Source organism: Sus scrofa, chromosome 13, assembly GCF_000003025.6.
Source record: "Sus scrofa isolate TJ Tabasco breed Duroc chromosome 13, Sscrofa11.1, whole genome shotgun sequence".
Taxonomy (NCBI): domain Eukaryota; kingdom Metazoa; phylum Chordata; class Mammalia; order Artiodactyla; family Suidae; genus Sus; species Sus scrofa.
In genome coordinates, this window is record NC_010455.5 from 86,540,796 (window position 1) to 86,647,297 (window position 106,502).

At 36.4% G+C, this 106,502-nt stretch overlaps 1 protein-coding gene and 1 long non-coding RNA gene across 10 annotated transcripts; one reads left to right on the plus strand and one right to left on the minus strand.

The window, feature by feature from the left end:
- PLSCR4 (phospholipid scramblase 4) lies at positions 1,484–32,870 on the minus strand. 7 transcript variants are annotated; one of them, XM_013982112.2, is made up of 10 exons: positions 32,730–32,866; positions 24,359–24,407; positions 17,725–17,752; positions 16,491–16,595; positions 12,302–12,537; positions 8,856–8,898; positions 7,694–7,920; positions 5,990–6,151; positions 4,441–4,599; positions 1,484–3,648 (listed from the first exon to the last, which is right to left on the minus strand). In XM_013982112.2, the coding sequence occupies exons 3-10, from the start codon at positions 17,729–17,731 to the stop codon at positions 3,595–3,597; spliced, it is 993 nt and encodes a 330-aa protein (XP_013837566.1). In that variant the 5' UTR covers positions 17,732–17,752; positions 24,359–24,407; positions 32,730–32,866; the 3' UTR covers positions 1,484–3,594. The 7 variants fall into 7 exon arrangements, with proteins under 7 accessions (XP_013837566.1, XP_003132512.1, XP_013837567.1 ...); XM_003132464.5 differs by lacking the exon at positions 24,359–24,407 and having other exon boundaries at positions 32,730–32,870; XM_013982113.2 differs by lacking the exons at positions 24,359–24,407; positions 32,730–32,866 and adding an exon at positions 32,299–32,387.
- LOC106505711 lies at positions 32,950–84,141 on the plus strand. Of its 3 annotated transcripts, none has more exons than XR_002337710.1 (3): positions 32,950–33,082; positions 57,708–57,837; positions 84,083–84,141. It is a non-coding gene; the product is annotated as an uncharacterized LOC106505711 (long non-coding RNA). The 3 variants fall into 3 exon arrangements; XR_002337709.1 differs by lacking the exon at positions 84,083–84,141 and adding an exon at positions 81,221–81,278; XR_002337711.1 differs by lacking the exon at positions 84,083–84,141 and adding an exon at positions 80,971–81,049.

A 106,502-nucleotide genomic window follows, 5' to 3' on the forward strand; every position in this document is an offset into this window, starting at 1 on the left:
GGTTTAAGAGTCATCTTTGACTTACTGCTCTGTCTTCGAGAGCCATTGGGCTGTCAAAATCACTCCAGGGCTCAGCAGGAAGACCTACAGAGATACTCTGCCTGGGTTGCCAGGCTCTCTGGGTCTGGGGTCCATGATTCTTTCAGGCGGCTCTGTCCTCTGAAATCTAGGGCCTGTGATGATGGAGACAGGGGCCATGGGGTCATCACCAAAGTTTGTTGCCTGTGCCCTTTGGAGGAAAAACCACTGAGGCCTGTGCCACTGGGGTCCACCAGAGCTGTGTCAGGGGAGTCGAGAAGCATGGCATCAGAGTGCAGATCTGAGCCCTAGATGTGAGGTGGTACCAGATAGCTGGCACATTGATCAAACAGTACTAGTGGTCCCTTCTTTGAACTATTCTGTTCTCCAGGCCCTTGCTCTCAGGTCTTGCAATGGAAGGGGCAGCTCTGTGTATCTCCGAATCCCCTTCAGGGGTCATTCTTCATTGTCCTGGAAAACAGTGCCTGGCTTCCCATCAGATGGCTGATCCACACTAATCACCTTAGCAGTCACTTACCATGCCATTGGTGCATTGGTGTTCTCGTTTTTTTTTTTGTTGTTGTTTGTTTGTTTTTTTTTACAATATGGGTAGACTGAGAATTCTCCTAATCTTAAAATTCTGCTTCCTTGTTTCTTAAGAAATCCATCTTTAAGTCCATTCTCTCAGCTTGAATTTTACTTTAAGCGGTCAGGAGGAGCCAAGCTGTACCTTTAACCCTATGCTTGGAAATTTCTTCAGATAAGTATCCCAGATCACCATTTACAAGTTCTACCCTTCACACTAGACCATGCGCACAATTCGGCTACATTGTAATAAGGATCCTCTCTCCGGTGGTTTCCTATGATCCCTCCATGAGACAAGGGTCCTCAGGTCTTTCCATCTCAGACCTCATCAAAATGGCCTTTGTTATCCAAATTTCTATCAACATCCTGTTTCCGGTTAGTTCGGTATTTTCTAGGAAGATTGAGGCTTTCTCTACAGCTCTCCTTTTTTTCTGAGCTCTCATCAGAATCATCTTTAAAATACTGTTCATGGCAATCTCGGCTTTTTCCAGCATGCACCGTAAAACTTCCAGCCTTTGTTCCTCAACCAGTGCCAAAGCCAGTGCCACACTCTTGGGTATTTATTATGCAGCACCTTCTCTTCTCAGCATCAATTTCTGTCTTTGTCTATTTGGGCTACTGTAACAAGAATACTGTAGACTGAGTGGCTTAAACAACATTGATTTCTGATAGCACTGGAGGCTAGGATGTCCAAGATCAAGGTTGGCAGATTATAAGGGCATTAATCCCATTCATGAGGGCTCCAACCACATGATCCATCATCTCCCAAGGGCTCCACTCCAAACACTATCACACTGGGGTAATTCATAAATGTTGGGTGGTGGGATACAAACATTCAGTCTATTGCAAAGACTCAATCACAAGTCACAAAATAACAGTATTTAACTACAAACCATATTATATTTATTTAAAAGCCAAAACCAATATGATGATGTATAAAACACACACGTCAGAGAAAAGCTGGTTTTTAAATCAATCTGATCGACCCTACACAATGAAATATTGTTAAAAAATAGAAAAATTATAATGTAAACTGTAGTATAAAAATATAAGAAACAGCATTATTTTAAAGAAATTATAACTGTAAGAGATATATTAATACTACACAAACTTTAAACAGAAATTTAAAGTGTCATATGCTCAAAATAATTTTTTCTTAGTACTATGCATCAGGTCTTAGAATGTAAGGATGTAGCAAGTAAAAATAAAAAGTTTATATAGATAAACTTTTTGAATACTGTAGTCTGATTTCCTATATAAAATGTCAGACATCATTATAAGAAATAATATATCTGTCCATTGCAGACAACTGCCTTTTCAAATATAAAGTAATTACTATTTTAGAAAGCAGCAGCTTTTACATGTTCTTAAGAAAACTAGGAGTAGGACATAAAAATGACTATTATAAGAAACTGAGTAAAACAAACTTTACCATGAAAAGACAAATATAATTTAAAAATGAGGCACCTCTCTTTCACTTCAAGATGAACTGTGAGTGAAGGCCTTCATCTCATACCTTAGAACAGTAAGGTTTGCTTTTTTAAAATAAGGAGCAGCAGAAGATTCCACTCTACATACTAGCTGTGTTGAAAGTATGTGTTCTATCCCGTCCAGATAGAAGCTAAAGTGCAGTAGAGGCAAGTTGGTTTATCAGTGTATTCACTAACACACTGTGCTTTTAACTAGTTAATACAAACAAATACAATTTATTCTTTAATTATGTTGATCCAAATGATCCTTACCAATAAGCTAGAGATCCCAGAGAAGTGGAATGTTTGCTTTGTTTTATCATTTTCTTTGCATAGATACAGATTTATCTATAATTAAACAAAAATCAGCAAAGCAATATTAAGCAGTGTCTATGTTTGTAGGTTTTTCTTTTACAAAGCACTACATAGAACGGCACATTTCAAAATTTAAAAATGAAACTCTAACTCTTGCAAACAGCCTGGTAAGAAGTTCCTGCTGTGGCTCAGCGGAAACGAATCTGACTAGTATCCATGAGGAGACAGGTTCTATCTCTGGCCTCGCTCAGTGGGTTAAGGATCCAGAGTTGCCATGAGCTGTGGTGTAGACTGCAGACGTGGCTTGGATCTGGTGTTGCTGTGGCATAGGCTGGCGGCTACAGCTCCAATTTGATCCCTAGCCTGGGAACTTCCATGTGCTGCAAGGTGGGGCCCTAAACAAAACAAAACAAAACAGCATGGTGACTATCAGGGATCTTGAAATATAAATAAAAAAGCAATCATCTCCTCTGTGTTGTATCAAATATATACAAAGGTTCAACAGGCAATCCTAGAGATCTGACCAAACATATTTTATATGGAAGGCCTCTATGACCAAGAAACACTAAATGCAAGCTTCTCATAGGGCACGTGTAGCTCCTGATTTCTCAGAGATCTAGATTGGTTATGACTCTGGTCACCTCTTTTCCTGATTGTCTGACCCTATGTTCATACAGAGGTGGTACCTGATTGTCTATGTTGGTAAATGAGGAAATAGGCATGGAAAATATAACCTTCTGATATAAAAAACAGGTTTTACTTAGTAAGAAAATAAACATTTCCATTGAACCTTTTATAAACTTTGCAAAATGAAGTTTTGATATGTGTGCACAAGTAAAATATTCCTTGTGCAATAAAACATGGTATTTCTGCCTGCTTGCCTTTCTGTTCTTAACAATGAAGCCTATCATTCTCTTCACCTGGTATCATATTTTCTTCAGTAACCAGACATGCTGATGGAGAGGAGAGGGTTAGAGATGGAAGCTATTATTACTGTATCTTGACAAAGATGGTTCTACTCAACTGAAACACGTTTAAATTGTTCTTACACTCTCAGCCTACCTGTCAAAGCTAACACACAATAACAATAACCTGCAAGAACAGATAAATATATTTGCAAATAACTGAAGGTTGACTGTAAGCCTAATCAACTTTTCTAATTTTTTTTTTAATTTAATCATAACTTCTGACTTGCAGTGTCCATCAATCAGGATGAATGGGATGAACGTTGTGGTGGAGAGCTTTCAAAATACATGAAGTCCTGAAATTGGAAAAAGAAATATATTTATAGCTATAGAGACAAATAGAGAATTAGGCATATAAATAATTATAAAAAGAATGCAGATAGATAATTGGGTGCAATGCACAGAATGCTATTCTTTATAATTTATCAAGTGATCCTCTCATCCCAGTTAAGAAAAAACCAAACTCATGAAATCATCAAGAAGAGAACCTAATCTGAAGAACAGTAATTGCAAATTTGAAACTGTGGACAGTCAATAAGTTTTTCATTTGGGGTACCAGTTAAATAAATTTTCATTATTGAAAGGAGGAAAAATTTGATAATCAACAGTAAACTTGTTAAATATACCAATTTTCACAGGTTAATTAGGTTTTTAAGGTAAATGCTATCAATTTTATTTCTATGCTTTACTGATGAATGTTAACCATTAAGCAGGCAGGAATACAGCAAGAGAACTACACCTAATAAATCTAGGATGGCACACCACCAAGGACTATGCTGACAGAGGAGCAGTAGGTGAAGGGGGAAAATGCCAGCTTTAAAGTTATTTCATTAAGAAATCATAGGACAGGCATATTTAAATCATAAGAATGATAAATAACAGGAAATAACAACAGTTCTATCCACTGGATGCCGAGTATCTCCTGGCCCCTTTCCTTATGTGCAGATAAGGAAACTAAGGCTTGCAAGTGTTAGACACTTTGTAAAATATGTAACTGGTAAGTGCCAGAGACAGTTTTAAACCACACTACACTGCTTTGCATCAGAAAGAATAACTCTATCAGTATAACTCAAAAGCAAAAGGCTTACAATGAGGAAGCAAGCTCCAAAAATCATGGCTTTCATTTTCACGTCTAGGTCTATGGGGAAGTGAATTTCAAAGTGGTCAGCATCGCTCATTGCTGATAATACACCATTCCATTTCCGAGTAATGCTGCCAATACTGGATACACCATCAAGGGATACGACCTAGGAAGACATGAATGTAACTTTATGATGACTGAAAGGTGAAATACATGCTTTATTCTGTTTATAAGTACACAAAGACAGTGGTAGGAAATGAATATAGGAATAATATAATTTCAAATAGCAAATTATGGTCAAAAAGTATTAAGTGTCTTGCAACTGGTTAATAACTGAGTTTGGGTATATCTTACAATTCTCAGACCAATGTTTTTTCTTCATTTCCTAATGAGTTATTAGAGAACCTATCAGAAGAGGTATGATTGAATTGATTTTGAAATTCTTTTCAAAATGGTGATTGGGGGTCTTTTCCAGTTAGGGAAATATGTTACCATAAGCAAGATGGTGTATCTCTTTGCACTATGTAAACTCCATTTACTCTCTTCGGCTTTTGTGGGCCAAATCCATGCTATCTTCTTAAATTACATCGGAATTCCAGAGGGCTTCAACTTCTGAGAGAGACCCTGGCACTTGCCACAGGAAATACCTAAATATTATCTTTTGGTGATTAGAATGATCCACACACCCTGCCCTCAAAATCTGGCTTATCTACATTTTCTATTCATCTACGAAGGTCTTTTAATAAATAAGTGATGGCTGATACAGTTATGTAAAATGAGAACTTAGGAAAGTTTATTGGGTGTCACAGAAAATATAGAAAATTCCTGGGCCAGGGATCGAACGTGCACCACAGCAGTGACAATGCCAGATCCTTAACTGCTAGGCCACCAGGGAAATCCCTGAATGAGCAATTTTAGAATAAGGGTCTTGTTGAATTGCAAGGCATTTAGATAGACCTCTTTAAGAAACCCAGGAACCTCCTCTGTCAGAATTACAGGGCAATAAACAATCATCCTGTAGCCACTGAGATAAAGGTAAAACAGGAAAAATTTTATTTTTCTAGAAAATGTTATAAGCAACTATAAGTTTAATAATCCATGTTTTCAGTGTTATCTTATTTCTTAAGGATGCAGACAGACTTCTGTCTTGCAAATAAGCAATGTGTTCAACCTTAGAGGGGCTCTATTTATTCCGTAACATGTAGGTTACTACTTTCACTGCTAAGTACCCCAGCATACAAAAGTTACTGGGCCAGGGACCAAACCTGTGCAAGACAGTGACAACACTGGATCCTTAATCACTAGGCCACCAGGGAACTGCACTTTCTTTCTACCTCTATCAAACACTGAAATCGTAATAAAAGAACTCACATTTGGAAAACACTAAGAAACTGCCTAAGAATTATTTGAAAATCTTTTGACGTCAACTGTTTAGCTAACTCTTTCCTCACACTATTCAATCATACACAAAAAAATCATCTAAAACCATACCATTCTGAGGTCTGTTAATACATATAGAAAAAAATAGGAGAAAAATTATTTTAACATTAAGTTACCTCAAAAACAGAATCTGAGCCACATCCATAGGTTGAGCATGGCCCATACACTCCCATCATATCTTCTTTCCTCTCGTTCTGGATGCTGTAAACTGCCCTGCACAAGTTCCAGTGTTCGGCAACAAAGCCAATGGTGACGCCAGGAGGACACTGTACCTCCAGCTGCAAGTGAAGCAGTGACAGAGGTGAAGATGCTACATAAATATGTATACATATACACACCATCCAGATGTGTCCTTAATTCATTCAAGGGAAACTTATCGGGAGAAAGTCTTCCATTTTCCTGGACTATTTCTTAGGGTTGTATTTCATTTGAGCAGCCTTGAGAGTGGAGGTCATGTTCCCTTTGGGACAAAATTACTGCTTTTTATAAAACAATCATTTCCCCAGGCTCAGTGTTCCTCAGCTGTATGTGCAGTGTCTGCTTGAGATCCTCTGAGTCATCCCTGTAGAACTTGGGGATGAGGTAACGTCCCCACATGTGCTGGTGCTCCCAATGCTTATTTACTGTGCCATAATGTTCTTTGTCCCTGACCTAGGGGTCTCATGTCTTCTGGACAACCCACGAAAAAGCAGCAAGTCAGCTTCTTAGATTAACAACTAAGACATGACAATTGTAACAGAAAACAAAAGAGAAAAGAGGCATTCTGAAAATCCCATGCAGTGAAGACAATGGCATGTGTGTATAGGTATAGGGTAAGAGGTAGAGATATACCTCAAACATAAGACTGTTATTACAAAGACAGTAATGACAAAGGAGTAAGCTACTCGACAAATGCTAATATTCACTGAGCTCTATTTCATTGCCAGGCACTGTGCTAACACAGTTGAAATCTATTTACTTCATAATCCTCAAAAAAAAAAATCAGCCTACGAGACAGGTACTATTAACAGTTCCATTTTACAGGTAAATAAATCAAGGCACAGAGAAGGCTGTAAATAAATTACTGTTATAAATTACAGTATTTGATGTAAAATTTAAATAACCTAGTAATCCTATGAGGTATTGTTCTGCCCAGTACATGTATTAAGAACACAAGCTCAAACAGGTTAAGTAAATTGCCCAGTTTTCAGAAGGCGACATATCTGAAATTCAAGTTCTCTTAGATCTCTCTCTAAAACAGTTTTTCTTTTCCTTGTAACAAAGACATTGCTCAAGTTATAGCTCGGCACATCTGCTTTCTCATTCAAGCAGCTACCAAGTATAATACCATCCTTGGACACTTAATCTTTTTGAGCCACCCTTTCTTTACCTGTAGTAAGGTATCGATTATGACAGCTAGAGCAAAAATATTTGAAGTTCCTTCGCATTCTAAAAGTATGTTTACATTTAGTGTTACTTTATTTGGGGATATGCAAGAACACTTAGACAAAAGTGTGTTCTAGGTATCAGGCTAATTTCTAGTTTAGCAAATATAACTGATAGAATTTTGACCATTGACTAAGTAATTCTAGTTTGTGCTTGCCCTCACTCCCCAAGCAACACCCAAAGACACAAACCCACAAGAAAAAAATGCCTTTGTGATTTTCTGTTTGAAATAACAAAATCAAAATATATTTGAGACAATGTGGCTTCCTTCCCCCCTCATTATCTTATTTCATTCTAACTATGCCATGAAAGTCCCCTCCTGTGCAGTTTTGGAAAGAGCACAACTATGTAGTGAAGAGTTGGATTAGAAAGAAACAATGGTTGAGACTTCTGACCTCTTGTCTGGTGGAAGGGCAACAGAAGCAGCAGCAGCTGCATCTAAAAGGTCTCTGCATTGTCATGATTTCTCGGCCCATAAAGTCAGTGACCCGGAGCACGAAGGGCCTCAGTGTCCGATATGCATTCCTGGTGTAGTCATCTGTGTCTTCATTCACAAAGTAAACCATCTGGTCCAGGTTGTTTTTAATATCATATCTATTATTAGTTTCAAAACCTGTTATTACTGAAAATAAAATGAGAGAGCCATCTTATTTTAGAAGCAGTTAAAATGGGCCTTGTGAAGTCCTTTTGTGGTATTTGACAGGGGCTTAAAGCAAAATAGCTTTTTAAAATATTTCAAGTAATAATGTGCAATTATCAGAATGCCAAAGTAGTTGATATGCCCCATACGTATGTACGTACTTTTGAAATTTTAAAGTACTTCTTTTAAGAAGTTCAGTGTAAAATGCTTTTTATAACCTTTCTGCATAGAAGCAAAGATTAGGAACAATATTCCTGGAGTACCTGAATTCAGAAAACCTTAATTATAAAACCATTTCAATGAAATTATAAACTGCAGCATGAATTAATCAGCTCACGAAACATGCTAGATGCTCAGAGTTGTTACTAATCGCAAATAAATACACCAACCAAGAAAAGTCAAAGGCTCTATGTGGCGGTCAAATGAATGAAATGAATGTATAGCTCAGGCACAGTGAGGGTCAGGAATCTTGTGAGGATGAAATGAGAACGGGTATTGTGTTTACTGTGATTTCTTTTTACTCCCTCAGCACCAGACTTAAAACTCAGCAGATGGAGATTCTATGTCCAGCTCTGCCACTGATTAGCTAACTAGAGGGCCCTTGACTAACTCATATAGTTTCTCTCCTTCTTTTCCTCATCTCTGAAAAAGGTACATGCAGAATTTGAGATCAGCAAATGCTAGGAGAGTCAGCCAGATAAACTACAAGTCCTTTTCAAGTCTAAGGGCTTATGTATGATGTGTAAATAGGATTATACTATGTCTCTTTATTACTTTCTAAAAGATAGGGTAATAGGGGATAGTCTTTTCTCTGCGAACCAATTAAAAAAGATGACTATAAATAAGGATCTAAATATTGGATAATACAAATTTCTACTGGATTCAAATCCTGCTGGATATTACAAAATTATACATACTTTCCAGGGGTTCAAAATGCTGAAGAACGTGTATGTTGTCCAACTGTTGGGATAGAACAAAGCAATTAGGAAAAGTAGAAATAACAGAATCAAATAAAACCAGTGTTAGAAAAGACACTAAGATAAAAATTAAGTTATCAATTGACATAAAATTATCTTTTTGAAAGTGAACAGAATCAAAAATATTTTCATCGAATGAAATTAATGTATCTGCACCTGATCAGATTATTAGCATAGCTCTCCAGATAGAAAAAGCAGGTTCCACCAGTTCCACTGTAAAATATTGAAACATTTGAAATATCAGAAAATCACCTTCCTGCTACAACATCAAGAAGCTGTGTTGACATAGATAATTTCTGGCTCAGTTCCTACTCACTGATACCTCCAATGTGTCACCTGCTGACAGCAGTTGTCAGGAAGTTCAGGATGGTTTGATGTGGACCAGCCATATGGAAGCCAATTTTATCAGTGGCTCAGGGAGAGCAAATCAGCCAGGGTGGACCTTACATAGGAGTGTCCAATTTTAACTCATTTCACATATACCTCTGAAAGAGTTTATCATGCCAACATCCATTCATTTGAGCTGCTAATGCCAGGGTCTTTCCAAAGTGCAAGCTTCACTAGGGGAGGGACCAAGAGAGCTGAAAGCATATGAACAGGATTAGGGCAAAAGAGAGGAAACTTTCAGGGATGGGATCCCTTGAAAAGGGAGGCTGGGAATACTATTAGATAAATTTCTACCTTAACTCTACTTAGGAATCACTGTAAAGACAGAGAGTTTGGCTCATTATCTGTTTTACTTGAGAACATTCTAGCAGAGAGGAAACCTCTTTGTGGACAGACTAATCATATATATTTAATTTTAGATAATTTAGATCATTAGATCATTCCTAATCTCTGAGCCCAGAACATTGCCTGAAATGCCATGTTTTACCAAATATTTTCTGAATATATTAATAAATGAACACTAACTGCAAGCGGTAATAAATAAAATTTAAAATAATATAACTGTACATGAATGTCTTGTGGTGTGATTGATTACAGGATACAATTTGCCTTTCATTAAATTTTTTTTTCTTTTATGAAAACACAAGCAAGTGAGATGGTCTAAACATGTCTTATAAAATATCAAAAGTGGCCACTAGGGGGCCTTATAGCCCTTTTGAAAAAAAAATCTAGACTGCTAACATCTGTAAGTAAAAAGTGAAAATATTCACTGCTTGGTAAAAGCTTCCACTGCTGAGCAAAATAGTCTAAAGGAACAATGCTTGTTAACATGAAAGAACTTTGCCCAGTAAGATACTACGGTTGTTAAGAAGAGGTTCCAACAATGTGCGGAGTCACTGGCTAAGCCAATACTCTAGAAATACTATAAACCTATTACTCTGAATGTTAGAGTCAGGATAGGCCTGGTAATGATTGCACATGAGATGGCATAAAGACTGGGATAAAGAAAATGCTGGAGTTCTCTTGTGGCACTGTGAGTTAAGGGTCTGGTGTTGTCACTATAGAGGCTAATGTTGCTGCTGTGGTATGAGTTTGACATCTGGCCTAGCAACTTCCACATACCATAGGCATGCCCCCACACTCCACCCCCCAGAAAAAAAGAAAAAAATGCCTAGCTCTGTTTTCCACTCAGACACAAGGTGTTTTAATAACATCCACACAGCTATCATGCACTGGCTATGTCCTGTGTGCTTAAAATATTAGGCGTACTACAAACTTTATCTCATTAAAAATTCTAACAACCCAATAAGGTATATATCACTAGCAATATTTTACAGATGATGAAATTCAAGCACCAAGAGCTCAGAAAAGTTACTCAAGGTAGTAGAGTAAAAAGGGAGTAGAGCTGGAATTAAACTGCCTGGCTCTAAACCTGTTTTGTTTCTTTTTCATTTATTTTTTTCATTACAAACATTCTGAAATGGGAAAAGAGGATTCATAAAATATGTTCACTGAGCTTCTTTCAGAGTAATAGAAGAAATTAATATTTGTTTTTTCAACATTTAAATAAGCAACATTAAAGCTGTATATTTTTAAAAAGAAATGACTCATATATTGGATTTCCAAGGAAAATTTCTATATTTATCAAGTCTAAAAAGGAAACTTTCTGCAACTAGAGATTATCATACTAAGTGAAGCAAGTTAGAAAGAAATAGACAAGTGTCATATGATATTACTTATACGTGGAATTTAAAATATGGCACAAATAAACAGATCTACAAACAGAAATTGGCACATCACTGAAAATCAACTATACCTTAATAAACAATTTTTTTAAATTAAAAAAGAATAAACTTCTTAAACGATTAATTTATAAGCATTTTATAAGTGTTTCCAAAATAATGTAGGGGTTTACTCTACCAATTTACCTGAATGACTAGCTTTGTATTTCATCAATATTTTGCCAAACAATGATTTAATGAAGTTTTTAGTTTCAAATCAAATTTTCCTGATGCAACTGGAATCTTACCAGATCTTACTTTCAAAGATTAACACTGTATAACATTGTACCAATGATTTTCAATGCACAGGATTAATAGTATATAAAACTGAAAAGATAAACATGTCAACTACAAGGAACATTTGGTCGACTATGTAGGGACATATGCATTAAACTGGCAAGTCCTTGCTTATCATGCATTTCAACCCTTACTTTTTCTAAAAGTGAAACATGATTTAGTAGTTTCTAAGGGATTTGTAATACTAGATTTATCTTCTATTTATTGAGCAACATTTTTGTTTCTGAGATGGGTTTTTAAACAATACCATTCAGTACGCAAACTTGACATATTGTTCCAATTACTGAAATGGATGTCCTGGTCCTGGATTGTTCATATAGATGGAAATTAGGGAGTTACTGTGTTGTGGAAAAGGGTTTACTGGAACTTGGCCTGAAACAATATCCTTGGAGGTCCCCTATTTTTAGTTACATTGTATTGGGTGGTGGCAAGACTAGCTGAAGAACACCATGGTGGTGAGAAAAAGCAACAGGCTGAGGCACTGAGTCATTCCCTCATTGTCTACTGTTCTGCACGTTGTAATGTTGCTTTTCTTCATGTTAACCCTTTACTTATAAACAAACGACACCCCAGTGAACAAGTTGGATAGCTTTTCTTCCAATTCTATTCTTATTTTTTAAACTGCCCTCAACAGAACATCATGAATATCTTCAACATACTCACAAAACCCATACATCCTCACAAAAACCATATCCACTCCATTAAAAGATTTCTACACTCTTAGTTCCCCCTTCACATTCCTGAAATTATACCACCTGAATTCCTGAAATTATACCACCTGAATTCCTGAAATTATACCACCACTCCTACAGTCTCGCAAACTAGACATGTCATCGCTGACCCATCACCTTTATCCACTCTGTCCAGTTGGATCCCTGGTCATACTTGGTAGAAAAATAAATCTAGGTTTGTGTGGAGTACCTGAGCTAAGTATTCCAGGCCTGGTGGACAGTTTAGCATGAGAGTTGGCATTGGCATCCATACTACTGGCACGGAATGCTGCGGTGCAGGATATTTTCCAGGCTGGTACTGGATAGGATGACGACCACTAGTTGGCAGGTACAAGGGGAAGGTACTGGGCTGATGTGGACTGTAGTATCCCACAGGCAAGCCTCCGGGGTAGCCTGGAGGTAGAGGGGCAGCTGGTCCAGGGGGCCCTGTGTCCAAAAACAAAGGAAAGTGTCATACCTTATTAACACTACAATGCACTGGACGTTAGCATGATGTGGAGATGATACAGATGACATGACCTCCACTTAAAAATAACATGGTATTCCATTTTGCAAGTCTATAGGGTGTACCAAAATGTCCTAAGGGGGTTTACACATTAACTCATTTAATCCTCTTAAACCTTGTGAGATAATTGCTCCCATTTCAGAGATATAGAATGAAATATCAAGTTAACATGTTAGTCTCTAAGCATGTGGTTCCTTCTTTGGAGATAATACACTGACTTCCTTAGGTTGTAGAGGATTAGCACAAGGCCTAGTATATAATTGGCACTGTAAGTTTTTTGTTACTATGTTTACTGTTATTATTGTTTAAGGTCAGGAAGATAATAACTTCTACTTAACTTCAAAGGGATTCTTTTAATGACTTCTATCTAATACCAGAAGAGTTTTATCACCCCAGAATATCCCAAACCCTCCAGCAGTCAGAATATCCCAAAATATCCCAAACTGACTAGGTTTGTGTGGAGTACCTAAGTATTCCAGGCCTGGTGGACAGTTAGCATGAGAGTTGGCATTGGCATCCATACTACTGGCACGGAATGCTGCGGTGCAGGGTATTTTCCAGGCTGGTACTGGATAGGATGACGACCACTAGTTGGCAGGTACAAGGGGAAGGTCATTGTCCATCTTTCCCACCCAGGTCCTAGAAACCATTATCTCTACAGGTTTGCCTACTCTGGACACTTCATATAAATAAAATCATGTAACATGTCACTTTTGCGGCTGTTTTCTTTCACTTAGCATGTCCTCAAAGTTTATCCATATTGTAGCATGCATTAGTATTTCATTAACAATGCTTATGTCAAAAAATATACTCTTTAAGACAAAAACTGTTACTAGAGGTAAGGACATTTCCTAGTAACAAAAGTGAGTCCATTAAGAAGACATAACAATTATATACACCTAAAATCAGAGCTTCAAAATTCATGAAGGGGAAACTGACAGAACTGGAGTTCTTGCTGTGGTACTGTGGGTTAAGGATCCAACTGCAGTGGCTTCCGTCACTGTGGAGGCATGTGGTCTGGCTCAGTCGGTTAATAAGATCCAGCTTTGTTGCACCTATGGTGTAGGTTGCAACTGCGGCTCAGATCTGATCCCTGTGATCCCTGACCAGGGAACTTCCATATTCCATGGGGCAGCCCAAAAAAGAAAAAAGAAAGAAAAGAAAGAAAAGAAAAAAGAAAAAGAAAAGAAATAGACAACATCAGCAAAGCCAAAAGACCAAAAGCAGGTTCAAAAGATCAACGAAAGTGAGAAACTTTAAGCTGGACTTACCAAGACAAAAAATAGACTTTAATTATTAAAATCAGGAATGAAAATAGAGGTGGGTGAAGGTAGAGGTGAATCATTTGGTCAGGAGGCTTAGGTGGTCTGACCACCCCTAGGGTGGTGCCCTGTGCGAGGATCATGCACAGTACACTTTTATATACAACTGTTCATAATATTTCCTTATGATACATTTTAACATGAGTAAGATTTTAGTAATGCCCCTATTTTCATTTCTTACATTTAAGACCTTTATGAATGAGAAGGTTAGTCTGGAGGTGCCTACAGGAGTCTAGATGGGAGGTAAGGAAGTTTGATTGTGATGAAGGAGTAGAAAGTGAAGAAACAATAATTGACAGTAAGGAGACACATGGTCTTATCTGGATGTATATGAGGAAAGATTCTCAAGTTTGTGACATGGGTCCCTACAGGCCTCCAGTGTTGAGAAAGAATAGAGGGTATGTGTTCAGGAGCAAGATGCCAAAGATAGACTGAGGACCACTGAGTTTGAGATTCTGGGTCACTCAGGGCAAGTGGTCTACAGGCAGGTGGAAATGCAAGTTTAGAGCAGAGGAAATTGATTTGGTCAGTGGCTAAGGGATTCATAAGTGGTTAAAGGCAAATGAAATGCTGGGTATTACCAAGAGCATCTAGGAGAGTGTAAAGGACAGGCTGATGGAGGAGTTGGGAGAGGGGACAGGACAGGGCAGAGCTGGACAGGGGAGGGGACCACGACCTCTGGGTAGACACGTTTTTAAATGTAGAGGACTCAGAGCTCTTGAAAGAGACTAAAGGAAAAATAATGGTAACTAGAAACAATGTCAAATGAGAGTAAGTGAGAAAAAAAAATAAGCTCTAATGTCTTTAGAAAAAATGGAGGAAATTTCATGTTCAGTTTGTTGTGAAGAATATACTTTAAGGAATTGTGTTTGAGGGCATTTCTGTCGTGGCTTATAGTATCCACGAGAATGCGGGTTCAATCCCTGGCCTTGCTCACTGGGTTAAGGGTATAGCATTGCCATGAGATGTGGTGTAGGTTGCAGATGTGGCTCGGATCTGGCATTACAATGACTGTGGCATAGGCCAGCAGCTGCAGCTCCAATTTGACCCGGACCCAGGAACTTCCATATGCAGCAGGTGCGGCCCTAAAAAGCAAGAGAAAAGAATTGTGTTTGTGTTTGAGAGTACTTAAATTGGAATGGAATAGAAATCAGATATCCCTCTTCTTTTGAGTACTATTATTTAAAAAAAAATAATGCCCCTAAAAGTCATATAAACAATCTGAAAAACACTTATGTCATTTCACTGAGTTGATTAATTCTTGTGATACTAACTGTATGATTTTAACATAAATATACCTCATGTATAGAACTTGAGGCTCAATAAATCAAGGAGAAAATTACAATCTAGCATATGGAGCAATTCATATTTCTTAGAAAATCATATATAAATGTACGTAATCAAATAACTTTTGGTATAAGTATGTATTACACAGACATGTCAAGTGAAGAAAAAAAACATATTAAGTGTAGGAAATGGTGTATGTTTTATACTCCCTTTTAAGCTTTAAAACTGCCATTAAAAGTTCTGATTGTTTTTTAGAAAAACAAAGCTAAACATACTTCATTTTATGTAACTGTAGTATCCCACACTTACTTAAAGAACTCTGTTATGGGGCATAGTCCTACCAATACCAGTGTGAGAGGTATTGCTTTATGGGATCTGTATTTTCTTAGTTATTTCGATTATCATCCTTTTTTATTTTAAAAAGTATGTCATATTCTCTCTAAGTAGACTACATATAACAGAGGTTTTTTTGTTTGTTTTTTGTTTTTTTGTTTGTTTTTTTTTTTTTTTGGCTGCAGCTCGCAACATGTGGAAGTTTCTGGGCCAGGGATAGAACCCTTACCACAGCAGCAACACAGGCCACTGCAGTGACAATACCAGATCCTTAACCTACTGCACTACAAGGGGACTCCCAAGAGTATTTTTAACTTAAAAAAAATTACATATTGCTCAAATACCTAGGACTATTCATTTACCTAAGCCCCCGAGTCCAGTACTTGTGGACTGTTGTGCATTGAGACTTGTAAAAATATTTGCAGAACTATAAGCTCTTTAATTAGAGCACAAAAGCTATTCACCTCCATTTTTATGCACTTCTCCTGCCAGCTGTCCCATGCATGACTCAAATTAAACCTTCGTCACCCCGTGATTTGGAACATATTGTTCTTTCTACAAAGTACAGCCTCTTCCCTCTTTTCTTTGATTGAGAAATTCCTCATTGTGCCAGTAAAATTTAACTTCCAGAGATAGCACTTCCTTCAAATCCCCTGTAGAGTCATTTACTACCCTCTGTGCTTACAGCATTCTCTTCATACTCAAGCAAAGGGAATGCAGTCAATGTCTGAACAACTTCCTTCCTCAGTAGCCTAGAAATTCTATGATGACAGGAGTATAATTCTAATCAACATCCAGTAAACTATGTGGCACCCTATAGGCATTCAGTATTTATTTATTGAATCACTCAATTAATTCATTTTAAAAGCAATCTTTACTATGAGTGTGGTTTTCTGGAGAGGGAAAAGATTCTTTCTGAATATTTAACCTACCTGGTACAAAATGGGAATTGTACTCAGGTGGGGCACCAGGCCCTGGGTCAGGTGATTTTATTTGATTCTCCATTTCACCTGCAGGTTGCTCAGGGACTGTGTGGACTATAGTTTGGGCCAGAGAGAAGGCACATGATTAACAATGGGAACAATGATATGATTACAGGATATATTCATTTTTTTCTTGTTGGTATGCATCAATGAATACAACCAATATGAAATACACTCATTTCTTATTAAAAACATTATATATATTAGATATCAACCTATTAATACATTATGAATTTTTAGCCTGAATATGGACTTAAAAATAAAACTAAGCAGTTATATTGTATTGTGATTAAAGCAACACACTTTCATGCTAGTGGTTCAGCTGACTTGATACTGGTTCTCACCTATATAAATTCCTCATACAGCAGCAAAAATTCTTTTTCTTATTATATAATAGGGAGACAGTCATATATAGAGTGAATCTGATTTTCTTGAGAATCCTTTTTGGAAAATGGCTCTATTTACATAAATTCAAAATATAATATGCTGAATATTTAATGGTTTAAATAGCAGTGGTGCCATACATACCTCAGTTAGAGGTGGTTTAGTTTACATCTCCAGCGACACACACTTTCACTGTATTGTGCCTAAAAGCAACCTAGGTGATTGTGACTGCTGCAATGGAGGTTTGAAGTCACTTTTTTAAATGATATTATAGCTTGTCCTCTTGTTGAAATTAGAGAAATTTTTCCCTGGACTCACTCTAAGAAAAAGTCCTGAATCTCTTTAACTGTTTGACTTTTATCTCATAAGAAACATGAACCCTAAAGATGTGGTGTTTCTTTCCTTGTCATCTCCTACTGTGCTTGAAAAGGCAAGCCTTACTTTTCAGTCTTCTGCTATAAAGGTAGCTGTCATAGACTTTTTATTACTACTACCTCTCTTTGTAGACATTATTATTATTATTATTTATTATTATTATCTGTATTGTTCCTTTACCTAACCCCCCCATACTTTAGAGATTTTTCAGTACCTGTGTGCCAATATAAATCCCTTATAATACTTTTCTATCAAAGATAAAGAGGAATGTTCATATGTATAAATGAATAAACTATATATCCTCCAAATATTAAGTGACAATAAGTAGCTTCAAAATGAAATAAACTCCAATGTTTTAAGGAAAAGAATCACGCAATTCACATTTGAAAATAAAGTATATTAAAGTTTATTCACAAAAACTTACCTGACATTTTGAAGAATTCCAATTAATCCTGAAAAAAAATTACACCTTAAGTAGATTTATAGTCACTATTATTAGTGATACATATGACAAGTTCTGAGATTCTGTTAGTCTCCAGTTAACTTTTATTCATTCTTTCATTAATGCCACAAATATTTTCTGAGCACATATGATGTACTAGGCACTGTTGTAAGTGTTGAAAATATAGCTGTAAACCAGATGGACACTCTGCTGGAGATTATATTCTAGTGGAGTGAAACATGTTGACAGATATTTAATATTAAGATTAAATTCAGATAGCACAGTTACGAAGGAAACAGAATAAAATGTTTAAAAACATGGCTGGGGAGTTCCAGGAGGGTCAGGCAAGGCCTCTCTCAGGAGGTGACCTTTCAGCTATCTGAACTATGAAAAGAGGCATCATACTGAAAATGTGGGAAAAGAGTTTCAGAAAGACAAGAAAGTCAGTGCAAAGGCCCTGAAGTGGCACTGAGCTTTATATTTAAGGGAGAGAAAGAAGTCAGGTGTGACTGGGACACAAAGAAAGGAGAAAACTGAGGTAAGAGATGGAGATAGTTCTGATCATAGTTGAAACTTATGGCAAAATGTTTGGAATCTGTTGTAGTTGCAGGTGGGAAGTCTTTGGAGGACTTTAATCAGTGGAGTGATTACATCTGATGTAAGCTTCATCTTGAGGGGACAGGAGAAGCAGCAATGAGAGAGGGATGGCAGCAGTGATCCAGGTGAGAGCTGATGTGGGTTCAGATTATAGGAAGGTGACACAACAGAGGGTCAGATGTGGTCAGATGCATAACAAAGTTTGGAGGCAGAACCTATAGGAGTCTCTGATGGACTAAGTAAAGAGAGGAGTCAAGAAGGAGTTTTACTTTTTAAGCCAGGGCACCTACGTTGATGGTGATGCCATTAACTGAACTAGAGAGGAAGTTGGTGGGAAAATGTTGGGGACTGGAGGGCTGGGGAGGGCAGGAATCAAAAGTTTATTGAGACAGGTTATGTTTAAGAAGCAGCTAAAAGAAGGCATGTTGAACATTTGAATCAAATATATGCTTGCTGGAGTTCTTTTGCGGCATAGCAGGTTAAGAAGCTGGTGTTGTCACTGCAGTGGCTTGAGTCACTGCCATGGCATGGGTTCAATCCCTCCCACGTGTCTCAGAGATGGACCAAAAAATATGTTTGTGAATAACTCAGAGAAGTAAACTACAAGTTGAGGGGATGTTCGAAACAAGGGGGGGCGGGTGTTGGAGACAGATTTCATTAATTCAATCAAGAGAAAAAAAGCGAAAGGAATTTCAGTATTTCAGGTTTCTGAGTTCTGGGTGGTAACAAGTAACAAGGAGAAGACTTCAACAAAGTCTACAATATACTGAATACTTGTCAAATGTCAGGGAAAGGCAGAGCACTTCTCATGTGTTACCTCCAAGTATAACATCTCTCTAACATGTCAATGGCCAAAGCAGCTAAATTCAAGTATTTCCACATCCAAAGTTCATGTTCTAGAGTTCCCATCTTGGCGCAGCAAAAGTGACTCCGACTAGGAACCATGAGGTTGTAGGTTCAATCCCTGGCCTTGCTCAGTGGTTTAAGGATCTGGCGATGCTGTGGCTCTGGCGTAGGCCAGCAGCAACAGCTCTGATTGGACCCCTAGCCTGGGAACCTCCATATGCTGTGGGTGCAGCCTAAAAAGATAAAAAAAAAAACCCCACAAAGTCCATGTTCTTTCTAACGAGTTGCCCTCCTTATGAGAGTACAGAATGCGGTCCTTTGTGTTGTTCACATAAAGTAGAAAGTCCCTCGATACAAAGGAGGTATACCAGTGAAGCACTAGAACAGCCTATGAGTAAGCAGTTGACCCAGTGAATGTCACGTCACCATGGCATAAGCCAGTATGTAGACTCCAAGCTCTTGCCAAGCAAGAGTCAGAATTCCACCAGTCTTGGACCATTTCCATTAACCGCTGGAGCTGGAGTTAGTTGTACAGTGTCCTATGTGTCTTCAAGTAAAAGCAATTTCCTGGGGCAAACCACACATCCAGACCCAACAGGAGGCCAAGCAACAGAGTTCCAGTAATTGTTCCTATTCTTTTAATGATGGTAATCTCTGGTGTTTAGAAAAATTCCCACACCTTTCTAGAATCTTAAATTCTGGACATTCCTAGAAATGTACCCTGAAGTGACTCCTGCACACCTATATACAGGTTATATAGGAGAATGTTCTTGACACACTATTCAAATAAAAAAAAACTGAAAACATTCCCATACCTAACAATGGTACACTGGATAAATAAATTTTTGTATATTCATATAATACAATGGTGTACTGTGGCAAAAGCAAACTACAGCCATACATATAAACAGAGATGCATCTCAAAATTACAATAAAAAAATGAAAGCAAGGCATTAGAGAACACATATTAATCCATTTTAACATGTTCAAAAGCAGGAAAATGAAACAAACTAATTTTTTCCTGATACGTGTACGGAAGAAAACTTTAAAGAAAAGTTAGGGAATTAATAACACAAAATTCAGGAAAATGGTTAACCGTGGAGAAGTGATATGGAGAAAGTGTTTAGCTATGGCCCTCAAGGGGCTTGCTGTTCCTACAAACAACATTCTACTTTTAACTGGGTGGTGAGGACAGGAGTGATGGGTTGTTACTACTTTTTAAAGAGTACATGTATCTTTAAAGATGAATAGTTAACATTATGACAATGTTTCACAATGAAAACAATCCATCTGACAGTTATACCATGAATGTAATTTTTGACTAAACATCTGTTGTTCTTTTTCTTCTTCTTCTTCTTTTTTTTTTTTTTTTTTGTTGTTGTTGTTGTTCCTTTCTACATTAAACCTGGGGACTGGAGTTCCCATCGTGGCGCAGTGGTTAACGAATTCGACTAGGAACCATGAGGTTGTGGGTTCGGTCCCTGCCCTTGCTCAGTGGGTTAAGGATCTGGCGTTGCCATGAGCTGTGGTGTAGGTTGCAGACGCGGCTCGGATCCCGCGTTGCTGTGGCTCTGGTGTAGGCCAGTGGCTAAAGCTCCGATTCGACCCCTAGCCTGGGAACCTCCATGTGTCGCGGGAGTGGCCCAAAGAAATAGCAAAAAGACAAAAAAAAAAACAACCCCAAAAAACAAAACAAAACAAAACAACCTGGGGACTGCAAATTGTCAAAGAACTGTGGTGGAAACTAATTAGAAAAGATTATCCAGTGCCTTTGTGAAAAGAGACCAGATTATCTATCTACTGTCCATCTATTCATCTATCCATCCACCCATCTATGCATCTAACTATCTACAGTGGTAAGTGGTACAGCATAGCGTGAAAGTGGTGAATGTTAACAATTGCTGAATCTAGGTGATGACAGATATTTGAATATTTTTATTGCGAAAAAACAAAACTTGAAGGAAAAAAAATACATAATTCTGGACTCTCAAACTGAAGTAGTACCTCTGGGGTCCAGACCTGAAAATCTGTGTTTTTGAGAGTCCCAGGTGACCCTCTTGATCAGGCATGTTTTAAGACTGATACAGTGTAAAGAAAAATAAGTTCTCGACCATGCCTGGCAGAAATTGAATTCAAATGTGATCCAAGTGATTGAAAAACACCTCGGGTAAAAAAAAGTTTTGAAAAAAATTTAAATCTGTAAAAATGTTTTAAAAAGTAACTAACATCAATGGATTTAAACAAAGTAAAATAAACCTACACATTGCCTTACAAGCTGCAGGTGCTCAAAGAATTTATCTCCTTCCTTTGAGCCATTATTTCTTTTCCACCACACTAAATTTTCTTCACTTTCTTGTAAATTTTACGATACAGTTTTATCAAAAACATTTTATAAGACAGGGTGATTTCTATTTGGTACAATCATGAATGTTAATTTCATCTTCCTTTAACATTCAGTGGATTGCTTCAGATTTCCCCCTCAGCAAGGCCAAAAAGTACCATACACTGAAGAGAGACTGACTTCTGGCTTCCTAGCAAATGGAAATCAGATAGAAATCTGAGCTGTTTCCACAGTAGGTTAACATTTCAAGGTCCAGAGAACTCTTAACTAAAGAGGTCTTGGCATCTGAAAGTTTAAGGCAACACACAGGAGACTCTAAGCCAATTGAAATGTAATCGAGAGGCAAAGGATGGAGTTCTCTTTTGGCCCAAGAGATTAAGGATCTGGAGTTGTCATTGCAGTGTCTTGAGTTGCTGCTGTGGCTCGGGTTTGATCTCTGGCCTGGGAACCTCCACATGTCATAGGTCTAGCCAAACAAACAAACAGAGAAAGGAGACATGTGTGAGATAGGATGAGGCTGGTGAAGCTGTGGTTTGTTGCTGTACAAGGCAGCCCTGATATCTTAAATGGCATCCTTCGGCAAAAGAGCATTTACCTGGATATCACCTGTTGCCACAATCACTGCAGCTGTATTATATACTCATTCTTCAATTTCACCTTTGGAAACAGTGACACCCTAACAAAGATCAATAAAACCAGAAGCCCTAGAGCCACACCTTGGATATCTGAAACTTCAATCACAAGATTGAAAATGACAATCAGCTCTGCAGTTGAATATTAACTGTAATCTGTCCTGGTGTCTTGGCAAGAGAGACTCTGGGCACATGAAAACCTTGCAATTCTGCAGGCACAAGGCTTAGAAACCTACATATGAAATCTGCATCCTTGGGCTGTGCTGCCTCTAGTGCCTTTGGCTGTTTGAGAGCAGAGAAAATGGAGGAGTTCCTTGTCAGTACAATCCCTTCAGCTTCTTAGCAGCAGCAGGAGTACAACTAGTTCTTACAAAGTCCTAGTCCATCTACCACAGTCCTCTACTTGGATTTAATATGTCACTGTTAGAAAATGACATCCTTTGTACACAAGGTAGGATACTTGGCGGAGGGCAGAAGATTGGGTAGCTGGTAAATGGTGCATGGCAGCACACTTCAGATAGTATGGGCAGTGGTTTAGACATACAGATAAATCCCAGGTGTATCTCCAATAGCTGTGAGCTCTTGAGGGACCACTGTGTTTTTCAGTTATCCTATGTGTCATGGGCACAATGACAGCTGGATCCACCTCACAGTATGCTTGTGAAGACTAAAATGGTTACACTTGGAGAGCACTTAACAGTGCCTGGCACAGAGAAAATCCTCAACAAATATGCATTATCACTACAAACTAAGTAAAATAAACCTACTGGTAAAGAGACCAAGAATGAAATTCTGTATTCAAATGTAATATTTAAAAAATGCTGTCACTCAGCCATTTAATATGCATTACTGAGCATCCATGAGTAAGACTTTATGTTGGGTTCCGGATTGACACCCAAAATTCCCATCTCCTACCATTAGTGAATATGGTTCTGAGACAGGTTGGGGCCTGGGACACTGTACCAGAGTGCTTGCATTTATACCTTATACGAATGCCTCCTCAAGCAAAAAACAAAGAAACCATAAAGGACTAAAAATAACTACATGCAACTACATGCAGTTGCCATAATTATGAATGATAAGATACAAAAAGGCACAAACTAACCGCCATTTCTGAGGTGCAAAAGCACAGTACCACTCACGACTCCTGTGCACAGCACCACAAAGGGGGTGGGTAGACCACCGAAGCTCTGCCTCCTACCTAACCAGATTTGCCCTTACCCTCTTCCATTTAAGGAACAAGCTCACCCACCCTCAGTGAGGGAGCAAGGGCACCTGTTTCTTATTCTCCCTCCTTCATGCAGTAAAACAAGCTCCAATAAAGCTTTCTGGTCTGGCCTCTTATCCATTTCTATTTATTACAGAGTCTAAGGACCTGGGTTGTTAACAGTTCTAGCAGATATGGTTTCATGAGCATTGTTTGTAAGGAGTTTCAAATTGGAAAGAACTAGGAGAAAGAAAATGGGGACATTACTGGAGGGCTTTTTTTCCTATTTGCAGCTAAATGAAAGACAAAAAAGTAAAGGACAACTTAAGTGTCTACAGGATTTGCTTCTATTTTAGGATGTGACATTAATTATGTTATAGTATTAAGATGAATGGATTTATTTAGTAACAGACTAAAAAGAGCACAAAATTAAAATCACATTAAAGATATTGTCTTTGTCACTTATAGAAATACTGTGAAATTAATACATTTGTTTAAATGCAAGGTGCCAATGAATGTACCTTATTCAAACTTTTAAAAATGGAATGTACCTTATTCCATTTTTATTGTTTGCACCTTTTTGGTATTATTATCAAGGCTATAAAATTTCCATTTACAGATATTTGCAAATACCTCTAGCCATTCCTTTATGATAAAATAATTTAAGAAGGATCCATGTTCTATAGGTGAATACTTTTACAATTTATGGAACATTTTGACAAATTATTTTCTTTCTAGTGAGGCTCCTTCAATTTAAACCTAAATCATATCTGAGTGACCATTTCAATATTAAATATTATCTTCCTTTAAGCTTTGCCTAATTGCCATTAAATATACAATGACATTAAATAGAATTCCTAATTCCTTAAATATTAAAAATAATAATCTGTTTTCCGAAAGAGAAAGTTTAACTGGTATGATGCCTTAATAGATTTTAAAGACTCACTAAAGCAAAACTATTACTATAGTAGGTACTCAGGAACTTTTACTTACATTCAAAAGGATTGTTGATTCTTCCTTTTATAAGTGACCCTTTAAATACCTATTGACAATTCAAACATATAAATGTATTCATTTCTTCAATTGAAGCATGTAAAAAAAAATGAAAATTTAATAGCTGCCTAGGGAAAGAGTCCCCCAAACTGGAGGTTTAAATATAAAAATAAAATACAATCTTCTAAGGAAAAAGGAAAGCTAAGAGAAATCCCTTCAGGAAAGAACATAGAAAGTGGATCGGCTATATAGCAGAAATTGGCACAACATTGTAAATCAACTATACTTATATGTTCTTTTTTCTTTCCTTTTTTTCTTTTGGTCCATGCCTAAGGCATGAATAACATCCCAGGCCTGGGATCAAACCTGTTCCACAGCAGCAATCTGAGCCACTGCAGTTGACAACACCTGATCCTTATCCCACTGTGCCACAGAACTTCATATTACATGTTCTTTTGCTTCCTTCTCTTTTTACATTTCTTAGTTTTATATTGATGGATGAAAAAGGACTAGATGCCCAGAGATTATTATTTTTGTGGCCAATGTATCAAATCCGATCTCCCATTACTGATGATCTCTTTCTATCTTTGAATTCTAATCAACAAAAAGCTTTAAAAACATCTTCATAGGCAGTTTACAAACATTAATTTCATAAAAAGCTTTATAGAAGAGATATTATAATAGAAACTGAATCCCAGAGAAGTTATTAAAAGGCTGTTCTCCAAGGCTGTACAGTTAGTAAGAAATTCTGGCAGCATTTGACCTGGCAATATATCATGTTGCTCCTTCACCTGCGCCTTCCTTTTATCCAAAGCAGCTGCCTGCCTTCTGGCCATACCAGAACTCTTTGATATTTACCTGTGAGGTAGGGTAGAGTTGAAAAATAAAAAAATACAGTTGACCCTGAACAACAGGGGGTTAAAGCTGCTAACCCTGGGAGTCTAAAAAGTATAACCTCTTATCCTCAATTCCACATCCAAGGATTCAACCAACTTCAGATCATATGGTACTGCAGTTCCTATTTAGTGAAAAAATATCCACATATTAGGGCCTTTGCTGTTCAAACTTGTATTGTTCAAAGGTCAACTGCATCTTCAATTTAATGAGTTATTTTTTCTTGTCTCTGCAAGGCACAGCAATTCTAGCGATAGACTTGGGAAAAGCAAAAGGCAGAAACAACAGTTCAAATATGCTACTCCCTGAACATGAAATTCATTTTAAAATTGGGTGGGTCTGGTTTTTGAAATACTTTTACAGTAATGGTTACACATTTAGACTAATCTATTTTGACTCAGGAGAAGCTGTGTGGATTACAGACTAATTCATGGGTGACGTTATCATGGATAATAAAAACATCAGCTGTAAATTTTAAACTGAGTCAGTTTATGTATTTTAGTAAAGGTAATGAGGTAGGTGAAGAATTCATTTCGCAAAAAAATTCTGCAGCAAGATTTCTTATGATTTAAACAGAGCTCACAAAAGAGATGATTTTCATGGGCTTCCCCAACCTTTCTCCCTGGGAAACTGGCCTCAATGGAGATTATGTTTATGAAAAGGAGGGCTGGGGTCTCTACCATCCTACTATGGCCCAACAACGCCACCGGGACAGAAAGAAAACCCCTTTCTGGCTTGGAGTGGGTGCCATGTGGTGGAGAGAGAGTGGAGAAGAGGAAGGAGAGCAATGGAGAGTTAACTTCCTCATAGAGGAGAGGGCAAAAATTAGCAGAAAGTATAGTGTACTGTTCTGAAGAGCCTTAGGATTACATTCTGATGGAACCTCCACTAGAAGGTAAGCTACCTAAAGTTAAGAGATTTTTAACATTTTTTTCACTCCTGTACTCTCAGTACATAGAAATTGATTTCCAGTGCTTCTTTCTGCACAAAAATCCTGCATTTCAGCAATTAAATATGATGATTCTCCAAGGAGGAGGGGGACAGCTATATAAAAGAAATTTGGAACTCTTCCAAATATGACTTAGAACATATTAGACCAGGTGATGCTCCTGAGAACCATTAGTCTAGAGGACTTCTTTCAAAGTTTATGAGGTTTGAAACCATTTTCCAAGCAAGATACCCTTCCCTCTCCTCCATACTCTCAATTATAGACCTATAACATCCCTTCTTCGTTTAAAAAGAAAGCTATTTTCTAAAAAAAAAAAAAAAAAACTTAATAAACTCAATTAAATCTTCAATTTACTAATACCTACCTAGATGTTTTTCCCCCTCAAGCCTAATGTGTGAACCCAAATAAATTTCCTCTCAAGTCCAAGAGAAATCCAAAATATATTGTAGGATTTTTAAGTGATACACTTTCATTCTTACAGAAGGAATACAGACACAGTAGTGATTATAAACTACATAAATATCTAACACAATAGTTAAGAAAACACATAGTGAAACATTATAAAACAATATTTCTCTAAAAAAGATGTTCGCAAATAGTTTTGTAAAAATAATTAAAATGCTTATAATAGTCTGTATAATTATATCGTGGGTAGTTTTGCTTTCAAGAAGTATTTAAAACCTACATATTATGCTAAAATCTACTTATTTTTCAAATCTCTACAAGAAATGTACAATAGATTTTATGACATAAAAAAATAAAAAGAAACTAAACTGACATCCACTCTTTTATAATGAATTTAACTAAAAAGACCTCAGGTTCAAAGAAGAAAAGTTTACACACTCTTTCAAGCACATTTCTCTTTATAGGCTTTCTACCTATAGACTAAATGCCTGCTCTTGGCTCCTGTGGTGTATTGTGTTGATTAGTTTCATGGGTTCTTGGTTACCAGGGAACTGGATAGCTGGGTGGGCTTAATATGAATAGATTAGTCTGATGATTGTGAAGGATTCAGTCATTCCTGTTCCACACCTTGGCAACTTAATAGGCTGCTGTCACATGGGCTGGAATTAATAAACTATTCTACTCAAAAAGCAATTACAGAGTCTTACACTAACAAGATAAACTTAAGTCTGTTACTTTGGAATAAAACATGCAGTAGAAATGTCCCAGAAATACATGGAATCTTTCATTAAACTGTATGTGGAATGTATATTTAATTATATATTTGCATGAAAACAATCCTAGGAGAAACTGTAGCGAAACAGTGATTAATTTTCATTATGAACAAATGAAAGTGTTGACTCAATTTATATTATGTTTTTATCATTTATACCAATACTTTTCCTAATTCAGTCACGCCATGGTTCCTTTCAAATAAAAGACAGGATATTTCCTTCTTTTTAGTAGGAGGTTGGTTATTCGGCTTTATTCTAAAATAAAAGAATTATATTAAATGGGAATAAACTGATAGTCACAACTGACAGATAACTTTTATTAAACACATTAGTTTAATTTTTTAAGAGACTATCAGGTCTCTCCATTTTAGAGGCGGCATGTTTTTATTACTTGGAGTACAAAAAAATACCAGAAGAATATCATCAGGGTGTTCATATAATACATTTTAGGAAACATTACCATGCCAATCATGACGTCTGAAAGACTACAAGATAATGCTTTATTGTGTTATATTCTGGAAGGCAGCTATGCTCACCACTATACCACCAATGCTGCACTATAGTTATTTTCTGGCTAGTCTTCTGGTATTAAAAACTATAACAAAACAGGATATCATGTGACCTACAATTAAATCATTTTGATAAGAAACCTTACATGTGTAAAAACAGACATTTTAAAATGTGTTATCTGCAACAGTACATTTATTTATATCACAAAAAGGATCCCTCCTACCTAGATTCCCATTTTTCATCCCAAATGCAACCACAGATACTAGATCTTTTGTGTCTCCCATGAGATTTTCTAAGCAAGCACAAACTACTATAGATGTCTTTTAATACAGATGCCATTCTTCTAAATACCCTTCTGTATCTTACTTTTTCATTTAATACAATGTCTCGATGTTGCTTACATTTCAGTTCATATAACCTTATTCTTTTTAATGACAATTCACCTGGCTGCTTGATGAAAACAAATTGTCCCTGAATGTATGCTATTACAAACAATGCTGAAATAAATTTATGAGCATTTCTTTGTGCACATTTGTATTGAATCCCTGGAAGAATTGCTGAATCAAGTTTTGAGCATTTTTTTTTTTTTGACAAACATCATCAAACTGTTCTCCAAGAATCTGTATCAATTCCCATACCAGACAAAAGTATGTTACATTCTTAACATTATGTTTTATCAAAAATTTTGTTATTGCTAATCTGAAAGGTGAAAACATTTGTTTTCCCTATCTTGAGCAGTGTTTATTATATGCTTACAAGTCATTTTCAGCTCCATTTCTGCCTATTTGTTGTGACCATTTCTGTTTGCCAGGTTTTTTTTTTTTAATTTCTTTTCATGTAATTTATGTGAATTGTATGGTATTTAATTAATGGCATTAAAACTTTGTTAAGAATTTATTCTCAAAAATTTTCATTAATTTTTACTACACTTTTGCCATGCATTCTTTTGGATTTTTTTGTGGTCCAATTTTAGAGATTTTCCTTTCTAAAAAGGATAGCAGCCCTCTCATCCAGAAGGATACATGCTCTAAAAGTGATTTTAGAACAAAGCTGCTGAAATATATAGAGAATGAAAATTACTGTATTCTCTGTTTATAAAAATGTTAACAGGTTGTGAAATTCCTCAGGTAAAACTTTTCATTTGTGTGCCTATAGGAAGGATTGTATTAATCAATACTAAGGAAGGAGATAAACAAAGGGACTTTCAAAGAAAGAATCTAAAAGAGAATATTCAAGGAGAAAATAAATGAAGCTAACAATATGAAAAGCTTTATGAAAGAATATACATTTCTTCTGCAGTGAATGACAACTAATAACAATAAAGGAGGGGGATTCCGGTCGTGGCTCAGTGGTTAACGAATCTGATTAGGAACCATGAGGTTGTGGGTTGGATCCCTGGCCTTGCTCAGTGGGTTAAGGATCCGGCGTTGCCGTGAGCTGTGGTGTAGGTTGCAGATGCGGCTTGGATCCCACGTTGCTGTGGCTCTGGCGTAGGCCGGCGGCTATAGCTCCAATTCAACCCCTAGCCTGGGAACCTCCATATGCCATGGGTGCAGCCCTAGAAAAGACAAAAAAAAAAAAAAAAAAAAACAAAACCACAAAGGAATTATTATTTTATAAATTACTAACTATACTCTCAGGATCTTTACTATTTATTATTTTTTTTCTACTACAATAATATTACTTTTTACTTATAAACATGCGTACATTATAGAACCATATAACAGAACACAAATATACATAATAATATACATATACCTCAGAGATACCTCAGAGATTTTGCAGGTTCAGTTCTGGACCACCAAAATAAAACAAACACATATACATTTATATAAAAATAACTATATATATATACATAAGACACATATATATAAACATTTTTATGTACTATGTTTCAACTTATAATAAACTTTGGACATATTTCTACTTTAGAGCATTTACAACTACAATATATTTTAAACTATTATTATTCTGCTTTGGATATACAGTAAACTATGTAACCAAATTTCAATCAATGGTTACAGAACTATATACAAGATTCCTACATCAGAAACAAAACTACTGTACCATCTTTGACAAAGATTTTTATTTGCCAACTTAGGAGCACGATGAATGAATGAATGAATATTTGAAAATTTTAATAGTTATCACCATAAAAATTTTTACCTATACATTTCCACTAAGAGTTTGTAAGAGTCTATTTCTCTCATTATATTATCAACAATACTGAGTATTATCAGACTTCCAAATTCAATAAAACAGGCAAAAACTATCTTACTTTAATTGCATTTTTCTGATAATTAATGTGACTTGAGTCTTCATACTACTTAGCATTTGTGTTTCTCTTACTCTCTTACTTTGAATAGACTTTTTATTCTCACACTGCTCATCTTAAAAGTCCTTAATGAGAGTTCTAGGGATATTAGAAAATTAGCTCTTTTTCTGTTAACAATTTCCCTTTGTATCTGGATTTTTTTTCATCTTTTTGTTTTTTGTTTTTGTTTTGTTTTGGTCTTTTTATGGCCACATCCACACCATATGGAAATTCACAGGCTAGGGGTTGAATTGGAGCTTGGGTCACTAGCCTACACCACAGCCAGAGGGGATCTGAGCCACATCTGTGACCTACACCACAGCTCAAGGCAACATTGATCCTTAAACCACTGAGCAGGGCCAGGGCTCAAACCTGCATTCTCATAGATACTAGTCAGATTTGTTTCCCCTGAGCCACAACAGGAACTCCTTGTTTGTCTTTTTTTTTTACATGCAAATCTTAAGAATTATGTCCTACATGGGCTTTGGGTTTTTCAATCAACTTCAAAAATGCTTTCCCACATGCCATGCTCACAAATATTTATTCAGCTTTTCTTCTTTTACTTCTAGGTTTTATATATTTAGACTTAATTAGTATTAGATTTCATTTGTATGTTAAAAATGAGGGTAAGTTCAAGTTTTATTATTGGATTTCCCAAATAAACACCTGACTATCCAAGAATGATCAATTAAATGTTATTTCTTTTCCATTCCTGGATTAAAACTGTGTGCTTATCAAATGTCAGCTTTCCTTTTATTTTTTTCTTTTTAGGGTCCCACTTGTGGTATACAGAAGTTCCTGGGCAAGGGGTTGAAATGGCGCTAGGGCAGCAACACCAGATCTGAGCTGCATCTGCGACCTATGTTACAGCCTGTGGCAACATCAGATCCTTAACCCACTGAGCGAGGCCAGGGACCAAACTTGCATCCTCATGGATACTAGCCAGGTTCGTAACCAACTGATGCACAATGGGAACTCTCTTTCCTTTTATTCTTAAATGTCTCTTCAGTTTCCTTAATTTATCTGGTGGTAGATCTAGTCCCTATCCTATGGCCTTTTAATCACTATAGATTTAGAAAACCTTTTATTATGTAGTAAAATCCATATATATATGCGCATTTTTCTTTGAATTGATATCTTCCTGGCTGTTTTTCCACTTAAATTGTTGCTTTAAAAACAAACAAAAAAAGTCGGATAGGATTCTATTTAATTTATATGTTCGTTTAGAGAAATGATATCTTTGTCTAGAAGAATGTTATGTGTGTATTAAAATTACCTATATATTTTCACATATATATTTTTATCTATGTCCCTAGGGCTTTATGTCATTTTAAAATAGGCTGTCCAAATTATTTCATGCCAAACCGAATGGTTTACTTTGTCCTATTCCGTTTTCTAATTTATATATATATGTAATAGCTATTGATATCTAATAGCAGTCAGATGCAATTAGACAATTTTTTCTCATTTTTATATGAGATTTTTAGTTGTTTTCTAGATATTCAGGGTACCCAATTGCATTACATGTAAAAAGTGGTAATTCTGTGTCTTCTTTTCTAATCCGAATGTTACTGTGTCCTCCTGCCACTTCACTGGCCTATACACCTGAACAAAGTGACACACTATGATGATGAGCATTCTTGGCTTTTCCAAATTTCCGGGCAATGATGCTGGTGTTCCAAGATTTACCATCACAGTAAGACTGGTAGATGGAGGTTAACCTTCTACTCATAAAGTATTTTAAATTAACCCAATTTAAAATACTGAAGCTTCACTCTTTCAAGTTGGTGGTAAATCAACCTTACAGCATATCTTCATCTTTGTATAAGTTCAGGCGGCTACCTATTAATTACGTAACAAAAAATGAAAAACACAACTAAATTTCCTAAGAAAACATAAGACCAGAAAATAAATGAAAGAAAATTATGTCTCAAAATACAAACGATTTATTTTATAGAAACAAAGTAACTGCACCCTGAAATAAATTACACCCCTCTAGTTTGTCTGAATGCTAAAATGCGATATGCGTTCCCTCCTGTGTCCCGCGTCTCTCCACCCGCCACGCAAGCCAAGAAGCGATTACAAACCCTTTTACCTCAGAGTGGGCCCGGCCGGGGTCCCCAAAGCAGCGAGGAGGGAGCGACCATCAGAGACTCGAGAGGAGCCCTGTCCCGCGCAAGCGACCCGGGAAAGGGGCGCAGAGCACCGGGACAGAGCGGCCCCTTCTCCCAGGAGCGCTTCTGCGCGGGCAGAACAATCTACCCAGTACAGCTTCCGTCCCGGGGCCACGACCGCAGACTTCAGATGCAGGGGGGCCCCAACCCCTACCCCGTGCCAGAGACTGCCAGAGTCCACCTGGCAGACGCGCGCCCGGCGCCCCGAAACTTCGGAAAGCACCTGAAGATGCGGCGGTCTGCGGGCTGGGGGCTGCCAGCCCAGGACGCCGCGCTCCCTCCGCGTCCTCCGGCCTCCGCCTCTCCTCCCGGAGCCCGCGACCCCTCTCTCCGCCCGTCCAGCCCCACTCACCGCCGGGCCCACCGTCCGCTTGGCACCCAAGACACCAGGCCTAGAGTGTGATTTTATACCGGCAGGAAAGAGAAAGAGGCTGGGCGGGGAAAAGGAAAGGAAGAGGAGGATTTTCAAATTAAAAGCAAAATAGGGCCCCAAGGGGGAAGGGCGCACGGGGTCGGGGGCGTGGTCCCGCAACCTGGGACCCTCCCCGGGGCGCCATCTCCCGGCCCCGCCCCCGCGCTGAGAGCTTTGAGGCCGAGGGTCAAGCGGTCCTGGGAGACGCTGGCCGCTCTAGAGCCTGCTTCCAGATGGAAAAAAGTAGGGGACAGGAAATGAAGCAAAACAAGTTGTCACCGCTCTCATGTGAGGTAAAGAGAAAGACAAGAGCAAGTAGGCGGTTGCCTCTCATCAGGGGGGCAGTTCGAGAGCCTGTGAGACAGGGCTTTGATGAGAGAGAGCAGGGAAAGGAGCATAAACCCCCCTTTCGCAAGATCCCTGTTAATTTGCTTCTATCCCTCCTCAGACCCTTGGCTTAGAGAGTTGGCCTCGGCCAGGCAATGCTGGCTGGAAACACTGGGGCGCAGGGCCCAGGCATTTGTTTTCCTTTCCACAAGATTGGAAGAGGCCAATTTGATGTTGGAGTGAGGGAGGTAGGGATGCCGGGAAAGAGGGCTGGGGGAGCAGGGTTGCCTATGTTTTCGACATTGGGAGAAAAATGCCATTTTTAACCACCGTTGTTAAGCGCAGGTATTGTTTTCAAACGAATGGGGTTTATGTCTGTGGTCCATGAAGGGGAACACAAACCACTGACAGGAACTGGAAGAATCTAGACGTTCTGGACTTTATAAAGAATCAGAACTGGACAGAAGTAAATTAGATTAAGCTTTGAAGGGTACTTGGCAGTGCCCCACTAAGGGAGAAATGTGGATAGACGAAGAGATATGGGAGTGGAGTTTTGGAATTTTCCATTTTCCTTTGTATGTGTGTTATTTGCTAGTAAGCGTGTGAAATGGAGTTTAAAAATTCATATTGGGGAGTTCCCGTCGTGGTGCAGTGGTTAACGAATCCGACTAGGAACCATGAGGTTGCGGGTTCGGTTCCTGCCCTTGCTCAGTGGGTTAACAATCCAGCGTTGCCCTGAGCTGTGGTGTAGGTTGCAGACGCGGCTCGGATCCCGCGTTGCTGTGGCTCTGGCGTAGGCCGGTGGCTACAGCTCCGATTCAACCCCTAGCCTGGGAACCTCCATATGCCGCGGGAGCGGCCCAAGAAATAGCAAAAAGACAAAAAAAAAAAAAAAATTCATATTGTATTTCTCGGTAGTAATTGCACAGGACATCTCTCAATACTGAAATAATGTTAGATTGAAAGCATAAACCAAAGTGGTGCCAAAACTACAGCTAAGCGAAATACTATTTATTAGCTTTGTTTTAAATTCATGAGAGTGATTCAGAAATTACGTTTATGAATACAAACATCTACAATGGTCACGTGAATGATCTGCAGTAACTCAAGAAAGAAACAAGTCTTGTGAAACATACTGCTTTGGGGAGGGATAAAGAGTTGAAAATAAGTCATATGCTCCAAATCACAAGTTTTGAGGGGAAGAAGCATGATCAAACCTATGTCTTTTTTGAAATTCCTGATCTGGTGATGTTACAGCTGGAATCCTTCAGGGAATGAAAAATTCACTTTTTTTCTTTAACTAATTCTACTGTAGTTGCTTCTTAGCTACATCTCTTCGTGTAGTTTTCTTTTTGCTGGTTTTTCTTACATTACCACATTCTGCTGAGAGTTAATTTTGTATCACTTCACAGAAAATTAATAAAATTAAGTTTGCAAAGCACTTTTCGTTACCTCAATCCTATATGTCATCGTTATTGTATTTTACATACACGCAAATTATAAACTCCATAATAAAAATGTTATGTTTTGCTAAAGCTGTCAGTTGTCTTTTACAGATACTAAGAAAAAATAGTTTTTATATTTACACATAAATACACAATCATGTGCTCTTCATTTCTTCTTTTAGATAGAGTTTTATCTACTCTCACTTCCCCTCAGGCTGGAAAATTTCCTTTAGTATTTCCTGTAGTGCAGAATGGCGAAAGTCCTTCAGCACTTTTTACCTGAAAGTATTTTTTATGCATTTTTATCAATATCTTCACTGGATGTAGAATTGTCAGGGGACAGGTTTTTCTTTTCTTCCCCATTGGTTTTGAGTGCCATTTTTATCTGATGGGATTCAGATTTTTGGCTTTAATATGAACTTTTTAGTTTTGGTTTCTGCAATTAGCCTATAATGTGTGGTTTTCTTTGTATTTATTCTTCGTGGAATTCTCTGAATATCATAGAAATGTTGGTTATTTTGTCCATGTTTTGAAACTTTCAGCCATGTGTCTTTAAATTACCTCCCTATTCCATTCTCTATCCTTTCTCTCTGTGAAATCAATTAAATGTGTATTAGACCATTTAATGTTACCTCACATGTCACCAAGACTTTATTTACATTTTTTTGCCTTTTTTTTTTTTTTTGGTCTTTATATTGAATAATTACCATACATCTCTCTTCAAGATTTACTGGCTTTGTATCAATCTGCTCTTGAGCCCATTAACGATATTACACTTTTCAGTTCTACTATTTCTATTTAGTCCTTTTTAGCAGTTTCCATGCCTCTGCAGAGATTCCACATCTGTTTATTCATTGTGACCATAATTTTCTTAAAATTAATGAACATATTTATAATACCTATTTTATTACTCTATTCCAATTTTTTTTTCACCTTGGGATCTGTTTCTATCAGCTTTTTTTTTTTAAACAATGAGTTATGATTTCCTGTTCATTAGAATGTTTATTCATTTTTATTGTATACGGGACATTGTAGATAGCATATTGTAGAGATTCTAAGTTCTGTCTTCTTCTGAAAGAGGAGTAATTATTTTCTGGCAAGAAGTTGAAGGCTGATTATCTTTAACTTCTGAAGTCTTTGGCTTATACTTTATTAAGGCCAGTCTATCAAATGCCTGAAGGTTTTAGCAAACCACTCTCTCCTTGACAGTACTCAAATTCCAAACTCTGCTTGGAATGCATGGTAACTGAAATCTCTGGTCTAATTCTTTCAGCTACTACTTTCTGCTGGCATCATTGGGGTCTCTCCAGTGCATGGGATTTGAATTAAAGTAAGTCAGGGGTTTGAGGACTGTTTATAAGGAGATATTAATGTGTTACTTTCTGAGATTACCCTCATGTACAGCCACTCTGTTAGCCTGAAATCTCTTCACTGATATCACAAGTGAATACCACAGGAGCATTCTGCTTGAATCTTTTGTTCCCTGCATCTGAGGACTAGGGAATGGACACAGGGGAGAAGCTGTGTAAACATAGATCTCACACAGTTACTATAATTTTTTTTAACTGCTCAAATCCCCACAGATTCTGCTTTTTACTGCTCTCCAAGTCTTCAGATAGTTGTTTAGGTATTTTTCCAGAGTTGATTATTGTTATCTATGGGAGAGTTATTCCAATAAAGTCTAACTTGTCATTATTGGAAATATAACTCTTACAAACTCAAAACATTTTAAAGGAGTTCATTGCTAAATAAGTCAAACTCTTAGAAATCTCATTTTGTTAAGCAGAAAATATATCCACAAGACATCCTTTGCTGTTTCTTAATTCTATGTTCTAAAAGAAAATATATTTCTTACTTTAATTCAGCAACACTGTAAGTTTATGGATAGAACTGTCTCCTTGTTCTTACATATTTTCTTCCTAAGACTGAACACCCTTCTTTCCTTTTGTTAATTGTTTGTCATGATTGCAGATTTCTTACTCTGAGATTACCTTATAATATTTGGCCTGATATTTATACATTACAATGAAATATCAATAGGGCTCTACTAATGAGGCCCAATTTCAGTAGCTTTATTGGCAATCACTTATAGTATATTTATGGTAATCAAACCCCAGCATTGGTTACCCTGCAGTCAGTTTTTTCATTGTATGCTAGGGAAATTGCTATAATTACTAGTATTTAATAGATGACCTTTTATTTTCTGATCAGTTCTTTGGTCTAGTAAGGTCTATAGTAGAGGAATAAGAGAAACGGAGCCCAAAGAATTTTAACACAAAGATAATAAGAATGATTGGATTTGGAAGATGTGGTATATATACACAATGGAATACTATTCAGCCATAAAAAAGAATGACATAATGCCATTTGCAGCAACATGGATGGAACTAGAGAATCTCATACTGAGTGAAATGAGCCAGAAAGACAAAGGCAAATACCATATGATATCACTTATAACTGGAATCTAATATCCAGCACAAATGAACATCTCCTCGGAAAAGAAAATCATGGACTTGGAGAAGAGACTAGTGGTTGCCTGATGGGAGGGGGAGGGAGTGGGAGGGACCGGGAGCTTGGGCTTATCAGACACAACTTAGAATAGATGTACAAGGAGATCCTGCTGAATAGCATTGAGAACTATGTCTAGATACTCATGTTGCAACAGAAGAAAGGGTGGGGGAAAAACTGTAATTGTAATGTATACATGTAAGGATAACCTGACCCCCTTGCTGTACAGTGGGAAAATTAAAAAAAAAAAAAAGATAATAAGAAATGAGAGCATGTTGAAGGTGGGGCTAGAGAGAGGTGAGCATGGTTGGAGAGAGGCTCTTTCCAACAACTGAAGTCATGGCTTGAGGGTTCTCCAGCAAACAATGTAAGGTGAATTATGCACAGTTTTAAATGCTAATACTTGCTGTTGCCCTCAAAAAAAATTTAATGACTTTTTTTCCTTATAGTTGATTTACATTGTTCGGTCAATTTCTGCTGTACAGCAAAGTGACCTTTCATACACACACACACACACACACACACACACATTCTTTTTCACACATTATTCCTCCATCATGTTCCATCACAAGTGACTAGATATAGTTCCCTGTGCTATAAAGCAGGATCTCATTGCTTATTCATTCCAAATGCAATAGTTTTCTTCCACTAACACCAAACACTCAGTGCATCCCACTCTCTCCCTCTCCCCCTTAGCAACAGCAAGTCTGTGCTCCAAGTCCATGAGTTTGTTTATTTTTTGTAGAAAGGTTGATTTGTGCCATATTTTATTTATTTATTTATTTATACATTTATTCATTTATTTATCTATCTTTTTAAGGCTGCACCCACAGCATATGGAGGTTTCCAGGCTAGGGGTCAAATTGGAGCTGTAGCCACCAATCTACACAAAAACCACAGCAATGCCAGATCTGAGCCACGTCTGAGGGCTACACCACAGCTCACAGCAATGCTGCATCCTTAACCCACTGAGTGAGGCCAGGAATTGAACCTGCATCCTTATGGATGAATCTGTGGGGATTTGAGCAGTTAAAAAAAATTATAGTAACTGTGTGAGATCTATGTTTACACAGCTTCTCCCCTGTGTCCATTCCCTAGTCCTCAGATGCAGGGAACAAAAGATTCAAGCAGAATGCTCCTGTGGTATTCACTTGTGATATCAGTGAAGAGATTTCAGGCTAACAGAGTGGCTGTACATGAGGGTAATCTCAGAAAGTAACACATTAATATCTCCTTATAAACAGTCCTCAAATTCCTGACTGGATATATACCCAAGAGTGATATGATAGGGTATTTGTCTTTTTCTTTCTGGCTTACTTAGTATGAGAGTCTCTAGTTCCATGCATGTTGCTGCAAAAGGCATTATTCTTTTTTATGGCTGAGTAGTATTCCATCGTGTGTGTGTGTGTGTGTGTGTGTATATATACGTGTATATATATATCATGTATATATACACATGTATATATATACATGTATATATATATACACGTATATATATATGTGTATATATATAATGTATATATATACATATATACATGTATATATATATCATGTATATATATACATGCCCCATCTTAATTCATTCATCTGTTGATGGACATTTAGGTTTTTTCCATGTCTTGGATATTGTGAGTAGTGCTGCAGTGAACATAGGTATGCCTGTACCTTTTTCAATGAAAGTTTTGTCTGGATGTATACCCAGGAGTGGGGTTGCTGTGTCATATGGTAGTTCTATATTTAATTTTCTGAGGTAGGAATTGTACCAGTTTACATTCCCAACAACAGTGGAGAAGGGTGCCCTTTTCTCTACACCCTCTCCAGCATTAGTTATTTGTTGACTTGTTAATGATGGCCCTTCTAACCAGTGTGAGGTGGTACCTCATAGAAGTTTTGATTTACATTTCTGTAATAAGTGATGTTGATATTTTTCCATGTGCCTGTTGGCCATCTGTATATCCTCTTTCTTTTTTTTGTTTTTTTGCCTTTTCTAGGGCCACTCCCGCAGCATATGGAGGTTCCCAGGCTAGGGGTCCAATCGGAGCTGTTGCTGCCAGCCTATACCAGAGCCACAGCAACCCGAGATCTGAGCCGTGTCTGTGAGCTATACCACAGCTCACCGCAATGCCAGATCCTTAACCCACTGAGCAAGGCCAAGGATCGAACCCTCAACCTCATGGTTCCTAGTCAGATTCATTAACCACTGAACCACTACAGGAACTCCTGTATATCCTCTTTGGAGAAATGTCTATTTAGGTCTTCTGCCCATTTTTCAATTGGGTTGCTTGTGCTTCTGCTGTTGAGTTATATATGTTGTTTGTATATTTTAGAGATTAAGCCCTTATCAGTTGCATCATTTGAAACTATTTTCTCCCACTCCACAGGTTGTCTTTTTTTTTTTTTTTTTTTTAATGATTTCCTTTGCTGTGCAAAAATTTGTCAGTTTGATTAGGTCCCATTGGTTTATTTTTGTTTTTATTTCTGTTGCCTTGGGAAACTAAACTAACAAAACATTTGTGAGGTTGATGTCAGAGAATGTTTTCTCTATGTTCTCTTCTAGGAGTCTTATGGTGTCTTGTCTTATATTTACATCTTTAAGCCATTTTGAATTTATTTGTGTGTGTAGTGTGAGGGTGTATTCTAGTTTCATTGATTTACATGCAGCTGTCCAGTTTTCCCAGCACCACTTGCTGAAAAGACTGACAACCCAGGAGAAATGAACAACTTTCTAGAGACATACAGCCTGCCAAAATTGAATCAAGAAGAAATAGATCAATTGAACAGACCAATCACTAGAAATGAGACTGAATATGTAATGAAAACACTCCTGCAAACAAAAGTCCAGGAACAGATGGCTTTACAGGCAAGTTCTACAAAACATACAAAGAAGAACTCATACCCACCATTCTTAAACTTTTCCAAAAGGTTGAAGAAGAAGGAACACTTCCAAAGACACTCTATGAAGCCACCATTACCCTAATACCAAAACCAGACAAAGATACTACCAAAAAAGAAAATGATAGGCCAATATCTTTGATGAATATAGACACAAAAATTCTCAACGCTAGAGAAATATATGGCGGTCTATCTGTTTTAGGTCAACATTTTGGCAGTCCATATGATGACCAGAGAAGAACCCCAAAGGCTCTGGGGCTGGTGAGGAAACAAATGTGATGGCCACTACTGAGCTTGAAGAGCTCACTGCTTTTCTTGTCAAGGATGAAGTTTGAAGGTACTTCTTTCTCCTGGATCTGAACTCTTTGCATTTGAAGCTCTTCAGGCTTTATTTGGGATCTATTTTAAGATCTTGTATTTCTCATTAAGACTTTTTTTTATGTAAGTATTTCTATGTACTTGGCAATTGGATTTGATTTCATGATCAGACTGTTTCAACCAAAGCCGACTGGTCCTTTTACCATCCATTCAGGAGCAGGAACTGCTTTACAGAAACTGTCACTTCAGACATCAGCCCATTCCTTTGGAATAGGGTCTGTTCTCTGAAAACTGGCTAGAAAAGCCTTAGCCTCGATTCTCCAGGACCAAGCTACTTCCTTAGAATTGTCCAGTGTTAGCTTGCAGGTTGTTAGAACTGAGCTTAGTTGTATTTCTTAGCAGAATTTCTTAGCAGAATTTCTTATATTCTGTGGACTAAAGATGAACTGTGAGCCATGGTAAAATACTTTTCCAAAGTAATCAAAGATCCTCACAGACTTGCTGAGGAATTCAGTGTAGTTCTTCAAACTTATCAACCTAATTTTTCTGACTTATACCAGCTATTTCATAAGTTTGTTGGTAAGGGCTAGAAAATTTACCAACAAGCATTGTGAAAATTGCTAATTGAAAAAAATCCTGGAGTTCCCATTGTGGCGCATCAGAAACGAATCCAACTAGTGTCCATGAAGCTGTAGGTTGGATCCTTGGCCTCGCTCAGGGGGTTAAGGATCTAGTGTTGCTGGGAGTTCTTATCATGGCTAATGGAAATGAATCTGACTAGTATCCATTAGGACACATGTTCAATCCCTGGCCTCACTCAATGGGTTAAGGATCTGGCATTGCTGTCAGCTGTGGTGTAGGCTGGCAGCTGCAGCTCAGATTCAGCCCCTAGACTGGGAACTTCCATATGTCATGGGTGTAGCCCTTAAAAGCAAAAAAGGAAAAGAAAAAAATCCTGGGAAGTCTCTATAACTACAACCAGGAGACTAGCCCACTAATTTATATGCTTAGGAAATTGCTAGGCAACTCCAAAAAGCCATGGAGCAATTTCTTCGGCTTTCCCAAAATTCAGGCATATACACAGAAATCTAATGAACCTATCCATGGCTATTACAATCTACTTCAGAATGGTTTTAAACAAAATATTCTACCCAGGTAGCTTTTAACTCTATGTTTATTAATGGGCTGAATTGAGAACTTTCCCTTTCTAGTAAAAAGGACCAGAATAGAATAAGAAACTATCCATTCTAGATTTAGTTAATCTGGCAAAACAGCTGTATTGCACTCACCTAAATAATCTTGGTCCATCCTACTATTATAAAATAGCCTCAGCCTCCAAGTACTGAAACAGTTCAAACAGCAGGGATCTGTAATGTCAAGAGGCTCCCATCTCTATTCCTTTTTATTTCAGCCCTTTGAGAGATATATACCCTTTTCTCCTTAGTTCCTCTACCCGTACCCGTTTATTAGGCCAAGACTTAGAGAAGTGTCATGCTGGAATTGATTTCCCCCAAGTGGGGGAAATGATTCTACAATTTTACATTTGTCATCAAAATAACTAACCAGATGAATTAAATAATAACTCTTTGACCTTTTCAATTTGTCTCATCTCTGACAGTGCTAGAGCTGATTTTGGAAATACCATTTGTCCCTATTGAATCAGCTACCATCCTCCTTATTGGAAATCTCCAAGTGATGCTGGCAAAATTCACAGCACACTTCCCATCAAGATTCAGATACACCCCTCAAAATGTCTACCCAGAATTAATCAATACTGTGTAAGTAAGGAATCTCTTCAAGGTATAAAGCCCATAATAGAATATTACGAAGCTCATTATCATTACCCCTTATACTAACCCCTATAGCACCTCTATTTTACTGGTGAGAAAACCTAAGACCAAGGGTGGAAGTTTGTCTAGGACTACTGAGCAATAAACAACACCATTATTCCTTGCTGATCCTAATTTTCATACATTACTAATATCTAGTCCTACTTGAAATAAATCCTTTACTGTTATTGGTTTATGCAATGCATTCTTTAATACTGCAGTTAGTGAAGCTAGACAGTACCTTTTGGCCTTCACTTGCAATGAAAAACAGTTCACCTGGATAGTAATGCCTCAGCATTATACTGAGAGTCCTTGTTATTTCTTGCAAATTCTGAAGGCTGAAAATGATGGTGCAAAGTTCCCTAGAGTTTCTACTTGTTTGCAATATGTGGATGATTTGCCTCATTGCTCTCCTTTTCAAGTATTCTCATAAAAAGTTATCATCCACTTGCTAAAGCATTTAACCCTAAAGGGACATAAGTTTTCCAAAAAAAAAAGAAAAATTGAAGTTTGTTAGACCCGGGTTTGATATTTAGGGTGTTCAATATCAGAGCAAGGGCTACACCTAGATCTAAATAGACCTCATGACGTCGTAACTTTCCCCAGCCCAAAACAAAAGTGCCAGCTGTGAGGTTTTCTTGGGCTGGTTGGGTATTGCCAAAATTGGATTCCAGATTTCTCTTGTGGCCAATCCTCTGTATACTTTACTAAAAAAATAACAACTCTGACCCAATTTTATGGGGAAAACCAGACAACATAGCCTTCAGGGCCTTAAAGGAGAATTTAATTAAACCAACTGCCCTGCAGCATCTCGATTATCAGATTCCCTTTTCCTTTTTGTATGTGAAAAGGAAGGGAGTTCCCTCGAGGTAGCAGCCTAAAAACACATGGACCACCATTGACCCACTGGGTCTTATAGCCAGCAAATGGGCCCTGTGGTATGGGGATGTCTTAGTGCCACCATCGCTGCTGCTTTTTTCACTAAGACTACCAAGAAAATTGCTGTACGATTCTGTTTAATCATTTTTGTACTTAATTCAGTATAAGCTCTCCTGAATTCTCATCACACTCGCTATTTCTCAGTCTCTGTCTTACCTCCTGTGAAGTCCTGTTCTAACCTGCTTCTCACTCTTTCATGCTAAAGTAACCTTATCCCTGCTACTCTTTTCCCCTCCATCACTGACAATGTCTCTCACAACTGCTTAACTCAGATGGACCACATCCTGATTCATCATGGTGATCTGTAGGAAATTCCTTTGGGTAATGCTGGCTTCTCATGGATCACTGATAGTTCTTACTTAAAAGGTGATAATGGAAAATATTATGCTAGATATGATACTGCAACTCCTGTTGATGTTGTTGAGGCAGCATCTTTACCTACGGCTACTTCAGCCCAATAGACTGAATTATATAGGGGTTTTTTTGTGTGTGTCTTTTTAGGTGCACACTCATGGCATATGGAAGTTCCAAGGTTAGGGGTTGAATTGGAGCTGTAGCTGCCAGCCACAGTCACAGCAACACCAGATCTGAGTTGTGTCTGTGACCTACATCACAGCTCACAGCAACACTGGATCCTTAACCCACTGAGCGAGGCCAGGGATAGAATCCATATCCTCATGGATACTAGTCGGTTTTGTTACCACTGAGCCATGTTGGGAACTCCTGAATTATACATTTTTTATAGGGGTTTGTACTTTAGCCAAGGACAAAACTGCCAACATTTATACTGTAGTAGGAGCAGTGGGTTAAGGATCTGACCTCACTACAGTGGCTTGGGTCACTGCTATGGTGTAGGCTAATTCCTAGCCCAGAAACTTCCACATGCTGTGGGCATGGCCAATAATAGATAGATAAATAAATACAAATAAATAAATACATAAAATCTTTATATACTGACGGTAGACATGCCTTTGGAGTAACTCATCATTTTGGGGTGTGGTAGAAGCAATGTGATTTCAATACTTTCAGCAGAAATAAATATGACCCCTATGTTCAGAAATTTTGGGAAATTCTTTTACCCACCACTTTAACTATTATCAAGATTATGGACATTCTAAACTTGACTCCCTGGGAGATACGGGAAATCATCTTGCTTGTATTTCTGCAAAGAATGCTGCCTTTATAGGGACCAATGAAAGCCAAACTTCTGTCATGGAACAATTAAAGAAAATATTGATTATTGATTTTCTGTCATTCTGGAAATTGGTCTCTGGTAGTGACTTACTGGATTTCTTATTTATCTCAACATTTGTATCAGTGATATAAATGTAGACACAAAAGAACAGGATTATGAAATTCCACGTGACAAAATGTGTAAAAAAAAAGCTAACAAGATAGGTTAACAGAATACAGATTCAAGGGAGTTCCCTTTGTGGCGAAGTGGAAATGAATCTGACTAGTATCCATGAGTATTGGGTTCGATCCCTGCCTCATTCAGTGGGTCGAAGATCCGGTGTTGCTGTGAGCTGTGGTATAAGTCACAGATGTGGCTCAGATCCCGAGTTGCTATGGCTGTGACGTCGGCCGGCAGCTGTAGCTCCAGTTTGACCCCTAGCCTGGGAACTTCCATACGTCTCGGGTGCAGCCCCCAAAAGCAAACAAAACAAAACAAAATAATACAGATTCAAATTAACCTTGATAGGCTACATCTTATTTTAGTCATAAGGCTGAGAAGCTAAATGGGCTTAATAAATGTTGGACTAAAACAAATGGAGTGATGGATATTTCTCCAGCAAAGACGGATTTATTCCAATCAGAGAACTGCAATTTCGGTCTCTTACCATGTTGAGCCAAATGCACTTTCCCACACAAAAAGGAAAGGAGGAACTTTTATAGAGAAAACAAAGGAAGTTTGGAGGGCTATAGTAAACCTTTGGCTTTTCACAGGCTGAATTCTTGCCAGGAAAGAAGAGTTTTTCAGAGTAGTTGGAGTGTTACCGTTGAGACTAGAGACCTTAGGTTACTTGACCATTATTCTTAAATGTGGATAAACATTAATTAACATTTTAAACAGAATTTCTTTTCATATAGTGTCTGTATGCAAAATGAATTATTTGCTGATTTAAACTTGGAGGACTGAATCAACTATTGATTTTTACTAATATATTCAGGAATGTGAGTTTGTGTAGTATATTGCAGAGCTTTTTTTCTTTATATAACACTATTTTTTTTTTTGAGTGGTTTTAGATTTACAACAAAACTAAGAGGGAAATAGAGTGTTGCCATATGCTCTCTGCCCCTACACCCCCATTATCAACATTGCTCATCAGTGTGGTTCATTTTTTATCAAGAAGGATGAACCTATATTGACAAATCATAATCATTCAAAGTCCATGGTTTACTTTTAGGGTTCATTCTTGGTATTATACATTCTATGGGTTTGAAAAAATACATAATGACATATATCCATCCTTATAATGTACAGACTATTCTCACTGTCCCAAAAATCCTCTGTGCCTCTACCTATTCATCTCTTCCCACCCTCCTACTCTTGCTCCCAACAACCACTAACCTGTTTTATTTTTTACTTACTCTGTCTGAAGTTTTGCCTCTTTTGAAATGTCATATGGTTAGTTGTAGGGAAGTTTATGTTTAGTTTTATAAGGGTAGTGTAAGCCCTGAGAGTTGGCTTTTTTTTTTTTTTTTTTTTTGGTAAAATAAGTGTTTGACTTAAGCTTTGATTGCCGAGGCATCCACTTCAAAGAGGCTATCTGGAATAAACACACTGCCAGGCACAAGATTAGGAGTTCACATCGTGGCTCAGTGGTTAATGAATCCGACTAGGAACCATGAGGTTGCGGGTTCACTCCCTGGTCTCACTCAGTGGGTTAAGGATCCGTCGTTGCCGTAAGCTGTGGTGTAGGTTGCAGACACAGCTCAGATCCCGCATTGCTGTGAGCTGTGGTGTAGGTTGCAGACGCGGCTTGGATCTGGTGTTGCTGTGGCTGTAGTGTAGACCAGCGGCTACAGCTCCAATTAGACCCCTAGCCTGGGAGCCTCCATATGCCACTGGTGCAGCCCTAGAAAAATACAAGAAAAAAAAAAAATCAGATAAAGGGCCAGGATGTGCCCCCAACCCTGCCATGAGACTCTTGTTTTAGAGATCCTGATCAATTTAAATAACTGTCAGTTTGGGCTGCCTTTTATTTTTTTTCTTTTTCTGAGTTTCAAATTCCCACCATTATGTTTGTTTATTTGTTTTGCTGCTTTTTTTGTTGCTTTTTTTAGGGCCGCACCTGTGGCATATTGAGTTTCCCTGGCCAGGGGTTGAATAGGAGCTGCAGCTGCCAGTATACACCACAGCCATGGCAATGTGGGATCTTTAACCCACTGAGTGAGGCCAGGGATCAAATCAGCATCCTCATGGGTACTAGTTGGGTTCACTTCGAATGAGCCACATCAGGAACTCCTCCATTATGTATTAAATTCACCAATAAAGAGTGAGCCATCAAAATCCTAGACCCTCATCTTTCACCCCAATGAAAGCAGAACCCCAGGCCTGTGTTCTCTCTCTCTCTACTGGTGACCTCATTGTACGCCCCTGGTGTGCCTTGTACACTTCAGGGCCTGTGAATTCTTTTTTTTTTTCATTGTTTACTTTTTTTTTTTTTTTTTTGTCTTTTTACCATTTCTTGGGCCGCTCCCACAGCATATGGAAGGTTCCCAGGCTAGGGGTCTAATCGGAGCTGTAGCCTCCGGCCTATGCCAGAGCCACAGCAACTCGGGATCCGAGCCGCGTCTGCAACCTACACCACAGCTCAGGGCAACGCTGGATTGTTAACCCACTGAGCAAGGGCAGGGATTGAACCTGCAACCTCATTGTTACTAGTCGGATTCGTTAACCACTTTGCCACGAAGGGAACTCTCTTCATTGTTTTCTAATGGTTATTGCTAAAGGAAGTCTGTGATATGGAACATCATTTCATATGTTTACTTGCCATCTGTATATGGTAAGATGTCTGTTAAGGTCTTTGGCCCATTTTTTAACTGCGTTGTTTGTTTTCATATTGTTGAGTTTAAGAGTTTTTTGTATATTTTGCATAATAGTCTTTTATCAGATTTTTTTGATAAAGATTTTTTTGATAAATTTTGAAAATATTTTCTCCCAGTCTGTGGCTTATCTTCTCATTCTCTTGACATTGTCTTTCACGGAGCAGAACTTTGTAAGTTTAATGAAGCTTACCAGTGATTTCTTTCATGGGTCATGTCTTTTGTGTCACAGCTAAGAAGGCATCATCATACCCAAAGTCATCTAGGTTTTCTCCTGTGTTATCTTCTAGGAGGTTTATAGTTCTATGTTTTCATTTAGGTTTGTGATTCCTATTTATCCATAGAACAAATTGTTGGCATATAAATTCCCAAAATGATATTATATTCCACAGATTACTTTTATAATTATGGCATATTTGTTTAGATTGGATTTTTAATTTTTTTAGATTTTAAATTAAGTGTGAATATGCAATGTTTTGTACTCCATAGATATTTTAACTAGGTATTCTCCAAAGTGTTATCATAATTACATATAGCAGAAGGTATGCTACAATTATAAAAGTGCCAATAATTTCAATAATCTGCTGGGTGTTTTGCAAGAAGGAAGAATCTAGAACCAGAAAATTTTAAAAGTTGAAGAAGGACTGAATTTGAATTTATACCACAGCCTGTTTTCACATATAATTTGGAAAGCTAATCAGTTTAGCCTTTAGAGCTTTAATGGAACAAGGAAGATGAAGTACACATTAAGTCACTGTCCTCTTATCATTTCATTTACCTTATATTTTTAACATCTCTACCTTGAGCCATCTGTTTGGGTAGCTTGGAAATCCAAACAAGGGTCAAATCACAGAATAATGCTTCCATTTGAAAGCACAAACTTAAGAGAAAAAGGAAATATTTTTTGGACCTTTAAAAAATAATGGAAAACAAAACTTATTCAGAAACTGTCTTAGACCTGGGAAATCATGATGTCTATTGGATTTACTTTTATGATCTACAATGTTCCTCTTTTTATGGCCTTGTTCAACATATTTCTCATGCATTAGGAAATCCCAATATTTGGCCCAAAATACATATATTATCTCCCCTCTGCTATAAAATCATAGGAAACTCTCTCTAAAGTCTTCCTCACACAATGCAATGAGCATATCAACATACAAACTTAACAAGACCTATCTTCTCAAAATTGTGTTCTAGATTTATATTTTCATGTAAACATGAGCCCTGTAGACACTTAACTATATACTGATGGACAAACAAACATTCTTCAGGCTACCCTGTCTCACACTACCTCTCCATTCCATGCCCTTCCTCTGCCCTTCGCTACTGTAAAATGCAGCAAGGTTAAGGTATTGTTGTAAGGGTAGCAGTTATTGCAATTCTTTTATTTTTCCTTTCACAAGTCAAGAATTTATTTATTTTTTCTTTTTTTATTTGTAGTGCCATTGTATTCATCCTACCCCTGAAGCTTGGTAGAGTGTGGAAAAACTTTCTTTCATCTTACATTGATATTGGTTAAATTGAGAGTGTATACTATCCATATCCAAGTTGGGGGTTAAGGCACTTGCTTTATAGAAGCCCATGTCCTTTGAAATGTCTCAAACTACTCTTCTTAGCCACCTCAACAGATCAATTGGAACTGAGGATTCTGTAATACAACTTTACATCTTTGGAAATGTTCTGTATCCTTTAGATTTGGGTACGTCCAGCCATTTGGATAGTTTTGTAAACAGTGAGTATATGTCAGGTCTCCTGGACGTGGACTCAGACAACACCAGTTCTGCCTGGTCTTGACATGTGTGTGCCCCTGTGTATGTCTTCCTGAGTAATAGTAAAATATCAGTACATTAACTACAATTATCTATTGGACAGATGCTGGGATATCATCCAAGACCCACATTGTAGATGCATCTAGGCCTCAGCAACTGTCTAGATCCATGGTTCTCAAAACTGGCTTCCTCATAGGCTAACCTGGTAAAATTTTTAAAAATAACAGTGCTTTGGCTCTACCCAGAGAGATTCTGGTTTAATTGTTATGCTATAGAGCTGGGAAACTAAAGACTAGGTCCAGCTCTAATATTTTGAGGGAAACAAGTACATTCTCTTTCAGGTTTGCCTCTGCATATTGCATTTTAAATTTTATTTATTTATTTATTATTTTTATTTAAAGGCAGGCTTTCTCTGCTTCTGAATTTACATGATGAAAAAAGGGTCCCTGAATCAATTATCTATGACAGAAGGAGTGGTCATCTTATGAAAGCATGGATGCTTCTCTAGTACCCTGTAGATCAAGATGTAGAATATGGTAGATGGCCAGTTTAAAAAAAAAAAAAAAAGCCCAAGCAGTTAATGTAATAGTGTCCATTCATAGAGAAATGATTTTGGATCGCTAACTCTTTTTCCTACATTGACATGTGAAACAGGATATTCCAGCAAAACTCTGTAGCTATATTTTCTTACATTTTTGAAAAATGTTTTAAATTTCAGAGGCTAATTGAAATTTGCTAATTAAATAATTATGTTTCCTTTAGCTAAGTTCTCTTTATTAGTTTTCATGAAAAGACTTTTTTCTTGTGCTGTGTAGAGATAGCTACCACTCAGGGGCAGCTGTCATATTCCTGAACCTCCGTTTATTTGTTGTTGTTGTTGTTTACCTTTTATTATTTTTTCCTACTGTACAGCATGGTGACCCAGTTACACATACAGTATATATTCTTTTTTCTCATGCCCCATCATAAGTGACTAGACATAGTTCCCACTGCTACACAGCGGGATCTCATTGCTAATCCATTCCAAAGGCAATAGTCTGCATCTACTAACCCCAAGCTCCCAAACCAACCTACTCCCTCCCCCTCTTCCTTGGCAACCACAAATCTATTCTCCAAATCCATGATTTTCTTTTCTGTGGGAAGGTTCTTTTGTGCCATATGTTAGATTTGTTGAATAGCCTTTGGGGGAGCAAGGAGGGGGATGGGGAACATGAGGAGCAAGGAATGTGGAAGCCTTAGGTGATAATGAAGGGCTGTGATTTTTCTCTTTCGACTACATTGTAGAGATAATCTCAAAGCTTTTCTAAGCAGTAAGGGGTAGATCTGTTCATCATAGAGCAAAAATTTTTATCGCCTCGATTATTGTTCATGCCTCAGACTACAAGCATGATCCTCTCCTACCTAATATTTATGAAATTAGTCCTTCTTTCCTTTTCACCCATCATTTAAAAAGCATTCGAGTTGGCTTTTCAGAGATTCTGAAACTACAATTTATCCAGTTCAAAAGAAAAAAATGTTAAAAAAATAATTACAAGCACCACAGGTGCTTTAACCTCCACAAGTCTGCATTCATCACTCTGCTAATGAGCCTCATCAAAGGAGGGAGGTGTTTCATCAGTGTCTGACAATCTTACTTTTCATGCAAGTGAGAAAAATGCTCACCTTGGCTTAATTTTGGCCTGTGTAAAGCCATAGTAGTGGCCATCATGTCACAGGAGATTGGCACCACCAGTAAGTCCCTACTTCTCAAAACAATTGTTTTTTTGTCTGAGAAAATTGCAGCCCTTTGAACACAGCATCACTGCACTGAGATCTCAAGGGAGTCTAGCATTCCTTGACCTCAGCTTCTGAATTTACATGATAGAAAATGGTCCCTGAATCAGTTATCTGTTACAGAAGGGTTCATCATGTTGTAACAACATGAATGCTTTTCTAGTAACCTACAGATCTAATTACCATAATTGGAAACAACTGTGAGGAGCTAAGAGCCTCACCCATTCTTCCTTCTCTGCACAAGTGCTTAAGAAGCATAAACTGGATTTTGAGCATTTCTGTTTAAAAAATTAGGTACTCAGCTTTCTCCCAAGGTCAGGATAATTGTTCTCTTTCCCAACTGAGATTGAAATAAACAGTGTTATCATTATGGTGTGCAAAAGAGCAACTTTAGTTCTTAATGAACAAGACACCAGTTACTTCTCAATACAGTACAAAAATTTGATTCATACATATTTAATATAATTGCTACCCTTATCTCTTTTCAAAAGTCTCTTATCAAAGAAATAGTTGGGAAAAACTCACATGATGAAGTTAAAAGAAAATATGAAAATGATCTCATTTAATTTTTTCAAAAAATGTAATGATCACACTGGTCTTGATAGTCTCCTTTTGAAACAGTTCATATTTAATCTTTATCAAGCCCAATTTATTTCTTCTTATTTATTTACTTATTTTGTCTTTTTAGGGCCACACCCATGGCATATAGAGTTTCCCTGGCTAGGGTCAACACCATAGTAATTCCAGATCCGAGCCACATCTGCGACCTACAGCACAACTCATGGCAATGCTGGATCCTTAACCCACTGAGCGAGACCAGGGATCAAACCTGCATCCTCATGGATGTTAGTCAGATTCATTTCTCCTGAACCATGACTGGAACTCCTCAAGCCCAATTTAAATATGTAGAAACTTAAGAGCACCTCTCAAGGATATTGTATAGAAGATTGCAGAGCTGTTTGGCCCCTGTCCAGCCCCCAGCATTTTAACCTGAGAAGAGAAGGCCAGAGAGTTTCACATTTTAGTATAGGAGATTATATTAGATCCAATACTTTGACCATGGAAAGAGATGCCTACAAACACTGATAAGATGATGATGATGATGATGATATTAAGTTACATCAATCATATGTTTTCACATTTAATCTGAGTACAGTGCATTCACTCTTTTGTTCTTTTTCATTCTTTATTAAAATTAATACCCTTTGGTATTCAGGAGACAGACTGAAAAGCAGAGGCTCAGTTAATGCCCCCAGAAACACTTCTTTAGGAGAGAGAGTACCCTGGAGCTAAAAATATAATTCTTGGCTTGTCATATCTTGTCAGAGATTAGAGCAGACAGAACATTGAGTACAAATATTCACCAATACAGAAACATATAAACAAATTATGGAACATCCACAAAATAGAACAGCCATTATAAAAATACCTAGAAACTGTAAATAGAGAAAAATCAGCAAGTTATAGAACAGTCTCATAAAAAAGGAGCAAATAAACTCCCCTTCTCCCTAAGAAAACAAAAGCAAGATCAAAAAAAATAATCTCCTAAATAACACATATGTATATCTTTTTGTATAAACATAGAGAAAATTCTGAAAAGATATTATTACCACTGGAAGATAAGATTGGAGGGATGAAGAAGTTTACTGTTTATTTGATATATTTTCATATTGTTAACATTTATTTTAACAAGCATTTGTTGCTCTTTACTATATGAATAATATACATTTTTTAAAAGCTGGGACATAGGTTAAAGAAAGCAAACATTACAATTACTGTTCCGTAAACAGTTGTTATTTGCAAAAAGAGTTCCCTGCTCTGAGGAATGTCTGAACTCCACTTAGCATGAACACTCCAGACACAAATGAACAAAACTAATTCCTTTCTCTGGGTGAGTTCAGCCGGGAAATGAGTAGCATGAATCATTGGAGTGGAAAAGACCAAGCCCTCCTGGTCTTTTTTAGATGCGCAGTCTGACGTCTACAGGGGAAGTGAAATATTCCTCTGCATTTCATAGCAGTTCCAGATAGAAATACAAGTTTCTGGCCCCCATTTCACTGAACTTTGAACTTCCTCATAATTCACACTCCTCATTTTATAACATGTAATTGTCAGGTAAGGGGTAACATTTTCTGTTTTACTGCCTGACTGGAACTAAATATAGAATGACTCCACTTTAAACCCAAGGTCTTGTTTACAGCTTGAGGCCCCAGACCTTAAAAGGGACAGGCACTGGCAGAGAGAGAAAGAGAAGCCTAGGAAAGCAGCCAGGATGGCGTGGAGTCTGGGGGTACTAGTCCTTGCTCTCCTCATTGAGCTCATGTTACAAGGGTTGTATCAAGTGGAAGACCTCTATCTGCTAAGCACCTAACAGTTGACAAGGCATCCTAGGTTTGCAAAGGTCCTCTACAGCAACATCTCCACTGTCTCCCACAACAAGCATGGGGGCCTAGGAGAGCTGTAGCAATGGCAGTTTACTGACTGGGAAACCAAGAGTTAGGGACACTAAGGTGATAACCCTCAATTCCCTCAGCAGTTTGTTCACAAAGTTAAGGACAGAATCATGTCTCTTTAGTCTCCTGTCTCCTTCAGCCAGAGCTTCAGTTTTGTCTCTTTTATTACTCCTGTTTCCAAGGTAGATTTTGTTTGTTAAAAAACAGGCCTGCTGCTTAAAACAGTTGGAAAGCTAATGATCCATAATAATGTTTCCAAATCTCCAACTGATATTACTATTTATCATTCAGAATGATAAACTTGAATTTCCAGGAATTCTCAGGAATTCCTGAATCATAAATTATTCTACATTTTTGTAATATTTATTTACAAGCTTTTAAATAATAAGTGCCCATCATAAAAGTGAATAATTTTCTGTGATGATATGACGCTAAAAGTTTCAACTGTTTCTGATACAAATAATATTTTTATAGTTCATTATTATTATTATGAACCAAAATATAATGAAAAGATTATTTCAACAACATGTAAAAATGATCTCTACTCAATATAGACACCAGATATAGAAGAATATTAACATAAAATAATTGCTATTTAAAATCACTTAAAAATTGAAAAGGAATACAAATATTTGATATTTAAAAGATTTTTTACGATGACCATTTACTTTTATTTGACAATTACATAGTTTTTTAAAAAAGTATAGTTGATTTACAAAGTTTCTTCAGTTTCTATCGTATAGCAGTGACCTAATCACAGACAGTTCCCTGTGCTGTACAGTAGGACCACGTGGCCCATCCATTCCAAATGTTACAGTTTGCATCCACCAAACCTCAAATCCCTGTCCATCCCACTCTCCCTCCCCTCCTCACCCCCTCCATCCCTTCCTTCCCCCTTCCCCTTCCCCCGCAACCACAAGTCTGCTTTTCATGTCTGTGATCTGTTTTGTAGATAGGATCATCTGTGCCATATTTTAGATTCCACATATAAGTGATAGCACATGGTATTTGTCTTTCTCTTTCTGACTTATTTCACTTAGTATGAGAAACTCTAGTTGCATCCATGTTACTTCAAATGACATTTTTTCCTTTTTATGGCTGAGTAGTATTTCATTGTCTATATGTACCTCATCTTCTTAATCCATTCATTTATTGATGGACATTTAGGTTTTTTCCATGTCTTGGCTATTGTGAATAGTGCTGCAATGAACATAGGGGTGCATGTATCTTTTTGAATGAAAGTTTTGTCCTGGATCTTATGGTAGTTCTATATTTAGTTTTCTGAGATACCTCCATATTATTTTCCATAGCGGTTTTACCAATGTATGTTCCTACCAGCAGTGTAGGAAGTTTCTCTTATCTCCACCCCCTCTATAGCATTTGTTATTTGTAGACTCGTTAATGATGGGTACTTCATTGTAGTTTTGCTTTGCATTTCACTAATACTGATGTTGAGCATTTTTTCATGTGCCTGACGGTCATCCATAGATCTTCATCAGAGCAATGTCTATTTAACTCTTCTGCCCATTTTTCAAATGGGTTGTTAGTTTTTTTTTTGTTGTTTAATTGTATTATTTGTTTATATATTTTGGAGATTATATAAATTGGAGATTATGCTCTTGTTTGTTGTATCATTTGCAAAGATTATGCTTAAATTGGAGATTATGCTCTTGTTTGTTGTATCATTTGCAAAGATTTTTCTCCCATTCTGTGGGATGTCTTTCTTTCTTTCTTTTTTTTTTTTTTTGTATTTTTAGGGCCACACCCACAGCATATGGAGGTTCCCAGGCTAGGGGTCTAATTGGAGCTACAGCTGTTGGCCTATGCCACAGCCACAGCCACAGCAATGCCAGATTCGAGCCACATCTGCAACCTACACCACAGCTCATGGCAACGCCAGAATCCTTAACCCTCTGAGCAAGGCCAGAGATAGAACCTGCAACTTCATGGTTCTTAATTGGATTCATTTCCACTGCACCATGATGGGAACTCCTGTCTTTCTTTTTTTAAAGGTTTCCTTAACTAAGCAGATGCTTTTGAGTTTATCGGTCCCATTGGGTTTTTTTTGTTTGTTTGTTTGTTTTTATTATCATTATTCTAGGAGGTGGATCAAACAAGATGTTGCTGTGATTTATGTCAAAGAGCATTCTGCCTATGTTTTATTCTAGGAGTTTTATAGTATTTTAATCTATTTTGAGTTTATTTTTGTGTATGGCATTAGAGAATGTTTTAATTTCATTATTTTACATGTAGCTTTCCAGTTTTCCCAGCACCATTTATTGAAGAGACTATCTTTCCTCCACTGTATATTCTTGCCTCCTTTGTGGTAGGTTAGTTGACCATAGGTGCATAGGTTTATTTCTGGGCTTTCCATCCTATTCCACTGACCTATATTTTAGTTTTTGTGTCAGTACCGTACTGTTTTTATGACTGTAGCTTTGTTGTATAGTCTTAAGCCAGGGAGCCTGATTCCTCCAGTTCTGTTTTTTTTCTTTTCAATATTGCTTTGGCTATTCAAAGCCTTTTTGTGTTTCTGCAACAAATTTCAAAATGTTCTGTCCTAATTCTGTGAAGAATGTCCTTGGTAATATGATAGGTATTTAATTGAATTTGTAGATTGCCTTGGGTGTACAGTCATTTTGTTAATATTGATTCTTTCAATCCATGAGCCTGATATATCTTCCCATCTGTTTTTTCATTTTTGATTCCTTTCATCAGTGAAAAGGCTTAAATTTTAATGAATATTGTAAAATACAGAAAATATAAGCAATGGTTTTGGATGAGAAGAATCAATATTTTTAAAATTAATACAGTAAAAACTAATATATTAATACACAATTTCTAATTTTTAAACAATTGACTACTGTTTGAGTAATGTTTGAATACACAAGGAGAGTGTAAATAGCCATGAATAGACAAATATTGTACTGTGTTACTTGCAGTAACAGGACGATTGAATATTTTGTCCAGTGATTTAATAAAAAAATTATTTTTCCAACTATGTCCATTAGCTTTCAAATATAATTTCTCTGTCAGCAACTCGGTTTTATATATTCACAAATATATCATGTTATTAAAAGTTTTGGTATTTTCTAGTCTTCTTTTGTTTAATCCTCATAGTATTTTTCTTTCTATCATAATTATTCAGTGATGAGTTTTAAACCTTGGGAATACAACACTCCCCAAAATGGGTTTGTCTATAGTTTATAAAAACAAATAATAAGGCATTTAAAAAATATCTGGTCATTTCTAGTGAATAAGTAGAATTAGTTTACTTTCAATGTTTGTATATAGTTTTCCTGATTAGATATATTACCTGTGGATTTAGTGCCTTATGAATTAATGTTAAAAGAAACTCTGTCCATTCCCTACCCACTGAATTTAGTCAGATGTTTTTCTAAAACTTCTCTGACCCATTGATTCTTGTTATATTAATAATAGAAACATTCTTAATACTTTTCTGATTGCAAAAATGATCTGTATATATTATGAAGATTCAAACAACACAGAAGACATGAAGCTAGTCTGCTAGATGAAAACACACACTCAAATACACACACAAGTGTAGAAAGAAGAGAAAGTTAAATTCATTCTTAATTTCAAGACTGTACTTACTAAATAGAAAACAAACAATTCCAGTCTGGGGATAGTGAATTTCAGATGTGGCAGCCTGGTCAAGACAAATCCATCTTAACTAACGAACCTGGGTTGATACACTATGCCAAACTCTGGACCCTAAGCATATATATTTTTGTTTCTGGATTGAGAACATGAACCAGAAACCATTTTTATGCCTCTTAACTCCTTTTCCTTCTGTCCTAGCAATTTCTCTGAATTTTCTGATCTCTTTGAGCTATCTACCTCCTATATGTTCAATATCTTTTTTTCTTTCTTTATTTACTTTCCTTTAGTGAAAATTTAGGCCTATGCCTCTCATCCAAAAAAGTAACCTCTTGCATCTATTTTTTCTTTTATGCAACATAGAGTGCTTTTCTCCTCTTCTCAACTGAAAAACTTTTTTGATATCTTATTTTCCAATTATTTCTCAAATACTTGCAATCTGGCTTGCTTTGTCAACTCTCTATGGAAATGATTCTAGCATAGTTCACCAATGACCTCTGTGTTTCCAGATTCAGTGAAAATAATTTAGTTTTTATTTACTTATTCTTCATGGCCCTCTGCTCCCTGACATCACGTCCTTCTGTTTCTCATACTTTTGCAGATGTTTGTCTCTTTCACAACTTATATTTCCAACATAACATAAATGTCTGCATTCCATAGGATATGTTACTTAGCAAATCCTTATTTATTAAGATGAGATGTGTAATCTCATCTTTTAAAATGTTTTCAATGATTACCCCCATATACAAAATTCCCAAAACTCTAGCTCCCACAGAGATCTCTGTCCTTATAGATTCACAAATTCAGTTGCCTACTAGACATGTCCATCTAGGTATGACAATGGCATCACTATATCACTAATTCATCATATTTAAAATAAAACTGAATTTACTTTAGGCATCTTCTTGTATGTCTCCTATCTTAACTAGCAGCATCACAATCTACTTAGCTAGAAACCAGGAGTTTTTCTAAAAACTTCTTTATCTTTTAGGGTTGGGATCAAGATAATGGAATAACGGGACGTGGAACTCACCTCTCCCTCATGAAGATATTAAAAATATCTCCATATGATGAAAATTTTCACTGGGAGCTGGCAGAAGGACTTCTGTACAACCAATACTGTAAGAAATATGTACATTAATTAAGTATGAAGGGAAGAAAAGTAATTGGGTTGGGATCTGTGTCCTTTGAAGAGACCAGAGGAAAAAAGGACAACATTACACAGGTAGAATACCTGCTCTGGGGAGGGGTCAGGTTGAAAAACAGATTGGGAACTCCAGTCCTAGGGTCCTACATAGGAGACATAAGCCCCCTTGGCTGATTGGGGAAACAGAAGAACTGTAGAAAGCCTGGACTCCACTCCTGAGAGGTCTGTACATGCTAGCTAGCCCCTGAGGCAGAACAGAGAGAAGTCTGTTCTAGTGGCTTCCAGATATCTTGCAACCACCTTTTCACATGCTCCAACCCAGGCCAAGTGAATGTTCTGGCCCCACTTCTTCCATATCACATCATAGCACTGGATCTAGGGTGGCCACAACCCAGTACAAGACTTGACCTTGGGATGCAGAGGTACCTGGTTCTAGTGCAGAGACTGGGTGGGGTGGTGGTGGCTATTGTGGGTGTTAATCAAGCTGTGCCTCAGAAGTAGCCCAGCTCTTTGACAGTGGTCACTTCACAATAGCTCACCCCTCATACATGCCAAGAATCCATGCAGGTCCTGCCTACCCTGTGGAGAATTTCCAACAACAAGGTGAAGGTGGTGGAGGCTGGGACACTCATAGACTCTGAGGGACAAAAGGGACTTACATCTGAGGCTGCATCTGAGCAGAACCATGGGAGCCTGCACATACACAGCATTGGTACTCTGCACATGGGCCCCACTTGCTTTAGCTATCCCCTCTCTGGGGCAAGGGTCCCACCTGCTCTGAGGAGAAGGAAAAACATACACACAGGAGCAAAGAAACCTTGGGCCCAACATTCATGTCTTCTGCTCCAGTAACTTGGGATCAGACCCTGCCCCTGACAGGGTGGTGGTGGTCACTGAGCAGATGGGAAGACCCTCCCTCATGCACAGAACCAGCCTTAGCCTTTCCAACTCCAGCCCCCTCCTCCCAACAAGGTGATAGCTGCCAGCACATGCTGAGAAAAGATGTTCCTAGTATCCACATAAAATCCAGCTCTCCCACCAAAATCATTGAGCACACTCAGTCTGTATATGGATGCTCCTACATAAGAACACCTCTTTAAGACAGCAGTGCTTAACTATTTCACCTAAACTCACAGAAGCAATGAAAGTTAAGCAACATGAAAAGGCAGAGGAAGTACTCACAATGAAAGGGTGAGAGAAAACCTCTAAAAAAATAATGAAAGTAGAAGTAAACAGTTTGCCAGAATAAGAATTCATAGCATATGCAATAAAAAATGTTAACTGATTCAGAGAAAAGAATTTATGCAAACAGCAAACATTAGCAAGGAAGTAAAAAATAAAAAAGACATAATCACAAATGAAGAATTCAGTAGGTGAAATTTTAAAAACACACTAGGGAGTTCCCTTCATGGCTCAGCAGTTAACTAACCTGCTCATAGGATCCATGAGGATGTGGGTTTGATCCTTGGCCTTGCTCAGTGGGTTAAGGATCTGGCATTTCCATGAGCTTTGGTGTAGGTTGCAGATATAGTTCAGATCCCATGTTTCTGTGGCTGTGGCATAGGCTGGCAGCTGTAGCTCTGATTTAACCCCTAGCCTAGCACCTTCCATATGCTTTAGGTGCAGCCCTAATAAGCAATAAGTAAATAAATAAATAAATAGCACACTAGAAGAATGAATTGCAGACTAAGTGATACATAAAAAAATGCATAAGTCACCTGGAGGATAGAATGATGGAAATCATCCAATAAGAACAGCAAAAAGATAAACACGTTAAAAAAAATCAAAATCAAAACAATTGAGAGATCTCTGGAATAACATTAAGGATATCAACATTAGCAGCTCAACATTCATAGTTAACATTCTCCCTGAAGAAGAGAGAGAAGGGAATCAAAAATATAATTGAATAAATTATAGCTGAAAACTTCCCAACCCTGAAATAGGAAACATATATTCAGGTACTGGAAGCACAGAGGGTCCCAAACAAGATGAATCCAGATATACCCACTTCAAGATATATCATAATTAAAATAGCAAAAGTTAAAGATAAAAAAATTCTACAGGCAGCAAGACAAATACAAGGAATCATACACAAAGGAATCCCTATAAGGCTATCAGATGATTTCTCTGCAGAAACTTGACAGGCAAGAAGGGACTGGCATGATATATTCAAAGTGCTGTAAGGGAAAAACATGCAACCTAAGCTACTCTACCTAGCAAGGTTATCATTTATAATAGGAGGAGAGATAAAGAACGTCTCAGATAAACAAAAACAAAAGAGTTCATTAATACTAAACCTACTCCAAAGGAAATGTTAAAGAGTATTCTCTAAGTGGAAAGAAGCAAGAATCTATAGGAAAGGGAAAATCCTACTAAGAAAGGCAAATATATAGTAATATATAGAAATAACTGAAGATTAATCACTTAAATAAGTGATGAATCACTTAAATAAGTATGAAAATCACTTAAATAAGTATGAAAATCACTTAAATAAGTATGAAAATTAAAAGACAAGACAGTTGTAAAAGTAACCATAACTAAAATAATCTGTTAAGGGATAAACATAGAGATGTAAAGTACAACATCAAAAACACAAAATGTGAGAAAGAGGAGTAAAAAAAGGTAGATATGTCAGAATGTGTTTTAACATAAATGACTAACAGTTTAAAACAAGTAAGTATAGTTATAGGCCAGCATATATGAAGCTCACAAATAAAAAACCTACAACAGAGCCACAAAAACTGAAAAGGAACACAATCATACTACTAAAGAAAATAATTACACCACAAAGGAAAATACAAAAAGAATAAATATACAGAGAAGAACTACAAAAACAAATGAAAAGCAAAGAATAAAATGACATTAAGTACATCCTATCAATAATTACTTTAAATGTCAATGATAAAATGCTCTAATCAAAAGACATAGGATGGGAGATTGAATAAAAAAAAAAACCTATCCATAAGCTACCTACAAAAGACTAACATAGCTAAACACAAAAAACAGACTGAACATAAAGTGATAGAAAAACATATTTCATGCAAACAGAAGTGAGAAGAAAATAGGGATGATATTTTATGCAATCTGAAATGAGAAGAAAATGAGGATAGCAATATTCATATCAGATAAAATAAACTTTAACACAAAAGCTATTACAAAAGAAGGGAATTACATAATGAAAAAAAGGATCAATACAAGAAGGAGATATAACATTTGTAAACATATATGCTCCCAACACAGGAGCATCAAAATATATAAAGCAAATATTAATAGACCTTAAAGGAGAAATTGACAATAATACAATAATAGTAGAGGATTTTAAACACCCCAGTTACATTAATTGACAGATCATTCAGAAAGAAAATAAATAAGGAAACAGTGATCTTAAGTGAACAATAGGCCAGAACTTAAAAGGTATCCATAATACATTCCACCCCAAAAAAGCAATATACACATTCTTTTCAAGGGCACATGGATTGCTGTTAGGCCACAAAACAAGTCTCAATAAATCTAAGAAGACAGAAATTATTTCAAGATTTTTCTGACCTCAAGAGTATGAAACTAGAAATGAACTTTAGAAAGAAACATGGGAAAAGAACAAATGCATGTAACTAAACAACATGCTACTAAAAAACCTACAATGGATCAATGATAAAATCAAAGATGAAATCAGAAAATACTGAGATGCAGTAAAAGCTGTTCTATGAGGATTCCTCAAGAAACAAGAAAAATCTCAAATACTCTAACCTACCATGGAAGGAATTAGAGAAAGAAGAATAAAGTGCAAGTTCAGCAGAAGGAAGGAACTAATAAAGATCAGAGAGGAAATAAATAAGATGGAGATTTAAAAAAATAGAAAAGATCAATGAAACCAAGAGCCGGTTTTTTTTTTTGTAAAGATAAACAAAATTGTTAATCGTTTAGCCAGGCTCACCAAGAAGAAAAGAGAGAGGACCCAAATAAAGAAGTGAAAGAGAAGAAATAACAACCAGTACCACAGAGATACAAAAAAAACATGAGATTACTACAATTAAATGCTAATAAACTGGACAATTTAGAAGAAATGGACAAATTTCTAGAAACATACAACTTGCCAAAACTAAGTCAAGTAGAAACAGACACTTTTAACAGACTGATAATTAGTAGGGAAATTAAATTTGTAATTGAAAAAAACTCCGAGCAAGTAAAAGTCTAGGACTCGATGGCTTCACAGGAGAATTCTCCCAAACATATAAAGAAGAACTAGGACCTATCCTTCTCAAACTATTCCCCCCAAATTAATAGGATGGAACAATCCCAAATTCAGCCTCTTGTTCTGGAATCCTTTCTTGCTTCCAGATCCCACCTCTTCCCTTTACATGGGTAACTCCTATATAAGACTTGGCTCAGGCCTTATTCCCCAAATCCTTCTAACTCCTTTTTTTTTTGCTATTCTTTCTTCACACCATTGTGTTAAATACTCTTTCTATAGATTTTCAAAACCTCTCACTATCACCATCCTCACGTGGTATGTTATAATTAGTTTTGTATGTTCATGTGTTGTCTTCCCAAAATATTCTGAGCCCAGTGGGGGCAAAGACTGTGTGCAAGTTGGCACCTGTATAACCCAAGTTTTCAGTGCAGTGGTTTGTTTATGATTGAATTCAATACATATTGTTAATGAACAAATGCATCATATTTTTTCCTAGAATTCTTCAGTAGTCAGTGACTGCCCAATGGAACATAGCACAGGCATTGTGGTCAAGGACATATTTTTTCTTTTATTCTTCTGATTTTCACCTCAGTTTAATTACATTACAATTCAAGAACATTTGAAAATGCGTCTTGAAAACTAATTAACAGTATACTGAATACATAATTGTTAAATTAAATGTTTCAATGCCAAATGGTATTATAATTTTTTCTCAATTTCTTTGATACACATCCAAAGAAGAGGTTAAAATCATTGTTTTATTTATAATCATATTTACAGATTCCCATTCCTTTACCCGGCAGAGGTTTTCAGCAAACTGAGAATGTTTTTGGACACAGGAACAAATATGATACCATATACCACAAAATTAGCCATGAGCTAAACATGGTCTAATAATATCCATTATATGTTTATTTTACATTTTAATGTTTATTTGTGCTCTGCTAGATTGGAGCCAAATCTTAAATGATTTATGTAAATTATTGGCTTTAGCACATTGAGACATGATGGAGCTTCATACTGGTAAGAAAAAAATGGAGACATATTGTCAAGTACAATCCATATGTGCTTAAAAATAATTTAAGAACTAGAACAAATTTTAGATAATGATTTAAATAAAGCATTTTATATGAATCCTATCATTAAATTCATGAAAATATTATTTTTCATACTTCTTTTTTTACTGACTTTTTTTGGGGGGGCACCCACAGCATGTGGAAATTCCCAAGTTAGGGAGATATGTTTTGATATTTCTGATAACTGTGAATATTTTAGACTGGAAAATAAACTCCTTACTTTCACAGATGAAGAAAATCAGTGTACGTAATCTTTCTGCTGCTCTCTTAGATATGTGATGTTATGACTTGTTACTGCCAGAAGCCCTGACCAGAGATGCCATTTCACTTTCATTTCCGTATACACAAAGAGGTTGTGTTAACATATAAGGATTTTATTATTATTATTATTATTTTTGTCTCTTTGCCTTTTTTCTAGGGCCACACCTGCGGCATATGGAGGTTCCCAGGCTAGGGGTCTAATGGAAGCTGTAGCTGCCGGCCTACGCCACAGCAACGCGGGATCTGAGCTGTGTCTGCAACCTACACCACAGCTTACGGCAACGCCGGATCCTGAACCCACTGAGCAAGGCCAGGGATCGAACCTGCAACCTTGTGGTTCCTTGTTGGATTCGTTAACCACTGAGCCATGACGGGAACTCCAGGATCTTAGATTACTAGGTACACAGGTTCCTGCCACACTCTTTCCTCCATATTTATCAATTTTAATCACATACTATTTGAAAAAACAGATTTAGACATAATTCACATATATATGTAGACAAAATTTACATACCATAAAATTTACCCTTTTAAAAGGTACTGTTTTTTGATATATTCAGAGAGTTGTGCAATGAGCACCACCAAACAATAATAATGAGCTCCCAAACAAAAGTAGTCTGGCTGTCATCCCAGACCATCCCTACTCTTATGTTCCTTGCCTGCTAACTCTTAAATTCCATCTCCATCTGTTTGTTGACTTTTGATCCTTTTTCTCATTTAACGCTTGCTTCTGCCCTGGAGACTTGGCATTTGTACTTTGTCTCTAATTTCTGACAGTCTTCCAAAATTTTGACATAGAACTACTCACCAGCTCTCTCATTTTGGTTATTTCCAGAGGTGCTCCTGCCTTAGCTAGTCTTTAAAAATCTACCCATGGTTATAGCCCACCTCCAAACTCTAGCCAGTTAACTATTTCCTATAAGAGAGTCATATAAAGATTTTGCTTCCAATTTTCGTTTCTTGGGGCTCAACCCTCAATGAAGCTGGGATAATATGTATGAGCCCAGAATTGCTTGTTATACATGAGTATGGTATATGAGGTGAAGGAAAAGTAGAGATCTTGCTTAGGAGAAACTTAAGGCATGCCCTTAGGAGTTGGGAATTGCTTCTAGGCCAGGTACATAAAGATATGAGGTACACTCCCATGAAGTACAGATGTGTGGCTCCATCTGGAATCTAGATCATCCTGAAAGGGTTTGCATGGATATATGCTGGTGATTCCAACACAGAATGACCCACATCTCAGAGTTCATACTGGGAATGGGCGGGTGTGAGGGAGCATTTGTTATTGTCACACTAACAGGGACACTATGGCATCGAAAGGACTTCCTGCAGTGCATAGGGCAGCCCTGCACAAAGAGTATTTCTTAGTGTCCTGCATGACTTTTTTTGTTTGTTTGTTTTCATTCTTTTAATGGCCACACCCATGGCATGTAGAATTTCCTGGACCAAGGATTGAATTTGAGCTGCTTACACCACAGCTGCAGCAATGCAGGATCCTTTAACCCACTGGGCCAGGCCTGGGATCAAACTCACACCTCTGCAGTGACTCTAGCCACTGCAGTTGGATTCTTAACCCATTACAGCACAGCAGGAACTCCCAAAAGATTTTCTAATTAGTGTAATTCTTGTCCTAACACTAATAGCAATATTTTAAAGTTACTAATTTTCATAATTTGTAAAAAATTCAGTTATTTGTAAAAAATTCAGTTATTTGTAAAAAATTCACACCTGTAATTCATATGTGATTCTGTACTTGCAATAGAAGTTTAATTTGCATGGCCAGATTTCAGTGAGGAAAAATGAAAATAACTTGCTACAAATTCAATAGGTGTTATATGACAGAGCTAGAACTCTGACTTGCATTTGCTACATTCTAAACCAATGATTTCCATTACTGGATAGAAATAGAAAATATTTAGCTTGCTTCGATGTGTAAAGTGATATTGCCCACTGGCCAGGGCTGGCCTCAAGGGCCTCACAGAAAGTGCAGTTGCATTGAGCACCTCATGTGCTACCCCTGCCCTCTTAAAATTCTGATTTTTTAAGCAAGGGGTCAGCATTTTTAGTTTGTCCTGTGTCCAGCATTATGTTGCTCCTTCTGGGAAAGATCTGGACATCTCTTTAAAACAGTCTCCATGTTTGAAATGAGTGTGAAAAAACCTAGACTAATCAACTAGGAAAATTGCTCCTGGACATCTTTGGGACTGAGCCATTTCTTTTCGTTATTGGTAAAAACAGCTTCACTTCTCAAGGTATCAGTTTCCTCTATGATGAGAATGATATTTATTTAGACCAAATGTGCTCACTTCTTGCTGAAGTTCTCTCTACCCAAGGTGAAGCTTCTGGGGTTCTCCATAGGAAGATGCCTCACTGGTTATTTCTATAGTTATGTAGGATTCATTTCTTTGCCTTGAGCAACCCCCTTAGCAAAACATCAGACTTGGAGCAAACTGACTTCCTGTAGTTTCTTGCAGGGATATTTTGACTCTTCTCTACAGTTACCTTTAAAATACGAAAGCTGAGGGAGAGGGAGAGAGAGAAATTACGGCACTGACTGTAGACTGTCACCTACCTAAAAAGAATATACTGATCTCTCACTGTGTTCCTATAGCACCATATTCATACCTCTTTAATTGCCCTTATCACCTGGTAGAGGTTTAAATGTGTTTCCCTTTCTATTAGGCCACTTAGGTAGTAGAATACTTCCTTTTTATCTTCTTTTTTTTTTAATCTTTGGAGTATCAACATTTAGGAAAATTTTGATGAAATTTGGTGAAATGAAATGAATTGCCAAAGTCCCCTAGTATTCGATGATTTTGACAAATATATATATATATATATATATATATATATATCTCACAATTATGCATTTTCCAGATAAGTTATGTGAGAACTCCCCCAAACTAAAATTTAATGAATCCCTCCAAATGGTTGTTTAAGTGGTTCATTACCTAAAAGCAATGTTTCCAATTAGTTTCTGCCTCTGGGTTTTATTTTCCCAATGCAATTTAGCTAATGCTTTAGCTAAAGAGAAAGTGAGCTACTGATTAAAGTCTAAACATAAGATAAAGTGAATTACTCTTAGCATAAATTCCTCTTCAATAGCATTTGACAAAAAGTACTGCTAATTATCTAGCCAGCCATTAATGTGCTTTTAGGTAGTGAATCATGCGGTTCTTTTGCTTTTTTATTCATTTGCTTTTTTTTGTTGAAATATGACACTTAAATATTAAATAGGGGGCTTCTCTCAAAAGACAATGTGATTGAGGCCATTTTCCTTGTAGGAGAGGAAGATTTTTCTAGATTAGGATATATAATTTTCAAGAGTGACAGAATCAGTGCTCAAACTCATCAATCAAAACCTTGTGCATACTGAAAAAATTTAAGAAGCAATAGTAAAACTAATCTTATATTATTCTTTCAGAGAATAAAACATGATTCCTGTATTACTCTGTTAGGACTGTCATTACAAACTACACAGTCTGGATAGCTTAAACCACATAAATTTATTTTCTTACAGTTATGGAGGTCAGAAGACCAAGATCAAAGTGCTATCAGGGTTGGTTTCTGGTGAAATTTCTTCCTGGCTTGCAGATAACTTCCTTCTCCCTGTGTCCTCACCTGGTCTTTCTTCTGTGCATGTGCAGGAAGAGAAAGATCTTGAATGTCTCTTTTTCTTCTTCTAAGGATATACCAGTCCTATTGTGTGCCACCTTTATGACCTCATTAACTATAATTACCTATCTAAAGTCCTTGTCTCCAAATAAAATCATATTTGGAGTTAAGGCTTCAACATATGAATTTTGCAGAGGCACAATTCAGTCCTTAAGAATTGTTAACCTATTTGATGGGGTTGGAACAGGAGTTGTTCATACCAACATGTACCAGTTCACAGGAAACAGCTGTGAGCACTTTTTCCCAATTCTGCCTTGAGTGACTTGAAATCTGCTTCAGTGAGAGTACTGATAGCATCAAAATCATCAACTACTACTGCACATATCAGTGAAACATTAAAAATCCATGTCTCTAGGACAATAAAATATTACAGGATTTCACTCTTCAATTAAATGTACTTTAAAATTAGTATGTTTAACTTGATTAATGAAATGGATTGTGCAAATGACAATAAGACAAATGTATTGGTTTTTCACAATATTTAATTACAAAAATTTTCAAATATTCAGAAAAGTTGAGATTTGTTACAGTGGATAACACCCATATATTCATTATCCAGTTTTTACAATAAAGATTTTACTATACTTGCTTTGTCATATATCCATCCACCTATCCCTCTACCCCTCAGTCAGTGTTTTTTAATTTTTCGATGCCTTTCATAGTAAGTTGAAAACTTCAATACATTTCCACCAGATACTTCAGCATACCTATAACTAATTATTGTCTGATGTTTATACTGGGTTCCTTTTATCTTTCAAGGTAAAATTTCCATACATTAAAGTATGTAAGTCTTAAGAGTGCCATGTGATGAATTCTTACAAGTATATTCACCTGTGTAACCTAGACCAATATCAGGATGCAAAATGTTAGCCTCAGCCCAGAAAGCTTCCTCTTACCCCTTTCAGGTAAATCCTCACCCCATCCATTATAGGCAACAACTGTCCTGATTTTTTTCTTACCATATAAAATTTTGCCTGTTTATACAGATTCTGTAAGTGGAATCACATATTATGTACTCCAGGCATGCAGCTTTTTTTACTTAGTAGAATTTTTGTGATATTAGTTCATGCTATTGTATATACCAGTAATTCATTCTTTTTTATAATTATGAAGTATCCCATTGTATGATTATATTACAATTTCTTTATCCATTGTCATTTTTTCCTGATCCAAATTCCTTTACTTATTTATTAAATTTTTTCACTGAATTATATTTGATTTATAATATTATGTAAGTTTCAATATATAACATAATGATTCAATATTTTTATGGATTATACTTCATTTAAAGGTACAAAACATTTTGGCCATATTCCCTGTGCTATATGATATAACCTTGTAGCTTATTTATTTTATATCTAGTGGTTTGTACCTCTTAATCGCCTTCCCCATTGTGTCTCTCACCTCCCCCTCTGATAACCACTAGTTTGTTCTCTGTAACTGTGAATCTGTTTCTGTTTTTTTATATTCATTTGTTCATTTTTAAGATTCCAATATAAGTGAAAATATACAATATTTGTCTTTTTTTGTTCAACTTACTTCACTAACCATAATACCCTCCAGATCTATCCATGTCGAAAATGGCAAAACTCTCTCCTTTTATGGCTGAGTAATATTCCATTGTAAACATATAACACATCTTCTTTATCCATTCATCTGCTGATGACATTTAGGTTGCTTCCATATCTTGGCAATTGTAAATAATGCTACTGTGAACATTAGTTTTACTGTATTTTTTCCCTTCAAGTATATACCTAGAAGTGGTATTACTGGGTTATATGGTAGTTATATTTTTAATTTTTTTAGGAACCTCCATACTGATTTCCATACTGGCTGCACAAATTTACATTCCCGCCAAGATTTCACAAGGGTTCTCTATTCTCTACATCCTTGCCAGCACTTTTATTTGTAGCGCTTTTGATTATATTCATTTTGACACGTGTGAGGTGATATCTCACTGTGGTTTTGACTTATATTTATCTGATGATTTGCGGTGTTAAGCATCTTTTCTTGTGCCTGTTGGCTATCTGTGTGTCTTTTTTAGAAAAATTTCTATTTGGGTCTTCTGCCCAGTTGGGTTATCTTTTGGCCACACCCTCAGCATGTGGAAATCTTTGGCCACAGATTGAATCCAAGCTGCAGCTGTGACCTGCACCATAGCCGTGGCAATACCAGATCCTTAACCCACTGCACAAGGCCAGGGACCAAACCCATGCTGTCCATGCAGAGGCAACATTGGATCTTTAATCTGCTGTGCCACACTTGGGATTCCTGCCCAGTTTTTGATCAGGCTGTTTGTTTGTTTTTGATATTGAGTCATATGAGCTCTTTATATATTCTGGATATTAACCCCTTCTCAGACATTTCACTTGCAAATATCTTTTCCCATTCAGTAGGCTGTCTTTTCATTTTGTTGATGGTTTCCTTTACTGTGCAAAAGTTTTTGAGTTTAATTAGGTCCCATTTGTTTACTTTTGTTTTTGATTCCCTTGCTGAGGAAACAGATCCAAAAAAATATTGCTATAATTTATGTACAAATATAAAAAGAGAGTACTGCCTATGTTTTCTTAGAGTTTTATGGTTTCTGGTTTCACATTTAGGTCTTCAATCCATTTTGGGTTCATGTTTGTATATATTGTACGAAAAAGTTTTAATTTCATTCCTTTACATGCAGCTGTCCAAATTTCCTAATGCTGCTTATTGAAGAGACTGTCTTTTCCCCAATGAATGTTTTTGCCTCCTTTGTCATATATTAATTGACCATAGGTTTATTTCTGGGATCTCTATTCCATGCTGTTTTGATTACTATAGCTTTCAAAAGTAGTATAGTCAAAAATCAGGGCATGTGATACTTCTTGCTTCATTCTTTATTCTCAAGACTTCTTTGTTTATTCAGGGTCTTTATGGTTCCATACAAATTTAGGATTAAGTGTTCTAGTTCTGTGAATAATTTCATGGGTATTTTGATAGGGATTACTTTAAATCTGTGGACTGTTTGAGTAATATGCCCATTTTAACAATATTAATTCTTCCAACCCAAGAGCATATAATATGTTTCCATTTCTTTGAATTATCTTCAATTTCCCTTATCACTATTTTATCATTTCCAGAGTATAGACCTTTCACTTCCTTGATTAAGTTTATCCTTAAGTATTTTATTCTTTTTGATGTAATTTTAAATGGTATTTTTTCTTTTTTTACTTTCTATTTCTGATTGTTATTAGTGCATAGAAAATCAGCATATTTCTATATATTAATCTGGTATTCTGCAACTTTACTGAATTCATTTATTAGTTGTAATTGTGTGTGTGTGTGTGTATAGACTTCAGGGTGTTTTATATGTAGTGTCATGTCATCTGAAAATAGCGAAAGTTTTACTTTCTCCATTCCAGTTAGGATGTCTTTTATTTCTTTTACTTGTATGATTGCTGTGCTGGCACTTTCAATACTATGTTAAATAGAAATGACAAGAGTGGGCATCCTTGTCTTGTTCCTAATTTTAGAAGAAAAGCTTTCAGTTTGATGTTAACAGTGGGCTTGTCATAAATGGCCCGTATGATGTTAAAATATATTCCCTCTGTTCTCACTTTGATGAGATTTTTTTTATCATGAATGAATGTTGAAAAAATTTTTTTCACACCCATGACAAATGAAAGTTCTCAGGCCAGGGATCAAATGTGAGCCACACTGTGGCCTATGCCACAGCTGCAGCAGCACTGGTTCCTTAGCCCACTGTGCTGGCTGGGGATTGAACCTGGGCTGCCTCAGAGACAATGCCAGATCCTTAACCTGCTGCACTACAGCAGGAACTCATAGATGTTGAATTTGGTCAAATGCTTTTTCTGCATCTATTGAGATTATCATTTTGTCCTTCCTTTCATACCATACTGTGTTATATCATATTGATTGGTTTGTGAATATTGAACCATCCCTGATTCCCTAGAATAAATCCCACTTGATCATGGTGTATGATACTTTTTAAATATAGTTGATTTCAGTCTGCTGATATTTTATTGAGGATTTTTGCATCTATATTTATCAGAGATATTGGCTGGTAATTTTCTTGTTTTATACTGTCTTTGGTTTTGGTATCAGGGTGATGATGGCTTCATATAATGAGCTTTCTAGCGTTCCCCCTTCAGATTTTTTGGAATAGTTTGATAAGGATAGATATTAATGCTTCTTTATGATTGGTAAAATTCCCCCTCTGTCCTAAATATTGTTTCTTGGAAGTTTTATGATTACTGATTATATATTAATTGTAGTAATTGTCTGTTCAAATGATCTATTTCTTCTTGATTCAGGCTTGAAAGATTGAATGTTCATTCATTTCCTCTAGTTTGTCCAGTTTGTTGGCATAGTATTCTCTATGATTGCTATTATTTCTGTGATATCAATTGTAATTTCTCCTCTTTTATTTCTTATTTGTTTATTTGGTACTTTTCTTAGTAAGTGTAGCTAAAGTCATCAATTTAATTTCTCTTTCAAAAATATAGCTCTTGGTTTCTCATTGATGTTTTCTATTTTTTTTGTCTCTATTGTATTTTTTTTCTGCTTTTTATTTCCTTACTTTTGCTGATTTTAGGTTTTGTTTGTCCTTATTTTTGTAATTGCTTTAGATGGTAGCTTAGGCTTATTTGAGATTTTTCTAATTTTCTGAGGAAGCCTGTATCACTATAAACTTGTCTTAGAACTGTGCTGCATAGATTTTAGAGTGTTGTGTTTCCATTTTCATGTCTCGCAATATCTTCTGATTTCCTTTTTGATTTCTTTCTTATCCCATCGCTTTTTTAGTAATGTCACTTAATTCCATGTGTTTGTTCTTTTATCATTTTTTTCTGTAATTGATTTCTAGTTTCATATCACAGTGGTTGGAAAAGATGCTTGATATAATTTCTATCCTCTTAAATTTTTTTTACTTGTTTTTGTGATCTAGCATGTGATCTATCCTGGAGAACTTTACACATGATGTTGAATAGCATGTGTATTCTGCTGTTTTTGATGGAATGTCCTCGAGATATCTATTAAATTAAACTGGTCTAATTTGTCATTTAAAGCCACTGTTTTCTTATTTATTTTATTCCCAGATGATCAGTCCATTGATGTACATGTGAGGTTAAAATCTTCTACTATTACTGTATTATTGTCAATTTCTTCCTTTATATCTGTCAATATAATAAATATTTTATATATTTAAGTGCTTCTATATTAGGTGCATGTATATTTAGAAATGTTATATCCTCTTTTTGTATTGATCTCTCTCTCTCTCTCTCTTTTTTTTTTTTTTTTTTGTCTTTTTGCCTTTTCTAGAGCCACTCCTGTGGCATATGGAGGTTCCCAGGCTAGGGGTATAGTTGGAGCTGTAGCTGCTGGCCTACCCCAGAGCCACACAATGTGGGATCCAAGCTGTGTCTGCAACCTGCACCACAACTCAGGGCAATGCCAGATCCTTAACCCACTGAGCAAGGCTGGGTATCCAACCCACAACCTCATGTTTCCTAGTCAGATTCGTTAACCACTGAGCCATGATGGGAACTCCTTGATCTCTTTATTATTATTATATAATGCACTTTTTTGCTTTTGTTATAGACTCTTTTAAAGTCTACTTTGTCTGATATTGGTATTGCTCTTGCAGCTATCTTTTTGTTTCCATTTCAATGGGCTATCTTTTTCTATCTCTTCACTTTCAGTCTGTGTGTGTCTTTAGCTCTACAGTGAGTCTTTTGTAGGTAGCATATAGATGGATGTTTTCTTTTATTCAATGAGCCACCTTATTCTTTTTGATTGGAAAATTTAATCCATTGATATTTAAAGTGATTATTTATAGGTATGGTATTACTGCCATTTTGTTATTGTTTTCTAATCTTTTGTATTTCTTCCTTCTTCTTTTCATTTTCTTTTAGTCTTTTCCTTTGTGGTTTGATGATTTTTCTTTAGTGTTATATTTATATTCCTTTCTGTTTAGTTTGTGTGTCTATTTTAAGTTTTTGATTTGTGGTTATCATAGAGTTTATATATGTTGACTTATAACTATACCTACTTGTTTTAAACTGATAATCATTTAAGTTCAAACACATTCTAAGAGAACTACATTTTTTATTGCCACTATGCCCATTCTGTGTTTTTGATGTCATATTTTATATCTTCATGCTTATCTATGATCTGTTTATTGTAGTTATAGTTGGTTTCACCATTTTTTCCTTTTAACTTTCATACTAACTCATATTAGTTGCTGACCCACCATCTTTATTATATATTTGCCTTTATCAGTGGGATTTTTCCTTTCCTATGTTTCATTTCTTGTAGCTTTCTTTTTCACTTAAAGAAGATCCTTTAACATTCTTGTAAGGCCAGTTTAGTACTGATGAAATCTTTTAGTTTTTACTCATTTGAGAAGCACTTATCTCTCCTCCAGTTCTGAATGATATCTTCTCTGGGTTGATTATTCTAGTTGTAGTTCCTTTTAGCACTTTAAATTTATCTTTCCACTCCTTTCTAGACTGCAATGTTTCTGATTAATAGAAAAAAACAAGCTGAAAGCCTTATGGAGATTTCCTTATATGTGACTCTTTGCTTTTCTCTTGCTGTCTTTAAATTTCTCTCTTTAACTTTCATCCTTTTAATTATGATATACCTTGATGTGGGTCTGCTTGAGTTCATCTTGTTTGGGACTCTCTGTGATTCCTGTACTTGATAGCTCTTTCCTTCTTCAGGTTAGGGAATTTTTCAGCCATAATTTTATCAAACACATTTACTACTCCTTTCTCTCTCTCTTCTCCTTCTTGAGCCCCTATAATGCAAATGTTAGTATACTTGCTGTTATCTTAGAGGTCCATTAAACTATCTTCATATTTTAAGATTTGCTTATGAGTTAAGAATCACCTAATCTGCTAATTACTTCTAGTGTACTATTTGGTTCAGTTATTATATTTTTTAGATCTGAACAGTTCTTATTTATTATTTTCTTGTTCTTTATTTTTTCTTACTTAAGGCTGAAACTGTAGCATATGGGAGTTCCCAGGCCAGAGAATTGGAGCTACAGCTGCCAGCCTACACCATAGCCACAGCACTGCAGGATCTGAGTCATACCTTCAACCTACTCTGCAGCTTGCAGCAACACCAGATCCTTAACCCACTGCATGAGGCCAGGTTGAACCCACATCCTCACAGACATGATGTTGGTTCTTAACCTGCTGAGGCACAATGGGAACTCCCTTCTTGCTCTTTTTTTTTTTTTTTTTTTTTTGGAAATTCTCATCTTGGTCATCTATTCTTTTCCCAAGTCCATTTAGCATTCTTAATAGTATTGCTTTGACTCTTTATCAAGTAAATTATTTATCTGTTTCATAAGGGTTTTTTTCAGATTTTCATTTTTTTTTAAATCTGTCTTCTCATTTTGTTTAAATTTCTCTGTATTTTTGTATTAGGTAAAACAATTACTATCCTGGCATTGAAGGCATATCCTGTGTAGGATCATCCCTATGAAGTTTGCATGTCCCTGGATTTGGTAGGAGAGCTGGATCTGAAGTGAGAACAGTCTGTGTCTTCTCCAGGGGTACACTGGCAGCCAATGCATTGGTGGGATATAAAACTGGAGTGAGAGGGTCTAGAACCAGAGCCAGTTGTGAGCCAGGGCTTTTCTTGTGCTCAATGGCAGTCATCACCTTATACAGGGTAGAGGTGAAATCCATGGGGTGGAGCAAGAGCTGTGAGAGAGTTGGTTCTCTTCTGGGTGTGATGGTAGTCTCCACCTTGGTTAGGAGTGTGGCCAAGACCTAAGGACTTGGGGCCGAACTTCTCTCCTGGTTTCATATTTTCCTTTAGTGTACATGCCTTTGTTATAGGCTTGGCTGGGGCCAGAGAGGTTGGAGTTTCCTCCCTAGAGCTGGTTTACCCTGTCCTAAGCTTATACAAAAATGCATATACCTACAATGGCTTCTTCTTTCCTGGTCAAAATCAGGGCCAGGGCTCAGGCCAGCTCCGTTCTCCCTTAGTGTGTATATTCTCATTTGCAATGGCTACCCCTGACTTATTTGGGAGCAGTATCATAGCAAGAGGGGCTGGAGCTGGAGGGCATGGTGGGAGTAGTCCTAGCAAGCAATAAGAGGACAAGGCAATTTTCAATGGGCTGTCTCCATGGTGAGACTTGGAGTAAGCAAGTCTGTGTTCATACTCTTTGAGCATAGTCTTAGTTTCTTACAGCCATTTGGTAAGCCTCACCGGTTTTCAAACCAGTTAAGGGAGATTATCTTCCTGGTGCCAAACCTCAGGGCTGGGTGACAATTATGTGACTAGAACACTTTTCTCCCCAGAGAGGATCCCCCTCTTTTCTGCTAGGGGTGTGGGGCCAGACTAGATAGCTTTTCTTCTCTTCCTACCAGACCGCATGGGGATCTTTCTTTATAGCTTTGGTTGTAGAAGAGATATTCTGCTACTCTTCAGGTCAATTTCAGAGAGAGTTTTTCTATATATGGTTGTAGTTTTGATGTGTTCATGAGGAAAGGTGAGCTCAGTATCCTCTTACTTTACCATCTGGATCCCACCTTCCATATCCATTCTCATTAGTGGAAACATGAGCTGTTTCCAGGCTTTGGCTGTTATGAATAAAGCTGTTATAAATATTTTTATACAAGTATTTTTGTGAACATGTGTTTTCACTTATTTAGGATAAACAGGATCTGAATTACTGTGTCAAAATATAAACATACACTTAGTTTCATAAAAACAACTGCCAGAATTTTTCCAGTGTGGTATGATATTACACACAAATTAAAAGTGTCTAAGAGTTACAAGTACTTCATATTCTCCTCAACATTTAATTAGGTTATTCTTTTCCCTTTTAACCATTCTGATGAGATATGTAGATATCTGATTGTGATTTTAATATAAGATTTTAGCAAGTGATATTGAGCCACTTTTCATGTGCTCATTGGTCATTTGTGTTTCCCCCCACCCCATGGAATGTGGAAGTTCCCACACCAGGGAAAGAACCTGTGCCACAGCAGCAACCCAAGCCACTGCAGTGACAATGCCAGATTTTTAGCCCACTGTACCCAAGGAGAACTCCTGTATCTCTTCTTTTGTCAACTATGTATTGAAATATTTTTGTCATATTTAATAGATTTTCTTTTGTTTTATTGAGTTATAAAGGATTTTTTTTTTTTTTGTCTTTTTGCCATTTCTTGGGCCGCTCCCGCAGCATATGTAGGTTTCCAGGGTAGGGGTCTAATTGGAGCTGTAGCCGCCAGCCTACACCAGAGCCACAGCAACGTGGGATCCGAGCCACCTCTGTGACCTACACCACAGCTCACAGCAACGCTGGATCGTTAACCCACTGAGCAAGGGCAGGGACCAAACCCGCAACCTCATGGTTCCTAGTCGGATTCGTTAACCACTGTGCCATGACGGGAACTCCGGATTTTTTAATAATATATTTTATATAGTAGTCATGTCAGATATATTTTTGTAAATATTTCTTCCCTGTATTTGGGTTACCTGTTTTTTTAAATGTCTTTTGATGACATCAGTTTTTACTTTTCACAAAGTCTAATTTATATGTCTGTCTATCTATCATTTGCTTCTATGGTTATTGCTGTCTTAATTTTGTCTATAAACTTTTGCTTACATCCAAATTATGAAGATATTAATATGGTTATTCTTAAAGCCTTGTAGATTTAGTTAATATATTATATATTTTAGGTTATGATATAGCTTGAGTTAATTTTTGTGTATGGTATTAGTGTTTGAAATTAACTAGTCCCATTTGGATATCCACTTTTTCCTAGTCATTTGTTGAAAATAATTTCCTATTCTCTTTGAATTTGGGGGAGTTCACTTTTGTCAAAACTTGCCTTACCATCAATATGTGATTGTGTTTCTAGATTTTCTATTCTGTTACTCTATATTTGCTAATCTGTTTATCAACTCTAGACTAGTTCCACACTTATCTTGATTACTGTAGCTTCATAGTAAGTCTTGAGGTTTGCTAATGTTAAGTCCTCCAAACTTGTTATTCTTTTTCGAGATTGCCTTGGATATTCTAGGTTATTTGTGCTTTCATATAAACTTTAAAATCAATTTCTATGAAAGTATCTGCTGGCATTATGTTGGTATTGCACTAAATCTATAGATCAATTTAGAGTGAATTGATGTCTTAACAATTAAAGTTCTTCAAATCAATAAACTCCAGTAAATGGATTCCATTTATTTAGGTCTACTTTATTATCTTTCATCAATGTATTGTAGTTTTCAGTGTGAATGTCTTCCATATCCTTCGTTAAATTTCCAAATATTTATGTTTTTTGATGTCATTGTAAATGGAATTATTTCTGTAATTTCAGATTTCAATGTTTTCCTGTCAATATATGAAAATGCAACTGATTTTTTTTTTATTATTTTCCCACTGTACAGCAAGGGGGTCAGGTCATCCTTAGATGTATACATTGCAGTTACAGTTTTTTCCCCCACCCTTTCTTCTGTTGCAACATGAGTATCTAGACATAGTTCTCAATGCTATTCAGCAGGATCTCCTTATAAATCTATTCTAGGTTGTGTCTGATAAGCCCAAGCTCCCGATCCCTCCCACTCCCCCCCCTCCCATCAGGCAACCACAAGTCTCTTCTCCAAGTCCATGATTTTCTTTTCTGAGGAGATGTTCATTTGTGCTGGATATTAGATTCCAGTTATAAGTGATATCATATGGTATTTGTCTTTGTCTTTCTGGCTCATTTCACTCAGGATGAGATTCTCTAGTTCCATCCATGTTGCTGCAAATGGCGTTATGTCATCCTTTTTTATGGCTGAGTAGTATTCCATTGTGTATATATACCACATCTTCCGAATCCAATCATCTGTCGATGGACATTTGGATTGTTTCCATGTCCTGGCTATTGTGAATAGGGCTGCAATGAACATGCGGGTGCATGTGTCTCTTTTAAGTAGAGCTTTGTCCGGATAGGTGCCCAAGAGTGGGATTGCAGGGTCATATGGAAGTTCTATGTATAGATTTCTAAGGTATCTCCAAACTGTTCTCCATAGTGGCTCTACCAGATTACATTCCCACCAGCAGTGCAGGAGGGTTCCCTTTTCTCCACAGCCCCTCCAGCACTTGTTATTTGTGGATTTATTAATGATGGCCATTCTGACTGGTGTGAGGTGGTATCTCATGGTAGTTTTGATTTGCATTTCTCTTATAATCAGCGATGTTGAGCATTTTTTCATGTGTTTGTTGGCCATCTGTATATCTTCCTTGGAGAAATGTCTATTCAGGTCTTTTGCCCATTTTTCCATTGATTGATTGGCTTTTTTGCTGTTGAGTTGTATAAGTTGCTTGTATATTCTAGAGATTAAGCCCTTGTCAGTTGCATCATTTGAAACTATTTTCTCCCATTCTGTAAGTTGTCTTTTTGTTTTCTTTTTGGTTTCCTTTGCTGTGCAAAAACTTTTCAGTTTGATGAGGTCCCATGGGTTTATTTTTGCTCTAATTTCTATTGATTTGGGAGACTGACCTGAGAAAATATTCATGATGTTGATGTCAGAGAGTGTTTTGCCTATGTTTTCTTCTAGGAGTTTGATGGTGTCCTGTCATATATTTAAGTCTTTCAGCCATTTGGAGTTTAAGAAAATATAGGGTGGAGCCAAGAAAAACTAGAACATTCATTTGCAGAGATGCAAACTGAACTAGGGGCAGTAAAAACCAGAATGAATAATGCAGAAGAACGAATCAGTGATATGGAAGATAGAATAATGGAAATCACTCAATCTGGTCAACAGACAGAAAACCGAATCAAAAAACTGGAAAGCAATATAAGAGACCTATGGGATAATATAAAGCGGGCCAATCTCCGCATAATAGGAATTCCAGAAGGAGTAGAAAAAGATAAGGGAATGGAAAATATATTTGAAGAAATTATTGCTGGAAACTTCCCAAATCTAAAGGATACTGGATTCAAGATACAAGAAGCACAGAGGGCCCCAAACAAACTGAACCCAAACAGACCCACACCAAGACACATCATAATAAAAATGGCAAAAGTTAGTGATAAAGAGAGGATCCTCAAGGCAGCAAGAGAAAAACAGAATGTTACCTACAAGGGAACCCCCATAAGAATATCAGCTGATTTCTCTACAGAAACACTACAGGCCAGGAGGGAATGGCAAGAGATATTTAAAGTGCTAAAAGGAAAAAATATGCAACCTAGAATACTCTATCCAGCAAGAATATCATTTAAAATAGAAGAGGAAATAAAAATTTTTCCCAACAAACAAAAACTTAAAGAATACAGCAACACAAAACCCAGGTTAAAGGAAATATTGAAAGGGCTTCTCTAAACCAAAAAGAAAGGAAGGAAAGGGAAGAAAAAAGAAAAGAAAAAAAAAAAAGAAGAAGAAGAAGAAGAAGAGGAAGAACTAGGACTGAGGAAACTGCAATCAGAGAGAAGTCACTCAAATAAGCCAGCATACAGATTTAATCATGAACATGCTTCAAACAAAATAAAATTAAAAAGAAAAAAATAAAAAAGAGTCATCAAAACCATAAAATGTGGGCAAGGGATGTCAGGAGGTAAATAACCCCTTTTGTTTATATGTATGTCTCTCTTCTTAATTTTAATATAGTAATGAGGTGTTTGAACTTACAGGACCATCAGGCTAAAACACACAATTACGGGAAGGGGTTAGCATACTTAAAAAACAGGGCAATCACAAGCCAAAACCAAATATTGCATTTGCAAAAAATGAAAAAAAAAACCACTCAAGCAGATAATAACAGGAGACCATCCAACCAAAAAAAAAAAAAAAAAAATGGAGAACCATAGAATCAACTGGAACACGAGGTTCAAATGGCAATAAATAATCATCTATCAATTATCACCTTAAATGTCAATGGACTGAATGCCCCAATCAAAAGACACAGAGTGGCTGAGTGGATAAAAAGGCAAAAACCTTCAATATGCTGCCTACAAGAAACTCACCTTAGGACAAAAGATACATATAGATTGAAAGTGAAAGGGTGGGAAAAAATATTTCACGCCAATAGACATGACAGAAAAGCAGGAGTCGCAACGCTCATATCAGACAAAATAGACTTTAAAACAAAAGGCATAAAGAAAGGCAACTGATTTTTAAATTCAGTCTGTGAGCTTTGTAGGTCATTAATTTTTAAAGTATCTTTAAAAATTTAAAGTATCTTATTGTAGTTTTTAAAGATTTTCATGTGTTAAAAATTATGTCAGCTAAAAAAAGAGACAGTTTTGATCCTTTGTTTCTTGAACTTCAGGCTTCTTAAGTATTTTTATGCTTTCTAGCAATTAGCTTGTAGCTCCAGTTCAAGGTTCAACAGAGATGGTAGGACTAGACATCTTGACTTTTTTTTCAGATCTTACCAGAAAAGCACTAAATATTTTAGCACTGAATGGCTTTTTCATGCCTATTATCAGGCTGAGAAAGTTTCTTACTATTCCTCGTATGCTGAAAGTTATTACAAATGATTGCTGAATTTTGTCATGTTTGTAGACTATTGAAATGATCATATTGGTTTTGTCTTTTATTGTGTTAGTATGGTGAATTACACTGATGATTTATGAGTGTTAAACCAGCCTTGAATTCTTAGAATAAACTCCCTTGATCAAGATGTCATGTATATATATATATACACACACACACACACACACATGTGTGTGTGTGTGTGTGTGTGTATAGACTTGATTTGCTAATATCTTGTTAAAAGTGTTTTGTGGCTTTGTTTATGAGAAATACTGGTATAGAGTGTTATTTTGGGGGTATTATTTTTGTCACGTTTCATTTTAAGTGTTATGCTGGCTTCATAAAACCAATTGTAAAGTGTGTCTTCCCTCTATATTTTCTGTTCATAATATTGGTGTTGTTTCTTCCTTAAATACAGAATTCATCTGTGGACAATCTTAACCCAGAAATTTGCTTGTAAATAGAATTTTGATAACAAATTTAACTCCTGTATTGAATACAGAAATATTTACATTTTCTGTTATATCCCTTTTTTTTTTTTTTTTTTTTTTTTTTTTGCCTTTTTAGGGCCGCCCTTGTGGCATATGAAAGTTCCCAGGCTGGGGGTCGAATCTGAGCTACAGCTGCTTTTATGCTTTTTTTCACAGCTATATGCTTTTTTTTCACAGCATATTTTGCAACAGCAACGAAGGATCCAAGCTGCATCTGCGACCTACACCACAGCTCATGGCAATACCAGATCCCTGACCCACTGAGCAAGGCCAAGGATCAAACCAGTATCTTCATGGATACTAGTCGGATTCATTTCCACTGTGCCACAATGGGAACTCCTTCTGCTATATCTAAGTGTTATTTTCAAGATATTTATCTACCTTATCTTATTTATATCATTCCTGGTGATAATAATTTTTTTCTCTCTTTTTCTTCCTCGTAAGTCTAGCTAGGTTTATTAATTTGTTGATATTTTCCATTGATACTTAAATTTCACTGAGTTCTGGTCTTATATTCAATCTTCCTTATGTACCCTTGAGTTCTTTTACTTCCTTAGATAAAAACTTAAGTAACTCACTCTAAGTGTTTTTCTAATATAAATAATTTAAGACATAACATTTCCTGAAAGCACTATGTTAGATGTATTACACAAATTTGGTATGCTGTATTTTTATTATTATTCATGATTTTCCTTTTGATTAATTCATTCACCTATATATTATTTTGAAATGAGTTGTTTAATTTTCAAATAGTTATCAGCTTAAAGATACTTTATTATAACTAATTTATAATTTGATTTTATAACGGTCAGAGGGTATACTCTGTGTGATTTCAATTCTTTTAAATTTATTGAGACTTGTTCTAAAGCTCGGCATATTGTTATCCTAGTGATTTTACCATTTGCAGTTGAAAAGAACATGTATTCTGTATTTCTCTGGTGTAATGCCCTATAAATATCAATTAGTTTTGTTGGTTAATAGTGTTGTGCAGGTCTTTTAAGTTTTCATTATGTATGTATGTATGTGTTACTCTCCTTGTTCTATCAATTGCTGAAAGGGAGGTTCTTTAATCTTCAATTATGATTGTGGAATTGTCAATTTCTTCTTTAATTCTTTAAATTTTTTTCTTGAATTTTGAAACCCTGTTTTTAGATACATTGAAGATTGCTAACATCTTTCTATATTTATATCAATATTCAAAATAAGGTATTATTATGATGTCTATATTTATCTATGATTGTAGCTGTTTTTTTGAAGACTACTATGTCTACTACTGATATTGCCACTATAATAGGCTTTCATGTGCTGACTGTTTGATTCATGTATTTTTCTATCCATTAATTTTTCGTTTCTGTACCTTTATTTTTGTTTTTATTTACTTAAAAAATTTTTATTGTTATTTCCCCAATACAATTTTTTTCTACTGTACAGCATAGTGACCCAGTTACACATACATGTATACATTCTTTTTTCTCCCATTATCAAGCTCCATCGTAAGTTTTTAAAGTGCAATGCCTATATATAGTATATAGTCAGGCCTTGTTATTTTATCCATACGGCAAATGTCTGGCTTTTAAATAATCTGTTGGATACTTAGATATAATTATTTACATAATTTTTAGTGGTTTTTCTGGATTACAGTACATATCCTTAACTTTTAAGTCTATTAGAGTTAATATTATAACATCTCATATTAATGTAGAAACATTGAAAACTTTAGGCCCAAATACTCTATTTATAACATTTGTGCTATAGTTTTCATATGTAGTAAGCATATCTTTATATGTTATAAATCCCACTAGTGATATAACCTTTAGTTTATCATTCATAAGTATAAAGGAATTAAGATAAAACATTTTGTATACTTTATTCCTCATTAGTATACAAGTTTTCAGTTGGTATAATTTCCCTTCAGCCTGAAAAACTTTCCTTAACATTTCTTATATTCCAAGTGTGGCAGTGACAAATTGTCTTCATTTTCTTTTACCTTAAAATAGCTTAATGTCACCTTTATTTTTGAAGCATGTTTTCACTTTTTATAAAATTCTAAGTCAATAGTTTCTCTTTCACTGTTGAGTTTTTAGAGTTCTTTATATGTTTTAGGTACTAGTCCATTTTTGGATATGCAGTTAGCACATTTTTGTTCCAATCTGTCTTTACATTTTTTTCACAGCGTATTTTGCAAAGCAAAAGTTTTTAATTTTGATGAGGTCCATTATATCAATTTTTCCTTTTTATGTATTAGGATATTATTACCAAGTCTAAAAATTATTTGCTTAGTCCTTGATCTGAAGATTTTTCTCCTGTTCTTTTTTTTCTAAAATTTTTATAGTTTTAAGTTTTACATTTCAATATCTGATGCATTTTGAGATAATTTTTGTGCAAAGTATGAGATTTAGGTTGAGGTTTATTTTTTTTGCTGTGGACTTCCAATCACTTCAGCACTATTTGTTGAAAAAGCCATGCTTCCTCCATTGAATTCCTTTTCTATATTAAAAAAAATAAGTTCAACAAATTTGTGTGAGTGTACTTTTGGACTTGATTCTGTTCCATTGATCTATGTGATTATACCTCCACCAATGACACACAATCCTTATTATTGCAGCTCTCTATTATGTCTTAATATTGGGTTGAAAGATATCTACTTTTTTGTTCTTTTTCATGATGTTTTAGCTATTCTGGGGTCTGTGTCTTTATATATTGTTGACCTGAAATAAAAAGATTGACAGATACTTCTCCAACAAAGATGAATTTACTTGAGATCAGCAGAGAATTGCAATTTAGGTCTGCATCCATGGCTTGCATCCACATGGCAAGGGAAAGAGAATGCTTTTACAGAGGGAAAAAGGAAGTGGGAGGGCTGTAGTAAAAAGTAAGTTCATGGCTTGTCACTGACCAAGTCCTTGCCAGGAAAGAAGAGGAATCTTTCTTCCTCCTGTTAGGCTCTGCTATCATTAAAGGGCATGGAAGTTTCTCTTTCTAGTCTCCCAATTCTGCTTAATTTAATATTTCTATTTATTAATTTTTGTGTCTTTTTAGGAATGCACCCATGGCATATGGGTCGAAGAGGAGTTGTAGTCACTGGCCTGCACCACAGTCACAGCAATGTAAGATCCAAGCTGCATCTGAGACCTACACCATAGCTCATGGCAACACTGGATCCTTAACCCACTGAGCAAGGCCAGAGATTGAATCTGTGTCCTCATGGATGCTAGTCAGATTCGTTGTTGCTGAGCCATGATAGGAACTGCTATTTATTACTTTTTTGCAATGTAAATTTTATAATAAGCTTGTCTAGTCTACACAAGTTTTTCTTTTTGGAATCTTGATAGAAATTACATTAAACCTGTAAATCGATTTGGTTATAACTGTCTTTACTATGTTGAATCTTCCAATACATGAAAATCATATTTCCATTTATTTACATTTTTAATTTCTTTTATCAGCAATTCATAACTTTCAGCATATAGATCCTGTATGTGGTTAAGTTTGTGAATAAGATAGGAGAAATCACTCTACGTAACACTAAGACCTGTTAAAGACCATCTAAGTCTTTCATTTTCTTTGAAGTGATCATAAGTGGTATCGCATGTCTAATTTTGTTTTCTAAATGCTCATTGTTAGCATTTGGAAATCCTGTTGATTTTTACATCTCAATCTGTATCATGTGACCTTGCTGAAGTCATTCAGTTCTAGGAGTTTTCTTTATTGGTATGTAGATTTCTTGGGATTTTCAATGTGGATATACCTGTCAAGATATACCAAATTTGATATGTTTTCAGCCATTTTTGAATACTTTAGAAATACAGATCAATATAACAACGAACTAGAAACTATATAGAAACCAATCAAAATTAGACACCTCAATTGCCAAGATAAAAACTAATCTAAAAGCAATGAATAGCAAACTAAATTATGCAGAAGAATGAATAAGTGACCTGGTTGATAGAATAATGGAAATTGCACAATTAGAACATCAGACAGAAAGTCAAATAAAAAAAAATGAAATAAATATACAAGATCTATGGGATAGTTCTATATTTAGTTTTCTGAGGTATTTCCATACTGTTTTCCATAGTGGTTGTACCAGTTTACATTCCCACCAGCAGTGTTGGAGGGGTCTCTTTTCTCCACACTCTATCCAGCATTTATTTGTTGACTTGTTAATAATAGCCACTTTGGTGTGAGGTGGTACCTCATTATAGTTTTGATTTGCATTTCTACAATAATTAGTGATGTTGAGCATTCTTTCATGTGCCTGCTGACCATCTGTATGTCTTCTTTGGTGAAATGTCTATTCAGGTTTCTGCCCATTTTTCAACTGGGTTGTTTGCTTTTTTGTTGTTGAATTGTATGAATTGTTTGCATATTTTGGAGATTAAACCTTTGCAGGTTGAGCCATTTGCAAAAGTTTTCTCCCATTCTATGGTTGTCTTTTCATTTTTTTAGTGGCTTCCTTTGCTGTGCAGAAACTTTTGAGTTTAATTACGTCCCATTGATTTATTAGTGTCTTTATTCTCTTTATTATGGGAGGTGGGTCAACAAGATATTGCTGTGATTTATGCCAAAGAGCATTCTGCCTGTTTTTCTCTAGGAGTTTTATAGTGTGTGGCCTTACATTTATGTCTTTAATACATTTTGAGTTTATTTCTGTGTATGGTTTTATACAATGTTCTAATTTCTTTCTCTTACATGCAGTTGTCCAGTTTTCCCAGCACCACTTATTGAACAGACTATGTTTTCTCCACTGTAAGTTTTTACCTCCTTTGTCACAGATTAATTGACCATAGGTGTTTGGGTTTATTTGTGGGCTTTCTATGCTGTTCCATTGATCTATATTTCCATTTTTCTGCCAGTACCATACTATCTTGATGACTGTAGCTTTGTAGTAGAGTCTGAAGCCAGGGAGCCCGATTCCTCTGGTTCCATATTTTTCTTTTTGACATAGCTCTACATTTTTGAGGTCTTTTGTGTTTCTATACAAATTTTAAAATATTTTGTTCTAGTTCTGTAAAGAACATCATTGGTAATTTGATAGGAATTGCATTGAATCTATAAATTGCATTAGGTAGTATTGTCATTTTTTCTATATTGATTCTTTCAATCCAAGAGCATGTTATGTTTTCCCATCTTTTTGTGTCTTTTTTGTGTCTTTTTTCCTCATAGTCTTATAGTTTTGAGGGTGCAGGTCCTTTGTCTCTTTAGGTAGGTTTATTCCTAGGTATTATATTCTTTTTGATACAGTGAGCAATCCCACTCCTGGGCATATATCCAGACAAAAAATTCATTGAAAAGATACATGCACCCATATATTCATTTCAGCACTATTTATAATAGCCAAGACATTGCAACAACCTAAATGCCCATAGATGCATGAATGGATCAGGAAGATGTGGTACATATGTATAATGGAATACTACTAAGCCATAAAAAAGGACAAAATAATGCCATTTGCAGCAACATAAATGGAACTAGAGACTCATACTGAATAAGTCAGAAAAATAAAGACAGACACCGTAGGATATCACTTGTATGTGGAGTCTAAAATACGGCAAAAATGGATCTATCTACAAAACAGAAAAGATCATGGACATGTAGGACAGACTCATGTTTGCTGGGGGGTAGGGAATGGGATGGATTGGGAGTCTGGAGTTAGTAGATGAAAACTCTGCATTTGGGCGGATGGCAATGAGATCCTGCTGTATAGCACAGGGAACTATATAACTAATCACTTGTGATAGAACATGATGGAGGATAATGTGAGAAAAAGAATTTATATATATATATATATATGTATATATATATGTGTGTGTGTATGACTGGGTCACTTTGCTGTACAGCAGAAATTGACAGAACATTATGAATCAATCTAATAAAAAATTTAAAAATAAATAAATAAAAAGATCTATGGGTTAATTACAAAGTGTGTCAAACTACACATAATAGGGGTTCCAGAAGGAGAAGAAAGAGAAAAATGATCAGAAATGTATTTGAAAAAATTATGGCTGAAAATTTCCCAAACCTAAAGAAAGAAACAGGTATCCAAGAACAGGAAACACAGAGGGTCCCAAATGAGATCAACTCAAACAGATTTAAATACTGAGTAAGGCATAACATAATTAATTTTTTTTAAAGTGAAATATTGCCATTTGCAGCAGCATGTACGGATCTAGAGATTATCATATTAAGTCAGAAAGAGAGAGACAAATATTATATTGAATCACTTATATGTGGAATCTAAAAAATAAGGTAAATGAATTTATTTACAAAACAGAGACTGACTCACAGACATAGAAAACAAACTTAATGTTACCAAAGAGGAAAGGGAGGTGGTTCAGGAATAAATTAGGAGTATGGGGTTAACAGATACATGCTACTATATATAAAATACATAAGTAAAAAGTATTTACTGTATAACACAGGAAATAATGTCCACTATCTTATTTAACCTATATTGGAAAATAATGTTGAAAAAATAAATGCATATAACTTAAACACTTTGTTGTACACCTTAAAATAATATTGTAAATCAAATATATTTCATTTAAAAAAATTATTCAGTAAAACTATGTAATTACCTCAGTTAATGTTAAGATAAGATTTTATATAAGATAACCAATTACATTGTGGCCCATAAAATGGTTTAAGAACACTGTAAGATGTTGTCTTTTATACTGGTTCACTTCTTTGCATCTTGTATGAGGGTAAGGTATTGAGAAGCATCACCCTCAATCAAACCAATGAGAGACAGAGAGAGACTACATGGAATGTGAATCAGAATATTTCCTTTTTTAATTTTTATTCTTTAAAATTACTATTCACTTTTTAAAAAAACTGTTTTATTGTAGTTGATTTGCAATGTTCTGTCAATTTCTGCTGTACAGCAAAGTGACCCAGTTACACATATACATACATTCATTTTCTTATATTATCTTCCATCATGTTCCATCACAAGTGACTGGATATAGTTACCTATGTTATACAGCAGAAAGAATATTATCTTTTGTACAAGATTTGGTAAATGAAAAAGGAAGCCTATGCTAATTCAAAACAGTAGTGAAAATGATATTAAAAATAGAAGAGAAAGACAAAGAAATTGCAAATGAGACCTAGAAACAGAGTGGTAGGGATGCTATGGATGAGCTGTTCTTGTTCATGACACCTTCTGCTAACGTTATCCATGACCAATGGACTATACAATAGTCCTGGGCATTTTTATATCTCGAGTAAAGGGAAGGGACTTGGAAATCCTGTGAAAGATTGTGGGTATAAAAGGAAAACCTTATACTTGTCTACAGTGCCAATGAATATTAATTAAGTAATACTAAAGCTTCAAATTTCTTATCTATAAAGTAAATAATTAGAAAATAATATTATCTATAAAACAGTATTTTAGGAATTCCCTGGTGGTCTAGTAGTTAAGGATTCAGCATTATCACCACTGTGGCCTGGGTTTGATCTCTGGCCTGGGAACTACTGCATTCTGTGAGCTTGGCCAAAAATAATATATAAAAACCCTAATATTTTACCTACTAAATAATAATAAAGTTTCTTCTAGTTGTACCTTCTGTGGTTGTGTAATTGCTCTCAAATACTCGTTACTGTATTCTCATCACATATTTTGTGAGGTGAAAGTTAAACTGAATTATAGATTCTCAACCTAGAACAAGTCTTTAGCAAGTCTTCATGAAAACTAAAATTGGGAAAATATTGTTAGGAAACAAAACTGCAAGAATGTATGGCTTACTTCCATATATATACACATAAATAATTATAGTTATTATTTGAATTGAATATCAAAAACAAAAATATGTTGCAAATATACACCAGCACTGTAGAAGAGCATTTGTTTTCTCTGTGCAGAAAATGCTAGGTTAGATATATCCAATATTTAGAATTAATAAAACTTTCTCATTTTTCTAAGAAGTTTATCTCCCATTTAGAGCATTTATCCATCATCTGAAAGCCATAAAAATATTTATAGTGAAATATAATCTATCTAAGTGGAGCTGAGAATCAGGAGTGCATTAATAATATAAATAATAATCATAATAGTAAAACAAGCTTATTTAATCATAATAAAAATCCTAAAAAGAGGGTTATTCTTACTTTTCAAGGCTGATAGAGGCTTCATCAAGGCTTTGGTCCAAAAATGACAGAGCCAGGAAATTAAACCCTGGTCATATTTGGATTTCTGAAGCAAAAATGACATAATTTTTCATATTTCTTATCCTTGATATGACTAAATTTAATTATCTACCACTTAACTCATAATTCCTTAAGGATATATGAAATCAAACTGCTATTAGAAAATGGTTTGACTAGAATCCTCAAAATGCCAACTCCTATAAAACTTTAGGGAAATGGATATGAACTTGGCACTATTTCTATTGAACAAACTAGATCAGTTCCAGACTTCACATGTGGAGATTTGTGACCTGTACAATAAAATAGCACAGTGTCCAAAACCAAAAAGGAGACAAAAATTAATCTACACATTAGTTAAACCAGTTTCACAGATCTGTTTTTAAAGCTGGTAACCCTGTGGTCTCATGGTCTCATGTGACCTTGAACACCATATGCTCAATTGTTTGGCAGAATTCCGGAAGACTTTGTTCCATGATTTGACCAAATGGGAAGCTGTACATTATTTTATATCCTAGGACACAATGTACTTTAACAAAGAGCGATGAGTCAATTCTTTATCTCAAGGAAATTGTTGCTTAAGTAACACACATCCACATTTTCAGTAAGATAAGAAATATAATAAAATAATTATTGGTTCAATTTTGGGTTTTTATTGTGGCCAGTTTTTTACCCTTCAAATTCTATTTCCTTCCCACATTCTAAAAGAGTGTGTCATAAAAATACCATGTATGATAAAGCTAGAGAGTCAGTCCCCAGATATCATTTTACAGCAGAGGGAAGAAAAAAGTATCTTGTTAATGTTGTCCTATTTTTTTTACCTTTTGCACAATTTAGAAAAACTTACTTAAAAAATACAAGTTTACTATTGTTTTAATTGACCTTCCTCTTCTTTAAATTATTTGCTATGACTATGCAACTAATACTTACTAAAAATTTGCTATCAGATCATTTAAAATACTTCATAATTATACTTTATCTTCAAAATGATTAGACCTCTTTAAAAGTAATGGCATACATACATAAATCAGAAGCAAGAAGAGATTTGTTTGCTTATTTTTTGGCAGAGCTTTACCTGAAGGTTGGTGGCATAAAGAACATCCAAGAAATCCTCTTGCCAGAGCAGTAATCATATGGATACCTGTCAGACAATAAAATAATGAGTAACTAGTTGTTTTGAAAAAAATGAATTTCTTAGCAGGAAAAATACCATGATGAGGAATTAAAAGAAAATATTCCTTTGAGATATTTGGCAATTTAATTGGAAATGTCACATGAATGTTAAACCTCCTAAGTATGTGTACTTATGTAATTTTATTTGGTAAGGTATACCTTTTTAACTGTGTAGTAAATGACATAGTAACAATTTCATACATTTTAAATTACATATATGTATATATATAACAGAGAAAGAGTATAGCTTACTATTTAAATTTTCAAAATTCTTTTCCTAAAAATCATTAGATTTTATTCACTAAGACAATAGCTCTTAAGTGTCACCCCCAGACCAGTATCGTCAGCATTGTACTGGAAATATTTAGACATGCAAAAACCTCAGGCTCTATCCTAAACCTACTGAATGAGGAACTCTGGAGTTGGGCCTAGCAATCTGTATCTTAGCAAATTCTCCAGGTGATTCTGATATACTTTTTTTTTTTTTTTTGCTTTTTTTTAGGGCTGCACCTGTGGCATATGGAAGGGGTAGAATCAGAGCTGTAGCTGCCAGCCTACACCACAGCTCACAATAACGCCGGATCCTTAACCTACTGAGCAAGGCTGGGGATCGAACCCACATCCTCGTGGATACTAGTCGGATTCATTTCTGCTAAGCCACGATGGGAACTCCTGATTCTGATGTACAATTAAGTTTGAGAACCTCTACTCTAAGAGATCCTTAGCTTAAGGGTTAATAATAAGGGATATATTTGTTCTATTTCTGTTGATATAAAATTAAACTTGAAACAATAGATTAAAGTATTTTTTAAAAAAGGAATGGTAGTCAATAGTTTAAAAAAAACTAAACTATGAAGATGTCATAGAAATCTCAGATATCAAATTAACAATAGACATTCACTTTAAAAAATAAAAGTTAGAAAAAAACAATAGCTAAAAACTTCGTACTGCTTACTATGTGCTAGGCATGATTCCTAAGCACTTTACATATTATAACACCTTAATCTTCAAATCAACTCACATTGATAAGCACCATTATTGTTCTCATTTTACAGATAGAAATCTAGGGCATAGGGAGGTTAACATGACTAACCCAAAGCATGTATCACAGAGTAACAAGTGGTAGAGCTGGGATACTAACTCTGATTGGATATTTACTTCCGTAGTCCTTATTTTAATCATAAGGAAATACTGCTGCTTATAGCAAATTGTTTTTTAAGTACCTAATTCATTCACTGTTGCCTTACACTTACAACAGAAAAGTTATAGGTCAAGAGAATTAAAGCCAAAACTAAGTCATAAAAAGAGAGGATCACACCCCCTCAATCAACTTCCAGACTTAAGCCAGTTTATAGATTCAAAATCCCTTGAATGAAGAGGAGGCCACATCTCATGGTAGGAGGACCCTGAGACATTACCAAAAAATTATATTAGTAATATTTCTCTAAACCTTCTCCATGGGCTATGGCCTTTTACTAGGATCATTGTGAATTGAGGAGAGGAAATGATGGGTCCCTGAGCCCATTCTGTAGTTATTTCCCCAGTTCAGAATACGTAAATGGATGAAATACTGAGTAGCTAGCAGAATCCCCACATTGGTTCCCTGACCTGTGGAGTGAAGGCTCTTATGGTGGAAAGACCAAGGAAAAGCCACTAGAGCCACTTCTACCTAGAAAAATAGTAAACCCAAATCAATGCTGCATACCTGGAGGTATCACAGAGTTAGTGCCATCATCAAAGACTGGAAAGATGCAAGGGTGGTGATTCCCAATACATACCCATTCAGTTTTCCTATGTGGCCCATGAAGAAGACATAAGGATCTTGGAAAATGACAGTAGATTATTGTAAGCTTGACCAGATGGTGACTCTAATTGCAGCTGCTGTAGTAGATGTGGTCTCATTGCTTGAGCAAATTGACAAATCCCCTGGTAACTGGTTTGTAGCTACTGATATGGCAAATGCCCTTTTCTTTATCCCTGTCCATCAGTCCACCAGAAGCTGTTTGGTTTCAGCAGTATACCTTCACTGTCCTACCTCATGGGTAGACCAACTCTCTAGTCCCATGTCATAATGTTTTTCACAGGTATCTTGATCACCTTTTTTTTCCACAAGATACCACACTGGTCCATTGCATTGATGGCATTATGCTGATTGGACCTAAGTGAGCAAGATGTAGCAACAACTCCAGACTTCTCAGGAAGATTTTGCATATCAGAGGGTAGAAAATAATTGCAACAAAAATTCAGGGGGCTTCTACCTCTGTGAAATTTCTAGCAGCTCAGTGGTATAGGGCATTTTGAAGCATCCCTTGTAAGGTGAAGGATAACTTGCTGCATCCGGCCCCTCCTACAACCAAAAGGAAGGAAGGAAGGAAGGAAAGAGGCACAGTGCTCCCAAAGAGAGAACTCTGGATTTTGGAGGCAACTTATTCCTCATTTGGGTGTGTTACTCCATCTCATTTACCAGGTCCTAAATAGCTGATAGCTTTGAAATGGAGCCAGAACAAGAGAAGGCTCTACAACATGTCTGATCTGCTGTGCAAGCTGTTCTGCCATATGATCCAATAGATTCAGTTGTATGTCAGTGACACACAGGGATGCTTTTTGAAGTCTTTGGCGGGTCTTTAGGATTTTGAAGCAAGACCCTGACATCTTCTTCAGAGAACCACTTTTCTTTTGAGAAATAGCTCTTTGTCTCCTATGGGACTTACCAGAGACCAAAGTCTGAAGCATTGACCATCAAGTTACCATGGGATCTAATCTAACAATCATGAATTGTGTTTCCTGGACCCAGAAAGCCATAAAGTTGGGTGTGCGCTATAGCACTCCATTGTCAAATGCAAGTGGTATGTAATGTGATTGGGCCTGAGCAGTCCCCGAAGTTACAAGTTACATGAATAAATGACTCAAATGTCCATGATCCTAATTCCTGCCACACTACCTCTTTCTCTCTCTCAGAATGTACCTACAGTCTCATAGAGTTCCCTACCACCAGCTCTGAGAGGAGGAGAAGATTCAGGTTTGATTTATAGATTGTTTTGCATAATATGCATGTACCACTTTGAAGTAGACAGCTACAACATTACAGCCCATTTCTGGGACAGCCCTGAAGGACAGTGGTCAAGACAATCCTCCCAGTTAGCTGAGCTTTGGACAGGACACCTGGTTGTTCACTTTGCTTCTAAGGAGAAAAGGTCAGATGTATGAAACTAATTCATGGGCTATGGTTAATGCCTGATTACCATTCGGCTGGATGGTCAGAGACTTGAAATGAACATGGTTGGAAAATTGATGACAAGGAAATTTGAGGAAGAGGTATGTGAGTAGACCTCTTTGAATGCCAAAAAAATGAAGTTATTTGTGTACCATGTGAATACTCATCAAAGGGTGACCTCAGGAGAAGAGGATTTTAATAATCAATCAAATAGGAGGAGCTATTCTATTCTACTAGCCAATCTCTTTCCTCAGCCATATGTCATTGACTGTTGGATTCATGAAAAAGTAGCCATGGTGTCAGGGAGAGATGTTATACATGGGCTGCACAACATGAACTTCTCTTCACCAAGACTGACTTGCTATGGCCACAGCTGAGTGCCCAATCTGCCAGCAGTAGAGACCAACACTGAGTCCCCAGCTTGGCACCACTCCATGAGGTAATCAGCCAACTACCTTGTGGTAGGTTGGCTGAAATGGAATCTTGTATCATGGAAGGAGCAGCCTTTTGGAATAGATGTTTATTCTGATATGAATTTGCCTTCCTTGCCTGCAACAAATCTGCCAAAATTACCATCTGTGACTTTACAGAATACTTTATCCACCATATTATGTTTTCACACACCATTGCTTCTGACTGAGGAATACATATCAGAGCAAACGAGCTGATTACCAAGGGGAAATTGAACTGCTACTCAACAATGGAGGTAAGGAAGAGTGTTTCAGATATAGGAAATGCCTTAGGCCATGTCTTGGTATTACCATGCCCTGTGTTAACATCAATGGAAAAGGATCCATCCCCTTTAGGAATGAAGGTTTAAGTAATTCTACCAGGTTAAAAAACAACCAGCTGAAGTGCTTTCTGAAGTCAAAGGTAATGGGTAATGGAAGAGGGTAATTATAAATGCCAGCTATGATCATGTGGTCTGTTACAGAACTGAGAACTATAATTGTTGTTATATGTTGTGTGTATAGCAAATATCTTTGTTTTCCTCTCCTGATGCCTTTATCAAGTAATGTAAGTTGTATTGACTTATTACCATGTTACTTCAGTATCAATTCTATATCATAGTACTTAAGTTACCAGAAACTAGGAGAAGCATAAACATCATTCAAGGACTTTCTCTTCTGGGGAAGGGGTTAGTGTGTTTCAGTTGTAGGTAGTATAGTCCTGTCATGTTAGGTGGAATTACAATTTTTTATTATCTATGTTTGAGACTAAGTATGGTTTAAGGAGATGTTATGGGTGTCAAGTTGACAAGGAGTGGACTCGTGATGGTTAGTTTTATGTGTCAGCATGACTGGGCCATGGGTGCCCAAACATGTACCTAGGCATTCTGGGTATGTCTGTAAGGGCATTTCTGGATGACATAAATATTTAAATCAGTAGACTGAGGAAAGCTGATTGCCTTCCCAAGTGTGCTTGCTTCTCATCCAATCATCTGGGTGCATGAGTAGAAAAAAGTGGGGTAAGGAGGAATTTGCTCTCTGTCTGAGCTGGGACATCAGTTTTCTCATGCCTTGGACTTGGACAAAATTATACCAACAGCTCACCTGTGTCTCCAGCTTGCCGACTGCGAACTATGGGACTTCTCAGTCTTCAAAGCCAGGTGAACCAATTCCTTATGTGCATTCTCTTGGTTCTCTGGAGAATTCTGCCTAATACAGATAACTTCTAGAGATTTAACCATCAACCATGTTGTGTTGGAGTCACAGTTACTCCTTTTTATTACTGTGTGGTACTCCATTGTGTGAATACACCTATTCTCCCATTGATTGATGTTTTGGGATCTTGGCATTTTGTCCTATGAAAATCATTGTACATAACCTTTGGTAAATATTTGCACTTACTTTTCTTGAGTATATACCTAAAAGTTAAATAGCTGAATCACAGCATAGGTCTACGTCTAGTTTTATTATATATTTCCAAATGGCTTTCCAAAGTCAATGAATAAATTTATGAGAGCTTAAATTGCTCCCCACTCTCACCAACACTTTGTTTTGTCAGTCTTTTTAATTTTTACCACTCAGGACATGAAATATTTGAAATGAAAGAAAGTATATCTTGGATACCATTGCCTGTGTCCAACCAAGAAACTTTTCTCTATGTTTTTCATTTCCTTTACCCCTATAGCTTTTTACTACCTTTGCTCAGCTGCCAAGTTTACCCTAGTTTCTACCAAGATGTTAGTTGATAAAAATTAAATGAAAAACTTGGAGCCAGCAAGCATCATCAATCAGAAATATATATTAAAAATGTAGGGAGTTCCCGTCGTGGCGCAGTGGTTAACGAATCCCACTAGGAACCATGAGGTTGCGGGTTCAGTCCCTGCCCTTGCTCAGTGGGTTAACGATCCGGCGTTGCCGTGAGCTGTGGTGTAGGTTGCAGACGCGGCTCGGATCCCGCGTTGCTGTGGCTCTGGCGTAGGCCGGTGGCTACAGCTCCGATTCAACCCCTAGCCTGGGAACCTCCATATGCCGCAGGAGCGGCCCAAGAAATAGCAGCAACAACAACAACAACAACAATAATGCCGAGGGAGCGGCCCAAGAAATAGCAACAATAACAACAACAACAAAAGACAAAAAAAAAATAAATAAATAAAAATGTAAGTAGTTGCCTACATTTATACATGAGGTGATTTCATATAACATTTTGGATTGCAGGCCATTTTGAAGAAAGAACAGAAACAATAGAACATCTGTGACATAGTCACTAGTGCTATTTAAAAACTCTTCTTTCCTTCTGGACATATAATAAGATTGCATTTTTCTATTCATTTGATGTTGGTTGTATACACATTACTTGCATTGACCAATGAACTATGACTGCAGATACGTGTTTTACTTCTGCACAGAAACTTTAAAATTGAGTTTGTGAGTTGCACTGTGCACTTCCTCATGGCTTGGCATTTATGAAAGATGGGATCAATATTGAATATTTACCAGGACAAATCTTTGAGAAACTCTGATAAGCAGAGGTGTTCTGATGATAACTTGCAGTGAACATATGAGATAAGTAAGGAACAAACATTTTTTCTTATAAGCTACTAAGATTTTGGAGTTGTCACCACAGCATAACCTAGACTACCCTGACCGGCAATCTGTCCACATAATTCTCATATGCTCCGATAACTCAATTTGCTGATGATAAAAATCAGGTTTCCCCTTTAGATGCCATTTGTGGTCTCCAGTTTGCAACAAACCCCATAATTATTCCTCATTCATTAATGTCCCTCACCAGGCCTCTACAAGAATTTGATTTGCTTTTAATAGGCTACTTTTTAGAGCAGTTTTGGGTTCACAGCAATATTGAGCAGAAGGTAGAGATTTACCATTTACCCACTTCCTCCACTCATGCATAGCCTCCCTATTGTCAACACTCCCATCTGAGCAGTACAGTTGTAAAAACTAATGAACCCATACTGACATATCATCATTATACAAAGCCCATAGTTTATAGTAGGATTCAGACTTGGTATCTTAAATTTTATAGGCATGGTCAAATGACATGTATTTACCACTATAATTTCATTTCATACAGAGAAGTTTCACTGCAACAGACATAGCCAAAAAGAAAAAAAAAAGGAGCTTAAAAATGTTTCCTCCCTGATTTTTTGTTTGTTTTTGCTTTTCATTGAATGATACTCCATTGTCTGCAGGTACCAGTTTATTGCAGGTTTTTAGGTGGACATTACAAATCAACTATACTAAAAAATAAAAAAAGAAAAGAGAAAACAATAAAAATAAAAATTCATTGCCAAATCTAAGGACATCCAGACTTTCTTCTCTGTTATCTTCTAGGAGTTTTACAATTTTGCATTTTACTTTAGGTCTGTGATCCATTTTGAGTTAATTTTTGTGAAGAGTTTAAGGTCTGTCTTGATTAATTTTTTTGCATGTGGATGCACAGCTATTCCAGACTATTTGTTGAAAAGACTATTTTTGTTCTTAATTGTCAAAGATCAATTTACCATACTTATGTGGGTCTATTTCTGGGCTCTCTATTCTTTTCTATTTATTTATTTATTTATCTATTCTTTTGCTAATGCCACATTTTCTTGATTACTCTAACTTTACAGTAGGTCTTGAGGTATGGTAATGTCCATCCTCCAACTTTATTCTTATTTTTTAAAAATTACGTTGGCAATCTTGGATCTTTGGCCTCTGTATATAAACTTTAGAATCAGTTTGTCTATTTCCACAAAAGAACTTGCTGGATTTTGATTGGGACTACATTGATTTTACAGACAAGCTGGGGAGAAATAACATCTTGACAACACGGAGTCTTCCTGTCTAAGAACATGAAACATCTCTTCATTTATTTAGTTATTTGATTTCTTCCAATAGAGTTCTGTAGTTTTCCTCATGCAGGTCTTGTACAAATTTTGTTAAATTTATACCTAAGTATTTCATTTTGAGAGGTGCTAATGGAAATAGTAATGTTTTAAATTTCAGATTCCTCATGTGGTGTGCGGGAAAGTGATTGAGTTTTGTCTATTAACCTTGTATCCTGCAACATTGCTATAATTCCATATTAGTTCCAGGAGTTTTTGTTGTTGATTCTTTCATATTTCCTATGTATCTTATCTTATTTTTCTTGTCTTATTGCATTAGCTAAGACTTCCAAAACAATGCTGAAAATCCATGGTGATAGGGGACATCTTGCCCTGTTCCTTACTCAATAGAAATTTTAGTTTAGATGTGACATTGTATTCTTTGCTAGGAATAATTGCATTTTACTGGAAACATAAGGAAGATTGAAAACCCTACTGGATTCAGATGAATAAATTATAAATAGTCTCATCTCTTTATCAAATGTTTCTTAAGCCAGTTAAAAAATAATTTGACGTATTTTACTAAGTTTTAATCACAGTGAATAGGAGGTTTCCTTACATTTTGGGAAAATGGCAAAAGGCTTAGTTCATTTAAGAATCAAGAAAGATGAGTTCTCACTGTGGCACAGCAGGTTAAGGATCCAGCATTGTCTCTGCGGCATCGTGGATTCAATTCCCAGCCCTGAACAATGGGTTAAAGATCTAGCATTGCTGCAGCTGTGGCACAGGTTGCAGCTGTGGTTCAGATTCAATCTCAGGCCTGGGTTTGGAACTACCATATGATGCAGGTGAGGCAAAAAAAAAAAAAAATCAAGAAAGAGGGAGAGAAATACCTTACTATTTATAGCTAAGTATAGCAATATATAACAATATACTCCCTTGTTTGCAAATAATGGTCTGCTTATATTCTGACAAGAATATGCCCTGGGGGAAAAAGTCAAAAAATCAATTAATTTGATTTATTTTAAATAAATTTCTCAGTTAAATTCATCAACTCTTGGACATTTTTTCAATAGTAGTTTGGCTCGTGTTTTAACATACTTAAAAATCATGCTTGTTAGGAGATAAATCTTTTAATATTATGTTAGATGCAAGTAACATGGACCCAGAGAACAGAGAGAAGTTTTATTTATTTCTTATATGAAATTCTGTCATTGAGGAATCTAGGAATCATATTACATTTTTATGTCAGCTCTATTAGCCCTAAAAATTTCGTAGGAATCCAGGCTTTTTTTTTACAATGTTGCTCAAATATTCATGGTTTTCATTCCCTGAATCAGCTCATGCCCAAGAAAAGATGTTCCCTGGAATGAGGTAAGGTGCTTCAGGGAATGAGGACTTGAAAAGAGGCAAATGGTGTGTGCTAGTTATCTTTTAAATCAATTTTTAGAATTTATTTCTTTTTAAAAAAATTTATCAAAGTATAGTTGATTTACAATGTTGTGCCAATTTCTGCTGTAAATCAAAGTGAACCAGTCATATATATATTCATATATATACATTCTTTTTCTTATATTATTTTCCATCATAGTCTATCCCAAGAGATTATATATAGTTCCCTCTGCTATACAGTAGGACATCATTGATATCTGTTATAAATTAATAGTTCTCATCTACTCACCACAAACTCCAAGTCCATCCCACTCCTTCCCGCCTGCCTTTGGCAACCATAGTTCTGTTCTCTATGTCTGTAAGTCTGTTTCTGTTTCATAAATAGGTTAATTTGTGCCATAGTTTAGATTCCACATGTAACTGATAGCATATGTTGTCTTTCTCTTTCTGACTTAACTTCACTTAGTATGAGAATCTCTAGTTGCATCCATGTTGCTGCAAATAGCATTATTTTGGTTTTTTTTTTGTGGCTGAGTAGTATTCCATTGTATGTATGTACCACATCTTCTTAATCCATTAATCTGTGGATGGACACTTAGTTATTTCCATGTCTTGGCTATCATGAATAGTGCTTCAATGAACATATGGGTTCATGTATCTTTTTGAATTGTGGTTTTTTTTTTTTCTGAATATATGCCCTGAAGTGGGATTCCTAGATCATGTGATAGTTCTATATTTAGATTTCTGAGGAAATCTATGTAGTTCTATACATAGTTTTCTAAGGTACCTCCATACTGTTTTCCATAGTGTTTGTACCAATTTACATTCCCACCCACAGTGTAGAAGGGTTTCCTTTTCTCCACACACTCTCAAGAACTTATTCCTTGTAGAGTAATTAATGACCTTTCTGACTGGTATGAAGTGGTACCTCATGGTATTTTTTATTTTTGGCATTTCTCTAGTAATTAATGATGTCAAACATTTTTTCATGTGCTTTACTGGCCATATGTATGTCTTCTTTGAAGATATATCTATTTAGGTCCTCTGCCCATTTTTCAATTGTTATTTATTTATTTATTTATTTATTTTTTGCTGTTGAATTGTATGAGTGGTTTATGTGTTTTGGAGATTAAGCCCTTGACAGTGGCATCATGGCAACTATTTTCTCCCATTCCATAGATTGTCTTTTTATTTCTTTTTAAAGGTTTCCTTTGTTGTGCAGAAGTTTGTCAGTTTGATTATGTCCCCTTTGTTTATTTTTGTTTTTATTTCTACTGTCTTGAGAAATTGATCTAAGAAATGTTTGTACAGTAGATGTCAGAGAATATTTTGCTTATGTTCTCTTCTTGAAGTTTATGGTGTCATGCCTTATGTTTAAGTCTTTAAGCCATTTAGAGTTTATTTTAGTGTATGGCATGAGGATGTGTTCTAGTTTTACTGTTTTACATGCAGCTGTCCAGTTTTCCCAGTACCACTTGCTAAAGAGAATATCTTTTTCCCATTTTATATTTTTGCCTTCTTTGTTGAATATTGACAGCAGGTGTCTGGGTTTATTTCTGAGCTCTCTATTCTGTTCCATTGATTCATATGTCTCTTTTTGTACCAATGTCACCATCTTGATTCCATCTTGATTCCTGTAGCTTTATAATATTGTCTGAAACCTGGGAAAGTTATGCCTCCAGCTTTGTTTTTTTTCCCCTCAGAATTGCCTTGACAGTGGGTCTTTTATAGCTCCATATTACTTTTTGGATTATTTGTTCTAGTTCTTTCAAAAATTTCATGGGTAATCTGCTAGGGATTGTATTAAATCTGTAGACTGCTTTGGATAGTATGACCTTTTTAATAATATTAATTCTTCCAATCCTGAAGCAGAAGATATCCTTCAATTTCTTTGAATGTGCTTTACTTTTGTTTATTAATGCTTAGTATTCTCAGCATATAAATCTTTCACCAACTTGGTCAGGTTTATTACTAGGTATTTTTTGGGGGGTGCAATTTTAAAAAGTTTTTTTTTTTAATATTTATATTCTAATATTTCATTGTGATACAGAAAGGCAAACAATTTCTGGATGTTAATCTTGTATCCTGCTATTTTGATGAAATTGTTTACTGGATTGAGTAGTGTTTGTGTGGAGGCCTTAGGGTTTTCTATATAAAGTATCCTGTCATCTGCATATAGTAACAATTTTATGTCTTCTCTTTCAATTTGGATACATTTTATTTCTTGTTTTTGTCTGATTGCTGTGTCTGTTTTCCAACACTATATTGAATAAAAGTGGTGATAGTGAGCATCCTTGTCTTGGTCCAGATTTTAGCAGGAAGGCTTTCAGCTTTCCTTGATTATTACATAGACTGGTGGTTTTGTCATAAATGGCTTTTATTGTATTGAGATATATTGCCTCTATACCTACTTTGGTAAGCATTTTTTTTTATCGGAATGGATATTGCATTTTGTCAAATGCTTTTTTCCTGCATTTATTGAGATCGTCATGTGGTTTTTGACTGTTCCTTTGTGTGTTACATTGATTGATTTGCATATGTTGAACCATCTGCGTGATTTCGGGAAGAACACTACGTGGTGTGTTTGATCTTTTTTTTTATTTTAATGATTTTTTTCCATTATACCTGGTTTACCATGTTCTGTCAATTTTCTACTGTACAGCAAGGTGACCCAGTCACATATACATATACATTCTTTTTTTTTCACATTATGCACCATCATAAGTGACTAGATATAGTTCCCACTGCTATAAAACAGGATCTCATTGCTTGCCCATTACAAAGGCAATAGTTTGCATCTATTAACCCCAAACTCCCACTCCATCCTACTCCGTCCCCTCCCTACTTGGCAACCACAAGTCTGTTCTCCAACTCCAAGAGTTTCTTTTCTGTGGAAAGATTCATTTGTGCTATATATTAGATTTCAGATGTGAGATATTATATGCTATTTGTCTTTCTCTTTCTGACTTACCTCACTTAATGTGAGAGTCTCTAGTTCCATTCAAGTTGCTGCAAATGGAGTTATTTTGTTCATTTATATGGCTGAGTAGTATTCCATTGTGTATATATACTACATCTTCTTAATCCATTCGTCTGTTGATGGATATTTAGGTTGTTTCCATATCTTGGCTGTTGTGAATAGTGCTGCGGTGAACATACAGGTGCACGTGGCTTTTTTCAGGAAAGTTTTGTCCGGATACATACCCATGAGTGAGATTGCTGGGTCATATGGTAGTTCTATATATAATTTTCTAAGGTACCTCCATACTGTTTTCCATAGTGTTTGTACCAATTTACATTCCCACCAACAGTGCAACATATACCCTTTTCTCCATACCCTCTCCAGCATTTGTTATTTGTGGACATAATGATGGCCATTCTGACTGGTATGAGGTGGTATCTCATAGTAGTTTTGATTTGCATTTCTTTAATAGTCAGTGATATTGAACATTTTTTTCATGTGCTTGTTAGCCATCTGTATATCCTCTTTGGAGAAATGTCTACTCAGGTCTTTTGCCCATTTTAAAATTGGGCTGTTGGCTTTTTTGCTGTTGAGTTGTATAAGTTATTTGTATATTTTAGAGACTGAGCCCTTGTCGGTTGCATTGTTTGAAACTCTTTTCCCCATTCAGTAAGTTGTCTTTTCATTCTTTTTTTATGGTTTCCTTTGCTGTACAAAAGCTTGTCAGTTTGATTAGGTCCCATTGGCTTATTTTTGCTTTTATTTCTGTTGCTTTGGGAGACTGACCTGAGAAGATATTCTTAAGGTTGATGTCAGAGAATGTTTTGCCTATGTTCTCTTCCAGGAGTTGGATGGTGTCCTGTCTTACATTTAAGTCTTTAAGCCATTTTGAGTTTATTTTCATGCATGGCCTGAGGGTGTGTTCTAGTTTCACTGATTTTCATGTAGCTGTCCAGGTTTCACAGCCATACTTGCTGAAAAGACTGTCTTTTTTCCCATTTTGTGTTCTTGCCTCCTTTGTCAAAAAATTAATTGACCATAGGCACCTGGGTTTATTTTTGGGTTCTCTATTCTGTTCCATTGGCCTGTATATCTGTTTTGGTACCAGTACCACATTGTCTTGATGACTGTGGCTTTGTAGTACTGTCTGAAGTCTGGGAGTTATGCCTCCTGCTTGGTTTTTGGTCCTCAGGATTGCTTTGGCATTTCTGGGTCTTTTGTGTTTGCATATAAATTTTTGGATTGTTTGTTCTACTTCTGTGAAAAATGTGACTGATTTCTGAATGTTAATCTTACATGCTACTACTTTGCTGAATTTGTTGATCAGTTTGAGTAGTTTTTGGGTTAAGTCCTTAGAATTTTCTATATATAGTATCATGCCATCTACACATAGCAACAGTTTTACTTCCCTTCCTATTTGGATACCTTTTATTTCTTTTGTTTGTCTGAATGCTGTGTCTAGGACTTCCAACACTATGTTGAATAACAGTGTTGAGATTGGGCATCCTTGTCTTGTTCCAGATTTTAATGGGAAATATTTCAGCTTTTCTATTACTATTCCTATTGTTCTAATATCATTTAATGGGATACTCTGAAATCTTACAGTATAACTTGCATCTTTTTTTCCAGTATTCCCACTAAAAACATCCCCATCTTCCTTTATATTTCTGAAATTAGTACCACCACATACAGTCTTACAAAATTGATGTCTGTCATCACCGATCCATCACTTTTATCCACTCTCTTCAGCTTTTTGTTTTTTTTTCTAGTTGGATCCCCAAGAACAGATTTCATAAGAAAACAATTTAGATTTGTGTGGAGTTCCAGACCCAGAGGGAAGTTTGGTATAGGAGCTGGCACTGACATCCATGCTGTTAGAGAAACCTGATGTGGCAAAGAATACCAGCTAGGCTGGTACTGAATAGGATGGGGGCCACCACTTGGAAGGTACAAGGGGACATTAATGAGCTGCTGTGGAATGTAGTATCCCACAGGGAAGCCTCCATGGTAGTTTGCAGGTGGAGGGATGGCTGCTCCAGGGGGCTCTGTATCCAAAAACAATGAAAGAGTTATATATGATGAAAACCACAGTATACTGAAACTTAGCATAAATTTTTATGTGGAGGTTACACAGGTCAAATGATGGCTTCTTAAAAATAAGATCGATCTTTCTTTCTTTCTTTCTTTCTTTCTTTCTTTCTTTCTTTCTTTCTTTCTTTCTTTCTTTCTTTCCTTTCCTTCCTTCCTTCCTTCCTTCCTTCCTTCCTTCCTTCCTTCCTTCCTTCCTTCCTTCCTTCCTTCCTTCCTTCTTTTATGGCTGAACCTGTGGCATATAGAAGTTCCCAGGCTAGGGGTGGAATGGGAGATGCAGCTGAGGCCTACACCACAGCAAAGGCACCACTGGATGTGAGATGTATTTGTGATTTACTCTGCAGCTTGCAGCAATGCCAGATCCTTAACCAACTGAGCAAAACTAGGTATCAAACCTGCATCCTCATGGAAACTATGTGAGGTTCTTAACCTGCTGAGCCACAGTGAAAACTTCAGAAGTTCCATTTTATGAGGGAAGGGACAGGAAACAAAAGTGCAGTAGGAGGAATTCCATATTAACTCATTTAAGCTTATTTTTATTTTTTTATTTTTTCAATTGTTATTTCCCCGATACAATTTTTTTTCTACTGTACAGAATGGTGACCCAGTTACACATACATGTACACATTCTTTTTTCTCCCATTATCATGCTCCATCATAAGTGAGTAGACATAGTTCTAAGCGCTACACAGCAGGATCTCATTGCTAATCCATTCCAAAGGCAATAGTCTGCATCTATTAACCCCAAGCTCCCCATCCACCCCAATTCCTCCCCCTCCCCCTCAGCAACCACAAATCTATTCTCCAAGTCCATGATTTTCTTTTCTGTGGAAAGGTTTATTTGTGCCTTATATTAGATTCCAGATATAAGTGATATCATATGGTATTTGTCTTTCTCTTTCTGACTTACTACACTCAGTATGAGAGTCTCTCGTTCCATCCATGTTGCTGCAAATGGCATTTTGTTCTTTTTTATGGCTTAGTAGTATTCCATTGCATATATATACCACTTCTTCCTAATCCAATCATCTGTGGGTGGACATTCGGGTTGTTTCCACGTCTTGGCCATTGTGAATAGTGCTGCAATGAATATGCAGGTGCATGTGTCTTTTTTTAAGGAAAGTTTGTCCAGATATATGCCCAAGAGTGGGGTTCCTGGGTCATATGGTGGTTCTATGTATAGTTTTCTAAGGTACCTCCATACTATTCTTCATAGTGGTTGTACCAGCTTATATTCCCACCAACAGTGCAGACGGTTCCCTTTTCTCCACACCCCTTCCAGCATTTGTTATTTGTGGACTTATTAGTGATGACCATTCTGACTGTTGTGAGGTGGTATCTCGTGGTAGTTTTGATTTGCATTTCTCTAATAATCAGTGATGTTGATCACTCTTTCATGAGCTTGTTGGCCACCTTATATTGTCCTTGGAGAAATGTCTATTCAGGTCTTTTGCCCATTTTTCAATTGGGTTGTTGGCTTTTTTGCTTTGAGTTGTATAATTTGTTTATATATTCTAAAGAGTAAGCCCTTGTCGGTTGCATCATTTGAAACTATTTTCTCCCATTCTGACCAATGTAACAGAATGGAGAACCCAAAAATAAACCCAGGTGCCTATGGTCAATTAATTTTTTGACAAAGGAGGCAAGAACACAAAATGGGAAAAAAGACAGTCTTTTCAGCAAGTATGACTGTGAAACCTGGACAGCTACATGAAAATCAGTGAAACTAGAACACACCCTCAGGCCATGCATGAAAATAAACTCAAAATGGCTTAAAGACTTAAATGTAAGACAGGACACCATCCAACTCCTGGAAGAGAACATAGGCAAAACATTCTCTGACATCAACCTTAAGAATATCTTCTCAGGTCAGTCTCCCAAAGCAACAGAAATAAAAGCAAAAATAAGCCAATGGGACCTAATCAAACTGACAAGCTTTTGTACAGCAAAGGAAACCAAAAAGAAAACAAAAAGATATCATTTAAGCTTCTTAAAACTTGTGAGATTTTACAAGTGCAAAAACTAAGGCTGAGGAGATTAAGTGACTTAGCCTCTCTATGCCTACTTCATAAAGCTACTGCAGGCTTAGTACAGGGTCTGGCATAAAATCAGCACTATGTATATTTCTATTTTTTATATTCCCTATCATCATTGTTCGAGTTCACGTAGATATCAAGTGGTGAAAGTGGGATTTGAAGTCACGTTTTAA

Excerpts from the sequence above, each read along its gene's own strand:
- PLSCR4 (XM_003132464.5), bottom strand. Across the intron at positions 12,538-16,490 it reads CAATTCCCATTTTGTACCAG|GGCCCCCTGGACCAGCTGCC; the intron begins GTAGGTTAAATA and ends TTTTGGACACAG. Across the intron at positions 3,649-4,440 it reads TTGGAGCTTGCTTCCTCATT|GACTTCATGTATTTTGAAAG; the intron begins GTAAGCCTTTTG and ends TTCCAATTTCAG.